General features: G+C 37.0%; 5 protein-coding genes across 5 annotated transcripts; 1 reads left to right on the top strand and 4 right to left on the bottom strand.

Annotated features, from left to right (window-relative positions):
- The first annotated feature begins 6453 nt into the window (after nt 1-6453).
- On the top strand, nt 6454-7449 carry LOC121419525 (histamine H2 receptor-like). Its single transcript, XM_041613980.1, has one exon. The coding sequence runs from the start codon at nt 6454-6456 to the stop codon at nt 7447-7449; it is 996 nt and encodes a 331-aa protein (XP_041469914.1).
- Nucleotides 7450-13777: 6328 nt separating this feature from the next.
- Nucleotides 13778-38384, bottom strand: LOC121420088 (AUGMIN subunit 5-like). Its single transcript, XM_041614621.1, has 17 exons — nt 38308-38384; nt 36306-36638; nt 34954-35049; nt 31989-32176; nt 30089-30248; nt 29312-29408; nt 28261-28346; nt 27613-27777; nt 26370-26451; nt 25485-25642; nt 25190-25352; nt 23939-24019; nt 20667-20812; nt 19524-19641; nt 17687-17828; nt 16138-16270; nt 13778-14053 (listed from the first exon to the last, which is right to left on the bottom strand). Exons 2-17 carry the CDS (start codon nt 36425-36427, stop codon nt 13936-13938), a joined length of 2055 nt encoding a protein of 684 aa, XP_041470555.1. The 5' UTR covers nt 36428-36638; nt 38308-38384; the 3' UTR covers nt 13778-13935.
- Nucleotides 38385-43669: 5285 nt separating this feature from the next.
- On the bottom strand, nt 43670-45797 carry LOC121419524 (galactosylceramide sulfotransferase-like). Its single transcript, XM_041613978.1, has 2 exons — nt 45658-45797; nt 43670-44817 (listed from the first exon to the last, which is right to left on the bottom strand). Exons 1-2 carry the CDS (start codon nt 45795-45797, stop codon nt 43731-43733), a joined length of 1227 nt encoding a protein of 408 aa, XP_041469912.1. The 3' UTR covers nt 43670-43730.
- An 11817-nt stretch (nt 45798-57614) lies between these two features.
- LOC121419523 lies at nt 57615-69561 on the bottom strand. The gene is made up of 9 exons (XM_041613977.1): nt 69501-69561; nt 68497-68579; nt 67040-67132; nt 65427-65535; nt 62537-62677; nt 60948-61060; nt 59967-60023; nt 59371-59442; nt 57615-58537 (listed from the first exon to the last, which is right to left on the bottom strand). The coding sequence occupies exons 1-9, from the start codon at nt 69559-69561 to the stop codon at nt 58445-58447; spliced, it is 822 nt and encodes a 273-aa protein (XP_041469911.1). The 3' UTR covers nt 57615-58444.
- Nucleotides 69562-94923: 25362 nt separating this feature from the next.
- LOC121420087 (trehalase-like) lies at nt 94924-108144 on the bottom strand. Its single transcript, XM_041614620.1, has 13 exons — nt 107999-108144; nt 106847-106947; nt 105054-105186; nt 104020-104107; nt 102694-102794; nt 100820-100912; nt 99552-99791; nt 98755-98804; nt 97767-97952; nt 97013-97233; nt 96386-96610; nt 95792-95845; nt 94924-95272 (listed from the first exon to the last, which is right to left on the bottom strand). Exons 1-13 carry the CDS (start codon nt 108091-108093, stop codon nt 95114-95116), a joined length of 1746 nt encoding a protein of 581 aa, XP_041470554.1. The 5' UTR covers nt 108094-108144; the 3' UTR covers nt 94924-95113.
- Nucleotides 108145-111020: the final 2876 nt, after the last annotated feature.

Below are 111020 nucleotides of genomic sequence, written 5' to 3'. Positions count from 1 at the left end.
TCTCACTCCCAATAGTTTATGGACTTTTTTCTCATTGTCTTTTGTTTATTGTCAGATTTGAAATGGAGTTGCACTTTTTATTTTGAAACCTAAAATGTCCACCCCAGTGAAGACTTTTAGGATAGTGTTGAATTACTTCCTCTATATCATTGATTATGTTAAAAAAATAGCACAAGATTTGATTTCATGAAATCATGTGTAGGAATAAATGTAATAGTTTTCATTTATGTTTTTCACCTTGTGTGAGTATTCAAGCATTTGGAGGTGATATTTTCCTACATTTTTTGCTTCATGATTCTACCCTACTTTAAGAAAAACAATTTTCCGTAAATAAGCTATATTAGTCTGGGATTTACATATACGCCTATGCATTAGCATGGTGTTTAACCAGACTTGGGATCAGTGTTATTCTATGAAATTTGACCAAGAAGAATTTGGTAAAGGTCAAGTCCAGCCCAACAAATAATTGTATGAAATTTACCAAAATCAGAAAAGGTTACAACAATGGTATTTCTACACTGTCGGGGGAAAAATCAAACTCGGTTTCGCGTGACAAATGGAGAAAATTGTAACTTCCATATTCATATAACAAAATACAAATGAAATAAATAGTGAATGGGTGATATCAGTTCCCTCATTTGCATACTGACCAGAATGTGCAGATAACTGTTTTGTAAAATTAAGCAAACTTCTAATTGTCATAACTTTCTTATTTTACATTTACCATTGTTAGTTGTTTTTTTTCCATTAAAGTTGACATTTTGTTGGGGGTGTACTTGGCATTTAAAAGTTTCATTTTGGCTCATTTCTAGGTTTCCTTTGTCAAAGAGGGCAGGATACTTCTCATATGGGTGATTGTTCACATATTGTGTTCTTGTGATAGTTTTTTTCTTGTAATCCCCAAAATGCAAATTTCTGTACTAGATATTCCCAGATATGTTATTTATTATGTCATTGAATCCATGAGACAATTAAAAATAAAGTGGAGAAAATAAATATCTTTGACATAAAACTTCAATTTAAGCTATAGGCCTACTGTTCTTGTAGTTTCATGAAAATAGTTGTATCCATGTACTTCCTATTTTAAACCTAAAAGATGTAAAGAGTGAAAGAAAGAGAAAGAGAGAAAGACAATGTTAGAAAGTTTTCGAGAAAAGAAAAGAAATGAGAGAGGCAGAGGTAAAAAGAGATAAAATGGGGAAGGGGGGGGGGGGTTGAATGAGAGTTGAAATAAAATAGAGGTTTGTTCAAATTCAAATAAAAGATCAAACGTATTTGATAGATGGGAAATATAAAGAAAAGGAACAAAAAATATTGAATACAAAAAAATGACATAACCCCCACCCCCTCCCCCCCAAAAAAGAAGAAAAATGGAATTCAAAAAAAGAAAATAAGGGAAAACGACAGGAAACAAGCTCATAAATACGATTTGTTTTTAAATATCTTCCAAAATTTGCTTATGAAGGTTGGATCAGTTCCATGATTGAAAGGTATGCAAATCTTGTTTAAAGGGTGGAGGGGGGGGGGGTAGAGTTTGTTGTTTATATCCCGCATACAAATATTACGTTGCGTCCACTTCTTGATCATAAAACAACATAGACCCCCTCCTTCCAAAAAAAATAATAAAAAGCGAACTATACCCAGACTCATGCACACACACAAAATACTCCTTTCCTGAAATCTAGTCATGCCATAATAAACATGTCCCATACGACCACTCCATTGATCTATTGATTGCTATTTCTGTTTGAATAATTCTGTTTTGCTTCGGATTCAAACAAACTGTGGTGAGTTTGGAATTCCCTTGAAAGCCATCAAGTTGCTAAATTTGATCTCCGATGAAAACAATTAAAATATATCTCGAAAACATGAAGGTATCATCATAATAGCGACAGAAGAGGCATCCGAATGTGTCGATAGGGAGGGGGACGGGGGTGACACATGGTTGTGCCTAAAAGTATAAGTTAACCCCACCACAAAATGCGCTCCTTTATGCCGAATGCAGACAACACAATGATCAGCAAGCCCAGATAACCAAACTTCATTTAATGTAAAGACCAAATGATTTGATATGTCTTCTGCTTGTTTTTTTCTTCCAAAATTAAATTTATTAGTACTGTGCAATTCGTTTCCTTATGTTTTGACAATCATTCATCTTTTTTTCTTCATTTCATTCATGACAGAATGACAGAGCTCTGAGACCAGTTTTCAATGCTAATATTATGTATCTTGCCATTTGTATCTCATAAGATATTCTCGTATTTTTACTTTTTATTTGTTCTTTTATTCTGTATGTCATAATGTCCTGTTACTATATTTTTCATATATTGTATGTTTTTTCTATGCTGATCAGGTCACCCTGTTTGAATATTCGAGAATAAATAAGAAAGTAGAAATGAAATAAAATATCTAAAAATTTGCAGAACTTGAACACTTTAAATTTTGTACATTTTCTGATGGGGTTTACTAACTTTTGAGCACTACTGTATCTATTTTGATAGTATCCTTTCTTCCCCCTTTCCCTTAATTTGGAAATAGGGCGGGGGTGGGGCGACCGCCCCTTTCCTTTAGTAGCGGCACCAATGTCGACATTGATTAGGGACGAGAATCCTCAATCTGTTTCCATAGACGAATCTCTACACACGAAGATGGAAACGACCAATATTTACCGATACTACAAATACTCCGCTTATGATTTGAATTTCCAAATTGAGTACCATAAACCAACATTGCACAGCAGTGGATGGCGTTCAATATTAACAGATGTGATTGTTAATTGATTTAGGCAGTGTATCGCAGAAAATCGTGCCCAGAATTCCAAATTGTTAACTTTACGAGCGACTACAGAGCGCCGGTGTTATCTCATCAATTAATTCATGTCATTTTATTATATAGTTTGTGATGTATCCTATGTGTGTACTTTATTTGCATTGAAAAGAAATATTACAGGGTTTATCAATATAAGCAATGTAGGCGTATACTACAGAGTGTAATTACGAACACTTCCCATTCACTTCCAGAAGAATATTGATTAACGAATACCAACCGTTGGTTAAAAGAAAATTGTGTACATAAAAAAAAACAGAATGATAATAAATGAGCTGCACAATCCGTAGGTTTCGGAAAGAGTTTAAGCCGATTTCTGTGACAGACCACGAATAATGTATATCCCAAATAAAATTTCAATGAGCTATTTTTTTAATTCAGTAACCACAATCTTTATTTGCCACACAAATAACATAAACTTATTTTGGATAGGAACAAACCAGGAATTGAAAAAAGAAGTTTTGTTATGAAACATGTAAAGAAATTAAAAAACGGATAGAAATGTACAACATTGCTAGTAAAAAGACTGAAGAAAAAGATGAACTGCCCAAGAGCTTGTTACGATTTATGTAAGAAAACCTATGTAACGTATATATGACTTTGTAATTATTGTAATAATACTTATGTTTCATGATTTGTGATTAATTGTGTAACCTTTGATTTGAATGTGATTACTGTGTAACCCCTGATTTTGATGTGAATAAATCCTCTAATAGAGGCCAAAAAAAAAAAAAAAAAAAATTGCCACACAACTACTACCATCTAAGTCATGACCCTCGCACTTGGGTACCGACCAATTTTCTAAAGGCTAACTAGAATTAAAGGGGAACTCTAGGCTGAAAATAATTTTTCGATATGATTTGAACAGATGAATAAAATCAGACAATCAAAACACTGAAAATTTGATCAAAATCGGACAAGGAATAACAAAGTTATGGCATTTTGAAGATTTACATTATACCGGTGAAACAGTTCTAGGCATGTCTTCACAAATATTCAATGAGCAAACTGATGACGTCATATCCCCACTTGTTCTTTTGTATTTTAATATAAAGAGCCCAGTTCCAAAAGGGGTTAGGTCCATTTTTCATTAAATTTGATTTTTTTTGTCTCAATTTATAGATTTTTAGTAGCTCTATAAGATGATACCAAAGAAAAGTTGAAATTCCCAGCTATTAAAAAATTGATAAAAAATGGCAAAGAAAAATCACTTTTTAATTTAAAAGGGGTGAGGTCCATTTCACTTTGGTTGCAAAAGGGGTTAGGTTCACAAAGATTTTTTTTGGAAAAGAATATCTAAAAAACTATGAAGACAGGTTGATTTCTTTTATACACAATTTTATGTTCACATGGTATCATAAAAATTTAGATTTAGAATTATATATATTTAGAATATTGCAATAAGGTAGAATTATAAAAAAAATGATTTTCTTGGAGTGGACCTAACCCTTTTTTGCAACCAAACTCTTCTGAAGAGCAAATGTCCCGATTTTTCATAAATTTTATTGTTTTCTGTCTCAAAACCTTTCAATTTTTAGTCGTTCTGATGATACCAATGAAAGAAAATTAGACCTTCACATTAAAACATGAATAAAAGTGGCAAAGAAAAATTACTTTTGAATTCAAAAGAGATTGGATTCATTTCAGTTTGCTTGCAAAACGGGTTAGGCCCACAATGATAATGGGGATGTGACATCATCAGCCCATCTAATGAATATTCATGACCAACTGTTTTTACAATATATTGCAAAAATTCAATTATTTCACTATTTGCAATCAAATTTTGACGAAATTTTCAGTGTTTTGCTCTGCGAATTTTACTCTATTTGTTCAGATATAAATATTTTCAGCTCTGATCGAGTACCCCTTTAAAAACGCGAAACATAGATTTATATTCGCCCCATTATTCTGTCCAGAACAACAACAGTCGGCCCAGAAACAATTAATTTCATGAATACTCTTGTACTCATAAACTTATAAAAAAAAACAATTAAAACAATACTAATATCGATGTCATTTTCATATTTTGTTTGTATGGATCAAAATTTGTTTGGACGCAGTTGACACAGGGGCGTTGCAAGATGTTTTGATATATAGATGCGTGGGGAGCAAAATGACATGACGATGTAATGATAATAATATTCATAATAATGATATTTATAATAATGATAATCATCATCATTATTATCATAACCTTCATCACCCCCATCGTCATCATCATCACCATCCCCATCACCACCACTATCATCATCATCATTATCATCATCATCATCATCAACATCATCATTATCATTAACATCATCATCATCATCCCCATCATCATCATCACCATCAAACTCATGACCATCCTCATCACCACCACCATCATCTCCATCATCATCATCATCCCCATCATCATCAGCAGCATCATCGCCATCATCATCTCCAAATACCATCACCAGAACATCATGACCACCACCACCATCACCATCATTACTAATTCCACCACCTCCAACACAACCATCAATATCACAACCACTTCCATCACCACCACCACCATCACCCACCACTACCCACAACACTTATATCACCACCACTACCACCATCATTACCACCACTTCCACCATCACCATTACCATGTTTATGAATTCTTAAAATTGTCTCTTTTTAAAGTGGACCTTATAGAGTGAACTTATTCTTTTAATAAATAGTCATTAGTCTGTACAACAACTGGTGCTCTCAAATTCCTGCTCCCGTTCCTGTATCTCATATAACGTATATCCGGCGTATATCATTAATGCCTGAAATGTAAATTCCAATGTTTTCTCCGATTCGATTCGTAGTGCGTGAGATCGCGTAATATTGTATTCCTTTTAATCCGCGAGATAGCAGCCGTATCCATTGAATAACGGAAGATGCTTCATTTCAAATTATGGAAATCATTGATGAGCAAAGGCTGAATCTAAATTAAGAAATTTCCCCCTCCATTTCCAATGATTCGCAGCGTAAAAGATTGTAATGAGCTTTGAAGTACTAGTATATAAAGCAAAAAGCTGCACGAACCGCACGATTGCATCCATGTCCGCAGAAAACATTTCTTTCCACTTTTAACTCATCATTATTACACCGAATTGTGGCGCCACGGCCAGTACAAGTGATATCCGCTTCATTATTCTCATCAGTGCTAAACATTTCAGTTGATTCAGCCGTCACTCTAAATCAAATCGCCATCAGACAGTGTCGGCCTCAAGAAGACCTTTCTCAATATAGAAATAATACAAATTATGCATACAAAATATTGTTTCTGGACTAAAACTTGACCTGCTTTTTTTCTACAAAATTATCACGGAGAACTAACAGATCTTTGAAACGCAGGGAGTAGATTTTATTTTCGGCGGTAATCCTCTAATTCTAAAGAGTGGAAGATGGTGTAATTTTGAGATGATTTTGACGAAGCATTAGTTCGATAATGGTATTATCTCGATCTGGAAATATGGATTACCTTATATAATGCGTCTTGAAAAACTAAAAATATTACTCGCGGATTTGTTTTCTGAGACTGATTTGAAATATTGGCAGGAGTTCAACTGTTATGACTAATTGGATCTACTTTCAAACATTTCATCTTTGCAGATTATAGTATTAAGAATGGAATATTTTGAAAGCAGAAACCTATCCATTCATACTTTTCACGATTCAACCATCCATAGAGTTATTGTATCTATTCTTCTTGGACCTCTTACTGCCATCGTAATAATTGGAAACGCTTTGGTTATTTTGACCGTTTGCAGTCGTCCCAAGCTACAGAAACTCAACTATATCATCCTAACCAGTTTGGCTGTTAACGACTTCCTGACAGGTTTAATTTCTATTCCGCTAGAGATTCACTTACGGACGATCCGCAGTGAGCTTACGTGCACACTACGTTCTGCTGAATGGTTTTTCATATGGAGTTACGTTTTCGTGTTCGGATCTCTGACGCATCTGTTACTCGTCAGCACCGATCGATACATCGCAGTCACGAGACCGTTACGACACGAAGCGATATTAACGCCCAGTCGGATAGCGATCTTGATCACGATTGCTTGGTGCATTCCGGCATGTTACGGTATTGCACGCATCACCGTAAATAGATCGCAGACGAATGATGATTTTTACTCCTACTGTCTTGGTAAAAGAGGCGTCAGCAACGGTGGTATCGCTTCGATCGTATTCGATCTTATCGTACCCATTTCAGTTTTCGTGGTTGGTTTCATCCTCATCATCCTGAATATCCACGTGCTTCTCATTGCATTCCGGCAATCCAATCGGATCGCCGACATGACGCGCGCATTGGACGCGCATCATCAGAACGCTAACAACGAGAACAATAATGCGCGTCACGTCAAAGCAACCAAAATCATACTATCCATGGTGGCGTCTTTTCTTGTATGTTTCTTGCCTACGGGATTATTTCTCGGCCTTGCTACGCGCATCGACGACGACGTGTGGTATGTCACCGCTGATGACGTCGCTTATTCTCTCTTCTGCGTCAGTTCGGCGCTGAACCCGATAATATACTGTTCCCGTGATCGCGTTTTTCGAGTGAACTTGATCGAGTTCATACATTCGTTAAAAATAGCTGTCCAAAACAGTGTAAGATAAAGAAACAAACTGCAATAAACTTGTCACAGTGACATAAAGACAAATTGGCCCTCAAGCAAATGATGTCTAGGTCTAAAAATGGTCTAAAGTGTATGTCACTGATGTTATTTTTCAAACTAGAAAACAAGCAATTGTTAATAGCAATAACCTTTAAAGAGCGGGCGGGGAAGGCGACCCTGCACGACCTTTTTGTAGCATCTCGTGCACGCGTTTCCATTGAAAAAAAAACAAAGGCCTGTAACTGTAAAAAAGACACAAACTCGCGGCTCATTTTAAGAAATGGATGTTTGAATTAGAATTTTTGTCATCTTCTCAGGCATTATAACCTTTTACTGCATGTGTATGAGCATACGAATACTTTGCCATCAAAGTTGTGTAAAATATCACGTCATTGCATAAAACTTTCCGCTTTTTTTTTCTTTATTTCTATTTTTCTTAATAATTATTATTATTTAAACATTTTATTTCTAATAATATTATGATTACTTGTAAATAGTTTGATACACACACACAGATATATAACATATACAGAAAGGGAAACCCGCTTTCAGTGATATAGATTTCACAATTATTAAGCATGTACAGCAAAAACTGTGGTGTTAACCGGTGTACAAATAGAGGACCACACCAGTTATTTTACACCGGTGTTTAATTGGTGGTGTTAGTTTTACACCTACAGGTGTTATTACAACAAATTTGGTTGTTACATTTACACTCTTTGGTGTTATGTTCAATCTCTAGGGTGTAATTTTAACATCTCAGGGTTTGGTCCTCTATTAACACCAATTGGCGTCAGTTTTGACACCACAGTTTTACAGTGTAGTTTTACTATGAATTTGATACTTATGGTAAGAGTGGAATATCATCTTTTGCAAATAATTCAAGCATGGCAGATCACAAACAATCAATATGGAGACACAATCAGACCGAATTGTGGCGAAGCTCACGCGTGAATCTGAATCCACTCTCATTTCAGGGATCAGTGAGAGAAACTTCACAAAGAGTACAGAAGAAATGCTAATGAGCCAATCGTCGAATAAGCAATGTTTTCGTATCACGAACCAGTCTTGTCCATTTTTTTTCTGCGCAACCTGATTTTGACATTGATATTTCAAACTATAGCCTCGCTCACTGCTGCGTGAAGTGTTCGTCTCGTATTAGGTTTCAAAATAAAGAGGAATACTTGAATTATATGATTATGTAAATGAAATATCACAATTAATTTGTCTTTGAAATATAAAGACATGGGAATCCCGATTTTTTTGGGGGGCGCACTTTATAGGTGTTGACGTCTCTACGGCTCAGTGGATAAGCCTCTGCACTTTGAACATACATTATGGTCCGGGGTTCAATTCCCACCGCCTCACTCGCGTACGTCCTTTGGTAGAGCGTTTCGTCTACAGATTTGCTACTCTCCACCCAGGTGAAGAAAAGGGGTATCCGGTCAGGAATTTCTTGAATGCTCAAGTACCTGATCAGGATAGATAACCATACTAAAGCCGGGTATAGTATTCTGCGCTTAGAAACCTTGTATCAGGCGCTATAACATATATTCTTTTAATTTTGCGAATTATTTTGATATATTATTATTACTATTGTTATTATCATCATCATTATTATTATTATCATTGATACTACATGTACAATGAAATCGTGTAGTACAAGTAGGTTTCACGGTACACCGTGTATCTTCTTGGGCATGTGTTGGTCCTGAAAAGGACCAGCCAATCTCTTTGAAGTCGAGAAAGAATTGTAATGATCGAAATTCTAAAAGCAATATTTAGGACGAAGTCAAGTTTATCCGAGAGATTGCGACCAACATGTACGAGTAGTCTAACGAAATTATACATGATCGATGTACATGTATAATTAAATATAAGTTTGCAGCACTTGAAGAAGGAAAGATAATTGTTTATATTCCGTGCCTTTGTACTTAATGATCGCATTCACTCATCCAAGTACTCACATGTAAAGTTTGCAATGTAAATAGGGGAATACAAGTCTACATGACCGTGAATTCACGCTAGAGCCTTATATGTTTGTCATAACAGATATTTGACAAAATGTTGAAAGTCTGAAGGCTTACAGAAGTAGCTATGAGATGTGTTGCGTGCTTTTCATGTTGTTAAGGGTACCACTGTGAAGGTGCCGAATGATGGTGGAATTTGGTTGGCATGGCGACCTACTGCCAATATACTCCAGTGAATATTCATTGTCACATACGGGAGGAGACAAATTGTTAGTAGTTTTTTGACTTCCGAATAACCTCCTACATTTATTATTTTTTCAAATATAAAACAAAAAATATTACATTTGAAACATTCACAATAAAGTAAAAGCTTCGCTAGAGAGCTAACAACAACCAAACAAACAAGTTGGTCACGGACGGACCGTTTCAATGTCACTAGTTTTTATCATATTATTGTATATCATAATAATATTCTAAGTTTTTTCTCGTTTATATATTCTGTAGCATTTTTTTCTAAATATAGTGTATGTCTGTAGTTCATCTCGCAATGAGTAATTATCATTACTGACAACCATTTTTTTGCCACTTCGAATTCCTAAATAAGCTACAATTTGGCAATGAGAAATGAGCTCTCATCTAACAGAGGCCACGGAAACGGGGGGGGGGGGGGGCTTCAGCCCCCTACTTTTTTCAAAAACCATGTGCAAAAAAGTAAAAATGACCATGATTTTTTGCTTGGTCAGCCCCCCCCCCCACTTTCAGCTCACCCCCGCACTTTCAAAACCGTTCTGCGGCCCCTGTGTAAAATGATTTTATATATTTTTTAACATTAAATGACCCAGAATCTCGATTGTATAAAAATAATGATTTGTACATAGGGGATGATCAGCATGTGATATGGAGCACACATGAACCAAGTACAGCCATGTTAGCAGTCATAAAGTTAGATTAAGGGGGCTTTCACACTTGCTCGTGCGATCGTCTGCCATCATTTGGTCACAATTTATGTTGCACACAATCGCAACGGTTGTAAGCAGTCGTACCACCAATTGTGATAGGGGCTTTAAAATGTCATATTTTTCATCTCTGGCGTTCCTCCTTTTGCCTATACAGGTTTTCCCCTTCATCGCTTAGAATGCATTCAACTAGTTGCAAAGCAGGGCATGTCATGAAACTTTTGCTGATTATCTCATTATTAACATTGATACAATGATATCGCATATCGTCATCATTCAGGTCATAAATTACTCATTAGTGTTGCATAGGTGCCAATTACATCACATTAATCTACATGTATTTTAATTATTCATAGCCCATTGGAGTTCTTCTATAACCCTAAAAGGACTGGGTGTATTTTGAGATGTACTGAGGACGATTTCGGCTGCTGTTCGCACGATTGCGTTGAAATTTGGCACGCACAATCTTTCCCACATAAACTGCAAGCCAGTATATAAAATTTTTTTTTTTTTTAATATTTATCATGAATATCATGGGTTCGAATCCCAGCCATGGCGTAGTTTCCTTCGGCAAGAAATTTATACACATTGTGCTGCACTCGACTCAGGTGAGGTGAATGGGTATCCGGTAGGATTCCTTGAATGCTTTAGCGCCTATGTGGCCGCTCAGCTACAGCTGGCGTAATAATAATATACCAAGTATATTTCAACGCCTTGAGCACATAATCAATGTGGATTTGGCGCTTTAGAAATACTCTATATTATCATTATTATAAAATATGCAAATTTATTCGTGAAAAACATTATCTGCATATTTAACACCCAATTTCACTTCAAATTTTAATTCTTCTACCAGATGTCATCTTTGTAATCTTCTTAAAAGGTTTCAACAAAGAAAAATTGCAAAAGACAAAGTTTTCCCTATTTCTTTGATTTTACAATTTCTTATGTATTTCATTTTTTAAATGGGAATTATCACAGACCATTTAAAAACTAAATTAAGCCTTATTAATTAAGTAGACCAATTAGAATGAAAAATAATCACCCTTTTATGAATTTCATCTCCCATAGACTTTGTACACATAGAAAAAAATGAGCCAGTTTTGGCATGACATTTTCTCATAATTATTTCTGTCCCATATTTCTTTGCATGTTTGTAAAATTGTAATTGTTTTCTGATGTATTGTATTTGTACTTTTTATATTGGTCAAATGAATAATAATAACATTATATCTAATAATAAAAAGTCATGTGGCGTCGCGATTCTATACCCGTACATCACGAATTTGGTCTAAAAAATTGCGCGAGACTTCAAAGAAAAAAAAATCATAAAATTTTGATGATGTATTTCTAGGGTTAAAATTAGCTGATTTGGTTACTCGTTTCCAGTGCATGTGAATACTTTAAAGCATTTGCATTCACATAAACAGAACACCTGGAGAGCGTTTCATGAAAGGACTTGTCAGACGTTTTATCCGACAGTTACTATAGTAACAGTGCTTCTCAACCAATCAGAATCCAGGAAAGTGATCAGATCTGACAACTTGTCGGACGAAAATATTGATGAAACGCCCCCCAGGCCACCTGTTTAAGATAAGATTGATAATCATGTTTAGTTGAAGGTAGTCTGCAGGCACAGACCCTGATTGAAACTGTTTTAAAGTGGGTCTTCCTACAAAGACTAGCACATATAAAACTTGCTGTTTCAATTCAGTCATTGTAGGCTTTGCATTCAGACCCCTTAACTGGAGTGAAGGGTCTACACAAACACACACACACTCTCTCACCAAAACACACAATCACAAAAACAAACACACACACCCCACTCCCACAAAAACAAACACACACACAACCTCTCACAAAAACAAACACACACACAACCTCTCACAAAACACACCCTAACTCTCACAAAAACACACCCTAACTCTCACAAAAACACACACACTCCAGTGACTCTACACACCCTCTCACAAGAACACACACCCATAAAAAACACCCACCAACTCACACGCACAAAGAAATTGCACAAAAATGGTCCAGTCTATACAGTTCATTCCAGCATATACATATTCATTTTTGCATATAATACATTTAATTATATCAAGGCTTGGAGGCACATTTACATTGGATATATATATATTCTTTGTATAAGTCCTACATGTAAGAGAGGCACATAAACAAATATCTACAGTTGCATGCAGTGTATTAAATATACATTTTCAATTTCAGCAATAAAACACATTTTTCTTTACATAACACTAACAATGGACCGAAAAGAAGTGAAAGCAAAAAAAAAATATCAGTTTATAATTATTTATTCATGATTACATTTTCATTATTGAGATAAAGATCTTTCACTTTATTTGATGAAACTTGAAATATGGGTATGTGTACTTGACACATGAGTGGAGAAAGAGAATTCAAAGTAAAGGTATCAAAGGGGTACTCCGGGCTGAATAACATGGTCTTTCCATATACACGAGGAAATGCAAGAACTGTTACCACGGCTAGGATGATAGGATCCTACTTGGGTAACACACATTTTGTCATATCTCAACCAAAGCAGGGCAAAATTGCCAAAAATATACAGTACAGAAGAATGGTCTGCTCGTTGAGAAGAGCACTTGCAGCTGTAATCCATGAAATTTTCTTTTGATGCAGTCAAGAATAATGATTACTGAGTAGCAATCATCATCCACTTGTCAAGCCACTACTGCATAGTTTGCCCTTAGCCCTTGACCGTTTGGGTCAAATATTTGGTAAAGTCCTGCGCAACTCGTAAAATGACCCTAGGTTTTTCATCACATGAGGCAAAACCATCGTTGGAGAAGGCAAACCCCTGTTACAAGCCATGGAAAACCTAAATCACGCGGGCCAGTTATTTAAGTATCTAAACATGTGTTTATTTTGCCTCGATGGGTCCGGAAAAAAAACTAAACCACAATTACATACGCAGCGTGCCGATTCAAGCAAACTTGTTCGCCATCGCATGCAGTCATTTTTATTTCTCTTTATTAATTTCCTTATTTCGGGCCGATTTTCTTTGTTCGAAATGAAAACAAATTAAATTGAATTTTAAAATACAATATGCCTTTGAAAACTTCATTAAATATCAAATACAATAATTCAATTCTGAAAGGCCTACTACAGGCAGAGCTGCTCTTACGTAATATCAGAGCTGTTATTAATGGTCTTACCCCTATGGCTTGCCTGCGGAGGAGAAATGTTACAGAAGAGGGATTATCGGGCGATTCAGGGTTGATAGCGCTTCGAAATGAAATATCTTGGTTCCTCCAACGAGGATTTTGTTCTCGGGATATATGACAACAGCAAAGCCCTGAGCTAGTGCAGTCGCCTCTCCAACAAGGGTTTGACGTAATGTTAAAATGGCCCTCTGGTCTTCATTTGTCAAGATGCTAAATCTGAGTAGCAATCATTTATTTGTCGAGCCATTATTATTTGACCTTCGACCTTGATCCATGGGGTCAAATGTTCAGTAAAGTCGTATGTAACTAACAAAATGACCTCAGGGCTATTATCGCTATAATGGCCCTCTGTTGTTCATTTGTCAAGTTGCTTGATCTGAGTAGCAATCATCATCCATTTGTCAAGCCACTGTTGCATCGTTTGACCTTCTACCCTGACCCAAGGGGTCAAATGTTGGGCCGGCTGGTCCCACCTGCAGTAACAGAAGAACACAGTTTGATGATAATATATAAAGTGATTCTAGAACATCAATTTGAATAAAGAAGCACATCTCAATTTGTGCGTTTCATAATCCATGCGCCACCGTCGTTCAGTTTATGTCTAAAAAAAAATCCTGAGACATACAAAATACCATTGGCTGAATGAGAATTGGAAAATCAAAAGACTTAATTGATTGAACAATGAAAGATTCTCCAACTTGTGAAATAATCTTTCATTTTATCTGAAAAATGATTTCAAAGTTTGAAAGAGAATAAGCTTTAGATTTATCCAAACTTTACACAAACTTCAAAGTAAAGAAATTCTCATCAATCAAAAAATAATTCAGTGAAAATAACTGATTTCAAAAGAAAATCCATGAAAAAATGAAATACTCCAAAGATTCTTTTTTGCCCAATCAGTCGTGGGCCTTGCAGCCACTGTGCAGCACTAGATCGGTGTGGCTGTATTCCTTGAAGTTGTTTGAACGCCAAACAGGGAAGCAGCAACTCCCATCTTTTATCTGACCAGCCGGGGCTTGAACTCCTGACCTCTACCAACTGAGTCAACATACTGGTCACCAACACACACATAATATTGTTCAATTACGATTAAGAAAAAAATCCAACTTTCAACAATTATGTAAGCCATCTATTAAAGTTTGTGTACTGTTTGGATTATGATTGGGAAACTTTATTTAAAAAAAAAATGAAATTACTAAAAGGTTGGAAAATGCTAAATGCACATGAGAATACAATCCATGCATAGATATTGATTTATTAAAAGGCTGTATAGCCATTTGCTGTTCTTCTTACTACTTCTTACCTGTGATATGAACAGAAGAATTATTCCATGAATCATCTTGTCTGTGATTTTCACTGACAAACTTGCTCTGAGCCAATCAGATGCAAGGATTTCAGTAGCTTTTAACAGCTGGCAGTGAAAACAACCAACTTTTTGTTCCCTGAAATGCTCCCATATGGATTACCTAATTGATTTTGTCTCTGTTTGTACATGCCAGGAGATGCGTCTACATGACTATTTGCAGATTTGCTTGTGTTGGTTCAACAGTGTATTATTGGATTATGATGTATAATATTCACTCAACTCTCCAGAGTAATATGTGCACAGGAGAGGTTTGGTGTGTATTAGCATATATCTAAAAGGGTTGAATTCTGTCAGTAGATCTATCCAGGTTTGAGCAGTAGGAATTGCAAATAAACTGTAAAATCAGTTATTAAATTAGAAACCGGAAGTTTCTAGATCCCTCTCTGCAGTGTGTACAAGAAGCTGACAATTAGGTGCATGTATCAACATGGACATTATCAAGGCCATTGTGCATTTTACACTATTTTCCTTTGCAAATAAATTTTTCATCTTTCTGAAACTTAATGGAATCATTATTAATAACCACAATCATCATCATCATCATCACCATCACCACCACCACCACCATCATCATCATATTAATGGTTTGTTGGCTCACTTGGTAGAACGTCTCTATCACAATCGGGTGGTCGGGTGTTCAAGCCCCGGCCACGCCAGACCAAAAGACATTAAAAGATGCTGCCACCCTGTTTGGCTTTCAACGATTTCACACGATTAAAGTGATAGAGTAACATTGATCTAGTGCTACACTGTGGCTGCCGGGCCAATGATAACAGCAAATTGAATTTGCAGAGAATTTCTTTATAAAAACAATAAAATATGTATTTTTCAGATATTCGGATCATCATCATCACCACTATCATTAACAACCATCACCATCATCACCACCGTTATCGCAAAATCACCACCACTATCACCACTACCATCATCATCATAATCACCATCATCACCATCATCATCATCACCACCATCATCATCATCATCATGATCATCATCATCATTACCATCATCATCATCACCATCATCACCATCATCATCCTCACCATCATCATCACCACCACCACCAACATCACCACTAACACCATCACCACCATCATCATTACCATTCTCCTCATCATCAAACCCCATAAGTATCTTTCTCCTCCTCTTCCTCCATCTCCTCATTAATACTCATCTTCAAAATATACTTACCAAGCAGTGACATGTTCTCTTGACTTCATACAATGGCTCATGGCACTGGTAGCCTCAGCTAGTCTTTTCTGCAGGACAGGCAGAAGTCTTCTGGTCTGTTCCTTAGCATGAGACTCCACATCCTTACATAAACCTGTTAAAGAGAAATGAAAGTAGTTGCAGTGAACACCGATTTCACGAGAAAGTCTGTAAAACCAGCCTTAATCGTCTCTTTATCATCGAGGATCTAGATCTGGTACAGTTACGTAGGCTCAACTTTGTGAAATCTTGAAATCTACGCTGAAAAATGTTCACACTGAAGATCACCAACACAGATAAGCGCATGTGGGACAGTGTATTATTATTGCTTTGTATGTCGGCCAGACGCTTGACCTGAAACCCGTGCTTATTTGCTAATTTCTCACAATTACACAATTTCTTCCAGAATCCTTTGGCACAAACAGACACTTTGGTGGTCATTTCATTGGATTCTGTACGAACTCATTTTGAAATCGTTACCACAACTGAAATTTATCTTTAAGAAGGCATTGACAGATAATTAACTTATGTTGTGTTTGATTATTTGTGATTTTAGAATTCTATTTTTCTTTACTCTGTAGTAACACGGAAATAATCATATTTTTCTTTTTCAATTTGGTTCCCATCATGCTGCACTCAATGAAGGAGAGGCGAATGGGTTCCCGGCTGGAAACATTTGCTCGAGCTAAAGCAGGGTAATAACAGTAGTTCTTGATTAGTTCTTGATAGAGGGCGCTATATAAATGTTTATTATTATGAAAATTTGTTATAAATTTATAATTACCCGGCAGGATTAATTCCTTGAATGCACTGAGCGCTGGAAGCGGCTAGCTCGAGCAAATGCTGGGGTTCTAATAATAGTAGTGCACCTCAGAATAGATTAGTTCTAGATAGAGGGCGCTATATAACTGGTTATCATTATTATCAAAATTTGATTTTAGTTTATTACCCAGCAGGATTAATTACTTGAATGTGCAGTGCTGGAAACGGCTAGCTCAGGCTAAAGCTAGTGCGCCTCGGAATAGATTATTTCTAAATAGAGGGTGCTACATGAATGGTAAATTGCCAATTCGTGTCCTGCCAACTCGTCCACTCACCAAATGGTCTACCGTCATTTAGTCTAATGCCATTTCGTCCATCAACATTTCCTCTAACAACCATTTGGTCCAATCATCACTTCGGCCAATTACTAGTTCATCTATGACCATTTCGTCTCATAACCAGTTGGTCTACAATATCCATTCAATTTTCATTCATTTTGGCCAATTAAGACAAAGTTCAATTAGACCAAATGGTATATGGACTAAATGGCTATTGGACCAAATGGTTATTAGACGAATTGGCGAGTGGAATAGATAGATATCAAACCATGTGGATAGTGGATGAACTGATGGTAGACCAATTACAGTAGCCGAGTTGGTAATTAGATGAACTGGCATTAGGCCCATCGAAAATAAACCACATAAATGCCTATTGTTATTATTATCATTATTTTTTGAAAAATATTAATTTCAATGTCAATCAATCTGACCTTGAATGTGCTTGATGATGTCTTGACCGGTTTCCTCGCTGTTGCCATAGTAACCAAGGACCTTCTGCGATTCAAGGATCCCCTCGATGTCCGCCATCTCTATTTTCAGTTCCGACAGATAGGGGAAGAGACATTCTGGGGCCTGAATGACAAAGATGGCAATCATTGGGAGCTGATTCTTCAAATGTAGACACTTTTCATTGTAAATTTAATCTATAAATGGCAGATTTGAGATTGTACCTTTCACACATTTTATGATGAAATATCAAATTTTGTATGACAGTGTAGACAAATTTTGAAATAAATGGTCTGGCCATAGATTTTTCTTTTCTCTCGAAACTTTTTATTGATCAAACAATCAGTATGTACAACAATAATCATAACATCAATCACATTTACAATGGCACAGGCTACAAACAAACAATACAAAACATACATCACAGTACATGAAAAGTGGGTAAAAAAAAAGTTATCTGTATATCAAGGATATAATCAAAATATTTTTTCAACAGGGGTCCACTTTTTATAGTGCAATCCTTCAATATGCCTCTGTTTTGCAATGTTAAGTTTAATCGGCTTAGTATTAGAAACGAAAGATACATGTATTAGCCCTCTAATACATGGTTTTGGCCATAGATTTACCACCATTCATCTATTTTCATAATCATCATCACCATCATCATCCTCCACATCATGCTCCTCCTCATCATCATTATCACCCTTATCATCGCCATCTTCAACACCATCTTCATCATCAGTATCTGATCACCATCACCGCCAAGACCATCATCATTACAGCAGACTTGTTCACATTTATTTTACAGTTTCTGATTTCATTACCCATAATCCTCATCATCATTGTCATCAACATCATCATTGTAATCATAATTATCCCCCTCCTCCCCTTCACCATCACCATCACCATCATTATCATCATCATTGTCCTCCTCCTCCTCATCATTATCATCATTATCATCATCATCATCACCATCCTCCTCTTCCTCATCATCACTACTTTTTGAGCATCAATACCTTGGTCACATTTGCTCTACGGCGGCCGTACGGCGAGTCAAAAACAGCCGTTTTATTCATTTTGATTCAAACCACCTATATGTAAAAATGTTAAAACGGCTGTTTTCGACTTGCCGTATGGCCGCCATAGAACAAATATGACCAAGGTATAAGTGTGGCAATGAATTCAAAGGTCAAGTCCACCTCAGAAAAATTTTGATTTGAATCAATAGAGAAAAATCAGACAAGCACAATGCTGAAAATTTCATCAAAATCGGATGTAAAATAAGAAAGTTATGACATTTCAAAGTTTTGCTTATTTTCAACAAAATAGTTATACGAACAAGCCAGTTACATCCAAATGAGAGAGTCGATGATGTCACTCACTCACTATTTCTTTTGTTTTTAATTGTTTGAATTATACAATATTTCAATTTTTACGAATTTGACGATTAGGACCTCCTTACCTGAAGCACAAAATGTTAAAATAATGGAATGCCACGTGTTCAGGGAGGAATGAAACTTCATTTCACATGACAATGACGAGAAAATAAAAATATTTCATATTTCATATAATAAAATACAAAAGAAATAGTGAGTGAGTGATGTCATCAACTCTCTCATTTGGATGTAACTGGCTCGTTCATATAACTATTTTGTTGAAAATAAGCGAAACTTTAAAATGCTATAACTTTCTTATTTTACATCCGATTTTGATGAAATTTTCAGTGTTATGCTTGTTGAATTTTTCTCTTTTTATTCAAATCAAGTTTTTGTTGGGGTGGACTTGTCCTTTAAAAAGGTGCTGGTGTGCTCCAATACTAACCTTGTACATGGGGTAGTTCAAGGCCGCCAAGATCTCCTGCAAGACTCCGCCTCCCGCTGATGGTGATTGGTTAGACAGGCGATTGATTGACAGCTGACACACAGGAACATCCTCTCCACTATCATAGGAGCAAAGGAAAAAGAATACACCATGGCAGCTCATAAATAATGGATACACCTAAATTCATCATAATCAACTTTGATAGCTGCATCCTTTTTTTTGAAAAAGATGAAAACTGGATCTCAATTGAATACTTGGGCAAGATGAGAACATAAATGTTGACAGACCTTCTTCATTTCAAGTACAAAATGATATCACCCCCCCTCCCCCTCAGATCTTGACCTTACTAGAGGGCGATTCCATGCTAGAAAAATCAGCAATTTTCACAACATTTTCCAGCCTGCTGTCCAAACGAACGAAGAACTTCAATTTGCTTTTGGTAATATTAAAGTTAAACTGCGAAGACATGCAAAAAAACTGACAACCAACAACAAGAGTGAATAAAAATATGTTGTCCATGTTGGTAGGTGAATTAGAGCTTAAAATGTTGCGTGTCGTACAGGACATTTCTGCGTTCCGTACGACACACAACATTTTCACCTATAATTTACCCACCCATCAATTTTTCTGGGTTGGTTTTTTTAGTTTTTCACACGACTAGCCACTATAGCTTTATCATTGAAAAAACAAAATATTTTATTGCTCAAGCATTCGGCTAGGAAACTAGAAATTGATGTCAAAATGTCCCGCAAGACACGTATGGAATCGCCCTAGAGCAGTAATCTGAAGATTACCAACCCCCTACCTATTACAACAGATCATGACCTGTCTAAATTAACCGACCTTTCTAGAGCAGTAATCTGGAGAAGATGAAGAGGGAGTGATGCAAAGAGGTCGACCTCCCTGGTGATGCGATTCAATCAGCATTACCTATATACCCCATTCACCAACCCCCTACCTATTATAACAGATCTTGATCTATCAAGAACTTACCTTTCTAGAGCAGTTATCTGGAGAAGATGAAGAGGGAGTGATGCAAAGAGGTCGACCTCCCGGGTGATGCGATTCAATCAGCATTACCTATATACCCCATTCACCAACCCCCTACCTATTATAACAGATCTTGATCTATAAAGAACTTACCTTTCTAGAGCAGTTATCTGGAGAAGATGAAGAGGGAGTGATGCAAAGAGGTCGACCTCCCGGGTGATGCGATTCTTTAGCTTGGTTGTCATGGTAGCAGAACCAGCTTTATGAGCACTGAGCTTCTGCTCGATGTACCTACCGAGCTACATGGATTTATAGAAAGGGAAAAAGAAGGTGAAAAGTAGAAGATGAGGAGGGGGAGGAGAAGGAAAAAAAAGTGAAGGAAAAGGAGGAACATCCATGTACATGTATATAAATTCACAATCTGGGGCCCCTAACACAAAGCTTAGCAATGAACGTAAAACATCTTTCTACAATTGATTCCATTGACTAAACTGTACAATCGATCGTAAAAATGAAGTGTACGATTAATCGCTAACCTTTGTGTTACGGTACCATGACGGTAATTTTTGTTCATGGTTACTGAAATAAGTGTTTGGAAGGTGGCTTCAACAAAGTAAATATTAGACAAAGGGATAGTTGAACCAAATGGTTATTTGACAAAAATTGATAATAAACCAGGGCTCGAATTAAGAATTTAAAGGGGCAAGGCCATTTTTTAAAAGGGCACTTAAGGGAAAGGGCAGGCAGTTTTCACTTTATGGGACATCCAAGGCCACCAAAAAACGGGCATCAATACTAAATGCACTTTTCAATGGGGCACATGCACTGGATTACCGCAGGGCACCAAGGCCACAGAAAAAAAGGGCAGTTATTTTGGTCTTAAGTCCACAAATATTTGAAAGGGCATCAAGGCCATTTCTGAGGGCATCCAAGGCCATGGCCTTGGATGGCCTTGGATTAATTCGAGCCCTGATAAACCAACTTGACTTTGCCATGAAGGTGTTAGACAATGTAAGAGTTTTTTTTTTTCGGGGGAAAAACAACACATCCCGCTATAGCCTCCTCTTGCATTACAGGCAGCATCATCTATCTTTGAGTCTACAGTAGTTAACATGGGCTGATTTTGCGATGCCCGCTTTGATGACCAAATTTAAAACTTACTTTCATTGAGTCATCCTCTTTCTTTCGATTTATGCTTGATGCATTCCTCAATCATTTCAGCAGGTAAATTATCTAAGAGTTTTAATTATAATAATAATATGGGGTATTTATATTGCGCACATATCCACCCTGTTGGGTGCTCAAGGCGCTCCTATATTACCCGGCTAAGCTAGGCGTTCATAGCGCACACAGCTTTTCAAGGAATTACTTCCTACCGGTACCCATTTACCTCACCTGGGTTGAGTGCAGCACATTGTGGATCAGTTTCTTGCTGAAGGAAATTACGCCATGGCTGGGATTCGAACCCACACCCTCTGTTTCAAAGTCCGAAGACTAATCCACTGGGCCACAACGCTCCACGTTTTGGCAACCAGTCAACTAAAAATCACCAATGATTTGTCCTGACATTAGTGAAATACTGGCTGTGTACGCCCACTACAATAGATTAAGTGTAGCTACCATTGGGAAGGCAGGTGTGTGTATTAATATTGCGTCTCCCAGATCCGGATTGGTGCTGGTCCCAACGTGTCCAGATAAGAGAGGTCGGTTATTATGGAAATCCAACAATGTCATAATTTTTTTCTCCAGGTAATTTGCACAATGTCCTTTGTTAAAGGTCAAGTCCACCTCAGAAAAATGTTGATTGAATCAATAGAGAAAAATCAGACAAGCACATTGCTGAAAATTTCATGTAAAATAAGAAAGTTATGACATTTCAAAGTGTCGCTTATTTTCAACAAAATAGTTATATGAACGAGCCAGTTAAAACCAAATGAGAAAGTCGATGATGTCACTCACTATTTTTTTTGTTTTTTTATTGTTTGAATTATACAATATTTCAATTTTTACGAATTTGACGATTAGGACCTCCTTGCCTGAAGCACAAAATGTTGAAATAATGGAATTCCACGTGTTCAGGGAGGAATGAAACTTCATTTCACATGACAATGACGAGAAAAATAACAATATTTCATATTTCATATAATGAAATACAAAAGAAATAGTGAGTGAGTGATGTCATCAACTCTCTCATTTGGATGTAACTGGCTCGTTCATATAACTATTCTGTTGAAAATAAGCGAAACTTTAAAATGTCATAACTTTCTTATTTTACATCCGATTTTGATGTAATTTTTAGTGTTATGCTTTTTGAATTTTTCTGTTTTTATTCAAATCAAGTTTTTGTTAGGGTGGACTTGTCCTTTAATATTGTGTCTCCCAGATCCGGATTGGCGCTGGTCCCAACGTGTCCAGATAAGAGCGGTCGGTTATTATGGAAATCCAACAATGTTATAATTTTTTTCTCCAGGAAATTTGCACAATGTCCTTTGTTGAAGGTCAAGTCCACCTCAGAAAAATGTTGATTGAATCAATAGAGAAAAATCAGACAAGCACATTGCTGAAAATTTCATGTAAAATAAGAAAGTTATGACATTTCAAAGTGTCGCTTATTTTCAACAAAATAGTTATATGAACGAGCCAGTTAAAACCAAATGAGAAAGTCGATGATGTCACTCACTATTTTTTTTGTTTTTTTATTGTTTGAATTATACAATATTTCAATTTTTACGAATTTGACGATTAGGACCTCCTTGCCTGAAGCACAAAATGTTAAAATAATGGAATTCCACGTGTTCAGGGAGGAATGAAACTTCATTTCACATGACAATGACGAGAAAAATAACAATATTTCATATTTCATATAATGAAATACAAAAGAAATAGTGAGTGAGTGATGTCATCAACTCTCTCATTTGGATGTAACTGGCTCGTTCATATAACTATTCTGTTGAAAATAAGCGAAACTTTAAAATGTCATAACTTTCTTATTTTACATCCGATTTTGATGAAATTTTCAGTGTTATGCTTGTTGAATTTTTCTGTTTTTATTCAAATCAAGTTTTTGTTGGGGTGGACTTGTCCTTTAATATTGCATCTCCCAGATCCGGATTGGTGCTGGTCCCAACGTGTCCAGATAAGAGAGGTCGGTTATTATGGAAATCAAACAATGTCATAGCTTTTTTCTCCAGGAAATTTGCACAATGTCCTTTGTTAACAAAGAGGAGCACGATGAATTTTCAAGAAGACAATGAATGTATCATTATACATTACATCTGGAAAATATATTGAACAAACATGCATTTTAGATGTTGACGTTACTGGCCTTCCATAGTTGTGGTTGATTGCATCGTTACTCTTTGAAAGACGATGCCCAAGTGTACACAACATGTTCAAAGTAAATATCGAATGCAGATTCAACATACCTCTTTTTGTTTATCTTCTAGTTTCTTTCTCCCATCCATGTTCTGTCTGACAAGAACTTGAATGAGGTTCTGCTTCTGATCCTGCAAATTAAAGGGATCAATGAACATTGTGAGCAGCTGATTTAAAAAAAAAATCCTCAACACTAAGATGAAATATGTGTTCGAGTGCCAGTATTTGTCCTCAAAACCCCTGAAACACATCACAATATGGGATGAAAAAGTACAATTTAGAGACAAATAACGATTTATTAGCCTAATTTTGATAACCATCTCTGAGACCCATTTAGTCTACACCCAGATTTCTCAAATTCAAAAAGTTTGTTGGCTGTGGTGACTGCCTCTTGTATGTATTAACTCCTATGCATTATCAATAGAGAACTGAAGTGTGATGTCATCAATTTTCACTTTTTACATTTCAGCGTTTTTGATTCCAGAATTTGAAAGAGCGTGGTGAAAAACCCTGACTACCAGAATTTGGTGGGAATCGGTTAATGGGTGCCTTAGATATGACCTCAGGCTCAAGAATATATAATTACCTTTAATCACATTGAAGTCAGTGTATCATTGGCCTTGTTTTAAATGTTAGGAACTATACCTTGGGGCCCCATGGACCGATACCCACTAAATTTGGGTTAAGGGGGTTTTTCATCATGCTCTACCAAAATATGGTATAAAAAACACTGGAAAGCTAAAAAGATTTTTGTGACATCATCACTTCGGTTCTCTATATTATTCGTTACACTGTGCATTCAAGGTGTATTGTACACACTGTACACAGGTCATGCTGGGTTCATCAAGAGTTCATGTGTTGTAGCATAGATTCGCTCTATGCAAAGGGTCAATGTAACCAAACCTCATTGACCCTCAACCCTCATTTCAGGGTTAGAGCCTATGGCCCGTATTCTGAAGTCGGGTTTAAATTAAAATCGGGTTTAGAGTTGTGGTTTAAGTATGGATAGCCAGTTGTTACATAAATCACTAACAGTAGAGATATCATATTTCAGCTCATTTGGCTCTCAAATCATTCATAATTGTCTAGGAAGTATAAGTAGATGATTGTCTTCACCATCCATGAATCCGGAAAGAGCACAGTAAACATAAGAAACATACAACTTAATAAAAATTTTGACACATTTGGCTTCCAATAATTTTAGCATCGAGTTAGACCCGACTTAAGAATACAGGCCAGTGTATTTAGAACAACATGAGCCCTATTTCATCCTTCTGGCTATGAATGACACTTCAACTTACGCTTAGTCCTTTAAAATCCTGTATCTTCTGGTGCTTGGCATAGAGGGCCTCCTTGACCTGTCCCTCCGTAGCGGCGACCTCCGAAAGGTCATTCTTCAGGCTCCTCAGGCACTGGAGGGCGGCATTCGCAGACGATGCCTCTAGCTCCGTACTGAACAATTTTCTACAGAATAAGAAGTCACATTTTCATTTGCTTTGCAGCAATTTGAGATGCAAAAAACGGTGATGACATGACTACATTACTGCAATTGAGTTTAAGGTTTAAGGTCTTGGCTCGCAAATCTGCTGAAGTTACCTGGCAAGTTCCAAAGCACCTGGATTATTGCTGAACATAGCGGCTAGTTTTCCATCCACAGCTGCTGTTGTATCCACCAACTGTTTGTCCAGCTTCCAAGCTCGATTCCTACTCTTCTCTGCCTCCATGAAAGTGTGGATGTGGGAGGCTTGCTTCTCCTGAGAGACATTAAGTACAAAACAAAATCTCATCAAGTGGGAATGAATACATTTAAAAGGGAATACGACCTTGGTCATAAAATGTTGTATAATCATCATAATCAATCATTATCATCCTCCTCCTCATTACCATCGTACTCATCATTTACTTCAACACCGTCATCATAATCATCATCATCATCATCATCACCATCCTTCTCCTCATCATCATCACAATTATCATCAACGTCATCTTTAACATCATCTTCATCATCTATATTTGATCATTATCATTATCATCATCACCATCATCATCAACACCATCATCATCATCATCACCATCATTACCATCATCACTAAAACCATCAACATCATCATCATCATCACCATTCTCCTCATCATCATCATCATCATCATCATTCTCCTCATCATCATCTTCATCGCCATCATCACTAACACCATCATCATCACCATCCTCCTTCTCATCACCAATCTCCTCCTCATCATCTCCATCATCATCATCATCATTATCACCATCATCTCATCATCATCATCATCTTTTTCATCATCATCATCACAGTGCGGAGCAGGAGGATGACGTTGATGAGGAAGATGATGGTGATGAGAAAGAAGATGGTGATGAAGATGATGATAATGATAGTGGTGATGAAAATGATGGTGATGATGAGGATAATTAGGATGATCATCCTCCTCCTCATCATCACTATCATTATTCCGACTTCCTTACCTCAATCATTTGGTGCACACTCTGTAGCTGACTTGGTCCTGTTGACGTGTCTTGGTAAAGAGCTCCGGACTCATATCTAAATCTGGACAGGTGATTTAGAATAATATCACATCAAAGCATGAGCATAAGTGTATACATGAAGAAAGGCATCCACATCAATGGGGGTGTTGCAAGAAACTTACAATGGATCGCAACATTCGGAAGTAACTTTTGATTCCCAAATCAACAGAAAGTCATGCCTATTATTGCAAATTTGCGATTGATTGGTGGTGTGCTTCTTGCATCAACAAGCATTAATATGCTTGCTTTTTTGTTAGAATTATTGATATTGATTTGCGATTGATTGATGGTGTGCTTCTTGCATCAACAAGCATTAATATGTTTTTTTTTGTTAGAATTATTGATATTGATTTGCAATTGATTGATGGTGTGCTTCTTGCATCAACAAGCATTAATATGTTTTTTTTTGTTAGAATTATTGATATTGATTTGCAATTGATTGATGGTGTGCTTCTTGCATCAACAAGCAATATGTTTGCTTTTTGGTGGTTAGAATTATTGATATTGAAGTTCAGATGCTTCAAAAAATACAAAAGTTCGCGTGTTAATAATCATGGAATTTGCAGAAATTGATCTATCACTTTATCTTTTGCATCTGAAGTTTTCCACTGCTGGCAAATACTTCTTGCAGCATGCAATAACAATAAGCTTTTTATCTATACCTAGACAGATTGGCATCTCACGTGTAATGGCAGCCCCCATTACACACCTCACCATCAATTCTCAAGCATATAATTTTCACCCTTTTTCATTGGTGACCAACCCCATCTTCCCTGATCCTGAACCCCTCATTTCAGGCATCAGGGGAGCGTTTCATCAATATTTTCATCCGACAAGTTGTCAGATCTGACATCTTGCCATGATTTTGATTGGCTGAGAGGCACTGTTCCTATGGTAACTGTCGGATAAATGGGACTTGTCGGATAAAACGTCCGACAAGTCCTTTCATGAAACGCCCCCCAATTCTCAAAGAACCTTGTTTCATGTTATATACCAATTTCCGAACACCTGTATTTGCAGAGGGCCATCTAGTTCTTTCATAGCAAGTTCAGTTCTTAAGGAAATTGTGTCAGGTTTTGGGGCCGCACATCCCAACCTCTTTCCAACATCCCCCCCCCCAAAAAAATAAACACTGCATTGATGAGGAAGTCGGTGAAAAAACCCAATGAGAATAAAGACATACCTGAGTTCTTCAGCATCTTTCTTGATGTCAATGCCGGTCGTCATCTGTCTCAGGTCATGGGTCGTTTCCAAGGTGATGGTTGCTAAGGATTGGAGGACATCCTGTGGGGGATTCTCAGCCATGACCTTCTCAATCTCTGTCCAGATTTTGTCTTTACTTGATTGCCTAAAGGAACATTTAAAATATAGCAAATGGCAGCTGGAAAAGACTCACAATTTAGTTGAAGTCAAATACATGCTTATCTGTGTTTAGTGCTTGTGACCTTTGGAAGAATGGACTATACTATGTATCATTTTGGAGATTCCATTCCTTTTAAGAAAACACCAGTTCTTTGGTGCCTTCTAAGCAGACTTCCGTGACCATATACAGACAAATTGCTCAAATTAACAAACACCCAAAACTAAACATTATTTTTAAGGTTATTTACATACAATAGACAGCAGAACTTTATGGAACATTGATACTGATATACAGATGCTTTTAATTGATCAAAACGTTGGTATGACCACTGACCTAATGGTGACATGAACTACAATTAATTCCCTCACAACTTTTTTTATTACATTTTTCATTGAAATAGATCCAAACTATCGAAAATCACAATATTTACAAAGGATTTACATGATTTATAACATATAATTCACTTACAATGACTGCTGATTGTTGGAGTATTTCCCTTGTAACATCTCCCTCAGGAAAACAGTGATCTCACCGCATGCATCCCTCACATTTTTCTATGTAATGAATAGAAATGGAGAAAGAACTTTTACTATCTTCATATGATATTCGCAAGCACCCTTCACAGTAAGCCCTCCCAGAAAAAAGAAGAAGATGGTAATAAGATAATCTCAGGAATAAAGTGATATCACTGCATGCATCCCTCACATTCTTCTATTTAATGAAAAGAAATGGAGAACAGAAGAACTTTTACCATCTTCATACAATATTCGCAAGCACCCTTCACAGTAAGCCCTCAGAAAAAAAAAACGGTAGTAGGATAATTTCAGGAATAAAGTGATCTCACAGCATGCATCCCTCACATTTTTCTACGTCAACAAGAGAAATGGAGAATGAAAGAACTTTTACCATCTTCATACAAGGTGCATAAGAGTAACTACAATAGCAATTTGCCATTCAATAGTAACTACCATGGTAACATGAGCCATACAGCCAATCAGAATCAAGGATTCCATGAAAGTTACCACTGGATGGCGAAGTTACTATAACAGCAACCTTTATGCATCGGGACCCAGTTCTACAAACTTACACTCCTGAAGACGGACAGTCAACCTGTCCGAAGTACCTCAAGTACCTCTACTACTTCTGCTCATCATCTCTACTCGCCGAATCAACCCAGCACCTCCTCATCCATCCTACTACTCAAGCTATTTCAACCCATCAATCTCTTCTGGTTTACAGTCCTTTTCAGGGCTACATGTACATTCAAGGAAGATTACTCTACTCTCAAATTTCCACTTTCTCACCTATCCATTTCTTTTTCTTTTCTTCTTCTATCCACTGTTTCTATAATACTCCACATGGTGTACCGTAAACCACATCAGCGATTGTACATGTTACCATGCAAACCTTCAAACAACATCAAACTTTGGAACATCTGTAAGATGACACATCCTCTGGGCTACCTTATTTTCCCCTTTCAAACAAAAAAATTTCCCCCGTAAATCTGTATTAGACTTACAGTGCATGCAGTTTCTAACGTTGGCGAGTCTGTCCTTTCTCCTCTCTTTGTACCATGGCGACTGAAATACCTCTGATCTGATCTGCTGCCCTCGTTGCTGTATGTAAAGAGAGGTTATTCAATCAATTTCAAGTACGGAAATCCATCACTGTCATAATTCCTCATGGAGGAGAGTTTACCAACATCCCTTTGGAAATTGAGAAGAGCAAACTGATTAATCAAGACATTGAAGCTAGAGTAAACATCATACTCGGGAAAAAAATAGACAAAGGCATTCTAGATTAGTGGAAAGATCCCTGCAGAAAGAAAAATTGATATTTATCAAGATTTCAATCCAGGGGCCCATTAAAAGGAATTGCAACTGTTGTAACTTTGCCATAATGGCAACGTTACAGCAGTTGCAAGTCTTTTAAGAAACGGGCCCCAGGTGGGTGTTTCATAAGTTAGGAGCGACTTTAAGAATGGAATGACCGGTGACCTTTCTTGCGGAAAGTGATACACATCAGATTGCCTTTTGCGTTAAGTTCTTAAGAAAGTCGTTCATAAAGTCACTTGTAACTAACAAAAAGCTTCATGAAACACACAACAGGGGCCCGTAACATAAAGCTAAGCAATGATCGCAGAACATTTTTCTACGATTGATTGCATTGCCTACAATGTACGATCAATTGTAAAAATCAAGTGTACGATTAATCGCTAACCTTTGTGTTACGGAACCCAGGTCAGTTCAACCTTTCACACTACTGATAATGAACACTTTAAGAAATCAACACAAACCTTCCCGATGGTTTGAATTGCTGTAGTCTACCCTCAAGCCGTTTCTGATACTCCAAGTAACGGGCAGCATCGGCCTTACAGTCTGTTGAAAACTGCTTCAAAAGCGCCCTCTTGTGATGTATGCTTGACACTTTATCACAGCTTTGTTGATATTGTTCTTCTGTTGATCGAGAATAACAAAATAGCAAAATACATTTTGAGCATTTATGAATAAAATTGAATATTGAAATCACATGATCACTTTGAAAAAAAAAACGTTTCATCAAAATATTGCAATTTATGAAACTTACATGTGTGTTCTGACTCTCGCCTTGTAAACAGAGGGTCGTGTGTTTGAATCCCACCGCAATCTAGCGTCCTTTGGCAAGGCGTTAATCCACACTTTGCCACTCTCGTCCCAGGTGCTAAATGGGTACCCAGTAGGATGCGAAAGATATTGTATGTTTGATTTTGCCAGCGCCATAATGAGGCTGCGATGAATGCAAGGAATACTCCCCAGGGAGTGGAAATTGTGCACTTTTTGTGCAGGATTGAATATGCTGTAATGCGCTTTGAGCCATTCTGGGAAAAGCGATTTATAAAACTTGGCTATCATTAGTATGTTCTGCTAGCATAAAAATGTCCCAAATTATTAACTGTAAAGTTCATAAATCTTATTTTTTTAAAGAATTTTCAACCCACCTCCACCAATATTTTCTTTAATTTTTCTTCTTTCATCAAAGCCCATCTTTAGCTTACATAAATCCTCCAACATGTGGCTATCACTATTCTTTCCAATTCATTGCCAGATCACACCATTGCAAATAACCTAAAACAGCTACTTTGTGGAAGAAATTCAATGAAAATGTCTTTTTACAGGATAGATTTGGTGATTTTACAAGAAAATGTATTTGGATCGGCGCCTGATCATAATAAAATATCTTTATGGTTTTCCTCTTTGATATAATCTATTCCAATGCATGGACTGGGACGGACAATTTCAGGATACAATCCTAGTACATGTTGTACATGTATGTATGTATCTTGATATGCAATTCCTAAATTTGATACATTTATGATTATAAAATAGCCCTTAAATTTCACATATAGAAGGGGCTACATGTAGATAAGTTTAAATTGAATATTTAAATTTTCACAGAGAATTGGCAGTTGGAAGAGATCAACCGGCAGTGGCTATAAGTTTTTAAAGGCCTGGTCCCACTGAATGATGGATACAAAACGTGTTCATAAAAGACACATCGGACGAGCAAACTCTTGCGGGTGGCTCCATCCGTTTTCGTCGGCTCCAGAAAAAGTTTGTGAAAACATAACGGAAAAGAAAGGACTTGGGTAGTATGTACATGTATGGTTGTTCATCGGAAACTTTGCAGATGAAAACGAATGGAAGTAGATGACAGCTCTGATAGGGTTACTGGGGGTTTTAAATACTACGAGATGCATACGCTTGCATCCTTTCTAATTCTATTTCCGTGCTACTCACAATGTATAGATGTTCCATGTACGTTACCTTTCCTCCCTTTTCTGTTGTTCAGCTTCAGTGGATCTGAGTTGCGAGGATGCCCAGAGGATGCAGAGAGGATACAGCAGAAGTTTAACGTATGATAACAGACATGGAACTTGTTACTTCTACATGTTGCGGATTTACATCGTACCGGCAGAAAGTTCATCTGTTCTATAAGTTTTGTACAGCTCAAAACTTTTTTGCGCAGATGAAATCACAGTGGATGGATAGAGCGTAGGTAATTAAAACACATATGTTTTTACGTTTTACATCCGTGAATGCAGTGGGACTGGGCCTTCAGATTAAATGTTTGATGATACTGGCATATAAGTCATATTATTACCCCTTTACCAAAGTTAAATAAGATAGGCTTTAAAACCAACAGATTTAACTTCCTACCTGCTGATATAATCTGTTTCTCAAGCTTCTGTAAGAACTCATCAAGGTGCTGAATATCTGTCTTGACCCCGGTGACCTTGGCCTGCAGGTCCCTCCGTCTCTTGACCAGCTCCTCCCTCTCTGCTGAAAACTTGGTATCTCCCTGGTACCTGACCCTGTAGGATGAACTCTTGCTGTGCAGGCTTTTTCTGGGAGGTTCCATTCAGTCAAGGGGTACAACAGCAATTCTCAATAGAAGGTATTAATATCATGACACGGCATTGTTTGGATTCTATTTCTGTGTTCAATGCAACTAAACAAGACATTACATTGAAATAATTCACTCACTGACATTTTTACAACTGGTCATGCGTCATGAGCTCGCCCCCCCAAAAAGGGTGGTGCTGTTACACATTTTGGCTTCGTGCTATAGTAATTCTCAATTATTTTCAAAACCATAGAGGCTATTCAAACAAATTTAGTATCATTTTAAAGCTGAATTAATAAGGCAATAGCCTGAAAAGTTTCATTGCTGTAGACTTTATAGAACTTGAGTTATAGCTCTCAAAAGTCAGGACACCAGAGGTGATGAGGGGTGGTGCCGGAAGCGGCGCTCCCGGAAGCGGCGCCGCCTGTACAAAGTCAATGGGAAAACGCAATTTTTGGTGCAATTTTGGGGAAAACATCAATATTTTTGTCAAAACTTGGCCTAAACCTACAAACTTGGTATCAAATTAAAGCTAACATACTCTACTTTACTGTCTAATGATTGAAAAGTAGGTTTGGCCATGTCATAGACCTGTGTGATAAGGTTGAAACATAAAAATCTGATAAATTTGCAATGTCTTAATTTTGACATTTCTTCCAGATTGACACATATTTGAATGAGAGTTATTGTTTAGCACTAAACTTGCATCAATTACAAAAAATAACACTTCCTACAATTCTGAGGGGATGAAAATACTGCTTAGTATCAAGGCAAATCATCCAAATTATTAACTGACAAAGGTCAATGACCTTCAAACATCCAGAAAATGTGTTACAAATTTTAGAAGGTTTAGCATTATTTTCTTTAAAGCACCAAGTTTGTACATCTTCACTGATGTCTTATTACACATTCATGTATACATATTTCACTAAATAAACACACTGACATTAAACAATAAGTGTCTGTGTGAAATGGTCAAATTGACATAACCTACCTCAAATGCTATCATACCAAAGGACTGCATACTATATTTTGGCTTGAACTCATCAAAACCCGCCATGGCTTTATAAACTATCAAACACAGACTATGTGGATATGTGTGCAATTGCACTTTAGAAACTTCTTTCATGAAGCTGCAGTAGTCATATAGATATATGTATGTTTGTACATACAGCATCTGCAAACTTGTTTCAGTCTTTACTCCTGAACCTATAGACATTGTCTCTTGCATGTCATCATCACTTGGCAGATCATTGTAATAAGAGCCTCGGTAAGCAAATTGTGTAACTTACATTTCATGTGTTACTTTTCCTTTGAATTGTTTATGTACCTACATGTACCATCAATTCCTTTTAAAATGTAAATAACTTATTAATTTTGATGTACAAGGCAAAGAAAACCCAACAAATGTTGGTATTGCAAGCATTATAACACCTGATATATAGAATACGATTTCTGAAACGCATGATTGTTTGGGGCTAAAGTCGGGGTCAATTTTCAGATCACTAATTGAACATGAACCCTACACAATTATATATGGTTAGAAAGGTCTGAATGTGTTCTGTCATAATATAGCATTATTTTTGTCATAGGGGGACTACACAAAATTTTATGACAAAAACCATGAGATTAAAAAAAATATCAGAATCTCCCTATTCAAGTCCATGTAAAACTGTTGCCTTACACCTAATGCTATTTTTGAGTGCATATTTGGATTCCTTGTGCAATTTCCTTTCAGAAAATGTATACTTTTGCTATCATAGGGTGTATACTTTGTCAAATAAATGTTTTTAAAGTTGAAAGTGCGTCGCGGAAGCAAAAATCACCATGTAACGCAAAAGGGGGCGACCTCATGACACATGACCATCTGTTTCTATTGCAAGTTCATAAACAGGGACAAAGCATCAACAAAATAATAAAATAGGGACATTACCACATTTCCAAAATAACATGACAGACCAACATCCACAAAAAACAAAGACACAGTCATTAATATTGCTTGTTGTCTTTCCAAAATAGGGACTGCCTATCAAACAGTTGGCAATTATGCATTTTCTATAACTGGTTAATTATAAAATAATTGTAAAAGAACAAGAACAAAAAGCAATCCTATAGTTTTTAATCATGACATAAATAAAACAGAATAATTCAACATTAATTTCTGACAGGATTTTACGATGATTTATCCTATGAGCAAAAAGTTAACTTTGAAAATGTTTAATGATAGAATGAGATAAGATTTTAAATTCAATAACAATATACAAATAGCGAAATGGCATGAGTACGATGGTGCAAGATTTTTGCATGAGGTGAAAGAAAGATGCTCTATTCAACATGGCATTAGCCGAGTTGAATAGTGCATCTCTTTCTTTCACCAAATGTGAATTCTCGCACCATTGCATAAATAAGAATATTCGCTATGTGTGTTATACAACACCTCAGAATTTAGCGAAAATACGAAAAAACAAGAGATTACCCTTGTAATAATCTATGAAAAGGGAGCAAAAATACTGAAAGAGAAAAGCAAAATTCCACAAGCGCACATGACCTTGGGCAGCACTGCGCATTTAGCCAGCAGGCTTTTACGCGTATTGCACCTTCATTTTACTGAGCGCAATGAATTAGATCGTATTGTGACGTCACCTCCTAAAGCCGTGCAACAGTACATTTTGGATAATAAGTCTTAGTATTAATTTTGGCTTCAGAGGGTACAACAGCTTGGACCTGCCCTACTACTACTACTACTACTACTACTACTACTAAGAATGATAAGGATACAGTGTCAGATTGCCTTTGATCTTGTGAACTTTCTGAGCAGAATGCACATGCTCTAGGACATACTTCCATACTGGGAGAAGATTACCACGGCAGACCCTGAAGAAAAGAGAAACACCACAAATGGTTAAAGAAAAGTTGCAATTTTGTGTGATATGAGAAAACAAAACCACTTCTGCAAAAGTCAAAATCATATCAATAAAGCAGGTACATATATGCTTAAGTGGAAAATCTGCCAACATTTGCCAAGCTTCACCTGCATACTACACTATTTCTATGAATGATATCATCAAAAATTGCTACATTGCTTTATCAGAAGTTGCATGTTATCAAAGAACACAAGATTTGATGTTAAGAAGTGAAGACCACAGAATAAGAATTACACCCCCCCCTCATACTTCTGTGTGCGCAGTAAGATCCTGGAATCGCCAAAATTATCAGAAATTCACACATTGTTAGACCACTACAAGACCCATACTTAAAGCATAAGGATAAATAGTGGAAGCGCTGTGGTGTAGCGGTTCTGACTCTCGCCTTGTAATCAGAGGGTCGTGTGTTCGAATCCCACCATGGCCTAGCGCCCTTTGGCAAGGCGTCAATCAACACTTTGCCACTCTCACCCAGGTGCTAATTGGGTACCGGTAGGAAACAACCGTCATTGTGGTTGGTTTAGCAAGTTTGCGCCTAACAGGCTGCTTGGAATGCTTTGAATCCAGTGACCGGGTAATAATAATTGTGAAGCGCTTTGAACAGTCGTAGATAAAGCGCTATATAAATGCCAATTATTATTATTATCATTATTATTATTATAAATAAAGAGCAAGCAGAAGAATGATTAGTATAATTTTAAGAGGAATATGAAGATGAGAGAAGGAAAAATGCGAAGAAGGATTGAGACCTGCTCTCTCAAGAGTAGCAGGTGCAGTTGCATAAATGATAGTTACATGCAGAATACAGACCAACCATTATTTAATTTCCGAGATGTATAAGAAGAGCAAGAAGGAGAAAGAGAAAGAAAAAAATCTCAAGATGAAAAGGAGAGCAAGAAAAAATCAAAACATACTTTCTGAATAGCACATTAGTTACATGATGGATGAAAAGCAAGAAGAAAGGGAAAAGTGAAGGAGATCTGAGGAGAGGAAGGGAACATGGAAAGAAGGAGAAAAAGAGAGAGCAGTGGTTTCACGGAACACAAAGTATATTTTATGGCATGTGTTTGTCCTGATAAGTACCAGTACCACCCAAATTCGATGTTTCAACAATTGTGTTCATGGTGTACCCTGGCTTGAAACCACTGCTCTTTTTCTTTGCCATGGTAACATTCAGAAGTTGGGAGAAAAAGAATCAGGACTTACTCCCTGAAGTCTTCCGGTGAGGGCACTGGTGCGTTGACATACTTTCCTTGAGGAATGAAATGCATTTCTTTTGTAGCCCAGTGATGAAGCTTCTTAGCGACCTCGTCTCTCGTATTCGACATGGTGGCCAATCGTGACGAAAATGTCTTCCCCTAATGAAATCACATAAGTGTGGCCAATATGTTGGGTACAGGAACTGAGGAATCCTTGTGATACGAACCGACTCAGTACCTTCATAAGCTTGAGAAGGGGGTCCAGTGATACTGAGCTCATTGACTACAGTTCCATTGAGGCGAGTTTGAGTCCCAAAAATAAGATAAGGTACATGTAGATCTAAGTGACATAAAATAAAAATGGAGGTGAGTACATGAACATTTTTTTTTTCCTTTTGGGGAGATACATATTGAACTCTTTCCATGATTTTTATTAATTTATTGGGCCATTATCATGAAACTGGGAACCATTGTTCACTTTGTACAACAGAGAAAAGTGCAGTCAGGCGCATGCACTGCCATTGCCCAGCACCATTCTAGCACTTGTTCACTGCAATCACCCTGCCTGCGGGGAATCTACTATGTAGATCTATGCAGTATACAACAGACATTTCAAAAATTCATTAAAATTTCACTTTTGTAATAAAAAATACTCATTTCCATACAATTGCAATTTCAATTTTCATTAGTAATTTGGGAATCATTTTTGCATTCAATAGAGCACACAAAAGTTGAATATTGGGCATATTTTTGTGTCAGGCCCTATTTAGGTATAAAGATAAATTCCAGTATTGGTAACGATCTCAAAATGACTTTTTACAGAATCTCTTGTTATTTTGGTTGTTCAGCTGAACTCCGTTTGCTTCACTCACCAAATACAGATACCAAAGTTCTAGCGCGATTTGTACAGGCAGACAGTGCAGGGGACTGACTCAATCATGCCATGATTCATGGCCATATGTTTATGTATGGTCAGTTCCCCCATGTCTGCGCGGTCTCCCAAGTCTGCGCACCCGCGTATCTGCGCGATTCTAGTTAAAAAAAATACGCAATGAGTACGAACTTTACACATGCAATACATAGACAGGTATTCATAAAAAAATCCGACTCAAAATGGTGGAAAAATAATGAATTCAGGGAATTTCATGCGAAAGCCTCAAAATGTAGCCTTTGTCATCGAAATCCCCGAATCTTGTGCAAAGTGAATGAGTGCGCAGACATGGGGTACCATTTTTTTTTCAATCTGAAAATGACAGCTGAGGTTTTTTCCAGGAAAATCATATATTTCTTTCAAATTTTTATGAGATATTTGACACACTAACTCATTATGATGTAAGGAACATTATCAACTGAAAGATTTTGTGAAATAAAAAGAAATTCACTTTAAATCTTAACTCAAATCGTTAGGTGCGCAGACTTGGGGCCCAGCTTAAGATCGGATAAAACGGGGAAGTTAATTTATGCGACAGCCGAGGTAAGTCACTGTTTTTGTTCCTTTTAACTAGATTTTTCTCCGTTTTGGGGCGATTAATGCCAAGAGGGTATATTAATTTGCATTTTGGTCGCAATAAAATTTTCAAAAATTTTATTGAATTAGGCATAGTAGAGATATCTATGCCTATTCATTAATTAAAGACAAAAAATGAAGAGCCCCGACGGGGGTATTTTGCATTGCAAGTCCCCTAATGGTGGCTGCACGATAGCGAGCCGTCTGTGTACGAGGAGAAATTTAAAAAAAATGTTTTAAAAATTCCTCGAAACAGACGGCTGCCAGCTGCCTACGGCCTACTTCGGTACATGAACATCAGTACATGGGACAACAATTAACAAATTATGACCGAGATTAAACCAACAAAACATTACCGTATAACTGTATAAAGACCTAATTAAAATTACAAATTCTTAATTCAATGTATTTCATAAAATTCAAAGCAAAAAATAGACTGTTATTTTAATGTAAAAATCTCCTGAACAAAGTAGTATAAACTTATGAAATGCGATTTTCTTACTATTTTTTAGCAGCCAACATAAAATCCAAAAAGGTAAAACAAATTTCCCGCATTCTAAACTTACGGTACCGTACCGGTAGATGGCGCTCGTAATCTATAGTCTTCCATTATATTTTTGTTCACATAGTTGGCAGGGGGGGGGGCAAACCCCAAATATTATGGCAAAATATTTTTTTTAATATTTCTATAAAAAGGGTTAAAGCGGGAAGGACAGAAGAAAATGAGACCCCCCCCCCAGTAAAAAAAAAAAACTAGAGACGATTAGTTTGACTAGTTTCCTAATATAGCATACCTTTCCTTCCTCCCCCCCCCCCCCCTATCCCCGAATGGCCCAAAGTTGATGGCTGCCGAAAGCATTCTTAAAGGGGAATCAAATCTCGGTCATAAATTGTTGTGTTGGAAAAGAGAAAACTAAGAATAACAGAATGAAGAAAGTTTGGAAGAAATAGGATAAAATATAAGAAAGTTATGGATGCTTTCAGATTGGCAACCGGGTAACAAAGGGCAGGGACAACTTTCTCAATAGGCCATGACTATTTTGTGGTTTCCTCCCAAGTACTGGCTCCCCTGGGGCAGTAATAAATACAGCCCATGAAACCTATTGTTTTATGTCCTCATGAAAAAAAAAGAAGTTGAACTAAACTTTTGAACAAAATGACCTTTGAGCTATGTTAATTGGAGTAAATTGAATAGGCCTAGTAGTCATTGCCTTTCATCAATATGACATCACAAATGCTGCCAATTTGAAGTCTCCATGGATGTTTACCGATTTTTACAAATTTTAGAAATTAATTACTTTCTTATTGTTTGTCCGATATTGTTTACACTTTTACTACCAACTTGTCTGATTTTTCGTTTTCTTCTAAAAAAACCCACCAACTTTTTATTTGTATTGGATTCTCCTTTAAAGGTCAAGTCCACCACCAAAAATGTTGATCTGAATAAATAGAGAAATATCAAACTAGCATAACCGTGAAAAGTTCATCAAAATTGGATGTAAAATAAGAAAGTTGTGATTTCGCTTATATTTTCAAAACAGGGGCCGAGGAACGGTTTTCAAAGTAGGGGGGCTGCATGAGCCAAAAGTGGAGGGGGGGGGGGGCTGACCATGCAAAAATTTACAATCCTATGGTTCTTTTCTTTGGAAGAAAGTGGGGGCTGAATTAAGCCCCCCCCCCCGCGGCGGCCCCTGCACAAAACATGATGTGCACGACTCAGTGACATGCAAACGAGACAGTCGATGATGTCCAAAACTCATTATTTTCTTTTTTTTGGTTGTTGTTTGCATTATACAATATTTCATATTTTTACAAATTATTTTGACAATAGGGACCAATTTGACTGAAATTAAGCAATGGTAATGCCACAATGTTTCAGTGAGGAATTAATCGTTGTCTGTTTCACTTGACAATAAGGAGCAAGTTGTAATATATTTCATATAATAAAAATCAAAAGAAATAGTGAGTGGACGTCATCAGTTCCCTCATTTGCAAACAAATCAGGATGTGCATATAACTATTTTGTGAAATTAAGCAAAACTTTAAAATGTCCGATAACTTTTTTATTTTACATCCGACTTTGATGACATTTTCAGCGTTATGCTACTTTGATTTTTCTCTATTTATTCAAATAAACCTTTTGTTGGGCCTGTCCTTTAATTACCATTCGATATAGGCTAGCTCACCTTGTTAGAAAGCTAATGTGCAGGGGGGGGGGTAAGTAAAGAAAATGAGGGAGAAAACGGATGGATAGAGGGCGAATTCATGTATGAAACGGGTAGCCATAATAATTATTATATGCCCTCATAATGTGACGTCACCTTTATAGATCGTCTCAGCCCATCCCCTTCAAAATATCATGCGACCGCTCAATCAGGATCACTTGCTTCTGCCACACTATGTGGTGGGAATTCTGGCTCGCTTCATTTAGGTCTGACAGATTGTGAATGTGTTAATTTTGGAGAAATTGGCATATTGGGGGTTCCCATTTCCGCCTGGCTGCGATTGGAGACATTTGGAGTGGTGGCTCTACTTTGTTTTTTTAACGTTGCACGAAAAAAGCTCCTCGTAAGTGGTGATGAAAAAAAGACCACAGGACCTTCTTGTCAGTGTACTTTTAATAGCTGATTGTGTTACATTGTACGGAGGACCTTCCCCCAAATGAGGGACAGGCCGATCCATGGGGCGAGGGGCCCAGCCGCTCTTCCCTATTGGTGGAGCAAAACAAAATGAAAAAGGGAAAGACAGAAAAAAAGAGGGAAGAAAAGAGAGAGAGAAAAAAGAGGATGATGAGTGAATAAGATAAGGTGAAGGGGAAGACTAGCGAAAAAAAATCATCTCAATATATAAAATTTTTGCTCGCGGAGGTATACGGTTAAGTCCTGGATATAAAGGACCAAGGAAGTGGATAGAGGTAAAATATGGGGTAAAATAGAAATGGAGAGGCGAAAAAGTGGAGGTTACGAAGTATCTTTTGGAAATGAGTGTAGCCATTATAAAAGGACGCTAGCTAGAGGAGTAGAAAAGCTTGGGTAGGGAAGATAGCAGAGGCTTAGTGAGTGGAAAGCTGGTTTATGTTGGAGAGCTAGGTAAGAGTGTGTTGAGGTGATCAGAGAAAGCTGGCTTGAGTGTGAGGAATGAGAGAAGACTGGTTTGAGTCTGCGAATGGAGTTGTAGAGCAGCTATAGGAGCAGAATCAAGAGAATTATATTTAAGACTCGACGTGCGTGCAGCGGTTTGACTGTCCATCTTCAGAAATTCCCGCCACATTCTCGCCTCTCCTTCTCCCTCTAAACTATAACCATTTTTTCCCTTATTTCCCCATTACCTAACAGAAATTCAACTTCAAATTCAAAAGTTTATTGAAATAAAATCCTGACATTGAAGGATCATCATCAAAACAAAGAAACATAGAAAAAATAATATAAGCATAACATAGAAACAACGAAGGAACAAATCTTGGATAAAGTGTTAGATGCGAGATACATATCATTGCATAAATAATACACACATACCTATACAAATACATAACATCTTTTTTCTTTCAAGTATCGTCAATCTCTCCACGTATATGTTACTTATTCCTACCTCACATATTTTGCTGATATCCATGTCCGATTGCTACCTAATATCAATTGGATTTTTTTGCGTTTAATCGCAATTAAAAAAAAGTCAATCGTAAGTCCCGAATGCACGCTTTTGACTGGTTGAAAGTTGCGTTTGATTTTTAGGCCCGTATTCTGAAGTCGGGTTTAACTTAAACTCAGGTTCAAAGTTTTGGTTTAAGTATGGATAGCCAATTGTTACATGAATCAGTAACAGTAGTGTTATGGTGGCTCAGTGGTAGAGCGTCCGCCTCATGAACGGGAGGTCGTGGGTTCGATCCTCGGCCGAGTCATACCAAAGACTTATAAAAATTAAATAAAGACCTTCTGCCTTCTTGCTAGACGCTCAGCATTTAGATTGGAGAAGGGTGATAATAACATAATGTTATGCAGGGCCCGCTGGTAGAGCAGTTTCCTAACTGAGGTAGCTACCCTGGGTAAATAAAACGTTAGATAGATAGATAAATGGAATTTATTAAAAACATCATGTCTCGCAGTACAAACTGAAATGAACATGAATTACAGATAAAAACAATTACAAGACAATAAATAATATACAGTATTAATATAGGAAATAAAGTAAAATTAAAGGGTCACTCTCGCAGTGCACTCAATTTCGGCAAGGAGAAATACATATCCAGTGCACTTTGAATACAATAATTTGAATGCAAATGACCCTGTAAATACTTGTAAATTAAACTAGATTCGATTCATAAAAATTCATGAGAAAAGTTAAGACTTATCAAAATTTTACACACATGCAGGAAGCCATCAGGACTTTACTTTTATTATTAATAAAATACTTTACTATTAATAAAATAGGAAAAAATAGCATTTATAAAAAACAATATCAAATTATATGGACCGAATATTACGTTACGTTATCACTATTTTTATTATTATTATATAATATTTCAGCTCATTTGGCTCTCAAATCATTTATTCGAGGTTTTTTTTGGAACCGCTACGCAATACGAATTCGAGAACATAGTAAATCTATTGAAAATGCCTGTCAAATAACAATGAACAGCTGAAAGGCCTTTGTCGAAAACCGGAAAACTGGAACAGCAGTTTCGTCCTAAGTTTCGGAGCTGACAATTGCAAATACATCGTTCACCCAGCTGGAATCCATGGCGAAACTGCTTATTTGATTCACCGATATTTGACAAAACTTCCTGGTTGTTCATTGTCATGAATGGTCTTTGACAATATATTTTCTGTGTTCACGAATCCGTCGTGGATTGTAGAGCAAAAACTCCCTATGTAATTTTCGGTATAAGGCACGTACAGAGGATTCAATAATGTTCAGAATAAATGTTGTCAAATGCCTGTCGTGACAAGGAACAAGAAGAAGTCTTTGTCAAAAACTGGTGGATCAAAACGGCGGTTTCTGCATGGACAAACTTTTCTGTTTCTGTGAACGGTAACTCGGCATGACAGCATTTTTGCTGGTAAACCTCAAGCTGGTATATAACCAATTAAATAGGTAACATTTGACGCCTAGGTTAAGCAGCCATAGCGACTGACCTTATAGACGACAGATATCAATCTCGGGCCTTTTTATCAAAGTGGAGACAATTGCAGAGTGGCGATTCGAACTTACAACCTTGCGATTATGTGTCCGATGCTCTGACCACTGGCCACACAACAAATGACATATTTGCAATATTTCGTCAGCTCTGAAACCTACGACACTGCTGTTTCGGTTTAACATCTTCCGTCAAAGACTTCTGAGTTGTTCTTTGTCATTTTGTTTCCATTGATAGGGTGGCTAAATAAGAATCTGGCATGTTGTTCATTTTAAGTTAAACCAGAGTCTGTCCGACAATTCAAAACAAATAAGAAACATAACATAAAAATAAATGAACACATCGGGAAAGTTCTTTGATTTAAGTGATAACGCCAAATAAAATAATAAAGGAGAAAGCTGAGTTTTTATTCCTTAAAAAATATCGCCCAATGTCAATGAAAAACTCATTTTCGCCCTGTAATAATTTACAAATAATAATAATGATTAAGAAAATAATGATACTAATAATGATTATACTTCTTAGAGACACATATGATACGAATAGTTATGATGGTAGGTGTATTAACACAGATTTAAATCATTCGAAGTTTCTTATTATTCCATTGTGTTGGCGCCGTTTTCCTAAAAGCTCTATCACCAAAAGTCTTGAATTGTAGAGAGAAGATCCCTTAATAGTGAACTAGGATTATTTCATGTCACCAAATACCGTGAGAAAATGAATTGGCATAGTAGCAATAAAAATCAACGCCATCCACTGTGGTTGCTATTAATAGGGTCTACTGTTAGGTATCAAAAATGATATGAAGCTATTTTATATCCCCATCCAAAAGAAATAAAACTGTTCCGATTTTCAGTCTTGGCTCGTTTAACCATCTCACTTCGTAAGAGCGTCGTATACTGAACGTCGTTACGTAGTAGATCTTCACAGTATTTTGACGAGTTTGATTTCAGCATGTATTCTTCTACTCTTTTATCCTTTAAGTTCCTCTTATCAGGGTCTGTGCAATTATCAGTCACGTTCCGTAACATGGCCCGTAGATGGGCGAGATCGTCGGAAAATGACGGACCGTACGCTCGAACCTTCTCCCAGAAAGTGCGATTGAAAGTATCGTAAAGCATCACATCGCCGGCATTCCATTTCTTAATTTTCTCTTCGATCGTTCTATCGATGGAATAACGATGTGACTTGCTCCGAACCCCAAGCTTGATGTAAAGGACATCTTCAAAATCCCAACACATCAACTTCTTGAGAAGAATCATAGACTCGTCATAGTACTCGCTTAGCATCACAAGATGCATTTCATTTGCCAACTGGTCAATTTTGTCCTTGACCATCGTCATGTTCCCGTGGTATTTATGCTCCAGGCCGAAATCGAATAGCTGTCCGTTTTTCAGTGCAAAACGCAAATTCGGTTTTCGGGGCAGATACTTCATGGGATCCATGATAAAGCTGACGAATGGCTGCTTAGTTCGGATCCCGAGTTGTTTTGCCATTTCGAAGTATCCGAATGCAGATTCGAGTTGGTTAACCGGATTTCGAATGATGGATATGTACTTGGCGTTCGGGACCGCAATATCCATTTCTTTCTTATTGAGCCGCGCGTGGTTCACCAGGAAGTCATAGTCCTTACGTTTTCTACGAGGAACCTTGAAAACCATGGTATGATCAAATAGTTCCATTCGAGAGAAGTAATGAAGGCTTTTATCCATAGCGAAGCTAAGGTTCCGTCTGTAGCCGAATCTTTCCAGAAGCGATGCGGTAGTCGTCGAACCGGTTTTGTGAGTCTTGATAAACACAACTCGCCACTTTGGTATGCATGTCGAGTAGAAAGCCGGAACCGGTTCGCTGCGAAGGCGCCACGAATTGTTTGTCGATCTGAAAAAAAGATAAAACGAGGCAAATTAATGATCCCGTTGCTGTAAGTTACAAGATCAGGCAACAAGAACAATATTAATAAAACAACGATAATAACATTTATTTCACATCAGAGAGAACGCATTGTTCTTTTCCATTGTGTCCCATAAGTTCCCTTAGCTGCCCATGCGCTTTAGTTGACTATAGTGGAACTTAGCCTTTGTTCTCTTGGGGTTATTCCAAACGGCAAGAATGCGAGCGAGAACCTCGAACAGACTTTTTTTTATTCTGATCTGAAACTGGATAATTCAAGCACGTTTTAGATAAAGAACAAGCTGCGTGTGTCAATAAACCTGCGTGCGCGTGTTCTAGGTTTAGACCTAGAATATGGGCATTCAAAATACATTTTTTATAATGAAAATCAATAATGCGAAACAGAGCGAAGCGCAAGCTGAAAATATTTGAAATTCAGAACTGAAAAAAGGTAAATTTAAACACTATTTCAAGCACTGTCTAGGAAAATTGATTGTACTTAAGAAATTATGCGAGCGCGAAGTGCGAGGTAATATCTTTTAACTAGTATTTTTTACCTAAATGAGCACCGTAGTTTTTCCGTTGCATAATTAAAGGCCTGGTCACACCTACCGAGCGTTGTTGGAGCGGTAGGGAGAGAGGGTCGAATTTCGCTCACAAAATTGGGGGAAAATCGAAAACAAAAATCGAAAAAACAAACAAACAAAAAACAATCGAAATCGAAAATGGTGAGCGGTAGCGAGCGGTGATGATTTTTTTTTCTCTCCGCTCCACGATCGCTCCAACAATTAACGCTCGGGTGGTGTGACCATACCTTAAGCTCCTCACCTGGCGGAACGACGCATCATCAAATCACCCCCAAGCTGGCTATCAAGGTGCATGCAAATCAATGTAACAGTCAAGCACATCAAGAGCGATACCGATTTCGCCAAGGCCAGTCTATTTGAAGAAAGACCACCAGTACTCATCGTGAAAACACACTCTAAGTTTAGAAATCAAAGGATTTCTAGGCCTACTGGAGATATTTTTAAAACAACGTTCCCGCGCTTGCTCTTCTGTGTTTCAAAAAGTCATATATATCGGCGAGCGGTTATACGCCTTAAACGCAACGATTCACAAGACCATTACATGCATTATGCAATCCGTTGTAGTATAAGTTCTCGTATAATGTCGTTTGAGAATTGGAGTAGTTTGTGCATCTTAAATGTTAATCATCTACCCGGTGAAACAATATGCATGACTGGCTTCCAGATGATGTTTACCCGATAGTTACGGCTGATTCGAAGAGTAAACATTTCTTGATAGGACTAAACGTCGGGTCTTGAAACGAGTTTTTATAGTTTATAAGCTCTTATGCACGGACAAGCCGACTCCACACGCACACCCCCACAACACACACACACGCACACTTTTCAACATGTTTCATCATGGATTTCATCCAAAATCAATTAAGTCCCCACACTTTTTTTTTTTTTTTTTTTTTTCATATTGTTTTATTCTGATTCCATGAACAAAAATATATAACATTTCAAATTAACATTTCAAAACACATAATATTTTACATTTCATATTTGGACATTTTTCACTAACTTAATACCAGCATAAATCATATATAACTTAAAGGAGAAACAATGAAATCAGTTATAAAAATGTTTGAAACACCACTCCTCCCCCCCCCCGCCCCAATCAAAAAGTCTTCCCTTGCACATTTGTGGAGGGCTATTTATACATGGAATACAAAGAAAGAACAAAACAAAGTAGACCCAAATCCAAAACAAACCAATTAACAAATAGATATACTGACACTAGGATCCCCTTAAAAAAATACATATAATATGCCTAACACTTTTCCTTTCATGTATCAAATATTCAACAATGATTTAAAACTATATGAGATTACTTGGCTTGCACTCATCAAAGACAAAGCAAATCAAAAAAAGAAATCGACAAGTAAAAAAAAAAAAAAAAAAAAACATCCCAAAGAATCACCCATCCCAAAGGAAAACTTCATTATCCCTCCCCCCCAAAAAACACATACACACACCCTCACATACACCCTCACACACACCTACACAGTCACTTTCTCCCAAATCACAACTGGATATCGCCCTCAGTCCTGCCATTTCGGTACATTCTCTCCCATTTTAATAAATGCTTGTCTAACTTGTTCCTTTTAATAGCTATTGCTTTTTCTTCATTTCGATATTCTACGACTCTCTGAATACTCTCTTCTTGAGTAGGAACTCTACCTTCTGACCTTGATCTAAAAATGATATATTTCATTAAAAAGATTACCGTGTTACAAAATTTCACTTCAAGATCGGATCCATTAATTCCCACATGTATATCTTTCCACTCTGCATTTTGAAGCTTTATCAAACTAAGTTTTTCAATGACCCTCTGCCATAAAGCTTTAACATCATTACAAAGCCAGAATAAATGTTCATAAGATTCCGGGTTATGTTTACAGAATGAACAGATATTAGTATCTTTAAAACCAAATTTGAACAAATGTTCGTTGGTGTATATTGCACCATGAAGTAATTTATATTGAAATTCTCTTACTTTTGGTAAGATTATTGTGATTCTAGGTCTTATAAATATTCCTGAGATTTCTTTTTTTGAGACATCAAAATTATTGTGGCCATCCCTTATTTGTAAAGTATAGAGATGTTGTAAATTTATTACAAAATTTTCATAAACCTTTCTAGAAGGTACATCTTTCAGTAAAATTATCTTTCCAAACATCTTCAAAGAGATATTGTACTTGTGTACGTCATTCGAGCATAAATGGTGGAAATTCCCATTATATTTTCCGCTTTTGAAAATTACATCAGTTAACTTCCAAATTTCCATGATATTTTCAGCACTCAAACCTAAATTATGAAAATAATCGATTGTTCTCACCTGCTCTTCCTCGAGAATGTGACCTACTAGATAAATATTTTTCTTAAACAAGTCTTCATCAAAAATCATTTTACCTCTCAAAATATAATCTTTATTATTGAAAAAAATTGGATTAGCTTTTCCTGCACTAAAATTCCGATTTTCCTCCATATCTTGCCAAGCCCTTAACATATCAAAATAAAACACTGGTGCTTTTAAATTTAATAATTTAACATCGTAATTACAGAGTGAAATAAACCTACCTCCCACTTTTCTAAAGCTATAGTCAAAATAACGCTTCCAGCCCATATTTCTTTCCCCATAAAGCAACCGTTTTAACCACATTACTCTTTGAGTTTTCACAAATAAATCAAAATCTATCATCCTTAAGCCGCCATTTCCGTAGTCCTGGTAACAAATGTCTCTTTTAATTCTGTCTTTTCCGTTCCATATAAATTCAAAACAAATTTTCTTGATCTCTGTTACTACCCACTTTGGAACAACTAATGATGACGAAACATAATTCAGTTTTGACAAGGCATATGTCTTAAGCAAATGTACTTTCCCCATTATTGTCACGTCTCTCTGTTTCCACCATCCCAGAATCCTTTTTATTTTACTCAAAATCTCCTTATAATTCAGGTTTTCCATCCTCTTTACATCCAAGGAAAAATATACGCCTAAAATTTTCATTTCCGTTACAATATTGCCAAATGGTAGTGTTCCCAGGTCATTCCTGTTTTTTCCTATCCTCATTATATTAGTTTTTTCTATGTTAACCTTTAAACCGCTTAAGTCATGGAAAGCTTGGAATATGTCCTGTATTCTTTTAATTGATGTTTCATTCCTAACAAACAAAGTCATGTCATCGGCATATAAAATTTGTCGAACTTCAGAATCACCAAATTCCACTCCTTTAATAACACTATCATTCCTAAGCGCGTGAGCCATGGTTTCTATAACTACCAAAAACAGATACGGTGAAAGTGGGTCACCCTGCCTTAACCCTTTCTTAATATCAAAATAACCAGTGGAGAAACCTCCATTCATAACACAACTACTAATTCCGTTATACATGGTTTTAACCCAAGAACAAAAATACTGTCCAAACCCAAAAATTTCTAATACTTTAAAAAGAAAGTTATGTGAGACAGAGTCAAAAGCCTTTTGGAAATCGACTGCTATAAGGAAAATCTCTTCCTCACAGTAATTGTTACAGTGAAAAATTACATCATCTATCAAACGTATAGCTTCACCAATGTGTCTGTCATTTATATAGCCAACTTGATCAGGAGAAATAATGTCATTCAAAACGTCCTTTATTCGTTTTGCCATTATTTTTGCGATTATCTTATAGTCAGTGTTTAACAATGTAATTGGTCTATAGTTTTTAGCATATAAAGGATTTTTGCCATCTTTTTCAATTAATGTTATAACACCTTGTTTTTGAGAGGTTGATAAACAACCCTTTTCAAATGCTTCGTTTAAGACATCTACCAGTAACACTCCTAAAAGCGGCCAAAATGTAAGATAAAATTCTACAGTAAACCCGTCGTTTCCAGGAGATTTGTTAAGTTTCATACTTTGTAGCGCTTTATAACATTCTTCTTTGGTAATTTTTCCGTCACAAGTATTCATACTTTCAACACTTAGGTGCGGTAAGTCTTTACAAAATACACTGTTAGCTTTTAAGTCAGCCTCTATATTTAAATTTCCTGAATACAACTTTCCGTAAAACTCTCTAAGAATTAACTGTATTTCTTTCATTTCTTTCACTACTTCCCCAGTGTCATTGATCAGTTCCCTTATTACAGTTTTCTTTTTATTGGAGCGAAGTAACTGTTCAAAGTATTCCTTATTATGTTCACCCTCTTCATACCAAACCGCTCTAGACCTTACCTTGAGCCCATCTACTGACTCATCATATAATTTCTTTAACTGACCTTTTTTAGATTCTATATTTTTGATAACTGAAGGACTATTAGGAGATTGCACTAGATCTTCCTCGAGTGATGTTATTTCTTTTTCAAGTTTTCGTATATTGAGTCTCCTCTCTTTCGATTTCTTTTTAGAAAAATTCGATGCATAATTTCTCATTTTCATTTTAAGAAAGTCCCAAAAGGAAGATTTGGTATTAAATTCCTTCAACCACTCCGTTTTTATCACTCTGATTTCCTCACACATTCCTTGTACAAAAGCTTTATCTAAACATAAACTATTGTTAAATTTCCAATAAGATTTACCATACCTTTCATTAAATCGAAACGGTTTCAATTCTAAAATAATTGCTGAATGATCAGGAGCTATTGAAGTAATAATGTCACATGCACTTATCTTACCCTCTAAAGTTTTTGAAATAAACCAGTAGTCAAGACGACTTTGCACAAGAGGAGTATTCTGTCTAAAGGTAAATTTCTTTGTTGTTGGATTCTGTTTCCTCCATATATCAATTAATTCAAGTTTACTTATAAAAATCTCTAGCTGGTTCGCGAAGTATGTTTTGACATTCACACTAGTCCCCATGTAATCTAGGTCTTTATTAAATATTACGTTAAAATCTCCCCCTAAAATAAGCGAATAATTTTGAGAGTATAAGTTTGAGAGACACTTGTCCAAATTCTCCAAAAAATCAATTTGTTGATGTATTTTATCTCTAGTTGGAAGATAAACATTTCCTAACACCAATTTGTACCCTAATAAATCCCCTTTCAAAAGGACGAAACGTCCATCATCATCTTTAACTACCTGATCAATTTTAAAATTTATTCCTGGTTTAAAAAGAATAAGAACGCCTTTGCTATGATTTGACCCATGGCTAAAAATCATCTGCCCTTCCCATTCCCTTCGCCACTCCCTCTCAACGTCGTAGGTACTGTAAGTTTCCTGCAACAAAACTACATCCCCTTTCCTCATTCTGACCCATCCAAAAATTATGTTCCTTTTACTTCTATCCCTCATACCTCTTACATTTAATGAGATAAAATTCAAACCCTCCATATCCAGTGAGCTTTACACAAAACAAAACTTTCAAACGTATGCCTATGCCATACATACACGCCTGTAGAGAGAAAGGAAGTGCAAAATGAAGAAAAAACAGCATTAATAGTACTCAATGACCCGTAACAGCACAAGCTACATATATGACCCATTCTATGAAAAAACCTCAACCTGATTAAAGAACAGCAGGAATGAAGGCAGTATCCAACACACTTAACATACACCCTCACATACGCACACAAGCCCACCCTCCCATATCCTACCCCTGCCCAAAACCCAAAGGTAGAAAAACGATCTACCATCTCCCAAAACCAGACATGCAAGTTTCGAGGCCCCTCCCATCACCTATTCTAAATGAAAGCTTGATGGCTTTAAAACGCAAAGTATTGATAGTCTTTTTACAGAGGAAAATTATAGTAAGCTCGTCTGCTTAATAGGATACCTCATTGCATTCTAAGGAAAGAGAGTAAATGAGAGAAAAAAAAAATACGAATGGAAAGAAAAAAAAAAAATGGGTAAAATTTTCTCTGTATTGGGTAAAAAAAACAAACAAAAAAAAAACAAACAAACAAACAAACCCCAAATTTAAAAAGAGAGTGCCAAAAGAGAGAGCACCTGGCCCACTTTTAGTTCAAATATTAACATGTAAATATACCTTCATTAGCTTCAAAGGGCAATACGAAACTCGGAGTATACATGACTTGTATATCTATATATGTTTAACAGAAGAACAGAAAAAGAAAGTATAAGCATAAAACTAACTATATATTTTTTCCTCAGTGCATAGCTCATAGAAAAAGACCTTAAGTGTAATTGTTTTCCATTCTTTCCTTTCTTTTCTCTTTTGTTTTGCATTCTTTTCACTTAACTTTCCACATTTAACTTGTAACTAAGTCTTTGCATTAACTTTTGAATATCTACTGATAAAATTAACCTGATCTTCTTTCTTGTTTTTAGTATCAGACAAAAGAAGAAAAGAAAAATAGAGAAAAAAGTAGGTACGTTGTTATATCGTATTTCTGATATCGTATCATCCTCGAGACATCCAGGGCCTAAGACCGGCTGGGAACGAGTACAGTTTTATAAGCACATCTCGCCCTCCTGCCGTCAAGACCATTCAACCATTCAGCAAATCCAGCTAACTGTGGTGACCACAAAGGGCTGGTGACGAGGTCAAAACACAACCATGTACCCTCGCCTTCCAGCTCTAGCGGACCAATCATAGCTGAGGAAGCTGCACATATCATGGTTCATGACTTCGTCAAACCACTCATGCGAAATCCTTATCTCCTATCCTTAGAAAAAAAAAAAAAAAAAAAAACCCACTAAAACTAAATTCCCTATGCATTGTTTCGCAGACGTGTCAGCTTTTCATCTAAAACATCAAAATCTAGTCCCTGGATTCTATACACACGTTGAGATGCTTTCTATTTTATTATGGGATACTGGACAAATTCTTTTATCCCTCACACCTAATTGCCCCCGACAACACAATGTCATTCAATTATGTAGGAACTCCTCATTTGATTATAAAAGGTGCTTTCAATGACCTAATTTCACTAGGACAGCCTTTCTATGGAATATCAATTAGGCTTGCATTCTTAAAATCAATAAAAATTCATGTTTATAATAGTACGTAATGACTGCTAAAATATGTTCACCTTGCTTTCCTAAATGTTTTGACTATCAAGAAGTACATTTTGTAATACAAAGAATTAGACCAGTGATGGGGGACAAGAGAGTACTGACCTTTTCCTAACAATTAAAAGCAGATTCCATTCTCAAAACCCTCCCTCATTTGTTGACGAGGTACTCCTATTCTCCCATAGTATTGTATTTTTGTTTTACTACTGAAACAAATTCTGTAACAAATGAAGGTCAGGAGGAACAAAGGGGTGTATTGACCACTCCCAACATTCAAGCAAACTTCATTCAGACACACCTCCCCTATTAGTTGGTGAAGTATTCCTTCACCAACCATGCCACAAACACACACCCCCCTCGTGCACCCACCCACACACACACACGCATCCATCATACATACACACACATGCACCTTTCATGTCTCAATGTATTATCACGAAGGAAAATTCTCCCTGAGCCCAAACTTGTGTACCAAAGTGTAAAAATGACCACAGGATTGTGATTTTCTTTTGCATAGTCAGCCTCCCTCACCCCCCACTTTGAAAGCCGTTCCGCGGCCCCTGTTTGTAGGGTAACCCCCCGGCCCTGACATGTGTTATTAGACTAAGAAGTACAGTAGACCCTGGGGGGGGGCCACTTCCATTCACGAGTGGATACCATGCGCGACCATGGGGTCTCGAAAAGCACCCTAAACACGTAATTTCCATTTTCTGAAAATGCACCCCTTAACAAGTATTGGCGTGTGAAACCCTACCCTTAACAAGTATTGGAAACAAAACGATACTCTTGGCAAATATTCCCTGAAATGAACCCCTAAACAAGTACAGGAATGTTTTATTGTTACGGGTCCTTCGGTCGTCTGTTTTACCTTATTTGGTTTAGTACGACCCCACCTTCTACACCTCGCGCAAATCGGACTCTAAACACGAAGTTTTGGGGCAAAAAGGACATCCTTTATAAAACATTTTAATTTTTTTTTATCATCCCCGCATATTCGACCCTAAACACGTAATTTTCCTAGCGAAATAGATACCCTTTTTTCATTATTTTTGTGTTTTTGACACCCTTATCACGTTACGTACGTAACGTGCCCTATCGTGAAAAAGACATCCTTTTTACGTGTTTTTTTGGTCGCGCATGGTATCCACTCACCAATGTAAGTGCCCCCCCCCCGGGCAGTAGACCAATTACTTTTAGACCATGTGCATATAAACCAAGGAGACTACTGGATCCTGCAACATACATATGTTGCTTTTTTTGCTTGAAGTAGAATCAACAAAAAGGGGGGTTTTCTCTCAGCTCTCCGGATCGAAAACCCCGAAGAGTGAAAAAAAATGAGCAGGGAATATTAAAGCTTGGTTTACGTTGCTAAATTCCACAATTTCATGAAAAGGGCTTCATTTTATTTGGCTGACAGGCAGTGGCTTAATAAACCCAGAATCTGGAGATGGGTGGACACGGCTTATCGGGCAAAATTTTTTATTACAATGGTCGAATTTTGTGATAGATTGATGGTAAATTTTCAAAAAATTGTAACTTATTTCACCATTCCCCCTTCCCTTCTCTTTATTTCTTGGTCATTATTATTTTATTTTATTTTTTATTTATTTATTTTTTTTTTTTTTTTTTTGGGGGGGGGTAAGCGTCCCAAGCCCCCCCCCCTTCCATCTGTACGTCACTGCTGACTGGGTAATGGAAGACTGGTACATGACTGATTGTCAGCAAAGCTCGGTCTTTATTCACAAGAGCATATGGGGTTCACATGAAACCATGGGCGGAAATCCCAGGGGGGACGTGTCCCCCCTACTCAAAATAGTAGGAGGGACACAATATCAAATGTCCCCCTACTATTTTGGGTCTTTGGTGATGCTAAGAAATATATCACTCAAAATGGGAATAAAACCTGCGTTTTGTTTGGGACGAGATGACCCTTTTTTTTGCTTGTCAAATATATTTTCGTCAAAATTACCTTAAATTTTAGGTAATAGCCTTTTTGTCTTTTTTTTTTGCTTGTCAAATTTTCCAGACCCTTGTCCCTCCTACGTTTTGGGAGAGATTTCCGCCCCTGCATGAAACCAGAAATTATTATTACTGGATTCCTCTTCCGAATCCTTGTAAAATATATTGATGGACATCAACGGAGTACTAATATGTATACATAGTTTTATAACCGGCCATGTTATTGTTTTGTACTTCTTTTGAATGTTTTTACATTTACGTTTTATTTTTTAAATGATTGAAATAAATTAAAACGAATTTGCATAGGGATAGAAAGCCTATTATATTTGTTGTTTCAATATGTTGTTTGAGTTTCATTATTTTTTAAAGAGGGAGTAATAGATATTAAATTCTTGATACACTAAAATATCTAAAATAAGACACTGGATTAACATTTAACAAAATCGTCCATTTAATCGTCGAGATATACTTTCTCTTCCATTCTCAAAAAGTTACCATAATGTTGAAGCTGCTCTGAATGACTGAAATCTACAGTATACAAATAATATGGATGAGCATGTGACCAATCCCCCCGAACCAACAATAACTCTCTGAAAATCGCCAAAATAGTAATTTGGTCTTTAAAAAGCAAAAATTAAGAAATCATTTTTTCTGAAAGAGTAATTATTCTTCTGTCGACATTCTGAAGTTCTTAAGTTGAACCCGGGGGGGCCACTTACATTGACGAGTGGATACCATGCGCGACCAAAAAAACACGTAAAAAGGATGTCCTTTTCACGATAGGGCACGTTACGTACGTAACGTGAAAAGGGTGTCAAAAACACAAAAATAATGAAAAAAGGGTATCTATTTCGCTAGGAAAATTACGTGTTTAGGATCGAATTTGCGGGGATGATAAAACAAAATTAAAATGTTTTATAAAGGATGTCCTTTTTGCCCCAACACTACGTGTTTAGAGTCCTATTTGAGCTAGGTGTAGAAGCAAAGGACCCGTAACCAAAGGACCCGTAACAATAAAACATTCCTGTACTTGTTTAGGGGTTCATTTCAGGGAATATTTGCCAAGAGTATCGATTTGTTTCCAATACTTGTTAAGGGTAGGGTTTGACACGCCAATACTTGTTAAGGGGTGCATTTTCAGAATATGGAAATTACGTGTTTAGGGTGCTTTTCGAGACCCCATGGTCGCGCATGGTATCCACTCGTGAATGGAAGTGGCCCCCCCCCCCCCGGGGTAAAGCCGCGATGACCGAAGGACCCGTAACAATAAAACATTCCTGTACTTGTTTAGGGGATCATTTCAGGGAATATTTGCCAAGAGTTTTGTTTCCAATACTTGTTAAGGGTAGGGTTTCACACGCCAATACTTGTTAAGGGGTACATTTTCAGAAATGGAAATTACGTGTTCAGGGTGCTTTTCGAGACCCCATGGTCGCGCATGGTATCCACTCGTGAATGGAAGTGGCCCCCCGGGAAGTTGAATAAACGACAAGACACAAGAGTTTCTTTAACACCAATTTTGCTGGGGACTGCATAATTAAGAGATCATGCGTGAAGTTTTCATTGATTTTGTTTGGTTCAATCAAATACCTGTGAGGGTTAATGGTGATCAAAGTTGACGAGTTATATTTAAAGGACAAGTCCACTCCAACGAAAACTTGATTTGAATTAAAAGAGACAAATTCAAAAAGCATAACACTGAAAATTTCATTAAAATCGGATGTAAAATAAGAAAGTTATGGCGTTTTAAAGTTTCGCTTATTTTCAAAAATTTTTGTATGAACGAGCCAGTTACATCCAAATGAGAGAGTTAATGACATCACTCACTCACTATTTCTTTTGTATTTTATTATATGAAATATGAAATATTTTTATTTTCTCGTCATTGTCATGTGAAATGAAGTTTCATTCCTCCCTGAACACATGGAATTCCATTATTTTAACATTGTGTGCTTCAGGCAAGGAGGTCCTAATCGTCAAATTCGTAAAAATTGAAATAATGTATAATTCAAACAATAAAAAAACAAAAGAAGTAGTGAGTGAGTGACATCATCGACTCTCTCATTTGGATGTAACTGGCTCGTTCATATAACAATTTTGTTGAAAATAAGCGAAAGTTTGAAATGTCATAACTTTCTTATTTTACATCCGATTTTGATGAAAATTTCAGCATTTTGCTTGTCTGATTTTTCTCTATTGATTCAAATCAACATTTTTCTGAGGTGGACTTGACATTTAAAGCTCAGGCTCAATGAAAAAATAAAAATTCATTTTGAACGACTTATTGTTGGTTTTGATGTGCTTGCAATGGTCACAATGTACACATTGGAATAACGAGATGACAATAATGATGATAATATGAATATAAACATAAGCAGTAATAACAACAATATTGATATTAATGATAATGAAACAAGCACAAACATAGTTATGAAATCATTAGAACAACGGTAATAAGGATAATAATTGTTATAATACTACTACTACTACTAATGATAATAGTAATAATTGTAATAACCAGAACAATGACAGTGATAATGTTTACAATATAAACTAAAGATAATGAATATGATAACAATAGTCATGATAGTGATGATGTATATTTTGTGACGGTCTGTAGTAGTTCTTTTTATTGCCAATCTACCGTTGAGGCCGAAATGTTGCTACCCTACGTGTATGAACCAACCAACACATTTATTTATGATATACTAGGTGTATCAAAGAGAGAGAGGGAGGGGAGAAAAAAGATTATATATTATATATTACTTGGATAGTGAAGCCTATGTCATATGAAGAACGACGTCTTGGATTCTACAGCAGGAAGATTTTAAGGGGAATTCCAACAACCATTTTTTTTAAATTAAACTGAAGAGAAAAAAAAATAAAACAAGTATTACAGTGAACATTTCATATTGATTATATATTTTCAATTTGTATGTATTATTGAGAATGACATAGGACTTTGTTATCTTTGATTATGTATCATTACTTCGATTGTATTTTGTATTATTTTGTGAACGGAGTTTAATACAATTTTAAATCTCATATCTTGAAATCGGAAGTACAATGAGTAATGGCAATTTGAATTTTCGATTTATTTCACTAAATAGTTATCCTTGGCTATGTAACCCAAGGGTTTGCAATCAATCGCTAAATACCAATGACCAATCAAGATCCTTGTTGCATGCGCTCTCTGTTTAACATACTGACAGGGAACCAATCAGTGCGGTTCTTTCATACTTGCAATTCATCGCAAACCTTCGTGTTACGGAGCCCAAGTTGGTATGCAAATGAGGGAATTCATGGGGTCATCCACTCACTATTTTTTTCTGTATTTTGTTACGTGAGATAAAAAAATGTTTAAATTTTTCCTCATTGTAAAGTGGAACAAGATTCAATTCCCCCATGTCCCCCCTGAACATGTAGAGTAACATTATAGAAATATTTTTTTTTCAAACATAGTGTGTGTGCGTCACATTATTGGTAACCTCATTTGCATATTGCCCGTATTGCGCATATATTACAGTCTCGTAAAGTAAGCAAAACTTAAACTTGCTTTTATTTATACAATTGCGATTATACTTTAATCATTAAGCTTCAGAGATTTCATTTTTATGACATTTGTGGGAAATTTGCATTTTGTATTCAAAGTGTGACAAATGATATCATCATAAACAAACTTATCTAATGGAATAAGTGACTTCTCCTTTGAAAGATGCATCTTACATTTTTTAAAGAAAGAGATTCTTAGATAAAGAGAAATTATAAACAAACAAAAAAAAACAAAGAACCCACCCCTTACTGATTATTGAGCAATGGCAACTGTTACTTCAATTCTTTCATGCAATCCTTTCTTTCTCATGCCACAGTGGATACTGGTTATTTTCTATAGCTATTACTTCATAATAATATTATGTCACTAATTGCTTGTAAAAATGATCAGCAAATCTGAAGCACTTTGCATTCAAATATTACACCGACGCTAATGTTGATGAAGTAATAATCGAGACATAAACAAATGAAATCCAATTGACAAACAAGTTTTGCCTTCAAGAAGTATTTTGTAGCACTCTTTTCATTTGTCAACTTGCAACTTCTTGACCACACTGAATGTGGCCTGTAGACACGGCTACTCCGCCATGCAGCTGAGAAACTGGCAAGATTCAGCAGGACCAAATAAGGATCCTATGGTCTCGATGATCTGACGCAGGTCCTTTATACACTGAAATGAAAATCATGAAAAATGGACAAAGTCACAGGAGTTACAGGAGGATCAAATTTGATATTTTAAAAGCAAATAACTAATTTTTACTATAAAAAACATTTGCATTCGTAATCTCCACATTAACCATGCATGTTAACTGGTTTAGTGCATGCCCTACTGGAAAGAACAGTGTCCCACAGTGAGTGACACAGTGTGTTCGCAGTGTGGAACACAAGAGAAATCACTTTCACACTGTTCAATTGGGCTACTCGAATTAAAACAAATACCTTTGTGCCACACCACAGTCGAAAATAGGGACTCCGGAACTAAATATTGGTCTTAAAAATTGGGGTCTCCGGAACGGCCCTTGAATCAATAATTGCTAAAAATCCATTGCTCTGGAACTGACCAAATACAAAATGGGGGTTTAGCTCTAGAACTCATATGACCCCTCGTCGATAGAGCCGCCGTCCTGAGCAGATGGACGCGTACTGGAACGATAAACCACACATTTGAGGGTCACTGGAACGGGGGGAAATGGGAATTTCTATGACTTTCTAAATTGGTGATGCTCTGGGACGGAAATTTAGGCTGAAAATGTGAGTCTCGACCGCGGCACATACGTATCAGATACATTTGTGCTAAGAAGCCCCCCCCCCCCCCGACATAGCTTCCCAGGGACATGGTTTGCGGGAGGGTGTCGATATTACCAGGGCCCCGTTCCGTAAAAGTTACTATTAGGGCAATTTGGCCATCCAATGGTAACTACCATGTTAATGATGCTCAACAGCCAATTAAAATCAGTTACCACAAGTGAAAAGAGAATGAAATGAAACTATCCATTAGCCTACCTTTCGCTGGTCCCTCTTTGACGGAAGTGCGCGGCACAGGATCATCCCTTCAGACCGACCCTCCCCGTCAGACTGTGTTTTAAGATGTAAAAATGAAATAGAAAAACGTCATCAAAAATAAGCTTTCATCGATATAACACGAGAAAATTAAACTAAATAAACAAAACCCCAAAATTAGCAAAATGTAAAAAAAAACCGAAAGAAATTATGGTTATGTAGAATATAATTTTTGATACAAGCTACATTTTGCACTTCCGACAAATGCTCCTCCTGCAGCAGCCTGTTGCATAAAACTTTTTACCTGAGAAAACTCTGGTAAAAACCAAAAACTAATGTTAGTCTAATTTCTGCCATTGACTTTAACACAGGACAAAAACTCAGGTAAAAAAATACAAGAGTTTTTTTCAGGTAAAAAGTTTTATGCAACAGGCCCCTGTATTTTCTCTGAAGATGTAATGGGGGAGTTGGAATGGGGTGGGAGTTAGAGTTGTGATGAAAGGCTTAAGGTAAGATTTGACGCTCGGCTTTCAGTAGAAGCAATTGTCGCGGAGCAAATATGAAACAAATCTTTGATCCATACATTTGTCGTGACTTACCTCATTGGTATTGGAGGGATCGAGAGATTTTCGGAGTTTGCACACATCACACATCAGCTGCAAAGGAAAGAAAACAAAACTGTCAAGAAAATTATCCAATTGGCCTATAATCTGACGCATTTTCCATGTTCAAGATTGATGTATACGCCTATTGTATTTTTCTCCCTAAAAATGAAGAGAGAGTGAGACAGGCAGACATAGTGCATGGATGAAGGCAGAAAAATAAATTAGACAGAGAAGCGAGAGGTCGATAAAGAGAGATGGAGACAAAGTCAGAGAGACAGAGCAATAGAGAGAGATAGAGACAGACAGACAGATTGAGACAGAACAAGAAAGAGCTGGAAAGAGAGAGGGGGAGAGGGGAGAGAGAGGGTGCAAAGAGAGGGGAAGATATTGTATTCTGTATATACATTTATGTACGACGTATTTTTTCACGATTTCATATTCTCTTATGCAGTTATGTTGAACTTGATAGTAATGAAATTTATTATTTTCACTTTCATTCAAAATACTGTATACACTATTCTATTCAGATGACGTCCAGTTGTTGTTTCCTGAAATAATAATAATCAAAGTAATTGGTTGACATTGGTTTTACGTAAAAAAATCTGAGCTAGAAGGTCACACTTGTCACCTGTGTCTGTGATATGTTACAAAAATGAAGCCCAGAAAAAATTGCGTTCGAAAATAATTATTTAGTGCTTCAAAATGTGAAATATAAAGTGACCAGAAACACCATCTTAATTTTATCCCATACACTTATGTGTACCATTTAGGCGTCTATAAGACGCCTATTTACAAAATCGGGGTTTGCCTTGTAGTTTTAGCTTTTCATTCTCAATAATGGTTGTTTTCAGGGTTTATTAGTTCTAATACATGCACTTGCACACATGTTTCATCTTGAGTTGATAATTTTTTAAATCGGCTGCTCACAAAGTTAAACAATACCTTTAATCTAAAGAGGATGATACAAGTACTTACTTTCATTTCAGCTGCAGTCATGTTAGCATCCAATCGTTCAGACAGATCATTGACAGCATTGGGTGGGTTGTCCAGGTTCCTGAACTGATCGTACTCTTCCTCGTCGTAGATCTCTGTGTCAATACGATATTTGATGAGGAAGTAATAATCATAATGATGATAATAGTGATGATGATGATGATAATAATAATAATAATAGCTGGATTTATGAAGCGCTCTTTGCCTGAGGATACAAAGCGCTGCTATTATTATTACACCGGCTTTAGCTCGAGCTACCATCACCGGCGCTCAGTACATGCAAGGAATTAATCCTGACGGGTACCCATTGACCTCACTTGGGTCGAGCGCAGCACATAGTATGGATAAATTTCCTGCAGAAATAAAACACGCCTTGGATAGGATTCGAACCCACGACCCTCTGTTTGAAAGGCGAAAGTCGGAACCACATAGGACAAACAAACACGTGGCGGTTCAAAAGCTGAAAAAAGATGGAACCTACCCTGTGCATGTATAACAGAAATCAAAGTAGATCCTAAATGAAGTAGGTCAAAAATGCACAGTCAGTTTTACCGATTCTGTTTGTCGATCCCCGTGCGATAATCATTTAAAAAGGAAAAGAGATGAATAACCGCACCCTTTTCCCGGTGCTATGGCTTTTCGTAGCTGGTCGCGAAAAAATTGAACCATTCAAAATTTATCTACGATCAATATGATTACCACGACAGAATCTGATACGCTTTGGATACGACTGCTTTGATTGCTCCACCATCAAGACCACAAATTTAATCGTGACAATGGGAACTATAGGTTTACGATCAATACGATTGCCATGATTGAGTTGACAGGATTCGATACGATCTTCTACGATCTTTTACGATCACTATGATTATGCCACGAGTAAGACCAATGTTTCTATCGTGATGCAAATCGTGACAGTAGGAACTAGGTATTACGATCAATACAATTACCATGACTTTTTTTAACAAGTGCACACCTAGTGATCAATAATGCATATAGCATTTCCATTTATTTGAAAGCAGGATAAAAGAGCATCGGAGATTAAATGCCTTGCTCATGGGCATAGGTGCCGCGGCCAGGTATCGAACCCCGGACTTTCCATGTATAGCCAGGCGCCTTAGACCTCTCGGCCACGGCACCTCCATGACTGAGTCGATAGGATCTGATACGATCTTTTACGATCACTATGATTATGCCACGAGTAAGACCAATGTTTCTATCGTGATGCAAATCGTGACAATAGGAACTAGGTATTATGATCAATAAAATTACCATGACTGAGACGATAGGATCTGATACGATCTTTTACGATCACTATGATTATGCCACGATGAAGACCAAGTTTTCTATTGTGACGAATTGTGACAGTGGAAACTAGGTATTACGATCAATACGATTACCATGACTGAGTCAACAGGATCTGATACTATCTTCTACGATCCTTTACGATCACTATGATTATGCCACGAGTAAGACCAATGTTTCTATCGTGACGCAACTCGTGGCAATAGGAAACTATGTGTAAATAAGATCTTACTACGAATACACCAACACTGACCCCTAACATTTACCTCGTAGATTCCAATCTGTGGAGGAAATGGCACGCCTCTTTCGACCAACCATAACGAGTGGAATCAATACAGGTGACAATTCGATCAAAAGTGCAGCAATCCCACCTATGAGCACTGCTGTTCCTGCTACAACAGCGGTGTCTGTAGAATGTGAAAATTAATAGAGGTGAAAATTTTAAGAGGAATGAAAAATATGTAATTCATACCAGTGTTTTAGAATTAGTAAATGGTATTGATTTTTTCACCTGATTGCTATGAAAGCACGAATGCTTGTAAACTAGAAACCAGAGGACCGACGCACAGTGGGCCAGAATGAGTTGAAAGTTCGCCAAAATTACATTCCATGTTATATTTTTACTTAAGCATGTGGATGAAGGGTGATTTTGGGGCGTAGAATCGAGTGAACATAATTTAAAGCCGATATGACGTCAGTTTGATACCAAATTTAATTGGCTACTTAAAACCTATCTGTGAAAAGACAAATTACGCCAAAACCAATGTACAGTATATAAACTTCGTGTTATGTGTTACTCTAAGATTGACCAGAGTGAATGTTGGTTAATGCTTCTTACATGCCTAAAAAGTGTGTATGAGATCCTGAAAATAATTTTATGGCATCAAAATGATCATTAGATTTAAAGGAAATACTTAAAAATCTGAAAAATATTAACCGTGCTTTATCAAGCGGCGTAGACTTGGGTAAAACGCAAAGTATACACCACGAATGTTTTACTATGAGGAGGGTTTTTGGCTGAAAATATTCTACAAGTAACTTTAATCTCTGGAAGAGGGGCGGGTAGTCCTAATATGCGTTATCAACCTTTATTTTGTTTGCATTATGCCCGAAATTCATGTCTTTTAATGGAATGGAATGGAAGGGGAATCGTCCTCGCCGTGCAAAAATTAACGGCAATGTACCCCCATGCGGTGCGCTACGATGACTGCGCGGTATAAAAATAACCGTTTTTGAACAGGTTTTGGGGGTGTTGTGTCAAGTAAAATGGGCTCTAACATGAAAACAGGCAAAAATGGGCAGCTAAATTAATATTGACTTAAAGCTTAGACATCTAGCAAAATGATGATGATAGAATTTAAACGGAAATCCACGGAAATCTTAACTTGTAAATGCAAAATACATGGATTATCAGCCTATTTCGAGGAATAATTATCCTATAAACCTCCTGACATGTGGCTTTTATCTACTTTGCACTCTTTCACACGAAAAAGAATATATCAGGATTATGTGGGTGCCGTTTCAGATTCCTTCATGAAAAACCTCCTGTGAAATGGCTTGTTTTTAAGTTGTCATGTACGCGGCATTTCACAAAATGTCAAATTTTATGATTTGAGGTAGGAAATAACAACCCTTATGCAAATTCCCGAATGAAAAACTTTGCAAAAGTGTTCGTCAAAATGTTGTCTTTCAGCTGGGCATGACAAAAATTAAATATCTGAAATTGCCCAAAATGGCTTTTGGCGAATTTTAGTTTCGCTCCGGCCCACTGTGCGACGGATTAAAGTCCTCTGCGAAGGACCTGGTTTGAGGTTTAAATGATTTTCCATAGCGCATCGATTGGGAATCGAACCCGAAATACGGAGCTCCCGCTCTACCGAGTAACGACTGAGCTATCTCACCTCACAATTCTATAAGTATTCTATGTTTACGTTTTGTAATGTTCACTTTTTTTGTTACGTTATTATGTCATTCAATGAATTTCCTTTTGTAGCAAGAATTGTCCAGTGGATCGATACATAGAGTTATGGCGTTATGACACGATAGCATAATTTCTTAGCAAACGCTTTCTGGACCGTTGAAAATCTATTGGAAATGCCCATCAAGTTACAGGTCATTGTCGAAAAAATATGGACCCGGAGAGCAAATCGTTTTTAAAATTCGGACCAGACGTCAATTGCAAATGTTTCGTTTGCGCAGAGTAGACGACACCGCTGTTCTAATTTTATCAATTTTCGACAAAGACTGCTTTGTTATGGAGGGCTTTTAACAAATAGCTTATCAGCTTTGTAGAACGCGTTTGCGTAGTGTTTGCAAAAATGCACTATTGAATGAACATACAAATGAATGAATGGATGGATGAATGAATGAATAAATAAATGGATGAATGAATGAATAAATGGATGAATGAATGAATAAATGGATGAATGAATGAATGAATAAATGGATGAAGGAATGAATCATTTGATGATTTAATGAACGAACGAATGATTGATTGAATGAATAAATGAATGAATTAATAAATGAACGGAAGAATGAATGAATGGATAAATGAATGAAGAGATGAATGGATAAATGAATTAATGAATGAACGGACGAATGAATTGATGGAGAAATGAATGAATGAACTAACGAATAGCCGATGAATAAATAAATGAAAGAAAGACAAAAAAGAATGAATGAAATGAATGAACGGACGGGTGAATGAATGAATGAATGAATAAATGAATGAGTGAATGAATGCATGATGGATATTGAACTAACGAATAACTGAATGGATGAATGAATGAACTAACGAATGAATAAGTGATTGAATGAGTGAAAGAGTGAATGATTGATTGAATGAATGATTGAATAAATAAATGGATGGATGGATGAATAAATGAAATTAATGAATGAGAGAATGAATGAATGAGTGAATAAATGATTTAATGATTGAATGAGTGAGTGAGTGAATGATTGATTGATTGAATGAATGAATGAAATGAATAAGTAAATGATTGATTGATTGATTGACTGAATGGATGGATGGATGAATGAATGAATTAATAAATGAATGATTGATTAATTGAATGAATCAATGGATAAATGAGTAAATGGATGAAGGAATGAATTAAAGAATGAATTAATAGGTAAATAATTGATTTAATGACTTACCCCTCACAATTTCAGGGTCTAGAGAAACTTCTGGGAAGCCAATATCGTTCCTGGGATAAGACGGTGGATCTGAACAGAACCCTTGGCTTTTACAAATTTCTTTCGACGTCTATATGTGGAGAAGACAGAACGTTCGTGTAAAACGTGATAAATAAGTGTTACTTATTGACTTTCTGCAGTGATTAGTGTCATATTTCATCACTTTCCTCTAATTTTGTTCATTTTTTCCTTTTTCCTTGGTCTTGGAACTAGAGGCAAGGTCCTATCTATACTCCAGCGGACTAATATGATTAAACCTTGATCTCGTATCTACACTGTAAAAAAATGGTAAAATTTTGACCAGCCAGCAGGGTAACTGTGTCCAACCAATTTGAGGCAGTATTTTTCCAGCATATTGTCCAGTAAGGTTAAAAAATAAGCAGCAACTACTTTAGAGTGGGCGAAATTTTTCATCACACTGGATAAATAAAAATGCCCCCTAAATGCCGAATGTTGGTTAGACATATAATTACCCCCATGGAGCATTTTACCCAATATTTTTTTTTAGAGGGTAAGATGTCTTTGAGGCAATTCTGGGGAGCGTTTCTTGAAATGACTTGTCGGATGTTATCTTACAAGTTCCATTTTATCCAACAGTTACCATAGTAACAGTGCTTCTCAGCCAATCAAAATCAATAAAAGTTGTCAGACAAAAATGTTGATGAAATGCTCCCCTACTTCGATATGATATTAAATGCAAGCTAAACCTTAAGGGACCGTGAGAAAACATCAATACTCTATCTCCGAATGAGATAGCCTTTATAGCCAGAGCATTCGGCGCTGTTATATTCCTAAACACGCCCACAATGCGCCTTAAAACATAGACTGACTTACGAGGCGATCAGTATTTTAAACGCCTTAAAACATAGACTGACTTACGAGGCGATCAGTATTTTAAATGCACATTTCCCTAGTCTGTATTTTCAAACCCTGGATTGGCACACAAGCAGATGATCTTCTACATGGTTTAAAATCGTGCAGGGATATTCAAATCCCTTGAAATTCATTTCTTATTTTCTTGTTGGTTAATAATTTCATTCTTTTCCATACAAAGTAAAAACATTGAATAGTTTAATATTTTGCCATTTTTTACGCAATGTTGCGTTGAAATTTACGCTTTAAAACATGCATTTTGCCCAATATCAGGGGCGGAAATCTCTTCCAAAAAAGGTGGGGGGACAAGGGGCTGGAAAATTTGACAAGAAAAAATAAAGGTTATTTTAAGGTCATATGACGAAAATAAATTTGACAAGCAAAAAAAAAAGGGTTATCATCCCAAACGTAAGGTCATCTAGTCCTTACATACAAGTTTTATTTTGATTTTGAATGATGTTTTTCTTAGCATCATAAAAGACCACAAATAGTAGGGGGACATTTGATATTGTGTCCCCCCTACTATTTTCAGTAGGGGGGGGGCACGTCCCCTGTCCCCCTGGGATAAGCGCCCATGCCCAATATGGAGTAAAACTAAATCACCCAGCAAACATGCATGTTTCCTTTTTACCCAATATCGGTTAAATTTTTTTTCTCATAATTTTTTTGAGGTTAGGTAGGCATAAGCGAGTCAATATTACCACTAAGTTTGAACTGATTTCATTGGCAGCTCCAGCCAGGCTCTCGCACAATACGTCTTCGTCATCTTGGTCAACTGCATCACGGCAAGAACGCTTTTAGGAAAAAACAAACAAAAAATAACTAAACATTTGTCCTGATTTATTATCATATATACCTTTGTCATTTATATAAAATGCTTTACTTTTATTACACTGTAAAAAATGAAGTGCTAAATATATTGGCACTTCATTTTTTTTACAGTGTAATAATAACAACAACAACAACAATAATATCGCAGTTCTTGTCTGGCACATATCACATAGCGTTCCTATGCGCTTCTAAAAGACTTGAATATCATTATCCTGTCTTTAGGAAAATAAAAAATGAAATAATGATGGCATGACTTTGATGATAAGAGTGATAACAAAAAATGATCATGACATTTTTATTTGAGGGATGAAAATTATAACGGAAGGTCTTTATTAATAATAATACATTTCCGGAGGGTCGAGTGTAGATTAGGTACACTAATGCCATGACCCGATAATAGCGAGTTGTCGCACCGCCACGCAGAGCTCTTTAAAGAACATAGAAAATCTATTGTTAAATGCCATCTATGACAATGAGCAACCAAGAAGCCTTTGGCGAACAAATTGTGAATCAAAGCAGAGGTTTCGTCCAAGGAGTCTGAACAATGGACATATTTAAAAACGATTTGTCTACTCCAAAACTTAGGACCAACTCATGTTCCGGTTCACCAATAGTCGAAATGACCTCCAAGCTGTCAATTGTCATTTGACGGGCATTTTCAATACATTTACTGTGTTTTAAAATTCGTTCTAAGTGGCGGTGCAAAAAGGTCCCTACTAGGATTTTTTTTTGTTTTAAATCATATTTATTTCTTCCTCATATCACATGTAAAAAAATATATATAACATGACATCATTAAAACATAATTATTTCAAGTTTACACATAAACATTTTAACATGGTAAGAAAATGAATATGTATGAATTTCAAATGTAAACTTAGAATTAATCTGCTCACATTTCTTTAAGAACTTATAATCACGAAGGGATAAATACAGAACAGAATCCGGGTAAAACAGGAATGTAAAAAAATCTGAGGGTCATTTGGTCGATACCACCATTACCTATCATAATCATGCAATTTACTCCTCTGATAATAAAAATTGTTTTGTTCACTTTAAAACAACCCTCTTCCCCGGCACCAGGGGGAGGGGGCCAGCGAAATTCGGACAATGCTGGGGGGGGGGTACAAATTGACTCATCAACCGTTTCGCACGAGGTCAAATTATCATAATGTAGACAGGGTTTTCAAGATTTATGGGAACGGAGTGGGGCATAAATCCGTTAAAAAAGGAGGAAAAATATCATGAAGAACCTTATTAAAACTTGTTCTAACTAAGTCACCCCCCCAAAAAAAGAGAATAAAATAGCAGGGGAAAGACCCCATACCTCCGTTATATCTGTTCCAAGGTCTCTCAAGGCATTCACAGCTGCTTTGCATGCTTCACAACTAGGCGTACCTTGGGCATGGTCTGAAAAAGGGAAAAGATAAAAAAAAGTCAAGAGCAAGATTAGTAATTGTTGTGATTAGTTTCCATGTAAGTCACAGATGTATTAAGGAAAAGTCGAGATAAATGAAATAATGGTCTGTTAGAAAAAATCAATCAAATTTTCCCTTAGGGTCTTGATAATATCATGACTCAATTGAATCAACAGGAGAGCGCAAATGGTTAAAAAGAAAGTGCGAAGCGCAGCAGGACGAACAAATGTATTAAGAGATATAAAAACATGAGAAAAGGTAGAAAGAAAAAACAGATGGGGAGGCGAAAGAATACTAAGAGAATAGAAAAAGCGAATAATTAGAGAAGAGGGGAAAGTGGAAATATGAGGAAAGGACGAAAATTAAAAAGAAAAGAGAAAGGATCACAAAAAAAATAACAAGAGATGTTATGTGACTCTGAACCGGAGATGTAAAACAAAATACCATCTGAGTGTGATTTCTTGCATAATCAGCCTCACACATTCTCCGATTTTAAAACCGCCCAACGACCCCCCTTAGAATAATAATCCGCTTTTTATATAGCGCTTAATACAATTGGAACGACGTGTCTCAGCGCTTTACAGATATATTATTACCCCCGTCATCGGATTCAATCAGTCATTCCCGCACACAATGAATGCACATCCTCCACTCCCTTAGGAGTATTCCGGTCAGTCACCGATGAGGCGCACACAGTACTGGACAAGCTAATGACTTTCACATCCTACCCGGGTACCCATTTAGCACCTGGGTCGAGAGCGCCAAAGTGTGGATTAACGCCATGCCAAAGGACACCAGACCGCGGTGGGATTCGAACACACGACCCTCTATTTACAAGGTGAGAGTCAGAACCACTACACGAGGACTCCTCCCCCTTAATAATCTGATCACACAGAATAAGATAACACCCTACCTGTTCCTAGGAGAAGGACTGCAAGCACGATGGCGCTAGTGAAGAACACGACCTTCGTCATGATGGAGGGCTAAATCTTGTGTAACTGGTAAGCGAAAACTGTCTTCTTGGAGAAATAAAGTCTTGATACCAGAATGAGGTTGGGTCTGTTATTTGGTCACATTTATACATCTCATCTGATGGCTTTCTGGCAGCGGTTCAACACCCACCGGATAGGCTCCTACCGTTCTCTGTTGCTTTAAATATCGGAAAGATTAGCGCTTACTTTTGTTCCTTGACAAGTCATGATAGCTGTTGAACTTCCTGGAGCAAAGAGAAAGAAGAAGAAAAAAAAAGAACTTGTTAAAACTCTAGATGTGACCAATCTCTGTTGCTTTAAATATCGGAAGATTACGGTTTACTTTTTTTCCTGATAGCTGTTGAACTTCCCGCAAGAAAATGAAAAACATGTTAAAACTCTAGAAAGCTTCAAAACAACCATATACCTTTCGTTTCAAAATGGTACTCCATCGGAAGCACTTGTGTTACAGATCATCCGCTCAGTTTTCTCCGGTACAAAGAAAGAATAGGAAATAAAAGAATTTAAAAACAAATCCCCAATTAATACCCGATTTGAGCAAGTTGAGAGGACGCATGACCCTAGTTTCCTATATGCTCCTATTTATTCCACGCCAACCATTGTTTAAATAAAATCAGGTACTTATTGGGGATTTTTCATTTTCAAATATTTTATATCCTTATACCCTTTTTCGGGGAGCATTAAAAACAAATAGATAAACACTTTGTAAAGTATAGCATAATTATACCTGAAAGGTCAAGTTCACCCCAGGAAAATGCTGACTTGAATAAATAGAGAAAAATCACACTAGCATAGTGCTGAAAATTCCAACAAAATCGGAAGTAAAATAAGAAAGTTATGACACTTTAAAGTTTCGCTTATTTTTCACAAAACAATGATAACGCACAACTAGGTGTGTCAGTCGATGATGTCCATCCCTCACTATTTCTTTTGTTTTTTATTGTTTGAATTATACAATATTTCATTTTTTTACTGATTTGACAATAAGGACCAACTTGACTGAACCATATAGTATTAAACAATGCTAATTCCACATGTTCAGGGAGGAATTAATCGTTGTACCACTTGACAATAGGAGAAAATAAGAATATTTCATATTTCATAATTATAATAAAATAGAAAAGAAATAGTGAGTGGATGATGTCATAGTCTCCCCATTTGCATACCAGCCAGGATGTGCATATATGTTTTGTGAAATAAAGCAAAATTTTAAAATGTCATAACTTTCTTATTTTACAGCCGATTTTGATGAAATTTTCAGTGTTCTGCTTGTTATATTTTTGTCTTTTTATTCAAATCAACTTTATGTTGGGTGGACTTGTCCTTTTTAAGAGCGTGAGCGTGTGGCCCATGTTACGATACTGCAACAAATAACAGAAGATTTTTAAATATAAAGTTTGAATTTTCCTTTTTTTTATTACAGGAAATAATTATACATAAAATAAAACAAATAATGATCTTACATAAATCTCTTGAAGTGTCCGATGTAAAATCCCGAAGTGATGATGCTATATCCAAGTAATAATCCAAATGATAAAAATCCCAGTTGACTGGCGAAAATTCACAATGATGGCGATGATGAAACTGATGTTGAAGTCCGATGAATAATAAGAGTCACTGCTACGAGTTGAAATGTCCGTGAAGACGATGTTGATGATGATTAACAGTCAATTTCAGTAATCCATGGGTTGAAGCGTGTTCATTGAACAGGTTGATGATGTTGATGATCTCGATGAGAACTGATCATTTCTCTCTCAAAATAACTGCAAACAGTTCATTGATGGTGGGCATAAACTGCTCTGATCTGATCTGGTGAAGTGATCTCATATGATGTGATGTGATCTCCTGCTCTCATATGATGAGATGGTGTGATCTAATATGATGTGATGATCATCTTGAAAAATCTGCAGCTTTATACTAATTACAAGTGTTCTAGATCATTCTCAAATTTCGACTAATCTACAAGCTTCTAGAATTGTCTTCCAAAAGAACTTTCTCCTTTCAGGAGCAGTCAAAATCCAGAACACTCTTGAATGACCTCATTGAAATCAACAGTGTAAACAAAATACCTAAGCCTATTCATTTCCACTACCAATACAATTCTATTGTTTGGCTTTTCCTTATTCAACAATAAAACTCCTTGGCCTTTAAAAATAGGCAAGGCCTGCATAATTAAAAAGACATCCTGGAATGTTCTTTACAATTCTTGGCTATCCTTAAAGGGAAATAACTAATAGATAAATGTAATTGCTTTTAAAATTCTTTTACAATTATTCATATATGTAACACCTCCCCCACCGGGGAAAAGAAAGCTTTACCGTAGTAAAGGTTTCTTTAAGATTACTTTTTCTTTTAACTGTTCAAACTCATCTTGATAAATCATTTACAGTTATCGTGTACAAAGATATAGTAATTAATGAACATGTTAAAATAAATGAACATCAAAAATGTTTTCTTCAAATGACACACTTGGTCAAAATCATGAATAATTTCACTTTTTATACTCTTGATAGAGCATCAGCAATTACATTATTCTTTCCCTTTATGTGTACAATTTTCAAAGGGAATGGTTGGAGCATTAGGCTCCATCTGTACAGTCTTTGATTCTTTGTTTTGAATTTCTCCAAAAACACAAGAGGATTGTGGTCTGTATAGACTGTAATCTCTCCATTGGTTAGATACACCTCAAACTGCTGAAGGGCTAGTACGAGACTCAGGGCCTCTTTTTCAATAGTTGAGTATTTCTTTTGAAACCGATTGAGTTTCTTAGAGAAGTAGCACACTGGTTTTTCGATGCCTTCTTCATCTTCTTGGAGCAATACTGCTCCTACTCCAACATCACATGCATCAATAGCTACTTTGAACGGCTTTGTGAAGTTGGAGCTGCCAAAACAGGCTCATTCACCAAAATGGCCTTTAATTTCTCAAATGATCTTTGACTTTCGTCAGACCAAACATACTTCACTTTTGCCTTCAGCAGGTTTGTCAGAGGACTAACCACTGTACTGAAATTTGGAACAAATTTCCTGTAGAAGCCACTCATACCTAAGAATCTGAGCAATTCTTTCTTAGTTGTGGGAATTGGGAAGTCTAAGATAGCTTGTATCTTGGCTTCTCTTGGTAGCACTTGCCCTTGACCAACCACATGACCAAGATATGTGACTTTTGCCTTGGCAAATTCACTCTTCATCAGATTCACTACTAGATTGGCTTTGTCCAGCCTGTCAAACAGTGCTCGCAAATGATTCAGATGATCATTCCAAGTATCACTGTATACTAGGATGTCGTCTATGTATACGACACAATTGTCAAGTCCGGCAATCACTTGATTTGTCAACCTTTGGAAGGTTGCTGGTGCATTTTTCATTCCAAAAGGCATGACTTTGCATTGAAATAAGCCTTCGGGTGTGACAAAGGCTGATATCTCTTTGGCTCGGTCAGTCAGTGGCACTTGCCAATATCCTTTAAGCAAGTCTATCTTTGTGATATAGGCAGAATTTCCAACTCTATCAATACAATCTTCTAACCTAGGAATTGGATACGAGTCAGTCTTAGTTACTGCATTTACCTTTTGGTAATCAATGCAAACTCTCTGAGAGTCGTCTGGCTTTAGAACCATTACAATAGGAGAACTCCAACTACTCTGACTCGGTTCGATTATGTCATTATCTAACATAAACTGTATTTCCTTATTCACCATTTCCAACTTGCTTGGATTGAGCCTATAAGGATTCTGTTTGATAGGTCTTACATCACCTACGTCTACATCATGTACAGTTAAAGGTGTACGACCTGGTTTGTCTTTACATACATTCTCATATTCTCTTAACAGGCCAGATATATCATTTCTCTGATCTTCAGGCAGGTGTTTTAATGCCTCATCCATATTTCTTAACATCTCTGAGTTAGACAACTTTATACCACATGGTTCGTTCTTAGATACATCTGTATAAGACAATTCATTATCTGTCTTTCCATAGCATTCTTCTTCATGTACATCTACATGTTTTTCTTCTTCTTTGACCTGTGTTGTACCTATTGGCTGACTAGCCTCTCGCTCAAAGTATTCTTTTAACATGTTTACATGACAAACTCTTGAGACTTTCTTCGATCAGGGGTACTGATCACATAGTTGACATCATTCAATTTCTTTTTGACTATGTAGGGACCACTAAACCTAGCTTTCAAGGGCTCACCTTGCAAAGGCAACAACACTAATACTTTGTCTCCAGGCTTGAAACTTTGCTCTTTTGCATTTTTGTCAGCTTGAGCTTTCATTTTTCCCTGCGACTCTTTCAAGTGTTCCTTAGCCACATCACAAGCTTTTGAGAGCCTTTCTCTAAACTTTGACACATAGTCTAGAAGGTTTACATCATCATCCTGAACCATAAACCTCTCTTTGATAAGCTTTAGAGGACCCCTAACCTCATGACCATAGACCAATTCAAATGGACTGAAACCTGTGGACTCATTCGGGGAATCCCTGGTTGCAAACAGTAGGAATGAGATCCCTTTATCCCAGTCATCGGGATAGTCTTCACAATAAGCCCTAATCATGGTCTTCAAAGTCTGATGATAGCGTTCTAACGCTCCTTGGGACTGTGGGTGATAAGCAGAGGATTTGATCTGCTTTATTCCCAACTCCTTCATAACTTGCTGAAATATTCCTGACATGAAATTTGACCCTTGATCAGATTGAATTTCCTTCGGCAGACCGTACCTAGTGAAAAACTGCACTAACGCCTGCACCACTGTCTTTGCAGTGATACTTCTCAAAGGTATCGCCTCTGGAAACCGTGTAGACAAGTCCATAATCGTCAGGAGAAATCTGTGACCCGACCTCGTTCTGGGTAAGGGTCCGACACAATCAACAAGAACCCTAGTAAAAGGTTCATCAAATGCAGGAATGGGTATCAATGGAGCAGGCTTGATAGAAGGCTGTGCCTTACCAATAATCTGACATGTGTGACATGTCTTACAGAAATGCACAACATCTTTGTGCATTTTAGGCCAATAGAAATGCCTCATAATTCTATCTTCTGTCTTCCGAATACCGACATGACCTGCCATAGGTAACTCATGAGCCATTTTCAGAATATCTGTGCGGTAACAAGGAGGAACTACAACCTGGTGAATTATACACCAATCTTCATCAGCTGGTCTCCGGGGAGGTCTCCATTTCCTCATCAAAATGTCATCTTTGACATAAAAGCACTCAGGAACCTTATCAGCCTCAGCCTCAGAACATGCTTTTTGTGACAAGCTTTTTAATTCTGGGTCTGCCTGTTGTGCCTGTACAAGGGAGGATTTACTAAACAAACTATCATTGTTAGCAACAGAGCCTTCAACACTATCCCCATTCAAATCCTTGAAAAAGGTTTCAGCTAACCAGACATCAGTACTCTCCTTTACATCAGCAGATTCCGCATCATCCTTTTCAGCTCTACGAGTCTGAGACCTAGTAACAACACAATCCGGGAAAATCCCTGGAAAATCTTCCTGCAACAATTCAGTTTCAGCTACCTCAACGGGCTTTTCCGAAACCACTGGAGATGCAACAACTTTATCTCCAGCCAAGTCGTTACCTAACAAGAAATCAACACCTTTCATGGGTAATTCTGGAACGACACCAACAGTCACAGGACCACTAACTAGGTCACACTTTAAGTCGACCTTATGCAAAGGAACCGACATGAAATTTGGGCCAATACCTTGAACTAAGACGTTGGCATTCTCTGAACTCTCCAGAGGAAGAGCCGAATCCCCTGGCACCATCAGGGACTGTGCAGCCCCTGTATCCCTAAGGATCACCACTGACCTACCAGCAGCACCAGTCGAACAAGGGGATACTTCACCATCATGCAAAAAACTTCTAAAAGTTTCATCAACCTGTTTGACTTTATCAGCAAATACCAGAGAAACACTCTCAACATCTTGATTGGGCTCTGATGGAACAAACTCCATCGAGGGAACACTTGTTTGCTTGGCAAAACCCATGTCTTTCTTAGTTTTGGTTGGCATTCCAACCAATTTCCAACATGATTCTTTCAAATGTCCCGATTTATGACAATGAGTACAAATTTTGGAACTACGACTCTCAGACCTTTTGGTTGATTCTGTGCCCCCACTGGCCTGATTCTTGTTAGCGTCTTTGTCCTTGCTTGCATATTTTCCCTCACTAGGTTTATTGTGGGATTCAAATGACCCTTTACCTTTCTTTTTCCAATAATTCTTGAAAGGAGGCCTATCTCCACTACCCTTATGTGTGACCTCAAATTCATCAGCTACTATGGCTGCTTTACTGACTTCAGTAACTCTATGGTCATCTAAGTGAGATTTAATGCCAAAAGGAAGACTCTTTTTGAATTCTTCTAGGAGGACAATTTCCCTAAGGTGAACAAAATCTTTGTCAACTTTCAGTGATCTGTACCACTTATCGAACATCATTTCTTGTTCCCTAGCAAATTCAACATATGTCTGGCCTGATTGTCTTTGCATGTTCCTAAATTTATGTCTGTACGCTTCTGGTACTAACTCATATGCATTGAGAATTGTTTCTTTTACTGTAGCATAGTCACATGATTGCGTTTCAGAGAGTGAAGAATAGACTTTTGCAGCCTTTCCAACAAAAACGCTTTGGAGGAGAAGAGTCCAGTATTCCTCGGGCCAATTCAGTCTCTTGGCCACTTTTTCAAATGACACAAAATATGTATCAACTCCCTCTTCATCAAATTTTGGCACAAGGCGAATATTTTTCGCCACATCAAAGCCTTGGGGAGATTTATCTTTAACAGAGTTAGTATTAGTATTTGCATGAGCTAACTCCATTTCTTTCAACTTTAACTGGTACTCCAATCTCATTTTCTCCATTTCAATGTTTTCTCTGATTCTTTCCTTTTGAAGGTTTTCTTTGATTCTTTCCTTCTCAAGGTTTTCTTTGATTCTTTCCTTCTCAAGGTTTTCTTTGATTCTTTCCTTTTCCAATTCAATGTTTGCCAGTTGTATCTGAGCATCGTCTGAAATATTGATAGAAGTTTCAGACTCCTCTGTAAGCTTCATGTGACTAGCTAACAAGTCAATTATCTCTGCCTTCTTTAACCTGGGGCTAGAGATACACCCAAACGATCACAAACTGTTATCAAATCATCCTTCTTCAGTGACTTCAAATGATCATATGACAATTCTGTCATTGCAAGAAATTCTTCAACATCAAATGTAGCCATAGTGAATATACACAAATACAAGCACGTAATAACACAGTACAGTATATTCTAGAACTTTCCAAAATGTTTCCAAAATGTTTCCAATTCAAATTGGCTTTTGTTTCAAACTGACTTTCGTCTCAAATTGGCTTTCGTTTCCTGAAAAACTGGTTTTAGTTTCAAATTGGCTTGTTCAAATTTGGTTTTCGTTTCCCGGACAACTGTTTTTAATTTCAAACTGGCTTGTACAAATTTGGTTGTTGTTTCCCGGACAAGCCCCCAAAATTATTTGTTACGATACTGCAACAAATAACAGAAGATTTTTAAATATAAAGTTTGAATTTTCCTTTTTTTTATTACAGGAAATAATTATACATAAAATAAAACAAATAATGATCTTACATAAATCTCTTGAAGTGTCCGATGTAAAATCCCGAAGTGATGATGCTATATCCAAGTAATAATCCAAATGATAAAAATCCCAGTTGACTGGCGAAAATTCACAATGATGGCGATGATGAAACTGATGTTGAAGTCCGATGAATAATAAGAGTCACTGCTACGAGTTGAAATGTCCGTGAAGACGATGTTGATGATGATTAACAGTCAATTTCAGTAATCCATGGGTTGAAGCGTGTTCATTGAACAGGTTGATGATGTTGATGATCTCGATGAGAACTGATAATTTCTCTCTCAAAATAACTGCAAACAGTTCATTGATGGTGGGCATAAACTGCTCTGATCTGATCTGGTGAAGTGATCTCATATGATGTGATGTGATCTCCTGCTCTCATATGATGAGATGGTGTGATCTAATATGATGTGATGATCATCTTGAAAAATCTGCAGCTTTATACTAATTACAAGTGTTCTAGATCATTCTCAAATTTCGACTAATCTACAAGCTTCTAGAATTGTCTTCCAAAAGAACTTTCTCCTTTCAGGAGCAGTCAAAATCCAGAACACTCTTGAATGACCTCATTGAAATCAACAGTGTAAACAAAATACCTAAGCCTATTCATTTCCACTACCAATACAATTCTATTGTTTGGCTTTTCCTTATTCAACAATAAAACTCCTTGGCCTTTAAAAATAGGCAAGGCCTGCATAATTAAAAGACATCCTGGAATGTTCTTTACAATTCTTGGCTATCCTTAAGGGAAATAACTAATAGATAAATGTAATTGCTTTTAAAATTCTTTTACAATTATTCATATATGTAACACCTCCCCCACCGGGGAAAAGAAAGCTTTACCGTAGTAAAGGTTTCTTTAAGATTACTTTTTCTTTTAACTGTTCAAACTCATCTTGATAAATCATTTACAGTTATCGTGTACAAAGATATAGTAATTAATGAACATGTTAAAATAAATGAACATCAAAAATGTTTTCTTCAAATGACACACTTGGTCAAAATCATGAATAATTTCACTTTTTATACTCTTGATAGAGCATCAGCAATTACATTATTCTTTCCCTTTATGTGTACAATTTTCAAAGGGAATGGTTGGAGCATTAGGCTCCATCTGTACAGTCTTTGATTCTTTGTTTTGAATTTCTCCAAAAACACAAGAGGATTGTGGTCTGTATAGACTGTAATCTCTCCATTGGTTAGATACACCTCAAACTGCTGAAGGGCTAGTACGAGACTCAGGGCCTCTTTTTCAATAGTTGAGTATTTCTTTTGAAACCGATTGAGTTTCTTAGAGAAGTAGCACACTGGTTTTTCGATGCCTTCTTCATCTTCTTGGAGCAATACTGCTCCTACTCCAACATCACATGCATCAATTGCTACTTTGAATGGCTTTGTGAAGTTTGGAGCTGCCAAAATAGGCTCATTCACCAAAATGGCCTTTAATTTCTCAAATGATCTTTGACATTCGTCAGACCAAACATACTTCACTTTTGCCTTCAGCAGGTTTGTCAGAGGACTAACCACTGTACTGAAATTTGGAACAAATTTCCTGTAGAAGCCACTCATACCTAAGAATCTGAGCAATTCTTTCTTAGTTGTGGGAATTGGGAAGTCTAAGATAGCTTGTATCTTGGCTTCTCTTGGTAGCACTTGCCCTTGACCAACCACATGACCAAGATATGTGACTTTTGCCTTGGCAAATTCACTCTTCATCAGATTCACTACTAGATTGGCTTTGTCCAGCCTGTCAAACAGTGCTCGCAAATGATTCAGATGATCATTCCAAGTATCACTGTATACTAGGATGTCGTCTATGTATACGACACAATTGTCAAGTCCGGCAATCACTTGATTTGTCAACCTTTGGAAGGTTGCTGGTGCATTTTTCATTCCAAAAGGCATGACTTTGCATTGAAATAAGCCTTCGGGTGTGACAAAGGCTGATATCTCTTTGGCTCGGTCAGTCAGTGGCACTTGCCAATATCCTTTAAGCAAGTCTATCTTTGTGATATAGGCAGAATTTCCAACTCTATCAATACAATCTTCTAACCTAGGAATTGGATACGAGTCAGTCTTAGTTACTGCATTTACCTTTCGGTAATCAATGCAAAATCTCTGAGAGCCGTCTGGCTTTGGAACCATTACAATAGGAGAACTCCAACTACTCTGACTCGGTTCGATTATGTCATTATCTAACATAAACTGTATTTCCTTATTCACCATTTCCAACTTGCTTGGATTGAGCCTATAAGGATTCTGTTTGATAGGTCTTACATCACCTACGTCTACATCATGTACAGTTAAAGGTGTACGACCTGGTTTGTCTTTACATACATTCTCATATTCTCTTAACAGGCCAGATATATCATTTCTCTGATCTTCAGGCAGGTGTTTTAATGCCTCATCCATATTTCTTAACATCTCTGAGTTAGACAACTTTATACCACATGGTTCGTTCTTAGATACATCTGTATAAGACAATTCATTATCTGTCTTTCCATAGCATTCTTCTTCATGTACATCTACATGTTTTTCTTCTTCTTTGACCTGTGTTGTACCTATTGGCTGACTAGCCTCTCGCTCAAAGTATTCTTTTAACATGTTTACATGACAAACTCTTTGAGACTTTCTTCGATCAGGGGTACTGATCACATAGTTGACATCATTCAATTTCTTTTTGACTATGTAGGGACCACTAAACCTAGCTTTCAAGGGCTCACCTTGCAAAGGCAACAACACTAATACTTTGTCTCCAGGCTTGAAACTTTGCTCTTTTGCATTTTTGTCAGCTTGAGCTTTCATTTTTCCCTGCGACTCTTTCAAGTGTTCCTTAGCCACATCACAAGCTTTTGAGAGCCTTTCTCTAAACTTTGACACATAGTCTAGAAGGTTTACATCATCATCCTGAACCATAAACCTCTCTTTGATAAGCTTTAGAGGACCCCTAACCTCATTACCATGGACCAATTCAAATGGACTGAAACCTGTGGACTCATTCGGGGAATCCCTGGTTGCAAACAGTAGGAATGAGATCCCTTTATCCCAGTCATCGGGATAGTCTTCACAATAAGCCCTAATCATGGTCTTCAAAGTCTGATGATAGCGTTCTAACGCTCCTTGGGACTGTGGGTGATAAGCAGAGGATTTGATCTGCTTTATTCCCAACTCCTTCATAACTTGCTGAAATATTCCTGACATGAAATTTGACCCTTGATCAGATTGAATTTCCTTCGGCAGACCGTACCTAGTGAAAAACTGCACTAACGCCTGCACCACTGTCTTTGCAGTGATACTTCTCAAAGGTATCGCCTCTGGAAACCGTGTAGACAAGTCCATAATCGTCAGGAGAAATCTGTGACCCGACCTAGTTCTGGGTAAGGGTCCGACACAATCAACAAGAACCCTAGTAAAAGGTTCATCAAATGCAGGAATGGGTATCAATGGAGCAGGCTTGATAGAAGGCTGTGCCTTACCAATAATCTGACATGTGTGACATGTCTTACAGAAATGCACAACATCTTTGTGCATTTTAGGCCAATAGAAATGCCTCATAATTCTATCTTCTGTCTTCCGAATACCGACATGACCTGCCATAGGTAACTCATGAGCCATTTTCAGAATATCTGTGCGGTAACAAGGAGGAACTACAACCTGGTGAATTATACACCAATCTTCATCAGCTGGTCTCCGGGGAGGTCTCCATTTCCTCATCAAAATGTCATCTTTGACATAAAAGCACTCAGGAACCTTATCAGCCTCAGCCTCAGAACATGCTTTTTGTGACAAGCTTTTTAATTCTGGGTCTGCCTGTTGTGCCTGTACAAGGGAGGATTTACTAAACAAACTATCATTGTTAGCAACAGAGCCTTCAACACTATCCCCATTCAAATCCTTGAAAAAGGTTTCAGCTAACCAGACATCAGTACTCTCCTTTACATCAGCAGATTCCGCATCATCCTTTTCAGCTCTACGAGTCTGAGACCTAGTAACAACACAATCCGGGAAAATCCCTGGAAAATCTTCCTGCAACAATTCAGTTTCAGCTACCTCAACGGGCTTTTCCGAAACCACTGGAGATGCAACAACTTTATCTCCAGCCAAGTCGTTACCTAACAAGAAATCAACACCTTTCATGGGTAATTCTGGAACGACACCAACAGTCACAGGACCACTAACTAGGTCACACTTTAAGTCGACCTTATGCAAAGGAACCGACATGAAATTTGGGCCAATACCTTGAACTAAGACGTTGGCATTCTCTGAACTCTCCGGAGGAAGAGCCGAATCACCTGGCACCATCAGGGACTGTGCAGCCCCTGTATCCCTAAGGATCACCACTGACCTACCAGCAGCACCAGTCGAACAAGGGGATACTTCACCATCATGCAAAAAACTTCTAAAAGTTTCATCAACCTGTTTGACTTTATCAGCAAATACCAGAGAAACACTCTCAACATCTTGATTGGGCTCTGATGGAACAAACTCCATCGAGGGAACACTTGTTTGCTTGACAAAACCCATGTCTTTCTTAGTTTTGGTTGGCATTCCAACCAATTTCCAACATGATTCTTTCAAATGTCCCGATTTATGACAATGAGTACAAATTTTGGAACTACGACTCTCAGACCTTTTGGTTGATTCTGTGCCCCCACTGGCCTGATTCTTGTTAGCGTCTTTGTCCTTGCTTGCATATTTTCCCTCACTAGGTTTATTGTGGGATTCAAATGACCCTTTACCTTTCTTTTTCCAATAATTCTTGAAAGGAGGCCTATCTCCACTACCCTTATGTGTGACCTCAAATTCATCAGCTACTATGGCTGCTTTACTGACTTCAGTAACTCTATGGTCATCTAAGTGAGATTTAATGCCAAAAGGAAGACTCTTTTTGAATTCTTCTAGGAGGACAATTTCCTAAGGTGAACAAAATCTTTGTCAACTTTCAGTGATCTGTACCACTTATCGAACATCATTTCTTGTTCCCTAGCAAATTCAACATATGTCTGGCCTGATTGTCTTTGCATGTTCCTAAATTTATGTCTGTACGCTTCTGGTACTAACTCATATGCATTGAGAATTGTTTCTTTTACTGTAGCATAGTCACATGATTGCGTTTCAGAGAGTGAAGAATAGACTTTTGCAGCCTTTCAACAAAAACGCTTTGGAGGAGAAGAGTCCAGTATTCCTCGGGCCAATTCAGTCTCTTGGCCACTTTTTCAAATGACACAAAATATGTATCAACTCCCTCTTCATCAAATTTTGGCACAAGGCGAATATTTTTCGCCACATCAAAGCCTTGGGGAGATTTATCTTTAACAGAGTTAGTATTAGTATTTGCATGAGCTAACTCCATTTCTTTCAACTTTAACTGGTACTCCAATCTCATTTTCTCCATTTCAATGTTTTCTCTGATTCTTTCTTTTGAAGGTTTTCTTTGATTCTTTCCTTCTCAAGGTTTTCTTTGATTCTTTCCTTCTCAAGGTTTTCTTTGATTCTTTCCTTTTCCAATTCAATGTTTGCCAGTTGTATCTGAGCATCGTCTGAAATATTGATAGAAGTTTCAGACTCCTCTGTAAGCTTCATGTGACTAGCTAACAAGTCAATTATCTCTGCCTTCTTTAAACCTGGGGCTAGAGATACACCCAAACGATCACAAACTGTTATCAAATCATCCTTCTTCAGTGACTTCAAATGATCATATGACAATTCTGTCATTGCAAGAAATTCTTCAACATCAAATGTAGCCATAGTGAATATACACAAATACAAGCACGTAATAACACAGTACAGTATATTCTAGAACTTTCCAAAATGTTTCCAAAATGTTTCCAATTCAAATTGGCTTTTGTTTCAAACTGACTTTCGTCTCAAATTGGCTTTCGTTTCCTGAAAAACTGGTTTTAGTTTCAAATTGGCTTGTTCAAATTTGGTTTTCGTTTCCCGGACAACTGTTTTTAATTTCAAACTGGCTTGTACAAATTTGGTTGTTGTTTCCCGGACAAGCCCCCAAAATTATTTGTTACGATACTGCAACAAATAACAGAAGATTTTTAAATATAAAGTTTGAATTTTCCTTTTTTTTATTACAGGAAATAATTATACATAAAATAAAACAAATAATGATCTTACATAAATCTCTTGAAGTGTCCGATGTAAAATCCCGAAGTGATGATGCTATATCCAAGTAATAATCCAAATGATAAAAATCCCAGTTGACTGGCGAAAATTCACAATGATGGCGATGATGAAACTGATGTTGAAGTCCGATGAATAATAAGAGTCACTGCTACGAGTTGAAATGTCCGTGAAGACGATGTTGATGATGATTAACAGTCAATTTCAGTAATCCATGGGTTGAAGCGTGTTCATTGAACAGGTTGATGATGTTGATGATCTCGATGAGAACTGATAATTTCTCTCTCAAAATAACTGCAAACAGTTCATTGATGGTGGGCATAAACTGCTCTGATCTGATCTGGTGAAGTGATCTCATATGATGTGATGTGATCTCCTGCTCTCATATGATGAGATGGTGTGATCTAATATGATGTGATGATCATCTTGAAAAATCTGCAGCTTTATACTAATTACAAGTGTTCTAGATCATTCTCAAATTTCGACTAATCTACAAGCTTCTAGAATTGTCTTCCAAAAGAACTTTCTCCTTTCAGGAGCAGTCAAAATCCAGAACACTCTTGAATGACCTCATTGAAATCAACAGTGTAAACAAAATACCTAAGCCTATTCATTTCCACTACCAATACAATTCTATTGTTTGGCTTTTCCTTATTCAACAATAAAACTCCTTGGCCTTTAAAAATAGGCAAGGCCTGCATAATTAAAAAGACATCCTGGAATGTTCTTTACAATTCTTGGCTATCCTTAAAGGGAAATAACTAATAGATAAATGTAATTGCTTTTAAAATTCTTTTACAATTATTCATATATGTAACACCCAGTTGATTAGTCTCCGGAATTTAAAACAGATGGCTGTATGGGCCCGAATCCCAACCATAACGTAATTTCCTGTACCAAGAAATTGATCTCATAATATGCTGTACTCAATCCAGGGGCCCGTTTCAGAAAGCTGTTCGTAAGTTAAGAGCGACTTTAAGAACGACTGATGATCCTTTCTTGCGCGCGAAACCATCGCTTATGAATATACCATTTGCCATAAAAAAGGATCACCAGTCGTTCTTAAAGTCGCTCTTAACTTACGAACAGCTCTATGAAACAACCACCAGGGCTCTGTAACACAAAGGTTAGCAATTAATCGTACGCTTGATTTTCACGATTGATTGTACATTGTAGTCAATGCAATCAGTCGTCGAAAAAAAAGCTTTGTGCTACGGGCCCCAGGTAAGGTAAATGGGTTCTTGGAAGGAACATGCTAAAGGTAGGGTAATCGTTCTGCATTTATTGTAGAGCGCTAAGAGCCTTCTGATTAAATGGTGTTAATTAAGCGCTGAAATAGCAATCAAGGATGATTCCATCCCAGCCATGGCGTAGTTTCCTTCAGCAAGGAATTCATCCACATTGTGCTGCACTCGACCCAGGTGAGGTAAATGGGTACCGGCAGGAAGTAATTCCTCAAAAGCTGTGTGCACCTGAATAGGTTGCCTAGCTTAGCCGGGCTAATAATAAAAGGAGGGCCCGCTGATGGGAGAACAGTTTTCGGAACTGAAGCGGCTACCCTGGGTAAATATACCGTTATTGTTATTATTTGAAACCGATTATATTTCTCTGAACATTCTTTTAGATTGGACCTGTAAAAACCAGATACATACTTTAATTAGTTGGCGTGGTATCAAGAGGACTATCACAGACATTAGTCTTCTTAATTCGGAAATCTCTCCGTGGGATGTCTTCTCAATTCATTTTCCTAGTTCCTGTTTTGATCGTACCAGACTGTATCGTTTGACATGTTTACATGAATGTGAGAAATATTTTTTTTCTTCAAACACTGATTTCCTTTTCCTTTTTAATTTATTTATTTATTTTTTTTATTTATTGGGGGGGGGGGGGTGTTGGGGAGCTAGCATAAAGCTCTGAGGTTACAGCCCGATAGACCGCGGGTCCGTTAGACCGCGGGTCCGATAGACCGCGGGCCCGATAGACCGCGGGTCCGATAGACCGCAGTGTGTGTAAAATTATGTTCAGGACAACATAGTGAAATCCATGTCATCAAGAGGTCAAAAGGTCATTGTTACGAGTCCATGGGGTTCTATAACGATGACCCACAGGACAAATCGCCCCCTGACATCTACTTCAAGGAAAATATTATCTCCATATTTTTATCGTCGGGGATTGTTACCCCCCCCCCCGGAAATATGCCCTCTTGACGCCACACGGAGCCTCTAAAGTGACATCGACTTGACGACATGGCGAGATACTTTATTTTGCCATGTCGACTAAATAAGCTTATTATGTCCGCATGGCGAGATACGTTATCCTGCGAAGTCTTGACAAGATAGAATATATCGCTATGTCGAAATAATAAGCTTATTAATTACTTTAATAGGCGGCGGAAGCGGGAAGGGAGGAGGGCTTTCCCCCTAAATTTTAGGTGGGAGGACGGTCCCCCCTAAATTTTTAGTTGAGAACCTTTTTTTGGTCGTCAATTTCTTTTATACGCCCCCCTAAATTGAGTTAGACCACCCTAGAATATTTTTGCCCCCCCTAATTTTGGTTGATAACCTTCTTTTTTTTCCTTGTCAAAATATTTTGGTGGTCCCTCCTAAAATTTTGGTTGATTTGCTTGTCAATTTTTTTACCTGTGTCCATCCCAAAGTTTCAGGTGGATCCCCCTAAATGTTTTGCCTTCGGCCGCCAATGATTAATTAAGACATGGTAAGATAAAGTACCACGCCATGTCGTCACGTTAAGGCATTTTCACAATTACTAGTATTATTTTTATAATTATCTGGGCTAATTGTCTGGAGAGTAAATTTCCGGGGGGGGTAACAGTTCCCGGCGGTAAAAAATATGGGGATAATATTTTCCTTCAAGTAGTTGTCAAGGGGTGATTGCCCTAATTGGGTAATTGTTATAGAACCCAGGCGCGGATCCAAGATTTCAAGGGGAGGGAGGGGGGGGGGGGGCAAATTTGACCTGATGTTTGGCGCCAATGTGTACTTTTCGAAAAATGGCGCCCACTCCCTCCCGGCCAGGCTAACTTAAATTATCTTATAATCAAATAAAAAAACAATTAAGACCACTTTTTAATGTGTTCTTGAAAAAAAAACATGAATACATAAATACCAAAAGGTATGTGAGACACAGGGGCCGTTCCAGCCTTCGCCAATAGGGGGGGGGGGTGGGACATAATTTTTGTTTGTTTCTTTGAAGGGGTAGTCCTCATTAGTCACTTCTTGGCTTTATTCTTATAAATTAATACATAATATCGAAGAGGATTTTTGTTTGTTTCTTTGAAGGGGTAGTCCTCATTAGTCACTTCTTGGCTTTATTCTTATGAATTAATACATAATATCATAATCCTCATTTATATGATGCGAAGCGCGAACTAGTTTTTTGGGGAAATTTTATGTATTTTTTCCTAAAATTTGAACTGATTCTGGGCAATCCCCCACAGAAATTTTCAAGCTTGCGGCATATGCTGGGGATGCTGGTAACTGGCTTGCGGCATATATGCTGGTAACTGGCATGCGGCTAGCTTAGTAAGCGTGTAATATGCGTGCAGACTAATAGTTAAGTTCCATAGTTAAGCGATCTTTTAGCGAGCAGGGACTGTTCGCTAGCATGCACTCGCTTATTAAGCGAGTGCCCTGCTAGTCGCATGCTAGTTACTAGCAAGCGGCACGCTTAAATTTCTGTAGGGGATGTTTGTTATCCTGAAAAAGACATGTATGCAACTTAATAATTACTACGAACGCAAAGCGCGAGGGGAAATGAACTGATGAAAAGGATACCTGTTAAAGTAGCATTTAACAATCAAAAAATGCGAGCGCGAAGCGCGAGCTGAATCTTTTTGAAATTTCACCCAAAGAATGGAAATTCTAAGCACTTTTTTTTTTAACTCAAGCGGAATAGGTATATGAGTAAACAATTAAAGCAAGCGCGAAGCGCGAGCGGAAAATTTCTAGATTTAGTCCTATAATATTTACTGAACGAGACACTCTATTCATGATTTGTAAATCCTAAAAAATATGAGTATTAATAATGCGAGCGCAATACGCGAGCAAAAAAAAAAATATACGTTTTAAACTGGTACCTGTTAAGGACTGCTTGCACTTAGCCATGAAGGCGTCACATATTTCAACAATCAAAAAATGCGAGCGCGAAGCGCGAGCTGAGCATTTTTAAACTTTTTTAAAGAAAGAATGGAAAATTTCAATCAGTTTTTGTAATCGTGAACAGGATAGCTATGTAATTTAACGATTGATGCGAGCGCGAAGCGCGAGCAGAAAAAAAATCGAGATTTAGACCTAAAAGTGGGCCACTCTGTTCATGTTTTGTAAATCATCAAAAGGATGAGTAATATGGCGTCTTCCTACATTAATAATGCGAGCACAAAGCGCGAGCAGAAAATTTTTGATATTGTGATCTGAAACTAGATAATGATTTAAATTAGAGAACAAGTTGGGTATCTGAATAAACATGCGCGAGCGTGTTTCATATTTAGACCTAGAATCTAGGCATTCTAAATACAACTTTAATCATGAAGATCATGAAACTTTGATAGTCCGATCTGAAAAAAAGAGTCAATTTCAGCTTTATATTTCTAGCACTTTGTTGAAAAATTGTAAGGTGGATGGATCGCACTTAAAAAAGAGCTGATATTATTATTACTTTGAGTTTTGACATATGACCGGGACATCCTTACGACATGCCATCATATGAAAATGATGACTATCTTCCTATTCATCTTGATAAGCGCGAGATGAAACAAAGCCTAAAGGGACAATTTAATTATTAAATTGATATCATATTTATTAATGCCTAATGAGGGCGCGAAATCTGATGATATCATGGCATAAAATTGGACATTTCACTTTTGTGATTATGAATAGGATGCATCAGTTTATATATTTTTAACCATTAATGCGAGCGCAAGTCGCGAGCTATAATTTTTGATAAACTGTCATGAAAAGGGGATTTTAAGTAGTTTGTTGTATAAACAATATTGAAACATTTATATAACTCACCAATCAAAATGCGAGCGTGCAGCGCTCTAGCTGATGCACCTTAACAATCAGACCAGAAAAGGGATATTTTGAACTTTATGGATTACACGAAAATATAGGTACCTGATAAATCAAAATTTGCGAGCGCGTAGCGCAAGCAGCAAATGTTCACATTCAAACCATAAAATTGACATTTTTACAGAGCACTTTTTAAAAACCAATTGTAAATTACACAAAATAATGAAAGTTCGATTTCCGAGGTGAAATATGAGTTGTATATTGACTTCCAAACTTGATATTCGAACTCCGTATTGAACAAGATATGTAAATCACCTAATAGGCAATGTGAGCGCGAAGCGAGAGCGAAAGTTTTATATAGTTGCACGAAAGATTCTTTTTATTTTCCAAGTCTTCCCCTCATCTTATTTTATGCCTTCGTCGTCCTTCTCTTCCTTTTCTCCTCTCTTTTTCCTCCTTTTCCCCTTCTTTCTTTTTTTGCTCCGCCAAGAGGGGGGGGGGGCTCGGCCCCCTGGATCCGCCTATGGTGACAAGGGGCGGGGAAAAAGGTTATCATCGCCAAAGTAAGGTCATCTCGTCCCAAAATACATGTTTTATTTCGATTTAGAATGATGTATTTCTATGATTATCAAAGACCAAAATAGTAGGGGGACATTTGATATTGTGTCTCCCCTACAATTTTGAGTAGGTGGGACACTTCCCCCTGGGATTTCCGCCCATGATGTAATATCAATGGGAGCGCGAAGCACGAGTGATGGGGGGGGGGGGTTCAATTTGGTTTAACTTCTCACCAGAGTAGGCCCTATTAGAATATTGTGAACGGGAGCTGTAGTTTCTGTACTGTTGTTTTAGTATACCCTTCAATATTATCAATGATAACCTCTAGGAATATGCAATCTCGACTAATTATCCTCATCAGTGGCGTATTTATTCAGCATGGGTGCAGGGGGGGGGGCGAGGGCACCAAGATAAAAAATAAATGAAATAGGGGGGTAGACGTTAAAGAAAATCTGAGATTTCATTCTTGCAAACACATTGAGGTATCTCACAAGGCCTAAATAAATAATGAGAACGCGAAGCGCGATCTGATTTTTTTTTTAGAATTTTCCTGTATTTTATCCTAAAAGCCTAAGTTAGGGGCGGACCCAGCTTTCGCCAATAGGGGGAGGGGCCATTTTTTTCTCCCATATTTTCCCCGATCGGCCGCTCAAAGGTGATTTGTCCAAGTGCCGTAATGAGCCAACAATTTCGAGGGGGCTCGATATGGCGTATCGCATAAAATTAATAAGAAGTTGGCAATGAGCGAAGTGAGCAAGCAGATATGTTGACACTTTTATTACAAAAATACAAGGTTGTGATAGATTTTGACATAATATTTGGAAAATAATAGTATATTTCATCCTAATCCCTTTCCTTTTCTCTCTATTTTTTTCTTAGCCTCTGATTCTCACTTTTTGTTGGGGGGGGGGGGACAAACGCCCATGTCCTAACAGTCATTTCCTAGATTTACTTTATAAGCAACATGAATGTGTTATAATCTCATACGCCATATGCAAGCTAAAAATTAAATTTCATGTATATTGTCCTGAAAATTTAACATTCTGGGCAATGTTTGAGAACCTGAACAGGACGCGTATGTTACTAGATAATTACCGTGAGCGCGAAGCGCGAGCAGAAATGTTAAATATTATGGACTGGTCGAAAAGTTAGTCATCAAGACGATACATATTTCAACGATTAAACTGAAAATTTTTGATATATTCCAACCTAAAAAGATGATATTTCAAATCCCCCAATGGGACATTCGACATTCATTTCCATCTCTCCTTTTCTTATTTTTCTTCCCATCTTTCTCTCTTTTTAATATTACATGTATTCTCTTCCTATTTTTTCTTCTTCTTTTCCTTTCTTTTCTTTCTTTTCCCTCTTCCTCTTTTTTCTCTTTCCTCCATTACTTATCCCTCTTTCTTTTTCTTTCCTTTCCCCTTTTTCCTCTTTTATTTTTTTTTCTTCTCTCCCTCCCCCTTCCACTCTCTCTATTTTTATTCTCTTCTTTTCCCCTCTTCCTCTATCTCTCTTTTTTCTTATCTTTCTTCCCATCTTCCTCTCCATTTAAATATTCTCCTTCTTCCTTTTTTTCCTCCTTTTCCTTTCTCCTAGCTTTCTTTTTTCTCTTCCTTTTTCTCCTCTCTTTTTTCTCTTCTTTCCCCCTGTTCTTCTCCTTTTGTCTTTGTCTTTCCTTTCCCCCTCTTACTCTCTTTTCTATTATCTTCTTTTCCCATCTTCCTCTCTCTTTTTATTCTCTCCTTTTCCCCTCTCCCCTCTTTTTTTGAGCGAGGGGGGGGGGGTGGGTGAGGCAGTTCCCCCTTGCCCCCATGGATCCGCACCTGATAGAACCCCATGGTCTCGTATCATTTCACCTTTGGACCTCTCGATGACATTTGATATATCTGATCATAATTTTACACGCACAGCTGCGGACTATCGGACCCGCGGTCTAACGGACCCGCGGTCTATCGGACCCGCGGTCTATCGGACCCGCGGACTATCGGACCCGCGGTCTATCGGGATGTCCCCAGCTCTGATTACCTTCCGTTCCAGATTTTAAAAATCAATAAATGATATTGCGAAATGAAATGTGATGTTGCAACATTGACCCTAAAGTTGTTTAATAAATTGGGCTATCTTGGCACCCAACAAGACCAGACTTCCTCTTAAGCGTTAAGATCTAGGCCTCTGACTGCACGATCGCTAAGAAAAAGTATTCTCCAATTTGTTATGTTGATTATTCAAAAAATGATTATTCAAATTCATTTCAAAGTAATTGATTATTAGCGGATTAATGAATGCATGAAGTTTGCTTTAAACCTGATAAAGCTCCCAAATTGCGAATGTTTGATCTGAGTATTTGTGTAATGATTCTTATCGAATATTAGCCTTTACCAAAAAAAGGAGAAATGATGGTATGATGCATATTTCTCAAACACTTCCTTGGGGCTTGACTAATTCTTATACCAGTTTAAAAAAAAAGCAGAAAAGGTGGATTTATCATACGGCTCGAGCGGAACACCTGGATATTCAGTGTCAAAGGTTCACCCATTCGTGATATCCCAGGTGGGTGTTTCATAAAGCTGTTCGTAAGATACGAATGACTTTAAGCACGACTGGTGATCCTTTCTTGTGCTATGTGATATCCCTATATAGTTGATTTATGACCTGAGTCGCGCGTAAAGTTGTGCGTAATTTTACGAAAAGCCTTTTCTCGCAATCACTTCGCGGACGCTTTCTATAACGTTGAGAATCTATTGTCAAAAAGCCCTTCATGACAAAGAAGTCTTTGTCGAAAATCGGTGAATCAAAACAACAGTGTCGTGCTGGACTCTGGACAAACAACATGTTTGTAATTTTTCGTTTGGTCCGAACCTTCAGGCGATCTGCTGTCCCGGTCCACCAACTTTCGACAAAAACCTCTCAGCTGCCCATCGAGATTTGACTTGAATTTTCACAGAAATTGGATCATTATAGTTACGAGTGATTGTGAAAACTCCATAATGCAGCTTTGGTAGGACGTTGAACCAACGTTGTGAGAGGAAAAAAAATGTGTAGGCAACATCGATGAAAGTGCACACGCATATATCGTCAGTATATACGATCCGAGTTGGAAAATCCAAAAGGTTATTGGACCATCTGAAACTGGGTGTAGTGTATTGGCTTTAATAAAAGGAAAATGAAATCGTTCACCCGTAGAAACCAATCGAAAATTAACTTTGTCCAATAAATGTCTCAGATATATAGTCTTCCATCGTTCACTTAAAATCTGGTTAAAGTCTTCTTATTTATGAGACCAATTAGTAATTATTTATAATTTATTGTTTGAAAATCTAAAAGACATATTCTGATACTTTGATAACATTATTTTTCCATCTGAAATAATGAACTTTACGTTTGAACATATTTAGTGCTCTCTTGTAATATATTTTTTTTAATCTTCTCAAAATATTCAATGAACACTTGCCTTCCATAAAAGAAAACGCAAACACAAAAACGGAGACCATAATTTATCATGAAATTTCTAGCCCACTCCATGCTTTAGAAATGATACCAACAAGAAGAAATACGCAGTTATCACGAACTTCATGATTACAACTAATTTATTCTGGTCAGGATGCCTACCCAAATAAATTACCATAGAAATCGCAAATACATCCAATAAAACAGACAATTATCTCATTTCATCCACATCATAACAAATCTAAGAACGTGCAATGTCATAAGCTTACCAATACTTTAGAAAGGCTTTTGAAAATAGCTGTTGAGGAGCATCAACTCATCACCACGTGAGAAATGTCAGTTTGTATTTATTGTTCTCGCCATTTTCTCTTTAAAAGGCTGAAAAGTATTGACTTCTAACAACGCATATTGATTCATTTTAATAGGTTATATAATATATGCCCTATACTCCCTTTAACTTTATTTTCATAAATTAGTACTTTGATTAAAAAAATATCGTACTAACATGCATGAAAATGCATACAAGTACAGAGCTGCAAACCGTTACGAGATATCAATCAGATACGAAATAGCAATGTGAATAACCAAGCGGCTGAACCAAATGTCTTCTTACGAGACAAAAACAAGTTAACGAAAGTGTTTCGCTCAGTCATTCAATCGGGAAGAAAACACTAAATTTACATTAGAAAACATCTCGTTGATATTCCGTAAAGGCATGGTCACACCGCCCGAGCGCTGTTGGAGCGGTCGTGGAGCGGAGAGAAAATAATCATCACCCGTTCACCATTTTCGATGTTTTCGATTTTTTTACCCAATTTTGTGAGCGAAATTCGACCCTGTTTCCCTACCGCTCCACGACCGCTCCAACAACGCTCGGGCGGTGTGGCCATGCCTTGAAGGGTTGGCAACTCTGCAAGTAGACCTGCTCCCAACATATTCATTAAATCAGGCGTAAGCAATTAAGGAACACCGGTCTTATCGCATTTCCTATGGAGGCACCCGATCTCTCCAACGCAGCAATTCCTTTGAAAATGCAAGTCAAATCACAATGGAGAGCTGGGGGGGGGGGGGGGCTTTTGCCGAAAGTTGGTGGACCGGGAGAGCATCGGAATCTCTTTACTCTGGGCAATGACATATTTGCAATTGTTCGACCGGTGCGAATCTTCGGATGATCTGCTGTCCCATAAACTTTCGACAAAAGCCTCTTGGCTTTCCATTGTGATTTCAATTGCATCGCAAAGGAATCGATGCGCTTTAGAGTGTCTCCGTCTTAAATGCAAAAAGTCCGTATTAACAGTGGACACATAACGATTTTGAAAGCTGGGGGAGGGGAGCGGGACATTCATAAAGTCACAAATTGACGAGCATTTTCACATTTTCGTACATGATTACTGAAACGAAATAACAAGCCCTTTCAGTCCCTCGCCCCCTTAACAGATTAAGATTTGCGATTCTTTCCTTTTCAAAAAAAAAAAAAATTGAAAAAATATACAAATATGATAAACGTGAATATTTACAACCTCTGCAAAAATCATAAACAGTTATGTAAACGTTAATAAGCGTTATTTGCCAAAATCTCACATTCCAATCTAATATACAGTATAAACAATCGTCATTGCCACTGAATAATTAATTAAACAATTTAACCATAAATTAATTTGTTTCTGCAGAATGAGGACACATCTTCCAATCATTTATACTGATAAAGAGCATGCGCAGTTCTGCTTGGGAAAAGAATAGTGAATTGAAAGCATATTTTTTTTAACAACGTGAGCACCACTTGACCAATCATTTATTCAGGGTAGTCATGGATATTCAAGGTAGATTAATTAACTGTACATTCCATGACAGACATCTTTCCGCGAGAGACAAACGTTCTCGTATTCCAAACCTTCAATTGTCAAGTTTACTTTGAAAAAAAAAACACCACTAATGTCACGCTAACATTTTGAATAGGCCTTCTTCACCAGAATGATACGAGGTTTCTTGATATCAAAGTAGACAATGCGTCTTTTACCAGATCAAATATTGACCATTGGCTAAACATTTAACGATGCTTTTTTAATATTTATCTTAACTCCAGATATAATTGACAGATAAAGCAAAATAAAGCCACCTTTCGACATTTTTTTCTTCTGTTGCTGATCAATATCATTGACGTGCAACAAGAGCAGTACCACATGGGGAGGGCAGAGCTCGACTTTTGAAGTGAAGCAAGAAAGGGTGGGTGTGGGAAGAAAGAAGAGGGAGTTTTTAAAAATGGAGACACCTAGGCGGTGTGATTCTATAATGCCTCTATAATTCAATTGAGACAAAAATGTGACGTAATATTTACGTTGCCTCCCCCCCTCCTTAGAAAAAAAAACCTGCCGACAACGCTTGCACTAATGTATCCACTCATTGAAAATTTTACACCCACGTTATGTATTCAACTTATTGATTCATGGTGTACCCCAGGGATACAGTCTGTAAACATTATTGTGTTCTACATCTTACCTGTTTTCTCAGTAAACCTACATTTCAATGAAATGAACCATGACAAACTGACGTTTGACGTTTTATTAAGAAGCCTTTTCATTTTATACACAGACTTTATGTATTCAACTAATTGATTCATGGTGTACCACAGGGATACAGTCTGTAACCATTATTGTTCTTCATATCACCTACTACTTTCTCATTTTACCTATTTAATTTCAGTGGAACGAATCATGACAAACTGACGATTTATCAAGAAATTTTTCTTTTTACACATCATGAGAGAGGAATAAGGCAATCACGAAACAGATGATATTTAAAAGAATAAAAGCAGTCTCGTGAGAGCCTGAGTCAGTATCTATCTGTAGTTGGTCTCCATAGTGATCTAGAAGAGACATGATGACACCGTTGGTCCATCCAAAGCCAGCCTGAACAAAGACATGAAATGAAAAATGACTACAATCAGTTATTGGTTTATGTTCGATATGATCTTTTCATATTTTATACCGAGAGAACAAACAAAAACTAGAAAATATAAAGATGACTTACTTAGAGTGGATTATATTCAGAGTGGATTACATATTTTGCTGTTCTCATTTTGATGCAAATTTAGGAAGAAACAAATAAGAAACTTCAAAGATGAATAATTAAAAGTGACTTTCAATCCCAATTTCCATTTCAAACTAGTTTGAATATTTTTGAAAAAAAAACGGAAAACAAATAAGGACTAGGAAAAATCAATTGACTAAATTTACATTTCACATTGTTTAATGATCAATTTTATTACTTTAACATTGAACCAAGATTGAAGAAAATCCATAAAATCCACTCTATTCTAACGAAAACGTACCATGTCCCCCCAATCATATTTTATCAGTCTATGTAGTTGCTTATTAAGACCGTTGTTATAAAATTGGTAAATTGTATCCATCCCCCTTTTGACTCACCTGAACAGCATATTCCCCTCCATGACCAGGGACACCTTGTCTTTCCACATCATACTAGAAAGAGCATAAGTACACCAATAATAATGTAATCATGGCAAGAACAGCTAAACAAACCCAAAGAATTAGGACGATGTGATGGTGCCTTGACGTGATCGGGAGGTGTTCTTCTTAGTGCCCACTTTTGATTACATATCCCTTTATAGTCTTCTAAAAGTTCACCCTTTTCTGCTCTTGAAGGTATAGATATCGACAACCTCACCCCCAAAGGCTAGCTGCAGAGCCATTGGACACATTACGAGGTCGGGCTTAAGTAAAAGTTTTGATCTGTCTATGGATAGACAAAAGGGTCTTTGACAGCACAGGTGACAACACCCAAAGCATAGGTGTCTTGGGATAACTACTAAAATAGTTCATTTTCCCCACATGTAATCATTCCGGAAGATCAATTTTAGCATACAAAACTTCCTATGCATCAAACAACAGTTTTGACGTTTTGGGACTTTCTATAATTTTAGCACGGAGACAGGCCATGGTCTAATTTAAATTGGCCTACAGAATACACAGGAAAATATTAATGAGAAAAGTCGGTCCTACCTTCTCAAACATGAGGTTGGTCTCGTTGTAAGCTCTCCAGTTTGTAAGAGTCCAATTCTGAGCAAGTTTCAGCGCGTAATCGTTCGCCTCCTCAACGTCGCTTTGGCGTAAGGTCTCGATGACGATGTCCTGGAGAGGCGGCCAGGCATTTGGGTAGTCCCACTGCTGTCCGGATCTCGTCAAGGATGTCGGGATCCCGCCGGCATAATCCAAAACACCTTCTCCCTAGTTGATGCAAATTTTCAAGATAACATGTGTAGGATTATGCAAACCAAGATTCAATATTATTTCGTTTTTTTTTCCTATATACGCTCATACTGACTTGACACCCCGAAACCAACAATGAGTCGCAAAGGAAGGGCCTCTGAAAATAGTCAGAGCAGTAAAATTTGATCATCGAAAAAAAAGGTTATCAGTCTCAACTCCGCTGTATCAGATTTTGGTGAAGTGATGAACTTTTGACTCTTAAATAATAAAAGAAATATACATATGATTCTTTCAAACCAGGGTACCCCTTTAAATTTTGTTTCATTGTGGACCTGTTGGTAAATATCGAATGGTGTCCGGCAATATCAGATTTTCCCATACGAGGGGATGCGTTAAAACTAAAGTGCTGTACGAACATACCTTGAGGTAGTCCAGTACCTTCTGTTGAACATCATTCGTATCCTCATAACATGAAGCCCACATTGGCATGATATTCGATGGGTAGAACTCTTCGACGGTGTTTCCGCTCACTGTATCGTAGTCGAACCAGGCACCATGTTCCTCGCTCCACAGTACTGCAGCTATGGCCTCTTTGCGTTTGTTAAAGGCTTGGAGATAGGTTTCGGCTTTGGTTGCATTGCCTGTGCGAAGGGAGAGAGGTTTGCAGTAAGGATATATTCTCAGGGTATATTTCAAGTTGCTCCTAAGTTAGCTCAGAACACACTTTATGGAGTGTCAGATGCCATGTCTTTCACCTCTACGAATACATTAATTCAATCACGTAATTAAGTTAATGAATATAAAAAAAACATACAATTAAATGGATTTCGAAATAAATCGATCTGGCGCTGATCAGCCGGGGGGAGGGGGTGAGGGCGCTCCTTCAAAAAAAAAATGTAATGATTCACGTACCCCGAACAAAAAATATTCTTTTTCAATCTTCGCTTGCCCTATTTATTTGGAGACGAAATGCCCTTCCTTCGTCAGTGATGACTTTTTACTTTTTTTGTCATTTTTATCCCGGAAACTTTGAACCTTGTAAAATTCCGACTCTGGATCCGTGCCTCTCTTTGGTTGGAAACCTACAGTAGTGCGCTTTTCTCCTCATATGAATTCATCTGCCTAAGAGAATTAGTAAAGAAAAAAGCATATGGAGGCCTACTAAGTAGCTCACCTGCCATGTTATACATCTCATAGAGGGCCCTCTCACAAAGACACAAGACGCTGTTCAGGTCGACGGGAACTATCTCTTTGGTGCGGATGGTTGCAAGTGTTGCCCCATCACGGAACCAACGCGTTGAGAAGTCCCATCCGCTTTCTGCTGCTGATGCCAGGTTAGAATATACCTCCGCGGCTTCCTCTTTGATTTACGAAAAGAGGAAAGGTAACATGCATTTTTCAATTGTAAATGAAAATAAGAAATTCATGGTTTCATGATGACACGGATGCCAATCGGCTTGTGTCATCACATCGTGTTGTTGCGTCAGGCATGCATGCAATCGCGTAAACCTGACCAATCGAGAAAAGGGCATCTTAGATTCCCGAAAGGTAGGGTCCAGTCTACTCGATATTTGGTGAAAATTATTGCGAAATTCTCCAATGGTTAAGAATGGAACCGACGTTTGGGAATTTAGGTGGCCCTTTTTCTCCAACGGTCGGGTAAACGCGATTGCCCCACCGACGAGACGACCCGATTGTAATGACACAAGCCTGCCAAGCTACCTAAAGTATGTTATTGCTAAATTAATATAAGTCCGAAATATTCGAAATAGTGTATGTCGAAAGGATGGTGGTAATATTGGTGCTGATGATGCATTCAATTTTTAAGACGCCATACGTAAATGTGTGATAAATCATGCCGATATATGACGTTATGTAAATTCCAAAGAGACAGGCGATATTGAATCCAGCCTTTAACTGTCAGGAGAAAATAATGTCAATCTTGCGTCCGTTTCATAAAAACTTTGAACTATTGTAACTTTGCCATTATGGCACTACCATGGCAACAGGGCTCAGCAGCCAATCAAAATCAAGGTTATCATGGTAGCTGCCATAAGTTACAACAGTTGTAACTCTTTATGAAACGGGCCCCATAAGCATGTTGGGCGACTTTTACAACAATGAAGTAATCCATAAGTATCATTTGCCGAAGAAGTTCTCACCTTCATTATTACCATGTGCTGTTTCGATATCCTCACGATAAGACTCAGGTCTAGAAGGAGGAAAGTCACAGAAACAGATGTTATCATATTCGTTTTACTTGTATTTTATAAATTATACATACCTACATTAGTATTGATAGTATACTTTATCAGTTAGAGTGATATTATTGAGTAAATATTCCATTAGAATGGAATCATTTGTTGCCATTTTAACTGTACATGATACACAATGTTTAGCAATAGTTATCACCTACGCACAGACGATATTAACACACATTCACATGCACGCCCAACCGCGAGCACAAAACCACTCCCAGCGTAAATAAAATGGACAGAGTCTTAATATCTATGATAAGAACAATAATGATAATAATACTAATAATGATATGATAACTTTGTAACGCAGCCACTATTTACTCTACTGCGCTTTAGTTACTCCTTATACTACTAATATTTAATAATAACGGTGATGGTATTAAAAATGATGACAATAAATGATAATCAATAAAAAAATTTAGATAATAATATTGATGATAAAAAATATGATGATAATAATAAAAAATTATAATGATATGTACATTTTGAGATTGGAGCCAAATATTCCAAAAATGATATCAAATTTCACCCCTCTTTCTTTCGTTTTCTTTCTTTTTCTCTCTGTGCACGGGAGGGGGTGATCATGAAAATTCTGGAGACAATTCATTACATTTTCTACGATTTTTCTTCTTTTATTAAAACTATTTGAACGTCATGCAGGGTGGATTCCATTTCAATTGTAAAACCAATATAGGCCATACCTCGGCATCCCCATATAGACGTTATATCTATTTAATGTATGCACGTTCGAATCCTTGGTTATGTCAATAGATCTGTTGGTCATCCAGAACTGGTACTCGGTCTCGAGGTCGGGTAGAAAGGTTCGAATCGTTTCCATGTCGTCGGTAGCTTGGAGGTAGAGATATACCGAAGGAATTAGGAATGGCGGTTGACTGCGCTTCTCGTAGTAGACCCGATTTCCATTCGGGACATGACCGAGGCTGTTCGTTGGCGGATGAAAAGAACAATTAGATATATGTACTATGGATTGTTGTCTTTATCAAAACAGAATACAATCTATGTTAATACATTGTATACACTTTCGTTGTTAGGCGAGTTTAAAGAACAGTAAGTAGCAACTTAATTTTTCCATAGGTATTTACAAATCTCTATTTAGAATATGAACCATGCATTGTTGTCTATATTGAAACAAAAGATGATCTACGTTGCTACATTTTGTACACTTTCTTTATTTGATGATTCTCAATTAAACTTTCAAGTGTAATACATGTAAGGATTTTGCATATATTTTGTTCTGTTGGAAACTACTAAATATGGATTTGAATTTAAAAACTTGTGAATTCATATGGTCAAATAGAGATTATCCAGCGAACCTTAGATTATTTAGTTTTCCCTTGATTTGTTTTTCTTTGCCAAAAGAATTCTAGCTTTTTAGGAAATAAGTCCCGTTTATAAACCTGTTACAATAACAAATGGCAAATTTGTAAAAAAGGAAAGGTTTTCATTACCTTCATCGCAATTTCGTATTATAGAAGAGAAAGAAAAAGAACAAGAAACGGATAGGCGAGAAAGTGGAAATTTTAGAATAGAGTAATCTTTCTCGAATTTGATCCTGAAAAGAAATATAGTCCTGAAGACTAAGGAGTTGAGAAGACGGAGAATCAACCTGCCCGAAACGTCGAGTCTCTCTGCTGTTTCTGCTCATCATCTCTACTCGCCGACTCCAGCCAGCATCTCTTCATCCATCCTACTACTCAAGCTGTTTCAACTCATCAATCTCTTTTGGTTTACAATTCTTTTCAGTACTAAATTCAAGATAGATTACTCTACTCTCAAATTTCCACTCTCTCGCCTATCCATTTCTTTTTCTTCTTCTTTGATACTCCACATGCATGGTGTACCGTAAACTACATCAGCGATTGTACAGGCCACCATGCAAATCTTCAAATCTTATCGCAATTTTTCATAATAACAGGTTTCTTTCAAATGTGTATGAAAAGAATTTTACCTTTTTGTTATGGAAACGAAATTTGTCAGCATTCCTTTGACTGTCTCGGTCATCTCACTCAGCAGTAGCCCTTTGAAAATCCAATATGAATCCCTTTTATGAAGGAGAAGAGTTGAAAGTCGTTGTTATACAGGTGTGTGTGCGTGGGGATGTGACAGCGGAGATGCGTGCGTGTGTGTGGTTTCGTGTGTGTATGTTTTCCCGTGTGTTTTACGACGTGAATGTGTGTAGGAGGCCCCTGTGTCTTTGTGCGCGGGTGCGTGTGTTGATGCGATGTGTTTGTGTAAAGGCCAGCGCACACCTTACGACCGTTCGCGATCCGATTTGGAACAAATCGCACTTTGCTAATTTTCTGTAAATGTAAATGGAACATGTCATTTTATTTGAGGTTAAAATTAATTTAAAGAATACTTATATAGCCATTTAGCAAGAAAAAGATTAATGCAAACGTTTATTTTGAAGTAAAGGGGGATCCACACTTTACAAGCTTTGCTTTTTAGTGGATCCCCCTCATTTCCATTTATGCTCTATATATTACACTGTTTTTTTTTCTGTTTTACGAAGTAAGAATGCCCTATAAAACTGTACTTGATTTGTATTGCTTTATATTACTTTGTATTATGTTTTGAATGGAAATGAAATAAAAGAATTGAATTGAATTTTGAAGTAAAGAGCAAATTAGGATTAGATAGCCAATCGTACGACTGCTATGGCGCCCGGCTATGACGTAATTACGAATAGATATTAAATTCGCTTGTTTTCTTAGAAGGATGATAGGATATTTAACTGAACGTTTGTACGGTGATTTCGAACATTGCGCTGTACGACATTCCAAGTCTAAATATTCATGATATTAGCAACGAAATCTACTACTTTTATTCTGAAAACGGGTCAGCAAACTAATCGTAAGTTGTGCGATCGCCTTTAGGTGGTGTGTTTGTGAGTGTATGAATGGTAGCTAGTCGGATGTGCTTGTTTGCGTGTGTGTGCGGGTGCGTGTGTTGATGCGATGTGCTTGTGCAAGGTTGAGGGTGTTTGAGTGTATGAATGGTAGCTCGTTTGATGTGGGTGTGTGTGTGTTGTCGTTGTGTAGGAAGTTGTGTGGGCATGAATGCAGGTGAAAGAGCAAATATGTCAGTGATGTATATAAATTTGGAAGATGTAAGATAAATGTAGAAGAGGAAAGAAAAATAAAAAATAATGGAGCGGACAAATAGATCGAGAGCTCTATGACTTTAGGATATGACGTGAGTTTTCATCGAGTACGAACAAAATAATTTTTTAATCAGTTAATTCGCCAAAAACATCGTAAAACGTTGGTTTAGTGATCACGGGAAGTAAAAATCGCATCGTATATATGCAGGGTTGTCAGGAGTTAAGTTGTGCCACATCGCACATATAAGCCTAGTAACTCAAAATAAAGAGTATTACAGGTCATCAATAAACTTAAACTTCTCGAAAAGAAATAGTTGACAATGAAAGTTGATACATGATATTGACTTGATTTGATTTAAAATGACTTACAATTATCATAATTCATATAAGATGTCGGCAAACGAAACATAAAACATGTACAATCGTACAAATGAGACATTAATAAAAATAGAAAGACATAAAAAATGTACGTTAAATACGCAGGAACCTGAATAAAAAAGCAACGCTCTGGAGTATGCAAATTCCTTAAGAGAAACTGTTTTTTCGCAATTTTTTGGATTTGAAACATTTAAGTGATCGACTATTTCGGATTTCTGTTGACTATTGCAATGATAACGAAACCATATGGCATCATACTGATATCATCCAAATAAATATATAATCATACAGAGTATTCGCAAAAGTACATGAAAGTGAAAAAAATATGACAAAAGTAATACCAATAGTAGAATTCTCTAAACCGGCCACCGGGCACGATAAAAGGATTCTCGACGTGCATCAATGAATAGCGATCCGCATTAGTGAGAACATCTTGTTTGATCTACAATAAAAGAGAATATAAAATGGGTTAACGCAGCAAAATATGGTTATGATGATTAATGTAAAGAGCAAATATAGTCATATCATGAATAACTATTTAGATGGGTCTTGTTATTTGGATGAAGGTGTAGATTTCTTCAGCTTTCCCTGGTCTCAAGAGAGATTTTCCAACAAATACTCATGCACGCTTCATGTATATGAAAACTCAACCATTTATTTAAAATTTCCACACCTCTTACTTGGACATTGACGTGTATTGAAGAAAAAAAAAATTGTTTGGTTGCCCTGACGCTCAATACTCTTCTGTAAACCGTTATATTCTTCACGCTAAATATTTTATTTTTTCGACACGTTGTAAGCGGATGATCGGTTGTGTTTTAGCTCTTTTAATAACGTACTGATCGCTATTGTGAGATAAAAGGGTTCTCAGTCAAAAACATCATATTTTTATCATTAGATAATAGTACGCATGTACAGTTGTTGTAAACATGTTCGCTTCATGATTTTGCTGTAAAATAAACTGCTTTCGTGTTTGATTTTGAATAAAATCTTTCTATGAAAGAAAGAAAACAATTATCAAAAGATATTGATAATCTAAGGTCAAAGGACACAATTTATACACATTTCGACTATAGAGGAAGATTTAAATAAACGGGCAAGTGTATGCACAAATGGGATGGCGTCAGTAAAAGGAGACAGGTAGCAACCAATCCATTCACGTAATGAAAAAATAGTAAAAGGAAAAAAATGGGAAAATGAGGAGAGCAAAAAAGGCCAAAATGAGCTGAGAATAATTATTATCTAATCATCATGCCCCTTGTTTAATTGAAAACTGTAAACGCGATCCCCCCTCCAAATACCTTGAGGCCTCCAAGCGAACCAGCCTTGACAGACAATATGTTTAATTATATCTCGTTATTATGATGACGTTGATGAATATCATGATTACGATAATAGGAATAATATAATAACGACAACGATGATGACGGCGATAATATTAATGACAGCAACAGCAGCAAAAATAACAACAACAAATAATAAGAGTAATAGTAATAATAATGAAAATAATAATAATAACAATAATAATAATAAGAACAATGATGATGTCACGATGATGATAGTGATGATGATTATTATAGGGTTTAATACAGTCCTTCAAGCGCTACAAATCATAAAACTAGTGTTATTATGTGATTATCATTAGCATGGTGCTCTTTTTATGTTACCTGTCTTCCAAGATCCTTCCAAAGTTCATTCAAATCCTTTGCCCATTCCTTCAAGTCAGCGTCCTTTATGCCCTCGATAAATCCTGGGCTTTAAGAGAATTTTCACAGAAAGATTTGAGTACGTCATGATCAAAGGATTTTTATATTATTATTTTCATTACATAGTTTAGCGGGAATACTATCTTACTTTTACTACTTATTGATAAAAGTATAGCTACTAAGAATAACAGGATACAAAGGGTTTTTTCCATGAAAGAAACAATATGAAGACTGTAAGTACTGTAAGTTAAAACAAAAGTATTCATCATCATTCATCTTGCCAGTCATCATGATCATCATCATGATCATCATCATCATTATCATCACCATATCCATCATCATCACTACCATCATCATCATCATTATCATCCCTGTCATCATCATCATCGTCATCATCACCATCATCATCAACAACAAATTCATCATCACCATCAGCAACGGCAAATTCATCATCTTCATCGCCTTCATCATCACCATCACCTTCATCATCATCCACCGATCATCATCATCATCATCATCACCATCATCATCATCAACATTATCAATAACAGGATACAAAGGGGATTTTTGCCATGAAGGAAAACAAAAATGAAGACTGTAAGTTAAAACAAAAGTATTTACCATCATGCCAATCATCATCATCACTACCATCATCATAATCATCTTCATCCTCATCACCAACACAAATATCCATCACAATCATCATCATCGCAATCACCACCACCATAATCATCATTATCACTACCATCACCATCATCATCATCATCACTACCATTATCATCATCATCATCACCATCATCATCATCATCATCTCCATCATCATCATAATCACCATCATCATCACCATCATCATCATTATCATCAACAACAAGTCATCATCAGCATCATCATCATCACCACCGCCTTCATCATCCTTCTCATTCCCACCATCATAAGTAATGACAAACGCATCATCATCGGTATAATGCACAGAATCGTATAGTGATCATATTTACTTTTCTGTCCAGTCTGAGGGCTCCCAATCCTCAAATTCAATGTTCGGTCCGTCAAAATACTCTTCCACGAAGGTTTTCATAGCATCTGCATCCGTGGCATTTGGCAGTTGATTAAAAGCTGCCAAGATTGTTTCTAACATGGAAAAAGGTAAAAAAGGAATGATTGAAGTTCATTAACCAAATGCACATGATATCATTAAAAAACAACATTAACGCCCCTCCATCAGGTAGGCATATACTGGATGTACACTTTTGTATTCTTTTCAGGTTTCATTATAATTGAATGTAATGATAACTGACTGAATAACAACAAATTACAAAAAAAAATAGGGACAGTAAAAAATTGAATTTTTGATGTCTCTTTCCTGAAAATTGAAATATCAAGGTTGTATAATTGTTATTATTATCATTATTATCATTAGCATTATTATTATAATCATTATTAGTAGTCGGTAGTAGTAGTATTAGTAGTATTGGTAGTAGTAGTAGTAGTAGTAGTAGTAGTAGTAGTAGTAGTAGTAGTAGTAGTAGTAGTAGTAGTAGTAGTAGTAGTAGTAGTAGTAGTAGTAGTAGTAGTAGTAGTAGAAGTAGTAGTAGTAGTAGTAGTAGTAGTAGTAGTAGTAGAAGTAGTAGTAGAAGTAGTGGTAGTAGTAGCAGTAGTAGCAGTAGTAGTGGTAGTAGTAGTAGTAGTAGTAGTAGTAGTAGCAGCAGTAGTAGAAGTAGTAGTAGAAGTAGTAGTAGTAGTAGTAGTAGAAGTAGTAGTATAAGCAGTAGTATTAGTGTAAGTATTAGTAGTAGTAGCAGTAGTAGTAGTAGTAGTAGTAGTAGTAGTAGTAGTAGTAGTAGAAGTAGTAGTAGTAGAAGTAGTAGTAGTGGTAGTAGTAGTAGAAGTAGTAGTAGTAGTAGTAGTAGTAGTAGTAGTAGTAGCAGTAGTAGTAGCAGTAGTAGCAGTAGTAGTAGCAGTAGTAGTAGTAGTAGCAGTAGCAGTATTATTATTATTAGTAGTAGTAGTAGTAGTAGTAGTAGATGTAGTAGTAGTAGCAGCAGCAGCAGCAGCAGTAGTAGTAGTAGTAGTAGTAGTAGTAGTAGTAGTAGTAGTAGTAGTAGTAGTAGTAGTAGTAGTAGTAGTAGTAGTAGTAGTAGTAGTAGTGTTCAGTAGCGGACCGTGACCCGGAGGAGACAAAGCATTGGGGGGCACTGCATGATTTGTCTCCTCCGGGTCTCGGTCCACCACTGGTAGTGTTGTTATCATTATTTTCATTATTATTATTATTTAAGAATCTGTTACGAAGACACAGTCATGTATATGTTACTATTTTCTGATGAATTATCCCTGGTATTTCACAATTAAGAATTTAATTATTGTAGAAGTTCTTGGGGAAAAGAATTGTCAGAGACTCGTTCAACAAAAATGCTATTGATTAAAAATCAATCTAAACTTAAGATTAATCCAAGTTATTCACTTTCCATATATCAGGTTTTAGGATCGATCTCAATATGAGTTTAATATATATCACAATTAAATCTTAATAAGAAGAGTCCCAAGTCTAGTATTCTAAATCAGCTATCCGGGATAGAAAGTGAAAGATCGATTCGGTGAAGAAAAAAAATAATCATTATTTTTTTCTTCACCGAATCGATCTTTCACAATCTGGAGCTGCCACTTTCCTTTCCTTATCATGAATATTACTATTTAATTTCAAGACATACGATTTGTGGAATATCATAGCGACAAAAGAGAAATCCACTTTATTTTCATTTCATCAGCCTGCCATTTTGTTCATCAAAGTTACCTTCTGATTCTTTAAGATGTAGATCAACGAAAGTTTTAGAATCGTTGTAGATCCTTGCATTCTGAGCTGCCACTAGGAGAGGCCCGTTGCAGAAGATAGGACTAGTTATTATAAAAGAAGAAACAGTATCATGCAAAAATAGACATTGGTTAAATAATTGTATGCCAAAAAAATAAGGGAATCCAGTAACTAAATTAAATGCGTTATCTTAATTTTTCAAAATATTATTCCTCAAAGAATCGAAATACTTTAAACGCACCCGCGAAAGGAATCACATTCTTTTGTAGTTTTTCAGCATCCTATTTTACTTCGAATATACAAGTATATTTCATTTGAATTCAAATTTCATGGGCAAGCTTCTATAGTGGGGGAGAAGAGTTGTGCACCTCATCAAAATCTTACCATCCCCCTAATTTTGGTTTACACTTTGTAATTCCGAAGGTTCGTATTCCCAAACACGTAAATTGCCTATACCTCGATGTTCGTTAATCCGAAAACGTAAAAGGGTTCATTAATCCGAACATTTGTGGTGTTATTCCGAAGGTTCGTTATTCCAAAGGTTCGATATTCCGAAAACGAAATAAGGTTCGATGTTCCGAAGGTTCGTTCATCCGAAAACGAAATAAGGTTCGTTGTTCCGAAGGTTCGTTAGTCCGAAAACGAAATAAGGTTCGTTAATCATTTAGTTTTCGGACTAACGAACCTTCGGAATTACGAACCTCAATTCGTTTTCGGATAACGAACCTTCGGAATTACGAACCTCCATTTCGTTTTCGGACTAACGAACCTTCGGAATTACGAACCTTCGGAAATACGAACCTTCGGAATATCGAACCTTCGGAATAACGAAGCTTGGGTATTACGAATGTATGCGCCTAATTACATATTTTATTAGCACCACTTTCGTGTCACATAATTAAAAAAAATCCCCCACTTTTTGGCCAATCATTATTACGTATAGTTACGAAATCATTTTCTATTGTTTTTCGACAAACAACTGCTGCAATAATTTGTTTGTAAAAGCAAAATCTGATGACATAATATTCGACCATATGCGCAATATTGACTGTTAAAATCCACACAATTTGATTTGAAAGGGGAAACGACAATTTCGATTTGTAAATAAGAGAATCAGGTAACGACATAACTTACCTATCACATGGCGCCTCATCCTTGAGATCGGCCGCCGACCACGTGATCACATACGTCATCACCAATACCCGAAGAAGAAATCCGGTAACCGCCATTTCAATGCTGAACACTTGTTTGCGCTTGGTTGACTAAAATGTGGAATGAAGTAATAAATATTTGTGAGCAGATAGGCATACTCTTTCAGGGTATACATACTATCTTAAGATCATGATGTAAAGTATTCGATTTTACTCACTCGTCATATGTGATCAGCAATGACTTAAAATATGATTATTTTTTTTACAAATGAAACTAATTTCTTATTCAAGTAGAGTGCATGTCCGTAAACTGGGTTGGGACACGATCTCTGTTAACTTTTTTTCCTTAAAAATTCAAACATGTATTTATATGTCGACAAAACGGTAAGAGAATCTGATATGTAGAGCATGTCCATTGGATGTCACGCGGTAACCATTACATTTTGTATGTAAATAGCGGAGAACACTACGGCACGTTCTGCCACATCTCAAATAATATTTCGTCAATAGTCTACATACGAGTTAGCAAAAATAAATTCGGATAATTCGGCACAATCACGCTACTGTATACGTGGTGAATTAATTATGAAATAAGAGGCATTTATGTTTTTTTTCTTTTTACGGTGAGTGAGATTGAGAAGGAGAAAGAAAAGGACAGGGGGAGGGGGGTATATAGGTGAAAAGAGAGAGCAGGAATATAGAGAGAAGAGAGCCTAGAATGCCTGAAAAGCACCTATTGATTTATTGTAAATTCATTCGCATTTCATTGCCACCAATTTGGCAGCTGCCTAATTTTCCCGCGAAAATGGCTTTCTCAACAAGCTGACAAATTTAAAAAAGAAGAGTAATGAGGCAAAGGAAGGAAATTTTAAATATGCATCACTAAATTACAACTATTATCATTTTAATCTATCTATCTTTCTATCTTTCTTTCTTTCTATCTATCTGTCTATACAGTGCGTATCAAAAAAAAGTTTACACTTAGAAAAAATCCTGTAAAATTATACATTTGTAATATCCTGAAGATTTTCCACATTTTAACATTGGTACAGATCCATTTAAGCAAATGACGACATAACTGTAGAAAAATATTTCCGCTTGAATGAGCACCACTTACTTTTGAAAAGTTAGTGAAAATGATTTGCGCAGAACTTTCAAATAGTTATGCTAATAAAAATAGACCTTAATCATGAAGAACACGTAGAATTCGGCTAGTTAAATGGATTTGAAGATATCTTTTACCTTTTTAAACTTGTTTCCTTGCCCAAAACACTTTGAAGAGTGCATTGCACCCCACCCCACTCCCCCCACATACCGATGGCATCGTGACGATGTTTCCTTTACACTGAGCTGTGATTTACATGAAACGGCTTAGGCTTGATTTTCATTTGGTTGATCATTGTCAAGCTTGGGAAAAGTGCGGAGAAACAAGTATTAAATGAAAAATGAAATGTAAACCCACTTTAAATGATAAAAACTTAGTGAAAAAATGCCGGAGATGTCTGATATAAACTTTTCTTCAGATTCAGTTATGTCCTCAGATCCAGCTGGCACAAAAAGGGTAAAGGTTGTGCTTACTAAGTGTTGAAATTTCAAGTTGGGTGGCAAAATTGTTACAAAATGCTTGAATGTATCCATATTCAATTGACTGAAAGTGCAAGAGAAATGTCTGAGAAATGTTTCGCAGGGTAAGTTTCATTTCGCCCTTTCCCCATGACACAGCGTGAAAACGAGCATTTCTGCGCAAACAGATTTCTGCGAGCTTTACAAAAATGGACAGTGCTCACTCAAGTGTAATATTCTGTCAAAACTTTTACTTTCATTAGATAGATGAGACCCAAACCCAAGATTATATGTGAAAAAATTACCCACATGTTGTATATTTTTTAATTCCCAGGGCTTTTTCAAAGTGTAAACTTTTTTTTATACGCACTGTATATCTATCTATCTTTCTACCTATCTATCTATTTATCTATCTATCTATTTATCTATTTATCTATCTATCTATTTATCTATTTATCTATCTTTTTTTCTTTTTTTCTTTTTCTATCTATCTACCTTTCTAATATTTTCTCTAGACAAACTTATGCAACTCCTGGAGAATTAAAGTAAGTAAAGCCCATGGTAAAAAAAAATCAGAGACTCGTCTTTCCTTCTAGGAACTAGCAAGGGAATTTTACCAACTCTCTAATATCACAACAGAAAAGGATAATGGGTGGTGGTTGGAAAGTCCCCGCTATGAAGTGCGTTTTTTGTATCAGTATTTCCGCTATGCAAAGGTGGAGCACAGAACCACGATGCCTACAATATGGCAAACCTACCGGCAGCTTAAAAATACCGAAAAAGACAGTAAGATTGTTTTATCCTTTGATGATAATAGTAATAGTGGACTTAAAAAGTTTGTGATAAAAGAGTAGTGATTAATATTAATTGCAGTCTCTTGAACGTTTCTATTTTTTCCAAGTTAATGCAAATTTGTTAATCTTTTAGATACTCAGCATCTTCACTATGGGTATACCTGGTGGGATCAATTCCTTGAATGCACTGAGCGCTGCTGATGAAGGGGAAGGTCGAGCTAAAATCGGGTTAATATGGTTTTCTTGTGTACTTGTTTTTTTTTGTGTGTGTGTCCTCCGGCAAAATGTGCTATATAATAAGTATTCGAAGGCCTGGTAGTAACAATAGATACAAATAGATTTATATTGCAAATAACAGACCCCCCCATAAAAAAAAACGAAGCTGATTAAATCGTTTCTTATTAATTGGCACATTCGCGGATGAATCTACTCATTCAAGTATGCAATAATTTACTGAAACCTGTGTCGTATATTCCCTGGAATAATGCAATTTAAAACAAACATAGACATACATTCTTTTAATATACAAAAGGAACATTTCTATGCATGCTAATTGCAAAGGAACTACAGGTATAATATTTTCTCTCTCGGGCCTTAGCTTGTTTGTGGATTGATTGGTAGTAGGCCTAGATTTAGATTTTTTTTCAT

Source organism: Lytechinus variegatus, chromosome 8, assembly GCF_018143015.1.
Source record: "Lytechinus variegatus isolate NC3 chromosome 8, Lvar_3.0, whole genome shotgun sequence".
Classification (NCBI taxonomy): Eukaryota; Metazoa; Echinodermata; class Echinoidea; order Temnopleuroida; family Toxopneustidae; genus Lytechinus; species Lytechinus variegatus.
The sequence above is the reverse complement of the archived record's forward strand: the minus strand, read 5'-3'. Positions and strand labels throughout refer to the sequence as shown.

What these genes read in the sequence shown, in the direction of transcription:
- LOC121419525 (XM_041613980.1), top strand. Translation starts at nt 6,454, where the DNA reads ATGGAATATTTTGAAAGCAGAAACCTATCCATTCATACTTTTCACGAT.
- LOC121420088 (XM_041614621.1), bottom strand. Translation starts at nt 36,427, where the DNA reads ATGTCGAATACGAGAGACGAGGTCGCTAAGAAGCTTCATCACTGGGCT. An exon ending in CAATTCAAACCATCGGGAAG is followed by an intron (nt 29,409 to 30,088) that starts GTTTGTGTTGAT and finishes CTTTACATACAG; the next exon opens with CAACGAGGGCAGCAGATCAG. An exon ending in CATCATCAAGCACATTCAAG is followed by an intron (nt 16,271 to 17,686) that starts GTCAGATTGATT and finishes TCTCTTTAACAG; the next exon opens with GTTTATGTAAGGATGTGGAG.
- LOC121419524 (XM_041613978.1), bottom strand. Translation starts at nt 45,797, where the DNA reads ATGAGTACTGGTGGTCTTTCTTCAAATAGACTGGCCTTGGCGAAATCG. An exon ending in ATGATGCGTCGTTCCGCCAG is followed by an intron (nt 44,818 to 45,657) that starts GTGAGGAGCTTA and finishes TCTTTTTTTCAG; the next exon opens with ATCGACAAACAATTCGTGGC.
- LOC121419523 (XM_041613977.1), bottom strand. Translation starts at nt 69,561, where the DNA reads ATGACGAAGGTCGTGTTCTTCACTAGCGCCATCGTGCTTGCAGTCCTT. An exon ending in TGACTGCAGCTGAAATGAAA is followed by an intron (nt 60,024 to 60,947) that starts GTAAGTACTTGT and finishes TTTCCTTTGCAG; the next exon opens with CTGATGTGTGATGTGTGCAA. An exon ending in CAAAGAGGGACCAGCGAAAG is followed by an intron (nt 58,538 to 59,370) that starts GTAGGCTAATGG and finishes TTTTCATTTCAG; the next exon opens with TGTATAAAGGACCTGCGTCA.
- LOC121420087 (XM_041614620.1), bottom strand. Translation starts at nt 108,093, where the DNA reads ATGGCGGTTACCGGATTTCTTCTTCGGGTATTGGTGATGACGTATGTG. An exon ending in CCCTCAGACTGGACAGAAAA is followed by an intron (nt 104,108 to 105,053) that starts GTAAATATGATC and finishes ATTCTCTTAAAG; the next exon opens with CCCAGGATTTATCGAGGGCA. An exon ending in AGGTACTGGACTACCTCAAG is followed by an intron (nt 96,611 to 97,012) that starts GTATGTTCGTAC and finishes TGCATCAACTAG; the next exon opens with GGAGAAGGTGTTTTGGATTA.